Source organism: Aulonocara sp. 'chitande type north' Nkhata Bay, linkage group LG19, assembly GCF_057382095.1.
Source record: "Aulonocara sp. 'chitande type north' Nkhata Bay isolate Kocher_YH1m ecotype deep benthic linkage group LG19, A_spYH_male_GT1.1, whole genome shotgun sequence".
NCBI lineage: Eukaryota > Metazoa > Chordata > Actinopteri > Cichliformes > Cichlidae > Aulonocara > Aulonocara sp. 'chitande type north' Nkhata Bay.
In genome coordinates this window covers 31,274,208-31,398,255 of record NC_141362.1, presented here as the reverse complement: position 1 = coordinate 31,398,255, position 124,048 = coordinate 31,274,208, and the positions used below count along the sequence as shown (strand labels likewise).

The 124,048-nt window shown below is 41.9% G+C and overlaps 6 protein-coding genes across 6 annotated transcripts; 1 reads left to right on the top strand and 5 right to left on the bottom strand.

Annotated features, from left to right (window-relative positions):
- Positions 1-17,769: 17,769 nt before the first annotated feature.
- LOC147307418 (regulator of G protein signaling 6-like) lies at positions 17,770-47,722 on the top strand. Its single transcript, XM_086274284.1, has 16 exons — positions 17,770-17,910; positions 29,220-29,361; positions 31,201-31,251; positions 31,338-31,444; positions 32,795-32,846; positions 33,358-33,422; positions 34,581-34,657; positions 35,203-35,284; positions 35,666-35,740; positions 40,698-40,799; positions 40,929-41,101; positions 41,406-41,531; positions 41,759-41,945; positions 42,508-42,597; positions 45,195-45,254; positions 45,550-47,722. The coding sequence occupies exons 1-16, from the start codon at positions 17,770-17,772 to the stop codon at positions 45,598-45,600; spliced, it is 1,581 nt and encodes a 526-aa protein (XP_086130410.1). The 3' UTR covers positions 45,601-47,722.
- A 6,432-nt stretch (positions 47,723-54,154) lies between these two features.
- LOC147307417 (zinc finger protein DPF3-like) lies at positions 54,155-79,716 on the bottom strand. The gene is made up of 10 exons (XM_086274734.1): positions 79,661-79,716; positions 65,210-65,370; positions 64,341-64,448; positions 62,109-62,236; positions 60,886-60,981; positions 60,646-60,706; positions 55,863-55,904; positions 55,127-55,267; positions 54,597-54,710; positions 54,155-54,499 (listed from the first exon to the last, which is right to left on the bottom strand). Exons 1-10 carry the CDS (start codon positions 79,690-79,692, stop codon positions 54,339-54,341), a joined length of 1,044 nt encoding a protein of 347 aa, XP_086130860.1. The 5' UTR covers positions 79,693-79,716; the 3' UTR covers positions 54,155-54,338.
- A 295-nt stretch (positions 79,717-80,011) lies between these two features.
- On the bottom strand, positions 80,012-89,134 carry LOC147307416 (zinc finger FYVE domain-containing protein 1-like). Its single transcript, XM_086275124.1, has 11 exons — positions 87,667-89,134; positions 87,073-87,577; positions 85,895-86,109; positions 85,675-85,781; positions 85,464-85,572; positions 85,243-85,340; positions 84,945-85,062; positions 84,669-84,839; positions 84,274-84,454; positions 84,041-84,154; positions 80,012-82,153 (listed from the first exon to the last, which is right to left on the bottom strand). The coding sequence occupies exons 1-11, from the start codon at positions 88,174-88,176 to the stop codon at positions 81,921-81,923; spliced, it is 2,361 nt and encodes a 786-aa protein (XP_086131250.1). The 5' UTR covers positions 88,177-89,134; the 3' UTR covers positions 80,012-81,920.
- A 3,152-nt stretch (positions 89,135-92,286) lies between these two features.
- Positions 92,287-96,462, bottom strand: LOC147307415 (rho-related GTP-binding protein RhoV-like). Its single transcript, XM_086274416.1, has 3 exons — positions 93,229-96,462; positions 93,090-93,148; positions 92,287-93,006 (listed from the first exon to the last, which is right to left on the bottom strand). The coding sequence occupies exons 1-3, from the start codon at positions 93,386-93,388 to the stop codon at positions 92,557-92,559; spliced, it is 669 nt and encodes a 222-aa protein (XP_086130542.1). The 5' UTR covers positions 93,389-96,462; the 3' UTR covers positions 92,287-92,556.
- A 7,827-nt stretch (positions 96,463-104,289) lies between these two features.
- LOC147307414 (glutathione-specific gamma-glutamylcyclotransferase 1-like) lies at positions 104,290-114,050 on the bottom strand. The gene is made up of 3 exons (XM_086273960.1): positions 113,872-114,050; positions 106,025-106,060; positions 104,290-105,378 (listed from the first exon to the last, which is right to left on the bottom strand). The coding sequence occupies exons 1-3, from the start codon at positions 114,040-114,042 to the stop codon at positions 104,965-104,967; spliced, it is 621 nt and encodes a 206-aa protein (XP_086130086.1). The 5' UTR covers positions 114,043-114,050; the 3' UTR covers positions 104,290-104,964.
- Positions 114,051-115,208: 1,158 nt separating this feature from the next.
- On the bottom strand, positions 115,209-121,791 carry LOC147307413 (delta-like protein 4). The gene is made up of 11 exons (XM_086275252.1): positions 121,339-121,791; positions 121,007-121,258; positions 120,494-120,551; positions 119,661-119,924; positions 118,829-118,889; positions 118,479-118,609; positions 118,176-118,345; positions 117,695-117,914; positions 116,861-117,602; positions 116,664-116,772; positions 115,209-116,562 (listed from the first exon to the last, which is right to left on the bottom strand). The coding sequence occupies exons 1-11, from the start codon at positions 121,390-121,392 to the stop codon at positions 116,557-116,559; spliced, it is 2,067 nt and encodes a 688-aa protein (XP_086131378.1). The 5' UTR covers positions 121,393-121,791; the 3' UTR covers positions 115,209-116,556.
- Between the last annotated feature and the right edge of the window lie 2,257 nt (positions 121,792-124,048).

Below are 124,048 nucleotides of genomic sequence, written 5' to 3'. Positions count from 1 at the left end.
AAAATATCTGTACTTTTACATTTTCAAAGCAGGCTTGTTACTTTTGGTTTAACCAATTTGTGGGCCTTCAAACATCAAACCAATTTAAGGCTAAACAGGAACAAATAAAAGAAAGTCTGGTTCGTGTATTAATCACCAGGGGACGTCGCATAAAGAAGAGATGAAAGATGCATAATCGCAGATCAGTGTTGTGATGAAATTAAGGCGAAGAACAGTTTGTTAGTGCACAGTGGCTGCAGTGCTTGCTTACTTAGATTTCAGACCCTGTACTTTTTAACTTTTACTTGAGTAAAGAAATTGAATCAGTACTTTAACTTTTGCTGGACTGTTTTTAGACAGTTGTATCTGTACGTCTGATGAAGTATAGGATTTCTGTACTTTTGCCACGACTATTGTTAGCGCCATCAAGTGTTGTTTACTAATATGACAAGTGAGAGAGCAGTCTGCTCGGAGACATATGAAGCGCTTTACCCTGGTTAATGGCAAAGCTAAGGTAGGGGTAGCAAAAACATAGTCACTGCTGAGATTGCAGGTTTCTGGCTACTGAGCCACTGCTAAGTAATCATCACTAAAGTAGTTTCTCTTGGCCACACTGGCCTTAGAAGTCCCTTTGTTTTGTGAATCCAGTTAAAACAAATGTGAAAGATAATCTAGTCTTATGTGCCTTTAGCAGTGACATTTAGATGAGCTAAATATGATTCTTGTAGTGTTTGAACATCTCAACTGTCTCAACTGTTAATGTTTATATTGTTGGCACTATTGGGACATAAGAGTGGGGTGGACTCTGCTTCTGATTTGATTATTGCAAAAGTCATGAAATGTAATATATTGTAGCTGTCTACCCGGCAATGACAGCTCTGCTGCTAGCATGGCGGCGGAGAGGGAATTTGTATTTGAAAGACTATCAGTGTAAGATGATGACAATGTGTTACACAGACTGCTGAAGCCGCATTTGCTTAGGACTGATCTTCCTGGGCTATTTTGGATCAGATGTTAACAAATTGTCATGTTTAAAAGAATTCATAGCTAATCGCTAACACACACACACACACACACACATTGTATATATCCAGCAGTCAAATTCATCTTTTTGTTTTGTGATTGGAGGCCGTGTTGTTGAGTGTACAGATTAGGCCTCTGTAACCATAACTAAACCTAAAACGAACAAGAACATTTACATAATTGATAATTATGTATTATTAACATTATACCCTATAAATCTTTCACTTTTTCTTAATGTCACTGTTATCTTAAAACTGCATCCAGACATGCAAGGCTAGTAGTGCATATGCAGTACTGTGCAAAAGTCTTGAGCCGCCCTTCGTTTCTTTATATTTTACCTCCAAGCAGATTTTCTTGTAACTTAAAACTTAAAGCGGTCTCTAGGCTTTCTGAAGTCTTTCAAATGTTGTCTTTGGACATTGGCTGCCCTTTCCCTCATGTTCTAGTTCAGTCCTTGTAGCTGATCATCTAGAAAGCATCTTTAATATCAACTTCATTTTCAGCATGACAATAATCTCAGTGGTCATGCAGTAAGATGATATCTGAACAGAAAAACACCCAAAAAGTCCTTCAAGAACCCCGGAGAACTACTCCTAAAGACTACTTAAATAAACTGAACAAAGCTTGTGGAAGAGAGTTCAGGATTTGTAGAATAAAGGTGGTTATACTAATTATTGAGAGGTTTTTTTGCACAGTACTGTAGACTAGCATGACACTCCCATGGTACCAATAGTAATGCAAATAATATTTTCAGACAGCCTTAAAAAACAGCAAACTAATCCACAATAATTTCTTTAAATAATGAATCTATTCTGTGTATCTCCACATATTTAGATGTAAAATCTGGCAAAAAGCCTAAAAACATTCCTCTTAAGTCTCTCTAAAAGCAAGCGAGATCTTTGCTGTGTTGTGTGTGGCTAGCACTGTTGGTCTCTGGCAGTAGTGTGGATCTGAGCAGGCTGTTCAGTAATTTAGCATTAATGCAGATTATGGCAGGACTGGCCCCCTCAAAGCAGATTAGAGTCCCTGCCTGTCTGCCGGCTGCCTGTCTGTCACCTTGTTAAAGATGGTACATGGATCATATGCAGTTTGTATTCTGCGGGTGAGGTGTGTTATGTATCACTGCAGATGTACGAAAAGGGTAAATGTGTAGTTATCATAGTAGTTTTGTAGTTTTGGGAGGATGTAACACTCCTGCTCTTTCCCTGTCTATAAGTAGTGGGAAAATGTGCAGGGTAAGGGTGAGTATCTGTGACCTCAGTTTCCCTTGGTTACAACATTTACAGAGAACAGTAGCAGCTTCGGGCTGTTCAAATTTTAATCTGCTCTTTGCCTGAAGAAACACACACCGAACAAATTGTACTTCTAATAATGAGAAGTGCGGCTTTTTATCTCTCAGGCTTGATTAAACCTGCGTGTTGTGAAGAACATTTTGAAGCTTCCTCAAATATTTTCAAAAAGCAACGAGGAGAGGTCCGTGCCAAACAGCACGCTGTGGAAAAAACAGAAGGAAAAGTGCAGTGAAGAGGAGCAGGCTACACAATTCCTTGATAGCTGGTGAACCGGCTTTGTCAAACCCAGGCATCTGTGTGTGTGTGTGTGTGTGTGTGTGTGTGTGTGTGTGTGTGTGTGTGTGTGTGTGTGTGTGTGTGTGTGTGTGTGCGTGCGTGCGTGCGTGCACACTCTGCACGCGTGCACTCACAAATTGGCCATGCCATGTATTTCTGGGCTGTGTTTCTCGGGGGCTTTTGGGATCTAATTTATGGCGGACGGGGGGAAAAAGAAAAAGGTTCATTCGTTTGGGTTTGCCATTTAAGCTTGAATGAGTGTACATGAAGAGAGGACGGGAGGAGAACATGCATTTAGAATGGGTTGAATGGGTGGAGGAAGAAACATGAGAGGATGTTCGGCGTACTCGAGGACATGGAAAGTGGACTTTGTCCGTGATAAAAGAAACACACCCCCACCCCACTAAGAAATACAAGAAAAAGTCTAATTTTGGGACCCGGGCGGCTTCTCATACATGAGCTTTGAATGCATAATGAAAGCATTTTCTCTGAGGTTGCTTGCTCAAAGAGTCTGGGATATGTATTTATAGCCAGCGTGTGTGTGTGTGTGTAAGTGTGTGCTCACTAACTTGTTTTTATATTAGCATTTCAATATCCGCTTAATGAAATGTTTCTTATTTTCAGCATCAGTGGGCGCTGCTGCTGCTGCAGTGTGCATCTCTCTGTCCTCCTTTTCTCTGTGCTGTGCATCCACTTCTCTCTCTCTCTCATGCACGCACACCCTCTCTCGCTCTCTCTTCCTGCCCGTCTTTCTCCTCCCTCTGTTTTCCTCTTTATATTCTCTTTAATTCCTTCATCCCTCCCCCCTTTTTTTCAACTTGATCTCCCTCCCTCCCTCCCTAACACACTCTCTCTTTTGCTCTCGCTCTGAGTCGTGCACATGCAGACAGAGGGAGAGGGGGGATGAACGAGGTGCACACATGAGGATCTCCTGAACTGCCGGGGCAAGGCAGGGCTGGTGAAGAGAGAAGAAGAAGAAGAGGAGGAGGAGAACTAGAGGAATACTGCAGTGGCCAACCAGCTTCTTTTCCCTTCTGTATTTCTTTCTCTCTCTCTCTTTTCTCGCTGCTCCACTGCTTCCATCCCCTTCTCTCTCCCTGTGCCAATTATACCATGAACCTGCCTGCTGCTTGTTGCTAAGGGGAAGCCAGCCAGGGGGAGCCGAGTGGACCGGGCGATATTTTGTTGTTAAGGTAATAAAACGCTTCAGTATCAGCAACTGTCAGGTGTCACAGATGTTGCACTGCAGACGTTCGCCTGCCTCAAGTGAACAGGGCTTTGGGACTCGCTGTTTTTATGGCTCTGGCTGTAACTGGAGCACGGCTTGTTGCGTGGCTCTTTCTGCAAACTCTCTGCCAGTTTTATTCCAGTTTGTTTCAGTTGACCGGGCATCTGTGGACTCACAGGGGGTCTGCCTCTGTGAATATGTGTGTGTGTGTGTGTGTGTGTGTGTGTGTGTGTGTGTGTGCAATGTCCTTTTGTGTTTCCTCATGAATTGGATTTTGCTGCGTGCTTAGATTTGTGGATATGCATGGGTAGAAACACACGCACACACACATACACACATGTGGTGTACATGAGGGCATATGTGGCCCACTTGGGTTTCTTTCAGCAGCTCTCAGTATGCCTGTTTCATCTGTTTCTCTTGGACAGGCGTCTGTGGGTTTGCATGTTTGAGCAGCTTCATTAGAAGGAAGTTGCTCTCCAGAATTACAGCTTTATAACTACTGGTACACTATTGTTTTCTTCGAACAGGTGCTATGCAATCCATACCTCCTCTGTCTGTATACGACCCTTGAGGCAGGCGCAAAGATTAGCTGTCTAATGTGCTCAGACTCTAAAAAGAGCACAGACGTGTTAGCCAATGAGGAGTGCTGCACTCTGCACTTCTGGTGGCAATAACAAACAGTGAGGAAAGAGCGGATGATTACTTATTCACTCATGCGCATCACCATGCTCTACGGTGTAATAAATGAAAGCTACAGTGACGAAGCCACCTTGCACGGCTGCTGCCGTTCGAACCGGTAACACCGATGATTCCCCCCCCCCCCCTGTCTCCGTCACGGCTATTGTCTTCAAAAGTTGAAGTAAGTTGTAACATTGCGAGTTGCAATTATATAATACAGCCACTCCAAATCCCCCATGCCAGCTGCAGGTTTAATGTATGAAGGTTTCATTTGAGCACGCTCACGTGTCCCTGTCATAAAATGCCATCTGTATCCACTATTCTTTGCCCCTCGGTAGCTTATCACAGCTCTGTTTAAACACGAATAACTGTCAACAACAATGAATTGCAGCTTTCTTCTCTCACACCAAAAATTAAGGATGTGTTAAACTATGTGATCTACTTCCTCACCAGTCTCATCTCCCAATTAAAGGACCAGCAAATGGTTAAAAAGCCATTTTACATTTTACAGGTACCTCGAATGCAAAAGGAGCTGAGAGGGCTTGTGAAGCACCAGTCACCAGGTTATGAAAATCCTTACTTAAGCAGAATTAATTCCGTGTGTGTGTGTGTGTGTGTGTGTGTGTGTCTGCTTAGAGAAAGTAAATAAATCCCTTAACAGCGGCTCTCAAAGCATGAAGCCTGGGGGGGGTTAATGTTGGGAGTGCAGGCAGATCAGAGGTAACCATTGTATGATTGCAGCTAATGGAGTCAACATTTACTTATGCTTAGCATAAAAACAACAACAAACACAGTGGCCACGCTAAAAGCCACTATCGGTATCACCTCGGTGAAGGTTCATTCATTATGAACATCAGATTTCTGTTAAGATGAGTCATCAACGTCGCAGCCGCACTCAGTGTGTGCTGAGGACACCGACATCTGTGCTTTATACATAATTAGTGCCTTCCTGATTCCTCCTTGCTGACACACTTTACTGCAGTGGCAGTTTTATATAAGATGAACTCAGATGAGGTTATCTAATAGTGTTAATTGCAAATATCTTGTGCATCTACCTGTCTGCATACGTCAGTGTTTTGTTATGCTATTGAGCCCACTACTCTTCCACATCAGCGCTTCTTCATTGGGCTACTTTGAGTATTTCCTTTGAGGTAATTATTAACTATTCCAGTTGTCCTTCCATTATTTCCAGCTATTTATTTCAACCTTTATCCACAAACTGTTGAGCATTCCCAGCTCAACTGTTACCACATCCTTAGCACTGACTTTATTTATGTAGTTACAGTCTTTATTTTTCAAATTAAACAGAGCTACACGCAACCTCTCGCACAGCCCCTGGCAACTGCAGAAACACCCGCTGAGGTTAAGGTATTGTGTGTTCATGATCTGGCTTTGTGGCTTATTTATTATTCATCCTACATCGGCCTACCTGGGCCCTTTTATCTGCCTCTGCTATGACAGGCGTCCTCTTTTCTTTCTTTTTTTTGCTTTTGAGACAGCAGCATGCGTTTTGACAGCTGAATGTCACTCCGATAAAGGCTGGAGAACTTTTGGTTCTCGGGGGAAATGCAGTTATCGTCTGATGTTTGTCGTTTTTCATTTTGTTTTCTTCGACCCTTCAGCGGATGCCGGATGCTGTCTTCTAATGGTGCGTTTGCTTTTCTTGACAGGATTTAGAGAAAATGGCAGAAGGGTCCAAAGACCAGGGAGGAACGGGCACCGCTGATCCCGAGGAGGACTCCCCCAATATGATTGTCTACAGAAAGGCAAGTCTGCGTGTGCTGTGCTTTCTGTGAGATGGGAAAAAGACTTTGCTGAGAGGCAGTGACCCGTATACGGGCTCCTGACAGCTCACTGGTCTGTATGAATGTGTATCTACCTCACACACACTGGTTTCACTGTCAGGTGTCAGGAAGCCTCTTTCTTACAACAAGCTCCTGTCTCTTCGGGACCCACTTCCTACTACTGTATCCCAACACTGGCAAACCCGAGCCCAGCAAAGTTTTAATAAGTTTTCAATCCCTTCGGTGGATGGTTTTGGCAGCAAGAGGGCCTTCGGTGACATGTGTAATTACCACATCCCCATAGTGCCTTCACTTCCACTAGCTGCTGTTTGATTGGAAAGGTTCAGCAGTATTGGAGGTTAATGGTGTCGAGTTTTTCGGCTGGGGAGAAGCGGCTGATTCTCCAGGGCTGGTTCTTTCTCCTCAACCCACGAATTACTTCTTTATTCCTTTGCGAGCACTATGACAGCCCACTCAACAAAAAAGAAAAAAAAAAGAATTATACAGCTTCTTTTGATCATTTGATCAGACTTTAACTACAGGATCGGTCTTGGTTATGGTAAAATATGAGCTACGAGCCTGCCTCTGTAAGCTGCCCCCAGTCTCGTGTTTCATCCTGCTTTTAATCACCGTCCCTTCATATGTCCAGGCAAACAGATTAGGGAAGAAATCCAGAAGAGCAGGTGCGAAATAGATGTTGACAGTAGCGGCATCGCTTGATAAAAATGTTTTCCTTTTAGGCATGTTGTTAACTATGTGCCACTGTGGAGCTTTAAGGCCTGGTGACAGCCTGAGGAAATCTTTGTAATAAACACTCGAGTGTGCCACTCACCTGGAAAAAAGTGTCAGGCTGAATCTTGATGAATCACTTCTCATAATGATGCCGTTGGCATTTTGTGCTATGATGGTGTCACATGCATTTGGCGAGATAAGAGTCGGTGGAAGTGCATTGCCAGCAACAACTCGGTCGTACTGTAAACACTCTGCCTGCTCGGATAGCAGCGGGGGCGTTTTACAATCTCCCATAATGATCGTCAAATCAGCGCTACCAAACCTAGATTTCATGCCATGTGTCATAACTGTGGCTCTTCTACACGGCAGCAGGTTATTTATGCAGCGTTGTTCATGTTCATCCATTCTGAGAGGCTCTCGAGTTGGTAGAGGAGAACATATAGCTGCGGTAACACCGGGTACTTCCACGGATTTCACTGTACAGCCGGATAATGGAAGGTATCTTTGACAAAATCTTGGAAAGGATTAAATACTAAAAGCATTCGCTGCGGTCTAAACCTGGTGGAGTTTCTTGCATCGTTGCTTTACCTACGTGCCTGTCTAATTTAAGATGTCGAATAGGTCAAGCAGAATAGAGAGGTGCTGGGACTTTGAGGGCTCAGCGCGCATGGCCTCTGGACTCAGTGGGTGGGCAGCCTGGCTCAGTGTGAAGGTGCTGCATGCAGAGAGGCAGATGGCCACCAATATGTTGCGCCGCCTGGGAAAACACTGGCAGCCTCATCCTCAAGGCTCAAACCCACAGCTGGGAGACATCAGGATGTTTCTGCAAGGAGGACTGTGCAGACTCGATCAAAGGATAAAAATATCGCAAAGAGAAAGTGCAAAATGCATGGATGCTTTAAAACGCCTTCCCTTCTGCTGCCACATCTACTGCAAAAAGTGTTAAGTTATCGGTGTGGGCAGTTAGACAAAGGTGAAAGTGATGTATTTAGCCATTAGAGAGGCTGAGTGCTCGCAGAGAAGAAGAGGAGGTTGTCTCTGTCCGTGCGGCGTAGGTGCTGCAGTACTATCTTACTCTGTCTCTGTCCTCCTATGAAAAGAAGGGGAAGTGAAGCAAAACAATCCAATAACTGCAGAATGTCTTATTACCTCGGGAGCTCGCAGGAAAGGGGAAAAAAGACGTACACACCCTTGGAGACAGCTTGATGCACGCTACCTGTTCATTGTTGTGTTTTCCTCTGCCACGCTCATATGGTGGAGATGAACAGGACTGGCACTGAGGGGGGGGGGGGCACAAAAATGAAACTCCAAGCGCCACGAGAAACACTACAGTGCAGGGAAATGCAATTACTCTGAGGAGAGAGGCCACACACTGCTCGCAAACTATTAATAGCCAACATCTCTCGTCCCTGAGCGTGTCGTTCGCTTCTTCTCTTCCACGCTTCGGCCCGAGACTCTTCCGAATTGTGACGCCTGCCTGGCTTTTGACACACGCAGCTAATTAGACGAATTAAAGTACCCCTGTCCTGCCCAGGGAGAGTCAAGGATTTGACTGCTTCCCACCTCCCTCTTCGCTTAAGTCAGGCTATTAAATGTTAGATTGGATAATCCTTGGCAGTCTACATGTACCCAAAGGCGAGTTTTACAGCTTTTTGTGTGTGTTACAGCCCACGAGACTTATATCTAGATGGAATTAAGGGTGGCTTAGTGGGGAAATATTAGTAATGAACCATCATACCAGGAAGTTTAAAGACACTACTTGGTGTCAGTGGACTTTTGGGATGTGCGTGTAAGCTATAACAGTCTGTTAAGAGACAGTGCAGTCTGGTTCCCAATTACAGTGGTGAAGACACTCCAAAAGTTTTCATCATTAGTGCGAGAAAAGCCTCACATAAGATAAAGTACAGAAAATCTACACTGTCAAGGACAGTGAGGGGTGGGTTAGTGAATGGATGAACTGTCTGTCAGATATTTTTGGTCACCTGAAGCGCTGCCTCATGGTGATTGTAGCCACAGTGGTCTCCTTTCTCTTCAGTGGTCTAGTACTGATCTGTGTCCGATCAGTTATTTAATCACTGCATCTACAGAGGTGGATGAACCTCAGATACTTGTCTACACTGGTGGCAGTACTTTTATTGTGCTGATGTGTTTCTTTCAATCAGCCGGTGCGCTATAATCTCCAAAGCAGCTGTTAATTTTCCTCCATATGGTAAATGACCTGTATTTATATAGCGCTTTACTAGTCCCTAAGGACCCCAAAGCGCTTTACATATCCAGTCATCCACCCATTCACGCACACATTCACACACTGGTGATGGCAGCTACATTGTAGCCACAGCCACCCTGGGGCGCACTGACAGAGGCGAGGCTGCCGGACACTGGCGCCACCGGGCCCTCTGACCACCACCAGTAGGCAACGGGTGAAGTGTCTTGCCCAAGGACACAACGACCGAGACTGTCTAAGCCGGGGCTCGAACCGGCAACCTTCCGATTACAAGGCGAACTCCCAACTCTTGAGCCACGATCGCCCCAAATAGATCACTGGGTGCTTTGTTTTTAATTTTGAACATCTGAGGTCATAAGTTGTTTATATGTACTACTTGTGTTTATTATCAAATACCAGAAATGTTTTCAAAAATATTAGCATGCTATAATACGAAACTACAGTGAAAGTGCCACTTAGCCCGGCCTTGCAGAGCTGCAAGCATTGCCGTAGACTGTGGACTTTCTTTTAGTTTCCACTGTCCCTATTTCTTTATTTCAGCCTTTCTTTTGCTTCTTGATGATTAATAATTAAAGTCCATTTCAAGCATTCCATCTTGGAAAAAAAAATCGGGTCCTCTGAGACATCATATCCCCTCTCTCACCGTTCATTTATTCATACCGAGCACATTTTTTTGTGATGGCTCTGTATTTTTGTTCCTGTGTGTGCTTCTAAACGTGAGGAGAGTCGGACCGCTGGGGGAAAAGAAGAGAGGCTGGAAAACGATATATGTATAAGCATGAAGTAGAGCTGGGCGATATATTGAGGTTTTTTTTAAAAAAATATCGATATATTTTTATACGAGATATAAGATGTGACAATATCCTTTATATCGATATAGTCTATGTTACGTTATAATTATAGTTGTGGAGCCGCAGGTTTGCCTCTCTTTCGTCTCTACGCAACGTTACTCTGCCTCGCCCCTCCTTCACTGAACACAGCTCCCCCTCCTCCCCCATCGCTTCACCTGCAGGAAGCGACATGATGGACACGGCAAATCTCCGTTAACGAGTTATTGCGCATCGCCCCGTGCGTGGGGCTGGACGCCGTCAACGTGTTAACGAGCTAACCACGCTAACGCCATGCAGCCCAGAGGGGCTGCACGGCCTAAAATCCTTGCATTCTCTCAATAGTTGACAGTGCGCCTTATGTATGAATTCTGGTTGTGCTTGATGGCCGCGAACCGATCTTATGTGGTACACGGCGCTCAGCAATCTGTCAATAAATGTTTGAGTACGACTTTGCTAAGCTACGGAGCTGCACCGCTTGATGGATTGTCGGAGCATTACGGCTACCGAGGAGCTTCGCGGAGTGATACGTACTGTGCTTCAACGTAATATTACCGTATTGTGTGTGTATAAGGACCATAAATGGCACCTGTAAGAGACGTGGTTATGAAGCGGATTTCAAACTCCAGGCTGTCAGTCACGCAGTACAAGTTGGGAACAGAGCAGCTGTGAAATCTGTCTTTGTTATTGTGCTCAGCGTCTGTTAGTTTACATTCTGACTGCACAATTGTGAGCTCTTTGTTATGCACAAAAACAACAGTTTTCTTTTATTTATGGAGCATTATTATTTAATAAATGCTCCTAATTTATTTTTGAGTAGTTTTTTTCATGTACATAAGATAAGATAAGATAAGATAAGATAAGATAAGATAAGATAAGATAGAACTTTATTAATCCCTCGGGTGGGTTCCTCTGGGAAATTCGACTTCCAAAAAAAGCACAGCAACGACCGAAGTTACAGTTACAGAATTGTTATATATATATATATATATATATATATATATATATATATATATATATATATATATATATATATATATATATATATACACACACACACACACACACACACACACATATATAAATACAGAGACAAATATAAATAAAATATACAAAGGGGATAAATAGAATAAATAGGAATAAAAAATAAAAATACAAGTGAATTGCACATTTCAAGTATTGAGTCTATTGCACTGTTGACTATTTACAAAAAGTATTGCACAAGGTATTGCACAGTGAGGTGCAGAGGCACTACAGCTTAGTTGTTCCCTCCTTTGTCCTCCTGTTTCCCCTCCCTCTCCCCTCCAGAGAGGAGTTAAACAGTCTGATGGCGTGTGGGACAAAGGAGTTTTTAAGTCTGTTAGTTCTTGTCTTTGGGAGAAGCAACCTGTCACTGAACAGACTCTTCTGGTTGTTTATGGCCGTGTGCAGAGGATGCCCAGCATTGTCCATAATGTCCATCAGTTTCTTTAATGTCCTTTTCTCTGCCACTGTCACCAGAGTGTCCAGCTTCATGCCGCTTCATCTATGCTGTATGTTAATAAAAGTGCCTGTGTGACATCTGGGACACAGCTTTGACTATGAACTCTCTTTTTGTTCTTACTGTATGGCTTTAAAAAATATATATATCGAGATATATATCGTATATCGCCATCCAGTTAAAAAATATCGAGATATGAATTTTGGGTCCCAGCCCTAGCATGAAGGGTTAGAAACTTGCGTATCTGGATCGTTTGGACACATCTTCACATTTGCTTGCACGTGTGCAGCATTACGATACGTCATGATGGGAGCAGTGACAGAGTAATGTCCGGTTTAAGACATTTTAGAAACAGGACAGGGGGTCTGCTCCACTCCTACATCATCAGTGTAAAATTACACTAATCACACGACTGGTTGGACATTAACTTTCCCTCAACTGGCAGAAGATGAAATTACTGTAAATAGCAACTTCCTGAACTACTGATTCCCGAGCTCTAGCAGGGAATTACTGCAGCTTGGATCTGAAGGGGCACGAGGACACTCTAGTTGCACTGGTCAGAAGGTAGCTGCCCGTGCGTCACACTCTCTTGGCACTCTTAAGTGCCCCTGGGGGCCCGTGAACGGTATATCTCTCCTCTTTTAAAGCTAACCTCCATCCGAAGTGTCTAGAGCCACTATTTACTGTTCCAGTATGCACTCAAGATAGAAAGGCCCAGCCAAACACTCTGGATATCAACTACCATTTTTAACACTGTCTCCCCTTGCAGCATGGGAGTCTTTATCTGAGGCGCTGGCATGGGCTGAACTGTCAGGGTCACGCTGAAGCCCGTGTGCCTGTATGCTAAGTGTCAGTGTGGGTTGCTTTCCTATTTGGGTCAATAACATAAAACAACAGTAACAGCACAAAGCTTTATCTCTTATGTAACCAGCTCCGGTGTGTTTAATACGTAAGCCAGTCTCTTCTTTCCAGTAAAGCAGATGGAGCAACACATGAAAATCCACCGAAATCAAATCATAACTGGATAATAATTTGGCGTTTTTGGCAGTCTGCCCCTCGTGTTGACAGGATTATTCACCTCTTCCATAGAAAAATCGCTGTGACTAAAATAAAAGGCTTTTCTCCAGTGAGGATAGTCCTCCCTGCGCCAGTGCCTCTCCTGCTCTGCCCGTCTGTTTGAACATCGCTAACAAGGTGCTCTTAAAGAAGCGCATTTAATAAATGCGGCCGGCGTTGAGGTTTTTTTTTTATTGGGCTCGCAGCATAAAGCTGTGTATACAGAGTGACGTTAATAGTGAGTTTGATGGGGTGGATCGGCTGGCGCTACTCACAGCTCTCTAGCAGAGCGGATGACATGGAAATACTGGAAATATGAATAAAATTACAGCAATTGACTCAGAGAGGATTTCCACAATAGATAAAATTCCCATTAAGTGGGGGTTGATGGTTAATGGCATCAGTGAGGACACTGTTGTCCAGTTAAACCGCTTTTAATGACACTGATATATAAACTTAGCATAAAAAATAAGGAAATTTGCTTCCTTTATGGCGATAAAGCTTATATTATATAATTGGAAAGTCTGTCTATGTCCCCTTAAATAGTGCCCCATTTGTAAGAAATAATCGACCAAGCACAAATTTCCTTACGTTTTCTGCTAACTTTAGAATCAACTGATGTATAATCACAGCTGTAAATCCTAGTGGGTTACTGAAACCAGCTGTGACATTTGTAAGCTGCGTGAAAAGTTGCTGGTTCTCCACTTGATAATCAAGCTGTAGCCCCACGGTAGCGCTGACACGCTTAATTAGGAAAATGTAAAGAGAGAGCAGGCTATTACTGCACAACATGGTTTTGTCACATTTTTCAAAACAAATGCATTCATTGCGGCAAAAATAATAATTTCTGACACATCTGTATTAATATTATCTTAAGTGTGCAAAGCGCTTGTCAGGAGGACAGGTTGGCATTTAAATAATAGCCAATGCGTGTCGAGAAATTATCCTCTACATTATTACACCAGCACCAGCAGCCTAAATGTTGTTTATCCCAAATTCTGACCCTGCCATCGGACTGTCAGAGCAGAAATGGAGACTCATCAGACGAGGCAACATTTTTCCAGTCTCCTGTGTTACTTGTAGCCCCAGTTTCCTGTTCTTAGCTGACAGGAGTGGCAAGTGTAACAGGTCTTATGCTGTTTCTGTTTTCAGAGATGCTCTTCTGCACACTTTGGTCACAACGAGTGCTTTATTTAAGTTACTGTTGCCTTTCTATGTTGCATCTGTTTGGGAAAATCAAAGTGGATCAGCAGTTCCTGAAATACTTGTGTCATGTGATTGGTTGGACAGTTATACCTGTATTAAGAGGTCAGTGAGTACATTTGTGCATGCAGCGTACAGAATGAGAATAATTAGCCATTGGTCACATTTGACTTAAATTAGCCAGCTGATTGGCTAATAAGGATGCACAAGCAGACCGCTCATTTGTCCGAAACGATCTTTAAAGCCACATTAAAAATCAATGTCCATAGTCCACTGTAGAGATTTTCCACATTTAAAGATGGAAAAAGGATCTGAACATTTCCTATGAACGAGACCCTGCGACTGTATTCTTCTACCGCTCCATTCTTCCTTTTTTACAACGTTATCTTCTGCATGTGTCAATTTCAGCTGTAACTGTCACCTGACTTTTTCTTTAAACCCAGTGAGATCTTCTCTAGAACTGCTCCATGCTCCATCTTGTCCCATTTTCACGTCTCATCAAAGTGGAATGAGGATTTTATCACTGCAGACAGTTTTTCTTTTCCACTGATGGTGTATTTAATCCTTGTGCCGGTGGATCGGCAAGTGATGAATATGTCCTCAATATGCTGAATCAAGCTGATGAAGTACGGCTCCCTGATGGAAAAAAACGAAGCTCGCTGCATGTGCCATTTCACTGAATGCTTCATTAGACGCCTCTTTCTCTGCTCAGACTCTTAAAAGAAGCGCTCAAAGAATGAAAAACAACAAAAGAAGGCACATCTTTCAAATGGCCGTTAATTACTTCTGACAAAGACGAGCACAATGCGGCACCTTTCAGCCTGCTGCACAATTACAACTTTGACATATACCGATCGACAGCACTTTGAGCAACCATACAAATGTACTCCAATTGTGGCACCATCTGCACACCCATTTATATTGTTTACAGACACATCTGATGGGTCGATAGAGAGACGCGTTGCTCAGAATAAAAGCTCTGACTCAGATGAGCAAGAGACAGACGGCGAGTATCATCTGTGTTCTGCTGATTCGCAGGTAATGATGGAGTGTCAGTTGGTAGAGTGGTGTGACTCTGTAATTGTCTCTGGGTAAAGGCTGAAGCAGGGATGAGTCACCCATGCCCCAAGTGTTAATTACCCTGGCTAGCTCGTCTGACTAAACATGGCTTGGAGGTCGGACCAGACCATTTAGTTCTGTTCCAGAGCAGGGACCTGCACCCCCCAAAACACATTCCCCTCTACTTGGGTTCACTTTAGACCACCCCGATTCAGTAACTTTGCCTCTTGGGATGCCTGTGTTGAGCTGTGCACTGTCACGACACTTCCCCATCACTTAAAAATTAATTGGCCAAACGACTGAGATGTCCTTGCACATCTGTCCGTTGCAGTTGCCGCCAGAGTCATAAAGGTCTAAATAACCCATTTGTCAAAAGCGACTCTGTTGTCCCGCGGTACGTGGGGGGATTTCAAACTGAATCTGTGACATTAGGAAGGCTGTACAAGTTTCCATTATGTTAGATAATCACTGGCACATTTCTCCTTGTTTCCTTTTTTCAGCTCGAAAATAATAGAAATGTCCTTGCGGGAGACCTTGCTGTGTGCTGACTCCTATTTCCACTCCAATTGTTCTGTCAATAACTTATACAGCAGAGGCCCCCGGTGCTTAAAACAAAGCTGTGATTACTTTTATCAAACTAAGTGAGAGGAGGGAAAGTGAACCTGAATCTGAGGCTTGGGTGAAAGTTAAACCTGCTCTTAAACTTTGGTCTTTCAGGGTTTTTAAAAGTAGTTGTTTTGATCTGCTTCACGCCTTCCTTTACAACCAGTTACTTGGATGCAGTGTGAGCTTAATTCATTTAGACACTCCGGCATCCTGCCTTTAATTTGACACCGCGGCATTTGCTTTAGTTGCAGATTGGTCTTTATTAGCAGAAAAGAGAGGAAGGGAGTGCCGAAGCTTTTAAGCTCGTCGTAATCATCAGAATCGATCAGGCTCGGGGCAAGAGGGACAAAGGCGGTGATGATGGTGGAGTAGGATGGTATCACCAGAGGAATCCAACGTGGTTACTCCCACATTTCGGAAGTGCAGCTGGTGGAAGGCAGAAAACGTGTATTGATAAATGTGTGGATTTGTTTTCCACAAAAAGAGCTGTCGGCCGCTGTTGGTTTTGCTGTGACGTTAATGTTCTCCCAAAAGAATCAGTCACACAATGCTGTAAGAATTACTCTCAGGGCAGCTAAGAACATAGCAATGTACTTTAAATCATGCAGTCTGGCTTCATCGCAGTGGCTGGATGTTCAGAGGCTTTTTCCTAATCATAAAAATGTCATTGCCGTCTACTCACAGCACTGCCTCCAGACCTCAAGGACCGGTGACCTGCAAGGTTTTAGGTCTCACCCTGGGTCAACGCACCTGAATCAAATCACTAGTTCATTCCCAGGCCTCTGGAGAACTTCAAGACTTGTTGAGGGGGTAATTCAGCCATTTAAATCAGCTGTGCTGGATCAAGGACACATCTGCAGAACACCGGCCCTTGAGGCCTGGAGTTCCCCCACCCCTGCCTTATGCGGTTCAGGTGACGTGTTTGTCATTTCTAACAGCTACAGTGGAGGAATCACAGTGACTTGAAAATAATGAAGAGTCTACTAATCCATGCTTACTTCACACAATGACAAGCCAGGCGCGAACATAAGAAAAACAGATATAGTTTTGAAAAATAGTCGCAATCTGTTGTAGATCAGCTTTATTCAGCTCCTTCCATCTGTTTTCGAGCCTATAACACGATATAGCAGAAAGATAAAATAAGCTTAAGCTTTTTTTTTTTTTTGTGCATGGTGGCACAGAGAGAACAGCTGTATGCAGACGAGGCCATGTTCACATGCAACATGAATCACTTGTACTTTGATTAGTGGACATAAGTGGACTAATACAAGCTGGAAGAGGTAAAACAGCGTTTCCTTTTTCTTCTATATAGTCTTTAATCTGTTTTATATGTATATAAGTTTGAGGCAATAAATAAATAAATAAATATAACAAGAGAAAGCCTGAAAGAATAGTGTCCAAAAAAGAAAAGGCGCACCTCTCCAAGGTGTTTCCATGGAAATGACGATGGTTAAAGTTTAAACAAAGTTTAAACATCAACATAAAATAATTCATAGCCGATTACAGCATGAAGTTACTTTTAGCTGCTCCCTTATTCACATGAGGTTACCACAACAGGTGACTCCGCATGTTTGCAGATTTTTATGCTGGGTGCTCTTCCCCGACGCAACCCCCGAAGGGATTTGTGCGTCCTCTCAGGATCATACCGGGGATCTTACGCTTGTAAGGTGAACGTGGAAGCCATTGCACTACAGAGCTGCTAATACCCTAAGGCCTGGTCAAAGAAGAACCTTCATGATTTAACACTGTCTAGGAAATAGTAAGACAATTCTGATGTCCTCCAAAGCAAGTGTGGCAGAGCAATCCCTCCACAATCCTTCTCAGCATTACAGCCTGCTGTCACAAGCAGATAGCGTGCAGTGGGGGGAAAGAACACTCAAACGGACACCACTCTTCATTCTGAAATATGTTGAGAGGATTTTAGATCACAAAGCATGCCTAGTCTCTTCTTAAGAAGCCTATTCAATAATTCAAGGGGGCTGTGATGGTAAGGTTGCAAGTTCTAGCTTTGCAGGCGTAATAGATGGTTCATTTTTGGCTCGCCTGGGGTGAAACAATAAAAGATTTATGAGAAAATTTGGTTGCTTCCTATTAATGCTTTGGTTAGCAGTAAAGGTGGTCTGTTGACGTTATAGACAATCGATGAGCAGTAAGTAAAGATTTGATGCTATAAAAGACTGGAGCTTCTGTGTTTTACTATCTATTGATTTCATTATTCAGTCAATTAGCCAACATAGCTCTGTGACATATCCTTTTTTGCCTGCAATGCAGTTGTGCGAGCTTCCTCAGGACTCATGTAGTTTCATTAAAAGTCATTAGTGGATGACAATTGGACGAGTGGTGTGTAAGAGCGAGGATGACAGGGTGACAAAGGCCAGAACTGTGAACATCTCTGTGGCAGCTCCTTATCAGGAAGAGGAGGCATGCCCTCAGGGACTGAGTGCAGCAAAGAACATTACGAGTGTACGCCGCCGCTTGATGCCCCACGGCACTGCGAGATGAGATTTTATCACCACATGTACGCCCAGCTGCCTGGATTTCATCACCTGTAGCTGCAAGTTGGAGGTAACAAGGCTTTATTGCCAGCGAGAGTCGAGTTGTTTTCATAGCTCTTCGGCAAACTTGAAATACTCCTCTAAGAAAAATGGCCTAATGTTGCATGATATTACAAATAAAACTGCTGGTGAATGTGCTGTCTGATAGCAGGATGGACTTGTGTGAGTGTCTCAGCATCTGTGTGGGTTCTAAAGTTCATTTCCGCCTCCACTGTGTTCCACAACACCTTCTCTTTCCTTTATGGTCCTTTTTCAATTTGTCCCTCTGTTGTCACTGTGACATCCTTTACCTCTAAAAACCCATCAGGATCCTTGTGCATGAAGAGAGGCAAAAAATGTGTGGATGACAGAAGCCAATGAGGAAAAATGGAAGGGCATGCAGGGGAGGGCGCTTAATAAAACAAAGTGCTGTTGTAAAGAGCATCTCCTATACATCTTTAGAGGTCAAGGGCCTCTCTTTCAGGAGAATTTCTTGTAAACATAGGAATTCAAAAGGAACAGAGACGAAAAACAGCATCGTTATGAGCCGAGGTATAAAACGTGTGGAGGACTGAGCCATACTCTGTGTCCCTGGAGGGAAAGAATGTGGAGCAGTCGAGCAGATGGCATTATAGAATTATGACATGAAACGAGAAAGGGAGGAAAAAAATCCTTTGGATCAAAACTTGGCTAAGCTGATTAAGATGTGATACATCATTTGGCTGTGAAGTGTTGCTATATGCCAAATGCACATGCATGCATCACTGATTCAACAGTTTTCTGGTGATAGGCTAATACAGAATATGTACGGACGATGTAGGCGTGAGTGCGTTTGTGAATTGGATAGATGCGCATGTGGATGAGATGGGTTTGGATCGAGTTCAGAGAGTCGACTTTTATTATTATACTGTTACTAAAGAACACTATGTAATCTCAACTAAAGCCCCAGGGAGCTGGCTCCATGTCTTTTCTGTTGCAGGTCGATCAAATATCAAATTATCACTTTGAAAAAGGAACATGGAACAAGTCAGTGTTACTTCCAATTTCTAAAGAAGGAATCCAGAGTAAATATTACAAGTAAGGAGGAGGTTCATTGGGGAAATCACAGACTCCCTAATGAATTTGTAAGTTTGCTTATCTGTAAGTTTAATGGCAGTTTCATTTTACTGGAGAGAGACAGAATATCAACCAACATTATATTTTTAAAAACCACACACACCACTTAAAAGTTACAAATTAGTTTGCATGCGGTTGACTGAAATAAGATTTTGATCCACCACTGCGAGCAGGACCATGGATTAAATTCTTGCAGGCCCCCTGTTCAAGAAGGCACATGTACAGGCCCATCATAGGTTTGCCACTGAACATCTAAATGAGTCAAAGAAGGCTTGGGAGAAGTGCTGTTGTCAGATGACACCAGAGATGAAAAATCAAGCTCTTTGGCATCAAGTTGATCCGCCATGTTTGCATGTTTGTGTCATACTCAGCATTTCTCTTCGAAATGCTGAGTATGACACAAAGAACACCATCCATACAGTCAAGCATGGAAACATTGAGCTTTGGGGCCAATCTTGGACGCCAACCTCCCTTCCTCAGCCGGAACACTGAAGAGGAGTCTTCCAGTATGACAATGATCCAAAACATACCGCCAAGGTAAAATGGAAAGGGGAAGCACATTACAGAAAATGTGTGGAGGGAGTTGATTTTGAGTTTTAAAAGATTTAGAGAGTTTCTGTAGAGAGGAGTGGACCAAAATCCCTCCTCAGTTATGTGCAAACCTGATGACCAACTTGTTCGCAAATATTGATTTCTCCATCAAGCACTAAGTAATGTTTTGCTTGGGGATCAAATGTTTATTTCACTCAATAACATGCTATGCAATTTATAGATTTTATGTAATGTCTTCTTTCTAAATCTATAGTTGATATTCTGTCTCTCTCGATTTGTAAGTGAGAATAAACCTTCAAATTCAGCACGGGATCAAATAATTACTCACTGTTTTCAACTTCTAAAGCTAAAACATGTCATCAAGGCACCCCCCCCCCCCCCCCCCCCCCCCACGGCCTCTGGTTTCCTCCTGAGAAAGCTTTGCATTGCAAAGTCTCCTGCGTCTCCCACATCAAGAGCAGACCTGTGTGTCCACTGAGGGACAAGGCCAACCTGGGCATGCCTCATCCTTTTCCTATTAACCCAATTCCCACCAGGACTTAAGGAATGGGACTGAGGACTCAAAGAGTGGCATGTCAGGGGGCAGTGACAACATGAATATAGAGAGATGGTACCACCTCAAACCAATTACATGCGGACATTATTACACAGTTGCAGTGCCCCAGATCTGAAGATGAACTGAGGCTATATTGATCAAGAAGATGAGAGCGATTCAAAGAGAGCTCGAATTCAGCACCACCTCTGTCTCACACACACACCAGACCTGAGCCCCTCCACTCCCAGGTGCTTTAATCGCTGCGCACCCTTAGAATAGCGCAACATTTCATACCCTTTTCATCTCCACTTTTACAGTGAACACTCTGTGACATGGAGGCAAGCCTTAGACTCCGGTGACTGAGACGTTACGGCAGCGAGTGCACGAAGAAATCAAAAGCCGCTAAATGACAGAAAACCCTCTCTTCACAGATCTTTGAAACTAGCAGTCAGGGAGACAGTCGCAGATGCTTTCTGTGTGGTGCAGGCTGTTAGCTTTCTCTGCATTTGTTTGCATCATACCACCGCCCTCTCCGCCTCTCATTTTCATTTCTCACATGCCACAGTCCTGTATTGCTTTTCTGTCTCAATTAGAGACCAGAGATATTCTCCTCTACTGCTCCCACATTGACATACACCGAGTCCCTCGTTTAAAATGCAGGTGCCGTTAGAGGTGTTTGCATTCAAAGTTGCACCCCTGCATTTAAATTGCCATGAGCAAGTGATCTCTGAGGTAAATCTCGCAAAGGAATGAACTGCAGGTAATACACAGTTCACTCCCAGTGGGGAAAATTACCTTTGCCCCACTGGTCCTGTGGCTGTTGCTCATTTCTGACATGTCTGATCTCATACACAGCAGAGTATGAGCAAGCCTGTGAAAGCAGCTAGTCCAATTCGAGGCTGCTGTTGTCCTTCATTTGAGGCAGTTTTTGTTTTAAAAGTAGCCCCTGTATCTGTGCAGTGCACTTTGTTTTTAGAGTGGACAATCTGTTCAGAGCAGCAGCAGACTCCTTTTTTCCCCCCCACTGCACTCGAGCCCTTAGCAACCCATGGAGTATCTAACAACAGACATTTACAAGAGGGGAGATGATCTTTTTCTGTCCTCCTTGAGTCTCATCAACAGAAAGGTGACCTGATGAGTCACTATGGTTTGTGGGCAGGCTTACGCTCGCCTGACTATAGGCTGTCTTAGCCAAGCCGTCTTTGCATTTGCAGTTTGCTCACAGCCCCAAAGCTTTGATTTGTAAGCATCTCATTTGACGCTGGAGAACAAAAAAGTAGCTTATTAATTCCTATTAAAAAAAGAAAGAAAACCCAAAAATGTAAAAGAATGATTTGAAAACAAGATTATCCCTCTTGTGCAAAGAAGTGGATCTGTAATTGTAATTTAGTCAGGCTGGCACGCTGCCCAGCATTTGAGCTTAACTTGGCAAACTTTTAATTGCTCTGCTCCTCTTGACACCAGTGTTGCCATAGAAACGTACGCCAGTTTCCATAAGGGATCCTCGACCGGCCCAAACAAGCAGCTAACATCCTCATCAACACTTTCTGTTCCAGCACATGGGTCTGACTGGTTTAAAGTGAAGCTAGGCATCACAGTTGCACACTTCTGGATCTCATCAGTTTCCCTGAAGAGCATCCGGCAGTATGGGCAGCCCAGTACTGGCTAATTGGACTTTCCATACAACCCTATACCTACGTAGTTCTCCTTGACAGGAGCTCAAGAAACTTTTAATGTTTGTTACGTTTTCATTTGCAAATGAATCCACCCAGCTGGAGCAAAAATTCCCCTGAAGGGGCAGGGTGTGTTTGCATGGAGAGAATGTAAATATATATATATTTTTTAAAATCACTAAAAACTAATTGATTAGTGACAGGTTCACAGATCGTTTCACTGATCCACGGATGTGCACACATAACGTTCAGCAGGCTTTCATGAAATAATGTTACTAAGAGTGCAGATTTGAGTGAATAGGGTTCATTTTCTCCGTGTTTAGCAATTAACTTTAGTGCATTTATGATCCATTATCGCTAATGATTACAGGAATTACGTATGAAAGGCACTGGCAAAAGTGAAAATGGCTTCACTAGGGTGTAAAAAGCTATTTTTTTTCAGCTGCAGGACCTGATGGGAAAACAGTTGTTTATTGCAGAAAAGAAATGGCTTTTTCTGCAGGGCATTCCCATGGAGATGGCAATTTAGAGAAGAAATGGATCGCTGAATATGTCTGTTTGGGGCCGCCGACGCCTCAGTGAATTGCAATACCAGACGTAGCAGGTGATTTGGTGTCTTTCCTGTCCACATGACTGCGCACGGCTATGTGCCAGTGTGTGAGGGAGTTCACTCAAATGTGATTCATTAACACATCTCTAAAACCATCCAAGTTTCCAGCCATCACAATTTCCTGGCAGGGCTTTTCCATGGGAAAGAGAAGGGGCGTCTTCTTTCTCCAGCAGGCTTTATTCTCACCTCGTTCCCCAGGGCACCGCACACCAGCTGGAACTCGCTTAATTATGCACCCAGTTTGGCGCAGAGGTCAAAGTGGCACTCTGAGGAGTATTATATGACAGTCTAAGTTATTTAGCAACATCCACCAAGTTGTGGATGAGAACACTGATTTTTATGAAGAATGTTGCAATTGTTTTGCAGTATATATGTGCTTACATACATGTTTAAATTGTGTTCTTTATTCATATGAGAGCAACTCAACTCTACTCAACCAGCCAATATTAGGTACATCTTGCTAGTACTGAGCTGGACCCATAGATGCCCTCATTGTTTTGGAATAGATTCAACAAGGTGCTGGAAACCTCTTCAGAGATTTTGGTCCATATTAGGTTGATAATATCAGAGAGTTATTGCAGATTTGTTGGCTGCGCATCCGTAATGCTAACTTCCTGTTCCACCACATCCCAAAAGTGCTCCACTGGATTTAGATCTGGTAGCTATGGAGGCTACTTGAGTACAGGGAAACCAGTTTGAGATAGTTTGAGGTTTCTGACATGGTAAAGTGTCCCGCTGGAAGCAGCCATCGGAAGATGGGTACACTCTCATTAGGAAAGAGCCCTAAGTGTGCCAAAAAATATCCCCTGTACCATTACACCGTCTCCAGTCTGAATCAATGATAAAAGGCAGGATGATTCACCATACCAGCTGAATGTCAGAGCAGAAATTGAGACTCATTAGACCAGGCAACGCTTTTCCAATCTACATTGTCACATTTTGGTTAGCCCATGGAAATTGTGGCACACACCAGGAGTACCTGGTGTGGTCTTCTAATGCTGTAGCTCATTTGCTTCAAGATTCAGTGTCCTGTGCATTCAGAGATGCTCTTCTTTGTTCATAGTAGGTGAATATTTGATTTACTGTTTCCATCCTTCAGCTCGAAGCAGTCTGGTCATTCTCCTTTAACCTCTGGTAACAAGGCCCTCACCAAATAATTTCTCTTTTTCACACCATTATCTGCAAACCCCTGAGATGGTTGCACAGCAAAATTGTCAGTTTCTGAAAATCTCAGAACAGCTAACATCACGCCATATCTATTTAAATAAACTGTTGCCCTCATTCTGATGCTCAGTTTAATCTTCAGCACAGGCTTAAATGGTTGGTTATCGTTAGCATTTATTAGCAGTTGAACTAATAAAGCTAACAACTACTAGTCGTAACTGGCAACTAACAGAACTTATTGTTATTATTTGATACTGCAGCTAATTCAGCTCCAGTATATAGGAAATAAAAGTTAAATATTAGAAAATAATTTTGTATTAAAACAATTATCTTACTTTAAATCTTATAAGTCCAAAATACTAAAAGTTAGTGGTAACAGAGATTATATATGTAAAATGAAATGGAAGGATGCAGGCCACATTAATATGCCAGTGGTGTCCTGCTAGCCTGCAAGTGTCTGGAAATGTAGGTACTGCAAAATACAGAGATTATAACAACACAGTTGGAATGAAAGCAGCATGAAGGTCACTGTTCTATGATTCAGAAAAGGGGTCAGTGCAGCCATCTGCTGAGAAGGAACAGCAGTGCACAGGCACACAGCAGCAGAGCGCAATCCAGAACAATATGTCGAAAGAAAGTGTGAACGTAGTAACCGAACGGACACGACAAATGATTTGGAAGTAAAAAAACAACCAGTATGCTGTGGGGCAATGGCAAATTAGCAGCTTTGAGGGAAGCTCTGTTAGGATAAAAGAAAAACATAATGATGACACGATGGTGGCCATCTTTAGTCTTTTGATGTGCTAATCCTGGCTAGTCATGAAAAAGCTTTGTTTTCTGGAGGTTTGTGAAGAGACAGATGTGGTCTTGACTTTAGATCGGTGGGTGAAGAAAGGACAAAAAACAATAAGGTTTATCGGTTTATAATGTGTTTGTGCTAAGGTCAGATATTTTGTACTATTTCTGAGACATATTCATATTTTTTCAGACTGTTGAGGTCCTGGTAAAGTCAGCAGATTGCCTATAGATTATAGTAAAATAAGTAAAGAAATAAGGAGTGGATTTTTATTTAGTCACATTATAGGAGCATGAAGTTGGCAGTGAAATCCAGCTGCTTTCACTTACAATATCTTTTTTCATAATCTTCTGTAGTGAGAATGTAATGCCATCTCCAAACACAAATGAATGCTTGGATACTGAAAAGAAGACAAAAGCAGGGCTGCTTCAGGGAAAAACTTGAAAACCTGAAAACTTTTCAAAGCCTCATCACTGTTTCATTGTCACACACCCTAACACTGATGTCAGAATCATCTCCAGGCCAGACATTTTTCTTCTTTGCCCACCACCTAGACATCGGTCATTTTCCTCACTGCCCCCAAATCTCTTCCAACAATGACACAGTATGTGCCCGAGTCTCCTGATGACTGCTGAATCTTTAATGGCACTATTACTGCCGGATCCGTCTTTTAACAGCGGCGCTCTTATTTCTCAAGGCTGGGCCAGTTTTAAATAGCTTCATCTCTGGCCATTTTTGGAAAAAGAAAAAAAAATGGGCCCAGATTTTCAATTAGTAGGAGAAATGAATGTTTCCACACTTAAAGCCCAGCAACATATTGCATTCACATGATGGTTATTTATGCCGCTGATGCTCCCATTTGCTTTTATGTCACTTCATTAAGCATGTTCTTTAAATAACGTGGAGTAAATGGGATTTTTAAATTTTTAATGTTTTTCTGATGTTCTTGTTGTGTTGGCTTTGCCATATTTCACCTCAAGCTCCATCGCACTTTCTCCCTTCATCCTTAACCTGCTACCAGTGCCAGACAAATTACTGGTCCTGCCTTAAGATAAGGTGGACAGGTGACAGCATTCATACACTGGCACAAAGGTGCACGCACACACGTGCTGCGAATGCAAACATACAATATGGTGGCAGGATACACAAGATAGTGTTCTCTTGATAATCATTTATAGAGCTCGGTGGCAAGGGACAAAGTGCTGTTATCGCTCGCGAGCAGCGATGTTAGGTGCTAAACAACCCTCCACACCACGCTGCAACGCCATTAGCCTGTGCATCAAGGAGATACAATGTGCACTTTCTGTAGCTGTGCCAAGAGCTTCTTGTCTGCTACTGGGAGGTAATGAGTTCTGTCTATGGAGAAATACTCAAACCAATGCCTGTAATCACAGGAAAAGAAAAGGAATTAACGTGTTGTTGTGCCTCAGTGGATTTGAGGAGTCCTTCAGAGTTGATTTCAAAGTTTTTCTTTCCTGCTCCTTTGAGCAGAAAGTTTCTCTTCAACATTGTGATGTTTCCCATTTCTAATCCCTGCGCCCTGATTGTGCTGTTTGGGCTCACGTGCAGGTAAAAGCAGGTTTAAACGAGAGCAGATGCAGCTCCTCTAATCTCTCCCTGCTCCTTTGTGAGAGATTTATGAACAGAGATGAAGCAGTCAGTCTCCATTGTGGATGCTCAATAATTTATGCCGAGACACTCTCTTATACTTATGGTGAGAGATTGGTAATTGTCTTGCCACACAGTCGTCATGCTTTCAATCATCTCTGTGCTCTGCATTATGTATGATATTAATTCATATACATCTGCATCTTATATTGTAGATTTATGGCGTATGTTTATGAACCATCCATTTAAAGCTTTGCCAGGGAGGATGGTTACCTTGTTTAAAGTGGTTGAGTAGGCAGGAAGTACCGTGGGAAAACTCTCTGCTTGTTTTCTTTCTCTTTACACTCCGGGGCACGTTTCTGAAGTTTTGGTGGTAATCTTAGTAAAGATATTCTGCTAAATTAAGAAAATGTCAAGAAATGGTTTTGATCTCACAAAAAGGTGAAATACAAAGTACACAGCCACCTTTATTCAGCTGATGATGGACAGCTGAGAAGATAAAATCTACTATCTGGTTATCCCATTAAAGATTTAATCACTTTGCAAATATAAATTGTGCAAAAGTCTCGTGGCACCCCTCATTTCTTTGTATTTTGCTAGAAAACTGCAAAAGGCTCAATAATGTTTTGATACATTTGCAAATAGAAAAGGAAATACAGCATATAAGATAAACACAAAGTTTGTATCGTTCTAAAGAGCTTCAGAGTCAATATTTGGTGTGACCACCTTTATTTTTCTCACATCCTGAACTCTCTTAAAAAGCTTTTTTGTAGTTTCTTGAAATTTGTCTTCGGGAACAGTTCTCCAGGCTTCTTGAAGGACATTCAAAACTCTTCTTTGGATGTTTGCTGCCTTTTGTTCTGTTCTCTTGTCGATGTTGATCATACACTGCATCAGTGCTGTTTGCATCTGGACTGTTTCACCTCTCTCCCTGACCTCCTCCGTACATAATAATGACAAGTTGAACCAAACTTTTCAAATTTCAGTCTAATTCTTGTGTAATTTGGCGTAAAAGCCCTTTCTCCCCGTTTCTCTTCCTTAAGAAAGCCTTCTTGACAGGCACTCTTCCACTGAGACCGTTTCCGATAACGCTTCAGTGAACAGTAGATGGATTAACTTATGGGTCAGATGTATCTCTCAGGTCCTTTTTTAGGTATTTGCTGGATTTCTTTTTCTTATTTTTAAAGGGCATGACTTTCAGATAGTGTTCATCTGCTATAGATTGTTTTTTAGGGCTACCACATTTTCCTTTGTCCTCCACATGTCTAGTTTCACTGCATGCCATATTGAGATATGCCAAGTTATTGGAAATCACTTTAGTGCTGCAAAAACGCTCATTACGCCTGTCAAATTGTGTTATCTTTGGCATTTTGTTGGCATGTTTGACATACAATTCAAACCAACTCTTTGCAAAGTTGTCTGTCATGTGTAGACACAACACTAGTGTTTCCCTACAATTAGGTGCATTTTTATGATTAAATTATTTATAGCATGTTGACATTTGCTAGCACAAGAGACAAAATATAGCCTAATCTTATAAACTGCATTCATAATAATTTTGCTAAAATGTTATCATGCCTACGAGTTGGACACTCAGAATTCACCTCATCAGCTTTTTTCTTACAGTAGCTGTGTGCATGATTATGTCTGTGAGCATTTCAGTGTGTTTACTTACTAGACAGAAGCTAAGAGAGCCATAAAGAATTTAATAGCCATCTAAACAACCTACATTTGGCTGGTTGCTCATGAACCAGTTAAGTGTGCAAAATCAGCTTCTTTTGGACTCTAGTGAGACTCCACCAGGCACCACAGCACTCACTGCTCAATACATGACCCGACTGTTCCTATAAATTATGGACTCTGTGACTATAATTGACCTTTTTTTTAAATAAAAAAAGAACAGTTTAGTGTAAATTTCAGTTTCTTTAAGTGTGTGTTTGAGAATGGATGTTTGCTTGATTCTGTATATGTTCTCCCTGTGGAGCAGCAGCATGATGTGCTGTGTCGAGCAGTCGAGCGTTCCTAATTATAGGCGGCTGTTATGTGATGTGTTTGGGGGTATAGCTGCGTCGGAGGTGTGATGTTTATCTCTACCTCCAGGAATAGCTGTGACATCCTTTTTCAACTGGTCAAAACCTCTGAATAATGCTGCTGTTGCTGCTGTAAGTTTTATCACAGTGTGCTTATATTGCCATTCAAATATCGTGCCTGCATATGTTTCAATAAATACTTGAATTCTACCAAACCTCTGGTCCAGGTTTGCCCTGTTTTGCAAGACTGAGCTTTATAGAGTGGAACATGTCACAGGGTGCCAGTTTATGTCAATGTAAGAACTACACATCTACACATGTGATGATTCATGATCGTGGACTTGGATTAGACTGACCTCAGGTCATTTTCCAGCATCAGTCCTTCCAACAGGTATTAGATGGCATTTGTGTTTGGCTGGTTGTCAAATAATAATAATGATAATAACAATAATAATGTGTTTACTACTACTACTTGTTATGTTGCCCTCAAATTGCAAAGTGAAGCTTTAACTTATTCATGCTGCCACTTTTAGACTGGTTTTGATTACTGTCCCTTCTAGTACTATAATTATAGTAGTGCTGGAGGCACGCCTCCTTTCTTTACTCTTTGCTTCCAAGAAGCCAGACTCAAAATTTCACTAATTTGGCTGAGGTATGACAACGCCTGGACTGAATATCAGCGGCAAATTTAAATGCTTGGTTCAAATGGTTGTCGCTATGTGCAGAGTACGACACGGAGTATCTACAGCCATCTGTAAAACAGACAGGAAGCTCTGTCATGGTTTGGGACTGCATTCAGCCCGTGATGTTGTAGATCTTGTCAAAATTGATAGAATTATGAATGCAGAAAAATACCATCAGACTTGCATGCTACTCCACCATGCAGTACCATCTGGTGTCCAATTGGCAATGGCTTCATTTTGCAGTATGACAATGAGCCCAAACACACTGCCAATGCAGTAAAAGCATACCTTGATACAAAAACACACAGTGGAACACTATTGGTCACAGACTGTCCTCCCAAGACCTACATTATTGAAGCAGTGTGAGATCATGTTGGTAGAACAAAAGAAGGGAATAGAACAAAAGGCAGCCAACATATTTTCTTTCAAACTGTGTTACTCTATTTTTTGTGTTAATGCTGGCTGTTGTAGAAAATCTATTTCATTGAAATCCTCCATCTGGCCTCCCCACAGATTGAAGACATTGTTACACGAATCCAAGATGAGAAAGCAGGAGGTGTAGCCATACGGACTGTCAAAAGCTTCCTCTCCAAGATCCCAAGTGTGGTATCAGGTTAGTATTTGTGTGCAAAGGTGTGTGCACACTAACCCTAACCCTGTCCTCATGAGCTTAAAGGCATTTTTGAGACTCAAAATGTGGTTTTAGTGTCAGGGTTATAATTAGGTTATGGTTAGGTTTAGGATAAGGGTCAGGGTTAGGCACTCATTTTTGATGGTTAGAGTTAGGGTAAGCGGCTAGGGAAAGCATTATGTCAATTAGATGTCCTCACTAAGATATTAAAACGAGAATGTGTGTGTGTATGTGTGTGATCCCCATTGCTAATCAGCACAAACTTGTCCCAAGTGATTTATTCTATGATCAAACATAACTATCCATCCCAACTCAGACGACAATGTCCACCACCACAAGGCACAATGGTTTGGTGTGTGAGTCACTTTGTCAGATACCAGATGGGACACCATATTGGGGAGTTGGGAGATTTTTGGCTCAACCTTTTAGTCAGTACTCTATCACCACCATTAGTGTGACACAACATGAGGGAAGAATACCGTACCATCCTTTCTGAAGAAAGAGGCTCGTAGAGTCGATCCTAAGGTACGATAAAGCTGTTATTGGTGGCACATGGTGGACCAGCATCTTATTAAGACACTTTATGTTGGCTTTTCCTCTAAATTGTCCCCCCATCTATACAAAATCATAAATCAGCAACTGGGGAAAAAAAAAAACAAGTAAACGCTTGTTAGTGCAGTCTAACTGGAAGCTGTGTCTGCACACTTTGGCTGCTGTTGACTGATTTCAGATTGTTCAGCTCAAACACAATCAGTGACTAAAAACAGAACATAGGAAAAGGTGGGCTTAGGGATTAGGGTTGGGGCATTTCAAGCAAAAGCACTCCTCCCTATCCACTTGGAAAAATTCGACTAATCTTCCAAGATTGCCCCCAGATGACTTTGCACAGACTTGTATATTTGCCAACTTTACCTATGCTGGGCCTCATTTAGCGGACTTTGGCTTTGCTTTTTTAGAAGAGCATTAGATGCTACCATAGATTTAAGATATAAGAACAGTTGCATAAAATATTTGATATTTTTGTAATTGCAGTATTCACAAATGTCAAACATCCCTTGCAGGAACACAATGCAGACTCGCGCCCTCTCCTCTTGCGTTTTGCACATGAAGGCAGGTGTCAGAGTGAGTTTCTGTGGTCAGGGTGGAAGCAAAGTGTGCCTGCCACTCTGAAATGTCACCTTTTTGGTTAAGTAAGATAATACAGGTTAAATGGATCTGTTTTTTTCAGCGGCTGTTTATCTGTGTGTGAGGCAGTCAGTGAAGAAAGCACGACCTTTTGGGCTCATTTAAATTGCAGCTACTACTGTTAGAGGCAGATGATGTCTTTGCCAATAAGACCTTGGCCATTGAGGAAACTGCCCGTGGTGCCGTGCTGCCCTTGTAACTATCACAGAAAAGCTCCTCTCTTCTTTCTCTCTGTCTCCACAAACTGTACTCATTTACGTTTGTACTCCTGTGTGCCCGTGTATGAAGTGAGTCACCCCTCACGGACGAGGGGGTTGCTCCCCGTCCCGAGGCTGTTTCTGAGTCACTCCTTCACATGGCTCCCCCAGGACCGACAGCCTCGCGGTTTCTCTCTCCAGCCTCTGCTATGTGTAAGACGGGGCCAAAAAACGAGCCGTCCAGGAGCGAAAAGAGAACGAACCGCACCCTGATTACTTAACGTTATATTTACACACCTATTCAGCTTTGACCCACAGCTTCAAAGGGACGTGAATCACAAAGCTTATTTGTGTTTTCCACATTGCGGCTTTTGTTGAAACTGTTGCAGAGCTGGAATTGTGACGCCTCTTCTAACCCGTGTCCTTCTGTGAATAACAGGGGCGGACATTGTTCAGTGGCTGATGAAAAACCTCTCCATAGAAGATCCAGGTAAATGTCAGTACATGTAAGCACAGCAGAGCTTCCAATCGAAGACGACGGCAGCTTCACGTGTCTGCTTTCTTTCATGTCACCAGCTGAAGCCATCCATCTGGGCAGTTTGATCGCTGCCCATGGATACGTCTTCCCCATCTCTGACCACGTTCTGACGCTTAAAGATGACGGAACCCTTTATCGCTTCCAGGTACGAAAAAAAAATCCACCTTGGGACTGTCCTTGATATGTGTTAGAAGGCCTTTAAATATAGAATAATGAGCTGATGGCAGTTTATCAGAGGGATGTGTTTATTGCGTGATACTAATGAGAGCAATCCCTCCTAAGCCTATTACTCATCCCACCAAGGTCGATACTGTGTACCCCTGCTGGATGCTTCATCAGAGCAGGAGGTGGCCTGTAGAACTGGGCCGATGGGTCAGTAATGCAGCTTGTCAGTCTGGTGGTTTTGTTTTGTTTTTTTTCCTTTGCTCCTTCTTCTTCTTATACAGCACGAACACTGACAGATCTGTCTGATGGCTACAGACTCTGCTATGACTCATTACTGTGACTGGGCCATTAGCATCTTAATCCAGCAAGCAGGCTACGCCAGGCAAGCTCCCCTATGGGAAGCGCTGAGCTGGCTACACGCTGGCTCTGCACTTTTTGCTGTTGCCAACCGTCCCTCGGCCCCTCCTCAGTCTACCGCTGGATGCATTTATCTTCACCTATTGCTCAAGATTAAAAGCCATTATTGCGGCTGTGCAGCGAGGGCAGCGAATGCCGCGCTTCCTTATTCAGCAGAGGCTAAAAATATTCCCTCTGATGTTGTCGTGATGCAACAGGCTCGCGTCATCGGAACCTCTGAAAAGAGTCCACAGTGGATTTGAAATGCGCTGGCCAGCCTACATTGCAAGAAATAGTGTCAGGGGGAATTTTGAATTGCTAGTCTACAAAAAAAAAGAAATTTTAAATATGTGCTACACCAGGAGAAGACCCAGATTTGATTATGTGCCTTCTGCTGTTTGTCACAAATTCACAGTTTTGTGCACAGAGTGGTGACTTTCTTTTGATTTGTCATAATTTCTTCCTCTCCGAATCCAAATGACACCGCTGAATGAGAGCACGTTAACTTTTCTGTTCATTACATTCAAACCAGCACACTCATCAGTGCCGGGCCTTTGCTCCCGAGCTAATTGCTTTTATGACAAATAGTGCGAATGAAAAATGTCCATGATAAGTTCTAATTTTGCCCTGTTATTAAGAGCGTATGATAGATGTGAATGATCCATTAATAATGGACTTGAGAATGAACTTTGAATGCATAATATCACTTGTAGTAGACTTTAAGATAGAGAGACTGCAGCTACCATTGCCATTGCAGATCATTACCTGGAGCGCGCAGAGGTCAAAGGTCACAATCAAACAAAGAGTACTCATCCATAAAAGGGGCAGGGGTGGTGGAAGTATTTGCTGTTTTTTTACGTGATGATAAAAAAAATTGATTATTTGTGTAAATAAGCAAAATCTTTTTTTAATTTATTCTTCCTGCTTTCATCAGTCTCCATACTTCTGGCCTTCAAACTGTTGGGAACCCGAGAACACAGACTATGGTGAGTCACACGCTATTCCCTGTTTCTCCATCGGTGAGATCTCCCTAATGCCTTCAGCTGTCTCATTTTCTCCACAACTGACATCTGTAGCTCTGTGGCTGACACTCACTGAGTATTGATCCATTCCCTGTAATGTATCTGGCCCCCGAGGAACCCCACCCCCGCACCCACCACCACCCCCTTCCCTCCTAACACCACCAGGGAGAATCCTGTGGGATACAATTAGCTTAACAAAATAAAGGGACAGTCACTGCTTTGACAGCATCTCTGGCTATCTGCATGGCATTTACTCGAGGTTTGGTATTTCAAAAGAGAACACATGGCCTGCCTGGCTGCTCTGGCAGGATGTGCATTAGTTCACACAGCTGCGGCCTTGGTTTAAAAAAAAAAAAAGCAAACAAAGAAATCCCACCATGCATTGCAAGTATTCTTTTTGTTGTTGTTTTATTGTAGTTATGACAGTGCTTATTCCCCTCTCTATGTTTCACTCTTTGTCTTTGTCACCCTGCAGCCATTTACCTGTGCAAGCGCACGATGCAGAATAAAGCCAGGCTTGAGCTCGCTGACTACGAGGCTGTAAGTAAACTGTCGTTTTGGTTTAGCGATCGCCAGAAAGCTCCTAATTCAATTCCATCATAGTGCATGAACCATAGTATGATGATGCTCTCGATTTCCTGTTTTCCTTCACTTTGTTGAAAAACCAAAAACGTGCTGAAGCAGTCTCTTCTGGGCTTTTAAAATAACAAAATGTATTTACAAGAGGATAAGAAAAGGAAAACAAACAAACAACAAAAAAGAAGAACAACAACATCAAATTCTGAAAGGTAGATTTCTTTTCCAGGAACACCACTTTGAGGAATACAATGCAGTCATTTACCGGCCCCCAAATGTAAATAAAAATATCTTTAGGTATACCTGCATCAGCAGATCGATACAGTCTCAGGAGGGGCATTGCTGCAGTGCTGATCTCGTTGTTACACAATAGCAATCCGCTACACTTTAATATTCTAAATGACTCTGCAACTATTGTCCAGTGGACTTCCTTTCACTCCTATTCAGGTCACTTTATGCCTTCAGGCCTCATTGCTTTCACTGATAACATGCCTGCTTCTGTAGTTTTTTTTCCCCTCTGATTTTGTAACAAGCTCACATACTGTATTAATGCTTGAATAGCTTTTTGGAACCCAATGTTCACTCACAGGCACCAAAAAATGCAATTTCTACAGGTAAATACTGTTTATGACCATTGTTATAGTAATAAATAAACCTGAGAGATAAACAATCCACAAAAAGCACATTATCACCTCTCTTATTACCACAGGATACCTTGATTGGTTAGGACTGTAAACCCTTAACTCTAATGTTATGTTTTAGAACCAAGCAACTTAAATTTGTTTCATAAAATGTTAAAAATTATTGATGCAAGTTAATTCCCGTGTATGTCAGGTCTTGAGAAAGCATCTACTGTGCCTAATTATAAAGCGCATCTAACTTTCCCACAGTTATCCCTGTGGGGAATGCGTTTAATCATTGCAGTTTACTGGAGATGAAATCAATGATGTATACTGAAACAATATACCTGTGTGAAACTCACACTACATGTGGTATCGGCATCTTGTCATAAAAGTGAAGGCATCAGAGTGAAAAATCCAAGGGCCTTGAAATCAAAGTCAAGCCCTTGAAGATAAACTCCTTAAGTCTTCCTCTTACACCGTGTCTGATTGGCTCCTCCAGGAGAACCTCGCCAGGCTGCAGAGGGCTTTCGCCAGGAAGTGGGAATTTATCTTCATGCAAGCTGAGGCTCAAGTCAAGTGAGTATATCAGTTAATTTTCTAACTTCAGCACTAATGTGACAGGATAGATGTTGATACAATCAGGTTTAGAGAATGCTGAGCTTTGGCTGCCTGCACAGTGTTTGTGTTCTTTGTAAGCCTGACACCTGGTGGCTGAAATGTGCAAGTGCAGTGATAGTCCTGCAGTTAATGGCATACAGTAGCTGTCCTTTCTTGTCTTTTAAAATAGAAAATCAAAGTCTTGGCATCATTTAGTTGTTGCTGCTCTGTGGCTGTAAACGTGAGGATATAAAAAAAAGTCTTCTTATGTCTGGAGAGTAACGACAACAAGCAAATGCCAGCTGGTAAATGTCAGTTATGTAAGAGCTAGGTCCCACCAGGCCTCTCTTGGTGAACTGAGCAGACAGGTTAAGACCTACACTCCTGAGTTTCTTTGCTCTTTTGTCTGGCCTGTCTGTGTTTTTAACGTATGCCGGCAGCAGAGAGCAAGTATGGACCTTAGAGGGTTAATATTTCAGAGCCGTGAGCGTTTTATTTTAAAGACCTGTATCCTCTGCTCTCAGGATTGACAGGAAGAAGGACAAGGCGGAGAGGAAGATCCTTGACAGCCAGGAGAGGGCATTTTGGGACGTTCATCGGCCAGTGGTGAGTAACAGCCAAAATAAGGAAAAGAAAAAGTGCAGAAAGGAAAAAGAGAGTCACATGGTTCAACTAAAAAATGGAAATGAACTCAACAAAAGAACAGAAAAGAAGGGATGTTTTGTAGGTAGACAGTTTTAGCATTTAAACACTGAAAAGAGCAGATTTAGCTCCACATACTGTCCAGCAGATAGCCATGTTGTGTTGTTGGTAGCACAATCAGATTTGGTGCCAGTCAATTTGCATAAGAGTCTTTTGTGAGTGTGGCGTTGCTCAATAGAGCACCAGCACCGTATTGTGTGAGCAGCACAAGTGTAGACAATACATGCTGGAGAAACAGTCTTATCTGACCCAGAAACATGCTTTGTCTGCTGCTGCCTCCCACAGCCAGGCTGTGTCAACACCACAGAGATGGACATTCGCAAGTGCCGGAGAGAGAAGAACCCACACAGGGTAAAAAAGGTGAGAGGAAGAGACAAGCTGCCACCAACCACGTTCATTTTTAAATGTAATGTTTTTTAATAACTCTGCTGCTTAGTCATATATATATATATATATATATATATACATATATATATATATATATATATATATATATATATATATATATATTAGGGGTGCAACGATACACAAGATTCACGGTTCGGTTCGATACTTTGGTGTCACGGTTCGATATTTTTTCGATACAAAAAAATGTTCATGCCTTTTTAATTTGTCATTTATTAAAATTATAAATATATATTTTAACTCAAAAGTACAGTTTTTAAATTTAATGTTGCTGAAACAAAAGTAATTAAAAAAATAAATATATCTCAGGGCTCGCAAAATTTCAAAATCCCTGGTAGCCCTTCGGGCAGGGACTCTTCAGTTTTTGGTAGCCCAAAATAAATGTAAGTAGCCCGAATAAAAAAGAGAGCAATTTTTTGATTGATGTTTTGTTTCCTTTACAATATTATACATTAAAGTATAATATTGTAAAGGAAACAAAACATTAATCAAAAAATTGTTGAAAAACAAATTACAACATTGTATAAAAATTACAATCATCAACTCAAATACTTGGTTCTAATTGAACAGAAATTTCTATGAACTTGTAAGAACTGTGTAGGACATGAATCAGTCTGTGTCAGATCCTGAATTTGAAATTTCCACTGAAGTCACGGGTAAGAGACAAGTGGAACCAAGATCGAGGCCGTTTGCTTTTTGAAGTTTGCAAAGACTGCTAAATTTTGCCAGTGGTAGTTCACTCTTTGCAACATAGTAGCTGTTCTAAACAGATTTTTCAGGTTTATTTTTAGTATGTTATTTGCAATTGGTGTTTGTTCTGGGAAAGATATTGCAGACTGAGCAATAATGCATTTCTTGCATTTCTCATGGCTTCTAATGGGGGGCTTTCTTAAAATGACTGGTCCCAGTAACAAAGGCGCTTGTCGACTCAGAAATCGAGAGAAAACCAACAACACACCCGGCAGAACATTATGTTATTTACACGGGTGCACATAAGTGGTCCGCATGTGCGCATTCGCTGTCAAAATAAAAGACGCACCAGATAAGAAGTTGCAACGCGCGTTTGCGTCCATATAAAAAGCACTGTTTTTGTCCGCTAGAGTGGGATTTTCACGGCACATTCCACACCACATCTCTGTGAGTTCATTATTTGTTTGAAGCCAGCTCACCTCCTGCAACCACTTTTCCGAGAATATGCGCTTCTTTTGTGGTTCGGACTCCTTCTGACATTTCTTTGGAGGTGGAGGAACACCAAAGTAATTGCTTAAAGGAGCTTCTTCGACATCTTTAAGAGTTCTAAACTTTAAGAGTCTGTCCTCCTCCAGAAAATCTTATGTATGCAAACAGGCGTTGCGCGTTTTTGTTTTTTTTTTGACAGCGAATGCGCACCTGCGGACCACTTATGTGCAGCCCCGGTTATATAGCTCGTCATGTTGCAGCCACAGAAATTCTTTTGTCCATGAAACCATAAAGCTGCACTTTCTTTTTGCCTCATAGTCTGATTTGTCATAACTTTTCCGTTTTGTGGTAAGCTTTTCTTTGGCTGTCACTTCTTTACCCTGACCTGTCAGCAGAACTAAAATATATATCCTGCTGCTTTTACACGCACACTCACATAAGCTCAGCGATTCTCTGCGCGATCAACCTCTCACATGTTTAAGCTGCGGGAGATTTCACTTGTCATGTTTGCATAGTAAGCTAACGATTGATAAGACGATGTCAGAGGAATTGGTGCACAAATTATCATCACTCACCAATCAGTGCTGTCGCTCTCTATACACAGTTCGTGCAATTGCAAAGTGAAAGCAAAAAACAAGCGCAAATTCAAAGGCGACTTCAATATGTCACATATTGACAGTGGCTCACCCAATGACATAATTACCCAGCTACATTTCTGAAAGAATGCAAAAGCATTGACATATATTTTTCCTTCCTACAATAGCCCCACGGGCAGGGAAGAGATAGATTTTGGTAGCCCGACTGGAAAAATCGCTAGCTCCGGGATGTCGGGCTAGCAATTTTGCGAGCCCTGTATCTGATTGAGGAATCACTCATCTTTGGAAAAGAGAGTTTATTACAGAGAAATGGCTCTTTCCAAAATAAAAGCTATACTATACGCTTCTCCTGGGCTATATTCTCAGCAGCATATTGTAGCGGGTCAGTTTGTTTGAGAATCATGTGCTAACGGCTGTCTAAATGACTCGGGTAAAGTTTGTAGCATGCTTGTTGTTTTTGTCTGCTTCCACTTGTCTTTGCACTAGGATGATGTCGGAGTAAATGTGCAGTCATATTCTTGTGTTCCCACTAGTGCTGTCAGCGTTAATCTCGTTGAAATGACGTTAATGCCACAACACGGCAAATCTCCGTTAATGAGCTAACTGGCTAACACACTAGTTCCCACCCATGTAATTGAGGATTGCGTGGCACATCCAACATACTGTTTTACTTTAGTCCATGACACGCTTACCTTCAGGGTCATGTATCTGATTGAGGAATCACTCATCTTTGGAAAAGAGAGTTTATTACAGAGAAATGGCTCTTTCCAAAATAAAAGCTATACTATACGCTTCTCCTGGGCTATATTCTCAGCAGCATATTGTAGCGGGTCAGGGCTGTTCTGGGTTCTGTTTGTACAGTTATGTTTTGTTTATGTTGCCATAGTGACGGGTGACCCCTTTCGCCGGACGGTGTGTCCTTCCGGGGTCAGAGGGCGCCCTGTGTGGTGTTGTTGTTGTTGTTGTTGCTGCTGTGCGGTTGCTGTGCTGAGCAGTTAGCTAGCGGCAGTGTTCTTCTGTAGATGTCAATAAACAGCTGTGCTCCCTGGCTAGCTCACGGGAAGCAAGACCAAACGACACCTCCGTCTCCTCCTTGTTTGAGAATCATGTGCTAACGGCTGTCTAAATGACTCGGGTAAAGTTTGTAGCATGCGTGCTTGTTGTTTTTGTCTGCTTCCACTTGTCTTTGCACTAGGATGATGTCGGAGTAAATGTGCAGTCATATTCTTGTGTTCCCACTAGTGCTGTCAGCGTTAATCTCGTTGAAATGACGTTAACGCCACAACACGGCAAATCTCCGTTAATGAGCTAACTGGCTAACACACTAGTTCCCACCCATGTAATTGAGGATTGCGTGGCACATCCAACATACTGTTTTACTTTAGTCCATGACACGCTTACCTTCAGGGTCATGTATCTGATTGAGGAATCACTCATCTTTGGAAAAGAGAGTTTATTACAGAGAAATGGCTCTTTCCAAAATAAAAGCAATACTATACGCTTCTCCTGGGCTATATTCTCAGCAGCATATTGTAGCGGGTCAGGGCTGTTCTGGGTTCTGTTTGTACAGTTATGTTTTGTTTATGTTGCCATAGTGACAGGTGACCCCTTTCGCCGGACGGTGTGTCCTTCCGGGGTCAGAGGGCGCCCTGTGTGTTGTTGTTGTTGTTGCTGCTGTGCGGTTGCTGTGCTGAGCAGTTAGCTAGCGGCAGTGTTCTTCTGTAGATGTCAATAAACGGCTGTGCTCCCTGGCTAGCTCACGGGAAGCAAGACCAAACGACACCTCCGTCTCCTCCTTGTTTGAGAATCATGTGCTAACGGCTGTCTAAATGACTCGGGTAAAGTTTGTAGCATGCTTGTTGTTTTTGTCTGCTTCCACTTGTCTTTGCACTAGGATGATGTCGGAGTAAATGTGCAGTCATATTCTTGTGTTCCCACTAGTGCTGTCAGCGTTAATGTCGTTGAAATGACGTTAACGCCACAACACGGCAAATCTCCGTTAATGAGCTAACTGGCTAACACACTAGTTCCCACCCATGTAATTGAGAATTGCGTGGCACATCCAACATACTGTTTTACTTTAGTCCATGACACGCTTACCTTCAGGGTCATGTATCTGATTGAGGAATCACTCATCTTTGGAAAAGAGAGTTTATTACAGAGAAATGGCTCTTTCCAAAATAAAAGCAATACTATACGCTTCTCCTGAGCTATATTCTCAGCAGCATAATGTAGTGGGTCAGGGCTGTTCGGGGTTCTGTTTGTACAGTTATGTTTTGTTTATGTTGCCATAGTGACGGGTGACCCCTCTCGCTACATCACATGAAAACCAAAATAATTCCAAACGCCAGATCTGAATGAGGGTGGGGGAGGTTTAATTTGCCATGTTGCAAGGAGAGCTTAACTTCTGTCTCGCTAGCTTGCCCTGCGCTCTTCCTTCTGACGATGCTGTCTGTGTTGAGCGCTCAGTGGATCTGCGCTCGACAGTGCAGCCTAGGCGGAGTAGTCGAACACAGATTCACTGAGCGCTCAACACAGACAGCATCGTCAGAAGGAAAGTTGATAAAATAAATTACAAATTTTGTATTGTTCGATACATATGCGTACCGAACCGAAAGCACTGTATCGAACGGTTCAATATCGATACGAGTATCGTTGCACCCCTAATATATATATATATATATATATATATATATATATATATATATATATATATTGCTTGTTTGGAATATTATAAACATGAGAATCAGTTGCTTGGAGTATCATCTTTTGTGTGTTCAAAAAAACAAACAAAAACCTATCGGCTGATCAGATTTTTAATTCAACACATATCGTTATCAGCATCGGTCTCCTAATAAAAAAACTTCTAATAAAAAATAAATGGCATTTTTATTATTTCTATTAAAATTAATCTAAAAATATTTCCTTTTCGGTTTTGTTTCAAAGCTTACTAAGTGGTCTTTGTGTGCAGCTGTGAAAATGTCCTCTTCGACACTTTAGATCCCTTATTCCCTGACACAATACTGAGTCCTGCTCCCAAAACAATCACCAGACATACATCAAAATGGGGTTAACAACATGGCAGCGGTAACAAATTGAAACCGTGTCCCACGTGTGTCTCCACTCGCCCGCTCTAGTCGGTCTATGGAGTACCAGATGATGGCCAGAGCCAACCGAGTCCTGTCCACATCGGCTCCCAGCCGACCAGGAAGACCACCAAAGACGATGTTCAGAAGGAGGTGAGCCAGGGCGTTGTTACCGTCAGCCTGCCTCACTCATCCATCATAACATAGCCGCGGTTGGGGACGTAGACCGATGAGCCGTTCCCTTATTTAACCTCCTCATTACTCCTCCTCCCTCTCCCACAGATTACCTTCTTGAACATCCAGCTGGAGAGACACTGTATGAAAGTTTCCAAAGTGGCCGACAGTCTCATGACCTACACCGAGCAGTTCATGGAATATGACCCCTTTGTGTCAGCCGTAGAGCCTTCGAACCCATGGATCAGTGACGACACTACCTTCTGGGACTTGGAGGCAAGGTGAGGCTTGAAACGGGGAAAGCATGTTGGGATGTGACCTGAGAGTGTGCCAGGAACTAATGATGCTTTAAACCCACAGGTGGAGTGTAGAGGTCTCAGTGCTAATGAACTGTTGCTATCCTGAATTAGCTGGGATCTGTCTGTTTGGATCTCATCTCACATGAACACTAACACTGGCATTCCCAAAGGTTCACTCTGTCCTGACTTGCTGGTCGTGACTCTCTGTAGGCCAAGTGACCAGACCTTCTATTCTATTCTATCCCATCTTATTCTGTTTTTTTCGGATGTGTTTCAATGTGAGCAGTCGCGAACCCACCCAGCAGCGTGTGAAGAAATGGGGCTTCTCCCTGGAGGAGGCGCTAAAGGACCCAGCAGGTCGAGACCAGTTCCTAAAGTTCCTGGAATCAGAATTCAGCTCAGAAAACCTGCGGTAAGAATCTCTATTATTTGACTTCTGTAAAGGTTTATGTTTTTTTGCAGTCTGGTATGTTGCAGTAGCATGATGCTGCTGCTATAAAATGCAGAGCTATGCTTTTTAGTGGCTAAAGAAAACAAGGCATGTGTGATAAGAGTGAAAGAAGTCATAAAAAATGTAAAATTGACACTGTAAACACATTTTCTGGAAGTTGTTATTGACTGTGTATGGCACTGTTGTAGGTTCTGGTTAGCAGTGCAGGATTTTAAGCGACGGCCACTCCATGAAGTTCCCTCCAGGGCGCAGGAGATCTGGCAGGAGTTTCTGGCTGAAGGAGCTCCAAGCTCCATCAACTTGGACTCTCACAGCTACGAGCGCACCAGCCAGAACCTCAAAGACCCCGGACGATACAGCTACGAGGACGCTCAGGTGGGGGGGGGACAGATGGACTCACGTGGCTTTACGTGCTCACTTTTGATTTATCTTGGCGCTCTTCTTCGCCCAGATCTATTTTGAGTTCACCTCAAATTTACTTTACACTGCATCCCCAGTGACAACGCACAAACTCGTTTGCTTTCCCTCTAATTGGCTAAACTCTCCATACTCATGTTACACAACGGAATGAATGAGGGCAAGGATGAATAAAAAGAAAGAGGAGAAGGGAGGAATGACAGAGTGTGTTTGTGTGGGGAGCTAATGAGCCGACTAATTCCATGAATAGGTGGTTGAGTCGGTTCACCGTAGATTCCTCTGCATTCAAAGTGCGTCGGTGATGTGTGACGTGCAACGCCTCTCACTGGCAGGACATTACTCAGCTCTGCCTTGCAGGACTTTGTTGCTCATGTCAGTACTCTCGGTTTGCATCACCTCTTGCATGCATTGCATTACCATAATCAGGCCTCTCTTTATTTTATTTTCTTTTCTTTACCACACTTTCTCCTTTATCACTCACAGACCAACGCGCGCTTATGTGGCCTTCTTTATCTTGCAGGAGCACATATTCAAGTTAATGAAAAGTGACAGCTATGCACGCTTTTTGCGATCCAACATCTACCAAGACCTCCTGTTGGCCAGAAAGAAGGTGAGCTGCACTCGCTGACCATGATTTCGGCTCCACATTTAACATGATGCAATCACTCTTTTTGCGTTCCTCATATTGGTTTGATTTTATTCTATCATTTAATAAACATGCCAGGTTTATAATCACTTTATGTATATCAATCAAAAAGTAGATATTTTATCTATACTATATGCTGCAAGGTAAATGGAATGTAAATTACTACGTTTACATTTCAGGTTTTCTGCTTCATTTTATATTAATAAAAACACACAATCATCTTTAAATAATGATACAATGTCATGTTATGCAACATTAGTGCTAACTACAAATCATTGGTCCTTATTGGTATTATATCTGTATATTGATACACTACACTGTCAAGGTTTGAAATATAATAAAAATGTCATCTGGCCTTTACCAGGTTTTAGAATTAGACGATACAACTTCAGATAATTAACAACACATGAAATATTACACTGTGCCATTATTTTTTTAACAAAATTAAGCCAAAATGTTGAAGCAGTGAGTGAAAAACTAAGCGAACGCTTTCTGCTTCCATCGGAATTTAGAGGGTAAGTAGCAGCCAGGTCCTGCCAATCAAATATACTCGACTAACTCACCAATCTGCAAGTGTTTTGTCAGTTTCCAGGTCTGGGATGTTAAAGAATGTATTAACGCAATGCCAAGGAAGAAAGGCATGAACAGCAACCTTAGAGAAACAATTCATCAATCTGGGAAGGGCTGTAAGGTCATTTCCTTCATCATAATACAGCGAGGAAGATTATTCACACGATGAAAGCATTCGTGACAGCTGGGAATCTTCCCAGGAGTAGATTCACATTTGCAATGCTCTGAGAAATCTCAAAAAACAAAGAAACAAAAAACATGCTCACATCTAAATGTTCAGGTTCATGGCATACAATCAGAATGAGACTGAACAAGTACGGCTTGTTTCAAAGATTTGCCAGGAGAAAGCCTATTCTCTTTAAAAAGATCATGGCAGCGTGGCATAAGTTTGCAAAGTTGCATCTGAACAAATTGCAAAACGTCCGGAACAATTTCCTTTTTACAGAAAAGGCAGAAGTGGAGATTTATGCCCCTAACGCTCAGCACCGTGCTTGGCCAAGCCAAACACACCACATCAGCACAAACAGCTCATACCAACTGTCAGGCACGGTGGTGGAGGGATGATGTAAGCTTGTTCTGCAGCAACAAGACTTCGAGTCGACCATAAACTCCTTCGTATATCAGAGTATTCTGGAGACAAATGTTCATTTTTGTAAATGAAATAATGACACAGTGTAATATTTCATGTGTAACTGTTCGTCTGGTGTATATTTAATCATTTTACAACCTGTCAAGGACCAGCTGATAATTTTTATTATGCCCTCATATGTAAAACTTTAGAATTGAGGGTGTACTTTCGTTTTTTCACATGACTTTAGGTAACGAAGTCTTTGTGGTATTGTTGGATGTAATGATCTTCTTCCACCACTAGTCAGTAGTGTTGGGTGATATTGCACTTTTAAACGTGATGTTTTGTTACTGTAGTTTCTATTAAAAATGTTACTTGATAGGGTTCTTTTATGCTTCCACACAAAACCTCTGAAAAACTTATAATCAGGCAGAATTTACATTATGATGTTCTTCTTGTCCTTTTCACCCATAAAATGACAAAAAAATTTAAATACTTCCTCAATGTAAATGCTGTCCTTTCTGCTATCTTGCTAGCACATGCACACGTATACTAGTCCAGTATGCAGCTCCCTTCCAAAAGCACTAGGAGAAAAACAAAAGGAAATATGCATTTTCTTTTTTTTATTGTTTTGCAGTAACAAAAAAATTGCAAAAGATTCAGACTGTTTTAAAAAAAGAAGAAGAAGAAGAATATATGCATGGGAAACAAACATATTCAAACAAGCAACTCAAGGTTTGGGACTTACTGAAGTATTTGGATCACATTGAAATAAAGTGGGTCATTTAATGTCACGTAGCAGCATTTCACAGCTCTTAATAAGGTCTTCAAAGCACCGTAAGGCTACAAGCAGAGCCCCAAAAAGGCACAACCACTGTGCCCAAAATGCAGGTGCAAGGAAACTGCTAAATTATTTAAAATGTCAACGGAACAGTCTTGAAAAAAACATGAGATCATATGCCAAACACAGACAAACCGCTGTGTAAAAGAGGAACAACAGCCAGCCTGAAAAAGAAACTTACAGAGCACAAGTATTACCGTGTTATATAAAAATTCTATGCTACTTTTGTCTGTCTCCTTCAGTGTAACCTTTAAATCTCATGTAGCAGCACTCATTTAGCTGTTTAACTGTAATGCAGAGCTTTTCAGCAAATCACAGCTTCTCTGTTCATGCTAGCCTTTCTGCCCTTTCCCCCTTTGGACACTGCTCCTTGTGCTGGCCTGTCACTGATTCCACTTCATTCCCTAAAAATAATAAATGCAACCCCTTGCACTCTCCGTTGGCCCTCATTTTTTATTTTTTATTTTATTTTGCAATGCTTGGCCCCCCTTTTTTCCCTCACTAACAACATCACTCCCAACTCCCTCGTCAACACCCATACCTGACCCAAACACTCACCCTGCTTCCCCCCCTCCAAAACAGCAGCCAGCAGACACTGAACAGGGCCGCCGCACCTCCTTGGAGAAGTTCACCCGCAGTGTGGTAAGTCATGTGGAGCTGGGGGCTGTTCATATCACAAACCACACTGGCTGGCTCACTATCAGTGGCTTGTTTGCAGTTATAACCATGTTACACTCTGTTGTGAATTTTTTTTAGACCTTTAATAGGACGTGTGTGTGTGTGTGTGTGTGTCAATAAGTTAACACCCTAGTCACTTTGAATGGTCACAACCTAACACTTTTTGATCAAACCACATTGCTGGTAGAGATTCTTTGTGTTACTTTTGCTGTCGGAACCTCAGACTGGTAACGAGTTTTCGTTTTAATCTACTTTCCAGGGCAAGTCATTGACGGGAAAACGCCTGACAGGCCTGATGCAGTCATCCTGACACAGCCTGTGCTGCAGGGGCACAGCCAGACCCTGTCGGGTGGGTGGCTGCCGCACAGGGGCCGGGGCACGGGCACAGACAGTGGAGCTGGGCTGGACAGGGCTGCTGTGGAGGCTCTCAGACACTGCTCCGAGGACTGCTGCCATATTGGTATTGCAGCACTGGGCTTGCTGGGGTGAACACCCCAAATTGAAACACTGATGATGAGACAATGTCGACAAGGGGAACCTCAGCCAACACACAGCACGGCATGCAGCGTACAGTACAAGCAAATGCAGTGCAGGGCTCTTCATCACTTAGGCGGCAAACTGGTTGTGAGTCTCGATGAAGCTGATCAGTTTATTGTTTTCAGGTTGTTTTATATTAAGCGTTATTAGAAACGAAAAGAACATCTGCTAAATATTCTTTGATAGGACTGCGTGTAACTCGCCACAACGTTTGCAGTGATGACTATCGTCTTATGATTTCGGGATCCAAAAATAGCTGCCGCCAATCCTAACTCGGACATAAATACAAAGTCTAAGAGGCACATCAGCACAGACACAAATCTGTTTTACATTTGCCTCTGTACTCACAAAGCAGCCAGCAATAAATAAAGCCTGTCCAGTTTTTTTTGATTGTTTTGTTTTTAGAAATATCCAACCTCTTTTTATATCTTTCTATTATATTTGTGTCCTAAGCGAAGCACGTGTCAGTTAAACAGCGAGCACAGCTTTAGCACTGTGAAAAGACGCAGTACAAAGCCTGTATTCTCCACGCTGAGAGGCATCTACAAAATGGATTTTTAGAGGTATAACTTTTCATGCTTCATTACATTCCAAAATTTGACATAAGGGCTTAATGTAGCATTCACACTGCACCGTGGCGTGCTTCATCCAAACATCTGTGTTGAGAATTAATGTTTCATTTCTACAACACTGCTCTGTAATGAGACGCGTGGCGATGATTAATTTCTTCTGGCTGGCAAATTATTCATTTGCTTTGAGAGGTTCAAAAACGTGGCTGTGCAAACAGTTGTGGTGTGCAGCGCCGTTTAGTCACAGCCATACGTACACAGTCACAGGCCAAATAGCATCTCCGTTCTTTTTTTAGGCTTCTGCTGTAGTATTTAAAGTATCCAGTGCCATGGGTCCATCTAGTGGTGGCTGAACCACAGGACCAGAAACCAGAGTGTTAAAAGACTGAACTGTGCTGTCTTCATATCATGATATCAGAACAAGTTGATCTCCCGTCTTGGAGACGTTACAAGGCCTGCTACTCAATATAGGATCACTTATTGCTTTTTTTAAACTGCATGAATATTTTTTAATCACAAAATGTTACCTGATCATTTAAAAAACAAACATTTTTTTTGTTGTCTCCACGAATTATCTGTCGTGTTTTAATGACTATGGGGGGAAAAAAGAAATATTTGCACGCTGGACTATTATGGAGTGCTAATTTAGGGAAGGATGGTTGGATTCTCCAAAGAGGGCACACAGACAGGGACCAGCCCTGCACCGGAGCAACACTCCTCAGCGAATCAACATCTAAGCCCCGAACTGCAACTGGGAACAATATTTGACCCTCGATAGACGACGCACACCGAAGATAAAAGGCCTCTCTGCTCCACTGTGGCTTCAGACTCCTTCTACATACAGAAAGTGCTTGGACTGAGGAGATTATGGTCTCACAGCTCCCCCATGAGGCCAGTGACTGCTATAGAGATAAACTACGCTGCTGAATGAGTCAATCATCTATTCTTTTGTATTAGAGTCGTTGCAATGCACTGTACAGGTCATATTAGTAATTATTGTTAACATAAACCAGTAACCTCGTTGAGTATAAGGTAGAGAGATATGCTTAACTCGAGTCGATGTACCAAATGTTATCCTCAGCACAAGACACAATGACACTATGTATCGAGTGCATTGTAAATGTAAATTGGCTAAATTTCATTAACCAAAAGCACACTTTATTATGATATGGGCACATTACTATGCATGTAACATATTCAGGGCATTTTGTGCTTTTAGTTTCGCAATCAGCAAGATAACTACTGGCACTCTGAAACACTCAAGCACCTGCTGTCTATTCATGGGTACCAAATAATAAATACTATGGACCTGTCTGCTTTGTGCTGCTGTCTGGGTGTTTTTACTGCCTTGAGCCATAAAGCATAAAAGATTCTGGCAGAGATTTAGAGAAGCAGTTTTCATGCCGTAGATATGTGGAGTCAAAACGAGCCATACGTTTGTTGTAGTTTTGCCTTTATATACACCAGCGTGGATTTTTAAGTCAAACAGTCAAGATGAGGTTGAAGTGCAGATTTTAAAAGGTGTAACAAAAGTGTTACATTAACTGTTTAGGGATTGTTTTTATACGCACTCCCCATTGCACTGTAGGGGTGTAAGGAAACAAAATCATGAAGAAAAAAAACAAACCATTAGGTCCAAAATGGAAATATGGACCTAATATTATAACATCGATTCATCATCTTGACATCACTGAATTGAATTACTAGCTAAAGGAATCTGAAACAGGCTTTTAAAGAGACACTGCATTGGCATTTTTTAAGCATAACAGTTAGTTTAAGTGGTGTTGTGTAATAATAAAAATAATAATAAACTTTATTTATCCCCTCTGGTCCTAAAATTAGTTCATGGGGCCATTAACAGCTGTTGACTGGAAGATCTCAGACGTGTAGGTTCTAGAAGGTCACACAGGGCTACAATTTTATAATGAATTCTAAGATATACCGGTAGCCAACGTAAAGAGATTAAAACTGGAGTGCTGTTTCTTTCGTGTAGCAGCAGCATTCTGTACCAACTGGAGACGGTCAAGATCCTTCTTATTCAAACACATAAAAAAGGCTGCTACTATAATCAAGACAAGACGAAAAGAGGAATGAATAATCATCTCTAAATCCGCTTTTGACACCAGAGTTCAAAGCTTAGAAACATTTCTCATGTGGGAAAAAAAACAGTTTCTGATTAATCCACAAATGATGCCAAGGTTTCTGAGGTTTGGTTCGACAGAAGAGGGCAATAGACCAAGGTATTGCTTGATTTCAGTTATTTGGTTCTCTCGGGGAATAAATAGGGTTTCTTTTTTCTTTTTTATCAGAGTTCACCTACAAGTAGTTTTCAGACAGACTCTGGTTAATACTACTAAAACAGTTTATTACACATCAGAAAATTGCCTGATTATTTGGCCTAGGGGCAAAATAAGAGAATAGGTCCCAAGACTGAGCCCTGTGGTACCCCACACAGCAGGCTCTTGGAGACTGGTTTGCAAAAACATTGAATGTTTTGCCAGAAAGTTAGGAGGTAAACCATTCTAGAGGCCCACCTGATAAACCGACTACATCCCAGAGCCTGTTAATCTAAATACTGTGATCATGTTCGTTATGCTAGAAAAACTGGCAAAACAGAGCACTAAATACTACATCTGGATAGATAACATTCAGTGCAGAAAGTATATGGAGGATCAGCAACAACTGAAAATTATTCATGACTAAAAATCAATGACTGATAGCGATCCATTGTGGGTTTTTCTATGTGAGTATGCTGCTACTGGATTGGCAGTGTTTGGGATCATTGTCATGCTGAAAAATGAAGCTGCTGATAACCAGATGGCATTGCATCGTGCCATCTGAACTGTGCTTTCTGTACACACAGAGGAGAAACCTAGCTTGGTTTCAGCACAGTTCAGATGGCATTAGCATGCACGACACAAGAAAGTAGTATGTTTTGGAGCAACGTGCTGCAATCCCAAAATTTTACAGAGTTCTGGCTTAAAAAAAAAAAATTATTGACGTTTCTCGTATTGTGATCTTATTCCTACCTGCTGCCTAAAACGCTGTTTTACTGCCATTTATTGGAATCATTTATCTCCTCTGTGTACCACAGTTAACATTCAAATGATGTTTTTGCCACCAGTAAACATTCCTGTCAGGAGACTCTGTTACTCATCCCATTTCTTCAGACTCACTTGTTATTTATCAAGCAGCACCTACTGATCAATAAGATCTCTGTGAGTGAGATCTACTTTTGTTATCTTTGTCTTATACAGAGTCCAGCACTGCCTCCTGCTCTCACACACTCAAGAGATGTTTTTCCTCTCGCTCTGTCTGCTCACAGATTCTGAGTCACTCCAGCTTATCGATCCAGTCTAGGAATCCTGTGCTTATCAGAATGACCCATCTCCCTTTTGCAGAAAAACAGCATCAAGCAAAAATATTCCTTTTTTTGTTTATTTTTTTCAGAACAATAAAAATAGTTTAACAAAGACTTCATTCTCTCTTTTTTGACTATTTACAGCAGAAGATGAAAAAAACAAAACAACCAAACAAATTAAAAATAAACAAACAAAACCCCTAAAACGGTCATGTCCATTTCATCTCCTCTTGGCTCTGTTCCCACCCCGATCCTCCCTTTCCACCCTCCTTTGCAGGCTTGACAAGAGAGTACCAGGGCCTATTGCTGTCTTTGACGAGGTATACAGGCTATTCAATGATTGGTGACACGTTAAATTACGGAGGCATCGCTAACTTTTGCACTCGGGAGCTTCTCCTTTTGTTCAGAACTGCACCGCACTTGGCCCGTTCATGTATACGGTAGGTAACACTTAGCAGATTATGAGTGATGACACATGCTTCAACTTACTGGCATGACTGACTTAGGAAGATAAATGACACGATGACCCACTTTTTTTCAGTTTTTCTTTTTTTAACTGTGGAAACAACACGTAACTGAGGAAAACAAGACAACCGACATGTCTCAGATGCATTCCTTGTCCAGTGGAGATAAACTGCTGTGTGTGGAGGGTCCCTGAGGGAAGTGAAGAAAGATGGTTTGAAGCACTTACGCAAGTCATAACAGACACATCTAAGATTAATGGTTAGCTTCAAAAACGGAGCAGCTGTTATTACATTGCAGCGATACTGAATAATCACATGGAAGAAAACAGACCTCTCAGACAGCATGTGCAACCAGCGGACCTAAAAAAGCTTTTGGATACAGTACTTCAAGCTCCTTCTAAATGTCATAAAGCAATTAGGCCCTCTAAAGCACTCAATGGAAATGTCACAAGTAACTTGGATTTACACTCGTCACTTCTAAGTAAATAACTGTATCCCAGCGGAGTAATGTCACTCTAGTAATGATAATTCCAAATGCAAATCCGAGATGAATCTCACTGTGTCACGATCTCTGTAGAGTTTTTGCATGCCATGCGTGACAGCAGGTAGAACGAGCATAGAAGAGACAGAGCTGAAGCTTATTATTGCAATGTTTTCCTATAGCATGAGACTGCAGTATTCCCAGGCCCTACTGGCAGTCGGGATCCACGTGTGTTACTCTGCCAACTGAGAACAATCACATAAAATCAGGGCTGAGTGGCTGAACAATCAACAGCAGATGAAGTGAAAAGATGCCTGAGTAGTTGTGGCTATTATGCACCTGATCAGGACAGAGGTATCAATACAGTCTGAGCAAACGCAAGAAGTCATACCATCAAACTTTAAAACATAGAAATATTATACAACAGAGAAAATATGCAACAAAAAAAAGTGAGCTAAATCATCCATTTGAGATCAGAGAGGCAGAGGAAGAAGGGAGCAAAAACAGGTTGAGGGCCAGAAGCAGAAAACCTGTGTCCACACCGGGGTATTGTTACAGTAGTCCAGAGGTCTGCATGTAATAGTGGTGAGTTTGAGCACCATCTCTATGGCTGCAGGTCAGAGGGTCACTGGTCCAATCAGGTTGGAGGGTCATGGCTGTCAGAGCTGATTTCCAGTGCAGAGCGGCAAGCTGGCACAGTGATGAGGATAATGACGTCTTAGTGTCACATCGGATCACACAGCAGACACACAGTCGCAGAGCAGGAGTGGGCAGGCTGGGCCGCAGGGGCCCCAAATGCACCCGTTGGGCACAAACAGTCCAAAGGCCTGGCCTTTAGTGTTCCCATAGTTCTGAGAGGAGCTCCAGCACAGTGCAGAAAGGATAAAATGAAGCCGGATACTCACATTTCAAATGTTCACAAGGGGTCGATATATACTGTCAAGGGAGCAGTTGCTTCAATTAAGCCACATGGCTGGGAGAAGTGATGGATGCCTATTCATCCGTTTCAGTCAGTTATTTCAGGCCCAAATCAGGAGGGACATGAAGGCTCATTAGTTTTTGAGGGTTAAAATCCTCTTCTTCACTGGTCACCCCCCAGCCCTGGGCCACATGCCAATGTGCTGAGTGCTCCTATGTAACACAGACAATAACAGTAAGCCTCACGCATAATATGTCTGAGCAAGAGTTAAGATCTGCAGCCATGCTAGCAGCTTTTCAAGTTTAAACTAGCTTAGCACAAATACAACAGGAGCAGGGCTGTCAAAACATCAGATTTCTACAAAAAAATTGTCACGGCCATAATAATTGATAGCGGATATCTATAATAAAAAAGAAACATCAAATCTTAGTTATGGAGGTACCCAAATCATAACAACATTTTTTTGCTATACGCTAATAAGGTGAAGTCCACAGAAAACCTTCAAAAATTACAACCCCAATTCTAAAAAGTTGAGACAAAATGTAAATAAAAACAGAATGCAATTATTTGCAAATCTCATAAACCTATATTTTATTTACAATAGAACACACAGAACATGGGACATGTTTCTCTTTCAAGAAAATTATTTGCTCATTTTGAAAAGCAAAAAAGTTGGGATGGAAGCAACAAAAGGCTGCAAAAATAATTGGTACTATAAAGAAACGGCGACCAATTAGATTCAATGGCAACAGGTCAGTAACATGATTGGGCATAAAAAGAGCATGTTAGAGAGGCAGAGTTCCTCAGAAGTAAAGGTGGGAGAAGTTCACCACTCTGCAAAAAATGATCTACAAGTGAAGATAAAGCATTTCATCATCTGTAATATTTAATATTATCAAAACATTCTGATAATCTGTAGATATCCTCCAAGATTTCAGTATTGGATGCCTGTAACCTTCAGGCACTCAGACAGGCATGACTGTCATGGAAATCACTGCACAAGCTCAGAAACACATATAGAACTCAACTGTTTAGTGTTCAGATGAACAGAAATTTGAATTTCATTTTGGAAAACATAGATGCCGCCTCCTCTCTTCTAAAGAGCACGGCGTTCTAAACCCTGCTGCTCTGATGGTATGGGGCTGCATTAGTGCCTATGTAACACATCTGGAAAAACATCAGCTATGACATATAAAAGTTTTAGAGCAACATATACTCCCATTCAAACAACATGTTTTCAGGGAAGAGCTTGCTTTTTTCAGCAAGACAATGCTAAGCCATACAGAATCTATTACAACGGTATGGCGTGTTAGCCAAAGAGTCCAGGTGCTGCCTGCAGCTCTGACCTTTCTGAAAACACGGGTTTATGAGATTTGCAAATCATTTCAATCCATTTTTATTTACATATTTCAGAGTGTCCCAGTTTCTTAGCAATTGTGGTTTTACGTTTTCCGATAGTCATCAACATAATTACCCTTTTAAATATCACTGCATGTCAAAGAAACATAAGTGGAATATTTGCGCCATCAGCTCTGGTACAATACGATGGGAATGCCATTTATTTTGCATAAAGCAAGTTTTTGGACAAACTCAAAATATGAGGTAATTAAAACTCTATATTACCAGACAAATTTCCTGGCAGTTCATCAAATATTTCTTCAGATAGTTACTAAACACACAAATGTGAACTCATTGTGCTACTACTACTACTACTCAAGGCACCAACGTTATTAGGATTCAACTTCTAAGCGTCATGAATGGATGCATCAAATGTCACGGCAGTACATCTGTGATTTGTTGGGAGATTTCAGTCTGGACCACAAGTGGTGCTCCACTGTGCCGTGTTGCAAGCATGTCTGAAAACTAGACCAATGTTGGACTACAAAATGCTCGTGCATGACCCTTAATTAGTTTTATTGTCCAGTACAATGTGCAAAATGCAGTTTGTCTAAATCAGATTTAAACTGGTAACAATCACTCGCATACCATCTATTCTTGTCTTGTAATCTACTTGTTCTCTGACAAGGTACCACAAACGCTTACCTTCGATTTGATTTGTCCCCCTTGTGTAAAGACTATAAAGGTTTCTTCATCCAAACATTTCCAGTGGCCTGTGGCACTCCTTTCATTGGTTCCTTCATTTTCATACGTTCAATTCAGAGTTAGAGCAGAAGAAGAGGTCTTCATAGTCACACTGACTACTGATTCAAAAATATCCAGTAGTTCTGCAATGCAAGTATGGGTCTGCAATGACATTCAATCATCTACCAAACTTATCATTCACTTAAAAAACAAAAAGTCTTGTCTGCAATTTTCCAATTTCTCCAGTGTTTTTGTTCATAACCCTTCTGCTCCAGTGAGGGAAGAAAAAACAAAAAAGCCACACTCCAAAAACATCTTCCGTTCTGCACGGAGTCACTTGTCAGGAAAAACTGACAGTCCTTTGTAACCTTAAATGTCATATATATATATATATATATATATATATATATATATATATATATATATATATATATATATATATATAAGAAGGTGTTCATAAATTAATTAACAATGTTCAGTAGATAAAATACCACTTGCTTGCATTTCTGTCCTGAAATCATCACTTTGTGCTTTCCACAAACAAAAACAAAAAACATTGAAAAAGAAGCAGCAGATTTTTGCCAGAGGTTAATCCATATTAAAAAAAATTTCTCTTTAAATCTAAAAGATTTTCTTTATCTGTGACGGCCGGGTATCCCATTGCCGTTTGCAGCCGGCTCTTCCAGCTCGTCGTCCTCAAAGCCATGAAAAGTGGAAGTGTCGCTCTCTGAGGTGGTGCCGAAGAGCTCCTCAGCTCCAGTAAAAGTCCCGTCTTCCTTCTCTTCTCCACAGTCAGCTGGAACACCGGACAGGAGAGCAACAGAGTCAAGAAAGAAAATCATATGGCAATCATCACAGCATAATAAATCATGCAAAGATATATGTGAACATACTTGTGCACTGGCAGGCTGAGCAGGGAGACACAGATTTACCCGTTTTCTTGTTTGAGCCCTGGCATTTATTACAGTAACTGTTGGGAATGCTGGTCCCACCTGGACCCTTTGGACCTAAACAGGAATTTCCAGAAAGAAATCAAAGTTTTAATGACAGTTGATTTAACCCAGATTATGTTAGGTACCTATACAACTTATACAAACAGAATATAACTTAAGTGAAAACCAGGTGACATTTGTCCTGAAGAAGCCAGTTTGCAGAAAAAAATGTTCTACAATTTTAATTGCATTAAATAAAATTACATTTAATTTAATTACATTTGTCTACACCTAAAAAAAGGATTAGGATTTTGCATTGGGATAAAAACAAACAAAACAACCCCCCCCCAAAAGAAAACAACAACTTTAAAATATAACCAGAACAGGGTTGACAAGAAGCAAAATAATCGGGGTGAATATAACTTAAATATAACTTAAAGTGTTAAAAAAGAGGAACCTAAACAGGAGCCACAGGTGTCACATTTACTTACGTTTGTGTCTGTCAGTCTGTGGTGCAGTGGGGGGTTGGGAGGCAACTGTGCTCCTTTCCCCGGCTCTGTCCTCCTCTGCCAGGTGAGAATGGGTGTAGTGGTAACTTAGTCCTGTGCGGTTCCTGTAGCGCTTTGCACAGACTGCAAGAAACACAGGGGAGATGATCAGTCTCACTACTGTGGCTGCGTTTCATTATATAAATATAATTCTGGGAACACAGCATTTCTAAACGTGGAGTTGGGCAGGTGTTTTCCCCCCTGCATCATCTGGCCATTTGTTTTTAGGATTATGGCTGGTTCTCATAGAGACCTTCACAAAGCTTTTGAGTTAAAATTCCACAGAGCATCTGCTTAGATGGTAATAATGTCAAAGAAACATAGCTACAAAATATTTGTATGTACCCTTTTGTCTTTATAGGCAACAACAAAGTGCAGACTGATAGCATCATTGAGCATAGAAGAAAATGGAAGAAATTCTATCTAATGGAGCTAACTATTCTACTTCTGGCACCAGCACTTTAAGATCTGATTACAACAGTGAGTCAAATAAAACACCAAGCCACACATCATAATAACCGTGGCTCAGATTCAAAGCACCAAGGGCACCTTTCAGCTTGAGAAAAATAACATAATGTAAGGGCTAAATCTATAATGGCAACTCTTGCAACAATACCACTCAACAACCGATCAAAATAAATATCTACAGAACTACAGTCAGAACAACAAATCAACGTACCTGAGGTTGAAGATTTGGAGTTCTGCCTTTGTTTGTATCTGTCTGAAACAGAAAAGACAAAAACACAAGAAGAAAGAGAAAAGATGAGGGTGTGTTTTTCCACACAGAGTCAGCAAATGGAGTCAAATCCAATACCCCTTACTTGGATTTTCCACATGCAACTTGCATGTACAAGAATAGCTAAGACTGCAGTCGCAGTAGTTCACAAAGTTTTATCCTGTTAAGTCCATAATTTGTTTTGCAAAGACACATTTTTTGTAGTTTTGCCTCTGTGCACCATCACCGAGTGGATTTTAAATTAAACAATCAAGATGTCGTTGAAGTGCAAACATTCAGGTTTAAAATAAGCAGGTTTTACAACAATTGTGCATCAACTGTTTAGGAATTACAGCCATTTCAATACATGGTCTCATTGGTAATTGGATAATTGGCTGACAAGTACTTGTCTTGTTATTTTATGACTAATAAGAAAGCAGATATAATCAGGGATGCACATAAGTGGTCTGCATGTGCGCATTCGCTGTCAAAATAAAAGACGCGCACCAGATAAGAAGCTGCAACGCGCGTTTGCGTCCATATAAAAAGCACTGTTTTTGTCTGCTAGAGTGGGATTTTCACGGCACATTCTGCACCACATCTCTGTGCGTTCATCATTTGTTTGAAGCCAGCTCACCTCCTGCAACCACTTTTCCGAGAATACGCGCTTCTTTTGTGGTTCAGACTCCTGACATTTCTTTGGAGGTGGAGGAGCACCAAAGTAATTGCTTAAAGGAGCTTCTTCGACATCTTTAAGAGTTCTAAACAAATGTCTGTCCTCCTCCAGAAAATCTTACGGACGCAAACGCGCGTTGCAACTTCCTATCTGGTGCGCGTCTTTCATTTTGACAGCAAATGCGCACCTGCGGACCACTTATGTGCAGCCCTGGATATAATATTGGAAGCTCATTCAAAGTGTTAAATTTCTATTTTTTTTGTTCCACTGTGATTTTAAATGAGATGTTAATGCAAGTGAGTGAGGCAGTCATGAGGCTGAAATACCCCCCCCCAAAAAAAAAAAACATTCAGAGAGATGGGAAAAACTTTCCAAGTGGCCAAATCAACAATCTGGTGCATGATTCAAAAGAATGAATGCACTGTACTGGCAGCTCAGCAACACCAAAACCTCTGAAAGAACACAGAAAAGCACATGATGACAGAATTATTTCCATAGCTCAGAAAACCAGCTTCACATCTAGTCAGGAGGTAAACTAGACACATCGTTATCAAGATCTACGACCATGAAACGCTTTCATGAATCGTAAATAGCGCAGGCTGCACTACACTCAAGATTACAAAGGTCAGATTAGACTTTGTGAGAGAACATCGAAAAGAGTTTGCACAGTTCTGAAACAAAAAATCTCTACAGATGAAATCAAGGTCAACTTGCACCAGATTGACTGAAACAGAAAGCTATGGAGAACAAGACAAACAACTCATGATCTGAAGCAATCCACATCATCTATCAGTATGGATGGAAATCGAGAACCGGCTCCTAGCAGTCGAATTCCTCGGAATTGTTAGTCTGCCCGCCTATAGATCCCACTTATCAGTTCTTGCACTTCCGCTACAATCTGCTGATGTCAGTTGTCGGAGGAGGTAAATAGTTGAGCAGTTTAAAGAGTGGATATGGACATTACTTTTAATTTTATTGCACTAAAGGACAAGAGTGTAATGGTAAAGAGCAAAGTGCATCCAGGACAGAAGTAACTGTATTAAACTGTTAACACACCTTCGGTCTTAGCAAGCAGCTGTACAGACAGCATGCTAATGCTAAGCTATCCAAAAACCCAGAGTGGTGCTAAAGCCGAGTGAATGACGATCCCAGCCCAGGACTGGAGTCAAGTAATTCGTCATTTGGGAGCAGCGGTGAAGTCAGTCGCCGCTAAACTTCCTCAGGTAACAAAAGGATGAGCCGTCAAGCTGCAGCCTCCGTTTCTACCTGTTCATGGGACGTAAAATCACTGTGGCAATTGCTTTGAAGTCTCTTTGTGCTTCATTTTTGCTTTGTGCTGTTTGCTTTCTGTTCATACCTAAATACTAAGAAAGATCATATGTGTGGCCTCATTAGGACAGGGATTTGTTTTTGTGTGTTGGGCTGTAGCCTCAGGTTTATATTGTTTAATGATAATGAACAGACAGTGTGCTTCAGGTCATTTTACAGAGCAACATGAAAGTAATGTTATAAGTAGTATAGTGAATTATTTTCTCCTTAATTAAGTAATGTACTGCATTACTTTTAATAAAAGTGTTCTGTGTAATATGTGAAATAAATTATTCACAACAAAGAGAGGAAATGCATCCAACACGCACAAACAGTTGATCACACGACATGCAATTAATTGGCACGAATGTAATGTCTTTGATATGATGGCAGTAACTCTGAAAGCACAGCTAGTGAGAGCCCAATGAGAATCAATGGGAGAATTGACAAGGATTCGAATCAATAAGTAATATCGATAAAGGAATCGGAATTGCTAAATTCTTATCAATTCCCATCCCTTTCTGTCAGCTGTAGTGGAGATAATGTTATAGTAGGGCATGTAGAGGTGCTGGTAGTATTGGGTCACTGGTGTTAATTGATGATGTGACTGCTGATACACAGACAGGACGAATTGTAAAGTCCACTGTGGTGGTGTACAATAGCAAACCTACAAAATTGTTAAAGTTTAACAAGTCTAGCTTGGTGGCAGAGCCCCTGGTGTCGATGAGGTCCGCCCCGAGTTCCTGAAGGCTCTGGACGTTGTAGGGCTGTCTTGGTTGACACGTCTCTGCAATGTTGCGTGGAGATCAGGGGCAGTACCTGTGGACTGGCAGACCGGGGTGGTGGTCCCCATCTTCAAGAAGGGGGACCGGAGGGTGTGTTCCAACTACAGGGGGATCACACTCCTCAGCCTCCCCGGGAAAGTCTATGCCAGGGTGCTGGAGAGGAGGGTTCGTCCGCTAGTCGAACCTCGGATACAGGAGGAACAATGCGGTTTTCGTCCTGGTCGCGGAACACTGGACCAGCTCTTTGTCCTCTCGAGGATACTTGAGGGTGCATGGGAGTTTGCCCAACCAGTCTACATGTGTTTTGTGGACCTGGAGAAGGCATTCGACCGTGTCCCTCGGGGCGTCCTGTGGGAGGTGTTGCGCGAGTATGGGGTGTCTGGCCCATTGCTACGGGCCATTCAATCCCTATACAACCGTTGCAAGAGCTTGGTTCGCATTGCCGGCAATAAGTCGGACTCGTTCCCGGTGGGTGATGGGCTCCGCCAGGGCTGCCCTTTGTCTCCGGTTCTGTTCATAATTTTTATGGACAGGATTTCTAGGCGCAGCCAAGTGGCGGAGGGCTTTCGCTTTGGTGGCCTCAGAATCTCATCTCTGATTTTTGCGGATGATGTGGTTCTGTTGGCTTCATCGGGTGAGGGCCTCCAGCTCGCACTGGAGCGGTTCGCAGCCGAGTGTAACGCAGCGGGAATGAGGATCAGCACCTCCAAATCTGAGGCCATGGTTCTCAGCCGGAAAAGGGTGGAGTGCCCACTCCGGGTCGGGGATGAGTTCCTGCCCCAAGTGGAGGAGTTCAAGTATCTCGGGGTCTTGTTCGCGAGTGATGGGAGAAGGGAGCTGGAGATCGACAGACGGATTGGGGCTGCGGCTGCAGTAATGCGGACGCTGCACCGGTCAGTCGTGGTGAAGAGGGAGCTGAGTGTAAAAGCGAAGCTCTCAATTTACCGGTCGATCTACGTCCCTACCCTCACCTATGGCCACGAGCTGTGGGTAGTGACCGAAAGAACGAGATCGCGGATACAAGCGGCGGAAATGAGCTTCCTCCGAAGGGTGGCTGGCCTCTCCCTTAGAGATAGGGTGAGAAGTTCGGCCATCCGGGAGGGGCTTAGAGTAGAGCAGCTGCTGCTCCACATCGAAAGGAGCCAGCTGAGGTGGTTCGGGCATCTGGCAAGGATGCCCCCTGGGCGCCTCCTGGGCGAGGTGTTCCAGGCATGTCCCACCGGGAGGAGGCCCCGGGGCAGACCCAGGACACGCTGGAGAGATTATATCTCTCGGCTGGCCTGGGAACGCCTTGGTATTCCCCCGGACAAGCTGGAGGAGGTGGCTGGGGAGAGGGAGGTCTGGACCTCTTTGCTTAGGCTGCTACCCCCGCGACCCGACCTCGGATAAGCGGATGAAGATGGATGGATGGATGGATGGAAGTCTAGCTATATTGTTGGTAACTGACTTTGAGGGTTGCTGTTGACCATGACAGAATTTTGAAGAGGAAATCTTGATCTGTAGGTGCTCTTAACAGCCTCACAACCAAGGAAAGCCTTTTTCTTATCCTTTCTCACACACAGCAAGACAATCTCTGCATCAGACGTGTTCTCGCTACTGAAAATACCTAGCTTGGTTTAGGTCAGAGCTCGGATAGAGGGTGTAGGAGGCAGGACACATGATGCCCACTCACAGAATTCATCAAACAATTACCTGCTCCTTTTTTCACATGAGCTCATGAGCAAAGTGTGAAAGCGGCTTAAACATTATTCTTCCAATTAGGTCTAAAATACAAACTGACTCTGTAAAAAGCCTGTCCAATTTATTTTATCAGTGAGGAGTGTAAACAGTAGTACTCTAGGAAACTGTTAGTCTCGACTGTACAAGGTTACAACGTTAGATAACAAAATGAGAAGAAGAAGAAAGAAAAGAATTCAGCAGATTATCTACAAATCATCTGTATGACGGTTAAATGATTTAAGAATTTGTCTCGACTTACTATCACAGACATATGGCTTATCATCATCTAGATCTGTCCTCCTGCGACCTGAACCCCGACCCTGAAGAAAGGCAAAAAAAATAAATAAATTCAATGAGACTGTCTGCTATGGAATCTGTGTTTTTAACATACAGACGTAACACATAAAAGATCAGCCTGAGTTAACTGTGATTTGACTTTTTTGATTTTTCTAAACTGCATCTCCAGTATGTGTCCATCATCGTTTCTCCAGCCACTTACTCTTCCTTTTCCCCGATGTCTCCGCTTGGGAGTGTCCACCTCGTAGTCGTCATCGTCATTGAAAGCATCTTCTGCTGCATCTGCCTCCAGAACCCTCTGGGACAGAGAGAGATAGAGTAATGGATGATCAGTACTGATTAGAGCTTAGCTAGCTAGAGGAAAGGGGGGGAAATAAATAAAAACACTGTGATGAGGCAACATTTTAAGATAAGATAAGATAGAACTTTATTAATCCCTCTGGTGGGTTCCTCTGGGAAATTCGACTTCCAAAAAGCACAGCACCGACCAAAGTTACAGTTACAGAACTGTTATATATATATATATATATATACACACACACACACACACACACACACACACACACACACATATATAAATACAGAGACGAATATAAATAAAATATACAAAGGGGATAAATAGAATAAATAGGAATAAAAAATAAAAATACAAGTGAATTGCACATTTCAAGTTTTGATTTTGATCACATCAGTTGCAAAGCCTGTGAGGATTTGGGTCAACAATGCCCTCAGCCCTAACCTTGACATCTTAATACATCTCCATTTTCATTTCGATCCCAACAACAAAGCTATACAGCTTTTCAAAATCTTAGTTTAGAACAAACATTTGAAGCATTAACAAAACACTTTAAGCACATTTCCCCCCCCCCAAAGATTCAATGTCTTTATACGTGCAGTTGTTGTGACTACTGAAAGTTATGGCTCTCCTCATTTATTTGGAAAGGGCTTTGGTCTTGTTCACGCAAAATAGTATTACCAGAGCGGCTGCAGAGTGGCAAGATTTCCTTCTGAAAGGACTTGGCCATTATGCTCCAAGCACCCTCTTTCCATAAATATGAATGTTTCCACAAGAGTATTTTAGTGGAATGTGTGATGCTAGGAGATATACCTGCTTTTGACTTGCAACAAGAAACAATAAAGATACTGACTTTTTTTCACAGGCAGAGCTACTGCATTGAAAACTCAAGTTCTATACCTTCCCTTTTCCTAAAATGCCTCTCAGCGAGACAACAGTCATCTAACAAGCACCACAGGTCAGCTGAAAAAACTTGGCAGGTTGCCTTGGCAACCAGTTGGGGCACTAAACATCACTGTGAGTGCCAAGGCCTTCGATCGTTTAACTGATACCACACAAGATTAACATTTTAAAATGTTTACCGGATGCTATGAACCGCACTGATCCACACGCAGTTTGACTGGACCCACCTGGATCTCCAGCAGGCTCTCCTCGTCGTTCTTGGAGGCGTTCCTCTTGTCTAGGCCCTCTCCACGAAGCAGAGCTTCCAGTGTAGTGCTCTGAGTCGGCAACGTGTCCTTTGACATGAGACCGCCGTCTGCATGAAGACAAATAACAGGCAACATGTGATGAGTCATCACAACACCGGCTTAGTGTTTGTCAACTGTGCGCTTTAAGTGAAAACGTCAGAGTGCTAATACACAGCATGTGCAGTGTATCACCATCAAGCACTATAATTTCGATAGGAACCAGCAGTGTCACAAACTGTGACCTGCATGAGCAGCTTTTATCAGCATAATTCCATTATCTTCCTTCTCTTCCACTCTTACTAGAACTCATGAAAGCATGTGGCAATTTGGTGTAGCATTTGTTTTTTCTAATGCTTATCATCTCTTTGTCCTGCAGCAGAATGTGTCATCACAGCCATTTTTCCACAACAATATACTGCTGGAAAACAACAAAAAACAAAACATACATGTACTGGCTCTGAGGAAGACTGCACAGTCACTGAGCTCTCGGTACTGTTGCCCTATGCGGACATTATGCTGACACAGGAATGTACTTATGTGGCTTATCACTTTAACTTGAACACATGCAGATATCTCCTCCTACACTGACGATCTAAACAAACAGTGTAGGAGGCGAGCAGGTTGAGCAGACAAAGCAGAACAAACAAAAGCTTTGACAGCTAGTCGGATCCACACATCTTATTTGCACAATCTCCTCTACAGAGAGCTTCATGATCATCCAGTTGCTTTGTGGGTCTTTGAAGAGGACATACTTCAAAGCCCCAGCTTTTGCAGAATATTGAGCACGTAGGACCTGAAACAGCAGGACTGCATAGGTGAGAGGCAGGCACAAAGAGATAGGTACGAGAGGGAGAAAGCTCTATGCTTCTTAAAAATTGGCCCTTCCACCATGTGGCAGCAGCCCCTCACCATTGTGTCTGCACACGTTGACTTTCAACTCTCCGCGACGAGACAACCCCCCCTCAACCCCCCTCCCTCCCTCTCTCAACCGATGGGAGCTGGGGGGGGCTAAAAATAGAGCCGGCAGCAGCCTGCAGCAGGGAGCTGATTCTGCATGCAACCCCAGTCCCTCTAGCACACCATCAGACAGTGAGACAGACTCTGGTTGCTGCCCTGAGCTGGCCACCTCTGGCCAGCTGTACAATGTGCTCCATATAAGAGACGCCAGGTTAAATCGGGGTACGTTTCCCCTCTGATGGGCACTCACACACAGCGCATACCAATCCACTTTTTATTGGAGAAGGGAAGGGACAGCAGGGTGGTGGTGTGGTCTCTGCAAGCACAAGCTCAGTGGAAAACAATAGGCTACAATGGGATGTGTTTAGGAAACAAAGGCTTTGTTCACATGCTGTCACTACATCTTGGTTTCTCTTTCCAGTCTCTCTCGCTCTCTCTCGCTTCCTCAACATCCCAACAATTTTTCCTTCTAACATGCAAAACACATAAACACAGCACCACAATCTTGGAGGTTTCTGTCAAAACATTATGCCATTTTCTTTTTGCAGAAACTACTTGAAAGAGAAAGATGTAACCTTGCATTTCTGTGTTTATTCCTTAGGATAGTGTAACCTCCCAGTGGGTATGAAAGCTTTGGGCACAGAATGGACCTGTTACTCGGTGTTGAGAAAGACTGGCCACCAAACACAGACACACTGCGTGGCAGGCTACAGGGAGAGAAAGATGAAAGAGTTGCCAGAGAGAACGAGACAAACCCAATCAGCAAGGCAGGTGGCAAGTAGAAAATAAGATGGAGTGAGAATATAGAGAGGGTAAATGTGTTGAGTGAGCTGTTTCAAGTGGCAGTCAGAGAAGACCAAACTTCATTCCATAACATTTATTAAATACTGTCTGCAGTGGCCAAACTCTGTCTCGCTGCTCCCAGCAGCGGTAAATCTAATTACATGTTCTACTTCTCACAAAACAAGTTTACCAGCCGTGGTGAACACAGCCACATTTCATCCTCTGAAAAATGACTGGCAGCCTGCTCTGCTCATTGCGCTGAGACTGACTGATATGCTTTTAGTGAGATTATTCCAGATCATCACCAGTAATCACATGAGCTGAAGGAGGTGGGTGGAGATCGAGGGGGAGCCGGCTGAGTGGGAGGAGAAGCTGAGTGGAGCAGAGAGCGGTGGGCAGGTGACATGCCGAGAAGAGGCTGCAGGGTCTTACCGAGCTGGAGGCCGTAAATGCCCAGGCGGGGATCTGTGGAGTTGTGCAGCCGTCTTTTCTTTCGCCAGCAGCGGGCGGGGTACGTGTACATCTGTCCGGCTGCAACACCTGTAGAATGGACGCCATGAATGAAAATTCAAGTCTCATGGCAATTTGTTTGTTTCGACATAAAGTCCTTCAAACGTTTTGTTTTTCTCTATGCCTGCACCAATTTTTCTGTCTGACACTGACAGGACAGTCTCCAAACCACCAAACCATAACAAACTAAACCAAATCATGATCATTTACTAATCCTAGCCAAGTAGTTTTGTTCCCTAAACTTCACTAAAAAGCACTTAATAATGTATTTTATGTCTTTTAGCTGAAGGTTACTTGTCACTCCCAACCACTAATACCCCTTTTCCATTAGTATATACTCTGATTGGCTCGACTCGTTTTCCACCGAATATGCGTAGGGCTCATTACAGTAACGTGACCGAACGTCCCATGACATCATTTGTTTGGGACACAAATGCCACAACAAAGGAGGAAGTCGAGGCGATGGCATAACTGCTGCTCGGTCTGTGGCTTTTTGTCAAACTTTTTTTGTGTAGCCATTTCTCTCACTGCTGGGCTTCAAGATCGCCGTTTTGATTTTCATGAAGGAGACGCTCTCATGACTCATCGAGTGACGTCGCTGACTATCTAATCGGTGGAATTCAGTCTGTTGATGTCTCCTTTTCGGATCATCTCGGATCCCTTGGAACCCCGGTCAAGTAGGTACTTGAAAAGTACCTGGTACCAGGTAATAATGGAAACACTAAAAACCGTGTCGAACTGATCCAAGTCTTCTTTCTTTTTGCATGCATAGTGTGGGTGTTTTCACTCACCGGGGCTGCGATGGTGACGTTCCATCCAGATGTAGCAGTTGTTCTGGGCCACCCCGGTTTGAGAGTCCAGGAATGGCAGGCGGACGCTGCGTTCAGCGCACAGGCGGGCATTGTAGCTGCGGCACTGCTCAATGGCCTCTTTATAAAACTGGTCGCCCAACCTGTCAAAAATAAGCAAAGATCAATGACAAGGGTAGATATGGTTGGTTAACTTTAACTAATTGTAAATGACATCACCTGCTGGTTAATGAACTCCTGTTTTTAACCTACGAGTATTAAAACACACCTTCACTACATGGGACTCCTAAGGGGTGGATGTGACGAACATTACTTGCTCAAACAATACCAAGCGATCAATCAAAATGTATGCTTGCCTTAAAGCACATTCTGCTTTATCATTCATTTTGACTCTAGGGGGACAACAGACAATGTGCAAACAGACACACCGTGTTGTAGAGATGCACCGACTGATCAGTCAGGGACCAGGATCGGTCCAATCCTAGCATGCTGACCCCTGACTAGGGATGGGTATCGAAAACCGGTTCTTGTTGAGAACCGGTTCCCACTGTTTCAATTCCTTGGAATTGTTTGCCATTTTTGCAAACGATTCCCTTATCGATTCCAGTCGCCCCGAATGACGTCACCACGTTGCGGAGCGTCATTTACCTGGCAGGAAACAAGGCGCCTAAGCGGCTCAAACGCTCAAAAGTTTGATTATACTTTATGAGAACCGATGACAACAGGGCAACTTGCAATACTTGCAAAGTAGATATTTCATTTAAGGGAGGAAACACTACGAATATGCAAAAGCATTTGCTCACAAAACACACGATGACACGTGTTTTTAATTCCGCTCCGGACTCGTGACTCTCAACCCAGCAGCAGCGGTAACGTTTGCACGTCCTCTCCCGTTAATGCGGCAGGTAAATAATCAACTAACAGTGCATATTATGTTAGCGCGATCTGCCTTATTACAAGACCTGCCATTACTGTACATGTAGGTGACCACGATGAGACAGACAGACAGAGTCTGGCTGGCGCTCGCTGGCAGTTCTCGCTGCAGTCTACCGGTAGCGTCTCCTTTCAGGCCAGGATAGACGAATGTCACCGAGCAGTGACTAAGTTTGTGGTCAAAGCCTTGCACCCATTTGCCACAGCAGATGCCCCGATTTTTGGTAAGTGAATGTGTTTAATTGTAGGCAGGGACATTACTGGATATTCTTGTGTAATTGCTACAGAATAATTTATGTTACACTTTGTTATTGCTACAGAAGAATATTTATTTTATTATTTTACATTTACAATTTTTTTTCCTGGGGACCCTGTGACACCCCATTGAAGAGCCGTAGGCTGGATCTCTTAAGATCTCACTGTTGGGTTTGTAAGGCCATGTTACTCCTAAATTTCTATCTTGTTCAAAGAGAAGATATAAAACAAAGTTCTAAGCTAATCGACCTTAGTGTTCTCCTTTTTTAAAAAGAATCGATAAAGAATCGAATCGTTAAACAGAATCGAAAATGGAATCGGAATCGTTAAAATCTTATCAATACCCATCCCTACCCCTGACCCATCTCACTTATGTCCAATTAGAAGCCGGACTGTTTCGTGCACAACAACATGAGCAAAAAGCAATTCACGTGCAAACTCACAGCCGTGTGCTAAGATGTCATCAGAGTAAACTCACTTCACTGTGAGTGAAGACACAAAATTCACACCTGGTGAAATCTATTGCATTTGCTTTTGTTTGGTAAGATAGAACATGGTAGGTAAAGGTGCATCTCATTTTCAGCACTTTTTTGTCAGGGGTTTAAATGAGAGGAGATCCAGGAAGTTGCTGCAGTTTGGGGAAAACTGTAACGTGTACTAATGTCTTTTAATCTAAAAAAAGTTACGCGAAAGGTTCATAGAAAGAAAATTGGGATCAACAAAAATTGGTACTGACAGGACACGCTATCAATTAGGGCTGGGCGATATGGCCTAAAATTCATATCGCGATATAATTTGAAGCACGTGCGGTAACGATATATATCGTGATATATTCTGCTCTTCTGTATAACGTATTTTCCACACTTAAAATCCTTTAATTTTCTCAAAAATCGAGAGTGTGCCTTATGTATGAATTCTGGTTGTGCTTACTGACTTCGAACCGATTTCTGCGTGCAGAAATCTGTTAAAAAATGTTTTAGTACAACTTTGGTAAGCCGCACTGCTTGATGGATCGTCAGAGCATTACGGCTGCCGTAGTGAGAAGCTTCGCGGAGTAATCTGGGTCCAAAACTCCGTCCCTTCAGGTCCCAAAATCAAACGAACACAGAGTTAAAAACTGTCAAAATTTGACAGGCTCCCCCACAAACCTTCGCCTCTCTCACCACAAGCTAAGGCACTTAATTCTATCTGTGAAGACTTGAGATTTGTAGATGTATGGAGAATAAAACACCCTTTAGATAAAGAATACACTTTTTTCTCCGCACCACACAAATGCCATACTAGGATTGATTTTTTCTTTTTACCGGGGTTGTTATTGCACTTAGTCTTATCGTGTGAGATTGGTAGTATTATAATCTCAGACCATGCTAATGTAATGCTCGATCTCTCTCTCAAAAATATGGCAAACAGAGCAAAATACTGGAGGTTAAATACAATTATTTTAAAGGATCATACATTTATATCTTACTTTAACACTGAGTTTAGATACTTCCTGTCCATTAATCTGCAGTCAACAAATGACTCCGCCTTACTGTGGGAAACTATTAAAGCGTACACTAGAGGGATTCTTATTTCTTACTCAACCAGTAAGCGGCAGCAAAAAGTGAGGAAGCAGAATCAGTTAATGGTAGAACTTAAAACAAAAGAAAGGACTTATGCTGACTCCCCAACCCCAGCTTTACTACAAGAGATATCTGCAGTCAGATCAACTTTAGATAGCCTTTTTACGCAAGATGAAGAGCTTAACCTTACGTTTACTAGACAAAGATTTTATGAACATGGAAACAAACCTGGAAAATACTTGGCATGCCTTATCAAGAAAAGATCTCAAACACAATTTATTACAGTTATTTGTGATGCTCAGAATGAGCGCGTATATGATAGTAAAACTATAAATAGCATTTTTAAAGAATTTTATTGTAGACTATATACATCTGAACAATCAGTTAATGCACTGGAATTAATGGAGGATTTCTTTTCCAGGCTTAGTCTGCCTACTATAACAAATAAACAACAGACTACCCTTAATGCTCCCATTTCTAGAGAGGAAGTACTAAATGCTATAAAAACTTTAAAGAACGGCAAAGCCCCAGGACCTGATGGTTTTTGTAGTGAATTCTATAAAGAATTTAGTGAGCTGTTAATAGAGCCGTTACTTAATATGTTTAATTACTCGTTCTTGCATAATAGATTACCTCAGACTCTAAGGGAAGCTAATATCTCTCTTATTTTGAAGAAGGGGAAGTGCGCAGAGTCTTGCTCCTCTTATAGACCGATAGCTCTTCTAAATGTGGACCGGAAGATACTTTCTAAAATATTAGCTACTCGACTCGAAATTCTTTTGCCTGTAATTATTAAAGAAGATCAAACAGGCTTTATAAAAGGCCGTAATTCTCGTAATAATGTCAGACGCCTTCTCAATCTAATTCAGGCTGCTCAGCAAAGGAACATAGGCGGTTTGGTGCTCTCTCTGGATGCTGAAAAGGCTTTCGACCGGATAGAATGGACCTACTTATTTTATACTTTAAATAAATTCAGTCTTGGTGATAATTTCATTAAGTGGGTAAAAATTTTGTATGATAATCCCCAGGCGTCCATCTTGTCTAATGGATTGAAATCAGATAGTTTCCCATTGTATAGAGGAACGAGGCAAGGCTGCCCACTGTCACCTCTTTTGTTTGCCATGGCTATCGAACCATTAGCTGAGGCTATAAGGATGGCATCTGATGTACGGGGTTTGCAAATCGATTATGAGCATAAGATCAGTTTATATGCAGACGATGTTTTAATATTTATTTCTGATCCAGAGACATCAGTACCGGCTTTACTTAACATTATTGATACATTTAGTCAATTTTCTGGCTATAAAGTAAATTTGACTAAGTCAGAGGCTATGCCAATTGGGAGCTTTAATTCAGTGCCAACTAGACCGTTTTCTTTCCCCTTCAAATGGTCCCCCACAGGTTTTGTATACTTAGGGATATTTATAACTCCAGAATTTAAAGAAATGTATAAAGCAAATTTTTCCCCTCTGTTCGAGAAGGTAAAGCAAGATTTGGAGAGATGGAATTCCCTACCTGTTTCTTGGCTAGGACGTATAGCTTTGATTAAGATGAATATTTTACCTCGATTGTTATATCCTGTCCAAATGATTCCGGTTATATTTTCAAATAGAGTGATGAAGGATCTGAATAGTTGGCTAAGCTCTTTTATATGGAGCAAACGTAGACCAAAACTTAAGATGGCTACACTGCAGCTCCCAGGTTCAGTAGGAGGTCTAGATTTACCAAATATTAGAACATATCAATTGAGTACTCACATGAGTTATATTCATGACTGGGTCACAAATAATTCACACTCTATCTGGTTGGGGATTGAAACCTCTCTTTCAAAGTATCCATTAAGGGACCTATTGTTTTTCAAGAACTTTAAAGATATTAGATTGAGCTGTGATAATCCAGTCACACTTAATACACTTAAGGCCTGGCGGTCAGTATGTCGAATTGAGGGAAGGTTGAAGCTAACATCTATGTTTACTCCTATTGTGAATAATCTTGACTTTCAACCGGGGATGTTTGATATAGGATTTAAGGAATGGAAGAACAAAGGAATTCAGAGACTGAGGGACTTATTCTCCGATAATGTAGTTATGCCATTTGACCAAATGGTTGAGAAATATTCTCTCCCCAAGCATGACTTTTTCCGTTACTTACAGATAAGGCATTATATTTTACATAGTACTAACCTTAGTGAGAGTCATGAAGTCTCTCCTGTTGAAAAATTATTATTTTTAACAGACAAAGAGGTACCTGTGAAGATATTTTATAAGGCTTTATATTCTGTACTCTCAGGGACGTCACAGAGGCTTAAAGGCAAATGGGAAAAGGAATTAGGTATAGTAATTGATGATGAGGAGTGGGAAGATGTCTGGAGTTACGCCAAATCAATATCAGTTTGTAATCGTACCAAAGCAATACAGTTAAAAATTATACATAGAATGCACATATCTATGTTTCGCAGACATCAATATAATCCTACCCTTTCACCCATGTGCCTTAAATGTAAGACAGTAATTGGTACCCTAACTCACAGCTTCTGGTCATGTTTGAAATTGCAAGAATATTGGTCTAATGTGCTATTTGAAATGGAGAAGATTTTCGGTTGTGAATTGGAGATGGACCCTCTGTCTCTCATACTGGGCCTCCCCAGCCGGCGATTAATATCCAAGAATAATAGGAGATTGTACTGTGTTCTCACCTATGCGGCAAGGAAGAATATACTACTCCAATGGATTTATGAAAAAGTACCAACTATTAAAGGTTGGAAAAGAGTAGTGTTGGATTTAGTGCCACTGGAATATCTTACATGTATATTGCATTCAAAAACAGATCAATTCTTTAAGGTGTGGGAACCATACTTGAACTATGTGGAACCTGATGTTTCTAATATTATGTTACAAGGATTCTCTTGAGTGTTTAAACTGTAATGGAACTGAGCTGTTTTTTTTTTTGTTTTTTTTTTTGTGTGTTTAGTTATCAGTTTGTTTGTTTTATGTTTGTTTGTCTGTTTGTTTGTTTATTTTTTTGGTTTTGAATTGTACACTGTATTATGTTATGTAATTATGTACTATTTGTGAAAATAAAAGGGAAAAAGGGGAAAAAAAAAAAAAAAACTGTCAAAATTATTTCATCTTTAATAAAATCATCAGCGTTGCTGCTTTACCAGGTGCAACAATTAAGTTTAACATCCAGGCATCCATGAAAACAGAAGTTATTAAATTTAACGGAGTTAGAAGTTAGCAGGAAGTTAGCTCGCTAGTTTCCACCTAAACATTTCATACCATGTTCTAACTGAGAGATTTTTGAAGCTAATTAAAACGTACAGCTCTGCTACAACTTCCAACATAAATGAAGATAGAAAACTAAACAGCAGTGACGTTTGCAGGGTTACTGAAGTTGGACTACCTGGTATATAATGTTGTGCTACGTGATTAATGGTTGTAGCCGCTGCGATGCTTTCAACCAGGGGTGCCCAATCCCAGTCCTCGAGATCTACTATCCTGCAGCTTTTAGATGCATCCCTACTCCAACACAGCTGAATCAAATGGTGTGATTACCTCTTTAGTAGGGCTGAACGATATATCGCATTTGCGATAATATCGCGACATGATCAAGTGCAATTTTCTAACCGCAAAGGCTGCGATTATACTCTGGACATGTCCAAATTCATGGGCTGCATCCTCCTGAGGCCGCATTTGTAGACCGATTACGTCACAGCGACGTGCCGAAGGCTGTCCAAATTACTACCATATCCCAGAATTCATAGCGCGGCCCAGCCAAACTCCAGTTTCCAGCAATGGCGGCCGCTACTAAGTTTTAAAATTACTCATACTAATCTTTCAGGGTCACAAAATAAACTTTTAACATATTTTCAGGCGAGAAAGTAGTTGTGTAAACATCAAATATCTGCTCGGTTTATCAAGATATCCCATATTTGTAAAAGTGCTTCGACGTTTTCAGAGGCGTCTGCTACCCACCAGCTCGACAGCTAGCCGGGAGCTCGAGGGTTACTGATGCGGCCGAGAGCGGCACAACTCCCGGCACATCATTTTCAGATCACCGCGGAGTTTCGCTGCTCGGGTTAAACGTAATATATAAGTCACTTAGACAACCTAAAAATGTTATTGTTGGGCTTTTTTCAGTGTTTTGTTTGTTCGTGAGTAAATCGGTTTGGCTGAGATTAAAGTTATTAGATTAGATAAAATAAAACTTTATTAATCCCCCGGGTGGGTTCCTCCTTGGTTTTCACACAGCTGACTAAACGTCAAACAGAAAACTTATTAAACAGAAGTATGAGACAGTCGAGAATTTACACCAGTGTCTGGTTATATTTTAGATAGCAAGAAGCAGACGGCCGAGTTTATTAAATTCCACCGAGACAGCGGTGACGCTGATCAGAAGGCTAGACCGTCCAATTTCATGGCTTTAAATTTTAAAGGCGTGCTTGTGTGTGTGTTTATACAATTGCTATTATGTTTGCACTTTATGTGTAATGTTACTGACTGCAGAGATCAGTAAGATGTGTGTATTTTTTATTTATTAGTTTTATTTATTTAATATTATTTTTTAATTGAATGACTGTCTAGTAGTTCACAGATGTCGAAAAACTGAGTGTGGTAAAGCCACTGATTTTGTTTATGTATATTTCTGCAATCTGCACATTGTACTGACTTTCATTTTAATGTTTACACCAGGGTTCCTTGTCAGCACTTTATGCTCAGATGTTTGTAAGCTAAAAATAAACTATTGTGTATGTTCAAATATACTGTTGTGATTGAAGAAGTTAAATAAAAATGTCAGTCATCAATTCATGCATCACCTCATGTCATCATAACAGAGGTCTGTCTTCCAGGAAAGAACAGTTTAAAATTAATGTAATATAGTATTGGCCATACTATATGATGTATTGCTTGTCTTTGTTTAATAATACAGAAGACAAAGACCTTAAAAAATAATCGCATATCGCATCGCAATCGCAATATTGGGGCAAAAAATCGCAATTAGATTATTTTCCATAATCGTTCAGCCCTACTCTTTAGCATGCCATCAAGTTTGGCAAAGGCCTGATAACAAGCCATTCAGTTGATTCAGGTGTGTCAGAAGAAGGATGCGTCTAAAAGCTGCAGGACGGTAGCTTTCGAGGACTGGGATTGGGCACCCCTGCTTTCGACCAAAACAGGCACAGCTTGATGACATCATCAACATGCGCTATCGCGGTAGAGCGGTATAGTCAAAATCTCTATATCGTTGGCCAAATTTATATCGTTTCTATCGTATATATCGCCCATCCCTACTATTAATGTTACATTTTTTTTTAGAAATTTAAATCAGCCAATAAAAACATATTGTATTCAACAAAAACTAGGGATTGAGACCATAGCCCCAGCAGTAAAGTGTTTCCTGTACATGAATATGGTAGAGCAAATGTGTCCTTTTGCATATGAATTTCCACACAGAAAAAAAACTCAACTGCACATCGCTGGATGTGGGTGACCTGTGTGTTGGTTGAATGCTGAATGAATGACAAGTGGACCCAGACAGGGAAGGGAGTGACAGTGGAGTTCACCGGGGAAAGGCAGTCTAAAAAACTCCATCACAGAGCCAAAAATACAATATGAAAAGTACATACTGTGGCTGCAGTGGACACTTCATTGCTTTTAACAGTCTAGGTTTCACTTCAGTTCTTTGTATGTTAACTTCTCCACAGCTGGCCGATGGACCAACAAAAGTACATCAAGAGTAGCCCACAGACCGGTTGCACCACATACTTTGCACACTGCCTCTATGGACAACAGAACACTCTCTGCAGGTAGACGGGCACTCTACGACTGCCCACGGACTGCCTTTGTGCTACCACTGCTGAAGTATAATTTCAACATCAAAGTATTTCTTCCAGAATACTTTTTTACAATCGGTGGAGTCGCTCTCTGCTGGCCACAACCCACAAGACCCACAAGCTACATCCATCTTTTATATACAGTCTATGTAGAGTAGTGGAAGAACAAAAAAGGAGCACAGAAAAGTCAAGAAAACAGTCTATATTAAAAATACTCAAAAGTTAAAAAAGCTTAACAACTCTTACAGAACAGATCGATTTATTAGCAATTCATATTACAGCTAGCACCAGTGGGACTGAATTTAATAATGATATATCCGGTAAACATGCAATATTTGCCTTTGCACTATAGTGGAGTAGAAACAGACTGTAGAAAATGGGGATGCTCTTTTAAAGTGCAACTACTAATCAGACTTGAGTAAATCTACTCTTGTAGTTCTCACCACTGTTGACACAGCTGGGACACTGATGTGGAAGCTTCTTTGAAGAACCGGTCAAGAAGTGCTGTGCTGCTAACAATAAGGGCGACTATACATACGCAGAATCTGACATCCAAGATGTTCATCATGTACAAATGCTACGATAAAGGCCTGTTGCTTTGCTGGCTGCAGATCACTTAGCTGAAGCAGCTATAAGCTGATAGAAAGCCAGATCAAAACAAAACAAGGGAAGAAACACGTTGCTTCTTTAAAAAAAAAAAAAGACCGCAAAGATAAAGTGCATCTTTCACACTATCTGTTTCCTGTATATTCAAGTCCCCAAGAACCCAGCAATGCTGTTAGCATCAAACCCTGTTCAATTTAGGGATCAAACTGACAGCTGAGCTTCTCACTGCTGTCTCCACCTTGCCAACAGGGGGAATTTGTGGAAAGAGAAAAAAACAATGCATCCCATTTACAACAGTTCGACCACTCTGCTGCTCCCACTCCTGAGGTTAAACATATTATTACCTCTGTGGGCTCTTTGTTTGATCTGATTCAAGACAGGCTGTGAGCTACACTGACGCTGACTGTGTTAGATTATCACGCAAACACTGAATCTGGGGTCTGATATAAAGTCACTCCTCCGACCAGCAAGCAGCCAAGACTCTCGCACTTTAGTTCCACTTTTCTTAGTGCTGCTGAGATTTTGGCACTCCCCGAGGGTTTCAATGTTAATATTCAGAGTGAAATGGGGGAGGAAATTTCACATTCAAGCCCTCAATCGCTGCCACACGCCTGGTATGGTAATTAGCCTACTTAATTAATCTCAGCAGAGTGCCTAGCACAAGGGCAGGTTCTAATTTGACTATATCAAAGACGAAGGTAACTGCTTCAACTCTGAAATCATGACACGGTACTTTGGATGCGTTTTCTACAGTTTGCTATTATATCACAGGGCCAAGAGGGCCCAATAATAGCTACTGGTTCTTCTGGTATAAACATCCCCACATCCAAATAATGAAGTTCCTCCATGTGTTCTCAATTACAGCATTAGAAGGACGGCCATTTTGAAGTGAAACTAATGAGCTGCGGGTTGTGAGTCGAGGCTGGAATTTTAAAGCGGAGGTAGAGGTGCTGGAAGGCTGATTTGTCAGTGCTGCTCGGATCCCACACTCCTCCTTTACCTCCGTCTTTGCCACCACCCTTGAGACAACGTCCAGCTATGCATTTGAGACAAAACCAGATTGTGTGTGTGTGTGAAGTTTCCGGGAAGGACAGGCTTCGTGTCAGTGTGATTGAGAAGAGTAAACAGTCGCAGGTACAGAGCTTGCGCAGGGAGGGGTGGAAAAGTGTGAGGGAGATGAAAAGGGAGAGGGAAGGAAAAGCTAACAAGCAGATCATGACTAATAAACACAGGACTTTATTCTAATGAATAATTGCATTACTACTGCTCCCTGCCTAATAAAGACGTAGCTGATTGATTTACGTTTCATACAAAGCCAAAAACAACATAAATTTCTCACATGTAGCAGGGCTTTCTCTGGCTTTAAGGTGCAGGAATTTTTACAAGCGTATTCACACAGGGATAGACTCAAAACAGATTTGCCACAAAGCATGACCACACAGGATCAGCGGTTTGACATGCTTGCTAGTAGCTTCATCGAGGATTTAAGAGAAATGTTTAGCTCATGAAAAAAAATAATAGCATGCGGCTTGCTAATAAAACGCATAAATTAGATTTGTCAAATGTGTACCATGTGCGGAGTGTCTCGTTTCCAACAGTAAATCCCTGTCAACCTAACCTGTGTGCTTCAGTGGCATTCCTTGATATCAACACACAGCTGCGATGGGGCATAGTGTGACATATCAGTTTACTAAAAGCAGATCGGCTGCGAGTGCTCCCCGAAGTCAGCTACGGGCGCACGCTAGTGCCAAGAAACCCCTGCGATTACTCGAGTTGAATGAAGGCGGGAGAGGATGCCGGTTGGTCTCAAGTGAATCCTGGAGTGCAAGGGGGTTTGAGGAGGGAGGATGGTGGAGCATCTGAACATGTAAGTGGGTGAAAGACTTCTGGTGGTTGCTAGCTGTGTGCGCAACAGCACGAGCTGCATCAGAGCCCTGCCTCCCCCAGCAGCAGGTGTTCCAGCTTAGGTGAGAGAACTTTCTGACACCTGTAATGAGTGACAAGACCCACATGTCCAGCGACTCAGGAGAGGGGTGGGGGGGCGCGCACACATACAGACACCACCTCCAACTCAGTATTCACAACCTTCCGCCTTGTTCTGAGAGACTAGTCTGTTGACTTGGCTGAAAGATAACTTCAACTTTATATTTTTGGACATTATTTTCATAATCGAGTTAAGATCAGAGAATGAAGCAACAGTTTGAAGAAGAACTGATCACACATGCGCAGTTAGATGATTGGATAAAGCTTTCAAGTATGCAGCTGAATAATACAATTATGTTCTGACCAACTACAGACAACTAAAATGTATCTCTGGAGCCTTAGAGAGGTGTGCAATCCACTGGTTTAGACAATCTGGCTACATTTTTAGCTTGTCTGTTTTCTATTACAAGACACAGAAGAAAAATACACAAAAATGAGCTCAAATTTGCACTAAACCAGATTTAGCTGTTAGAATTAGCCATAAACACTTGAGACTTGTGTGCATGCCACAGCCTCAGAGGTATGTACAACACATCCCCGATGTCTTCCAGCTGAGCAGAGAAGGTGAGTGTGCGCATGAGGGTGAAGAACAAAAGCAAATCTTGTGGCCAGTGGGGCCTCCGCTATCAGCGTGTTCCTGTCAACGGTTCACCGTGTCACATGGCTGCGTCCGTAATGTAAGCGTGTGTCAACTCACGTTTTGCATATCTAACGACAAACTGAGAGAGCAGGAGAGCTACGAGTGAGCTGCAGTCATGACAAAAAGCTAGTGCTTTACAATAGCCCGGCTTGTAAGGAGAATATGTAAGAGCAAAAACAAAACAACAACAAAAATCTGATATAAAACAACTTCTGTCTCGTGTGCTCTATTTAGAAGGTATCTCAAACTTGCAGGTGCACTGCTGCTCCACAGGAAGCAAGAGCTACCACATAACAAGGGTAGGGGGAGGGCCTACAGAGTGACTGCATCCTGATAGCAACCTCTGATTACACCAATCAGAACAACACAGTCTGGCTGAGGGCAGGGGTAAAAAAAAACCAGACCATACACCTCCACACTGCAGTACCAATAAACAGCAAGCCTGACTCACTCAAAGTCTACTCAACAGCAAATGACAAGAAAGCTGACAACACGAATCCGGCGGGTGGAACGTCAGGAGAGCTGCGGATGGAAGATGTGTCCAGGCGGCAGATAAACTCCAGCTGTGGCTCAAATTTTAATGAGCAGCTTTATGCGCTCCCCTTATTAATTAAATATTCCAGCCTCCATTTTAATCAGCAGATTCTGGAGATTACTGTCGTCCAACAGAGCTCAGAGAAGGCGACAGACCTCAACCAGGCGTGCGCGGGCCTGCATGCTCCTGCTCCATCAGCCTCATCCTCACAAAGTCAAACTAGCAGTTCCATTTCCCTGAAGTGAATCATCTTAATACAAAAAAAGGTCAAACTGGTCTATGGGAGCGACATCCAATTAGTGTCAAGTGTGACTAATTATAATCTGACAAACGTGTGAAATGAAGTCAGAAACCCGAGACAGAGGCTAATTATAGCAGATTGAAACACTTCATTAAGCACAGCTTATAGCAAGGAGACATTCCACATCAGAATGCTAAAACGTCAGTGAGATGAAGCAGCGGCTTGACAGCAGACAGATACCGAGGCTTGCTGGGACACAAGAGAAATGGCCCAACACCGGTAGTCATGAAATGCACCTCTGCGTGCTCTCGTGAAAAGGCGTGAGGTACGAGAACAGCAGCAGTTTAGATGGGGAGGGAATTATTTATTGAACATTTGGAATGAACATCGAGTGTGTTCGCTGAGCTGCTCAGGTGCCAGCAGGAGGAGGCTGTGATTGCACCGGGCAATTCCCCGGTGAGTAAAACTGTTGAGCAGTTTGAGCGAAAATTGAGAGCATGCGCAGTCGACTGAGGAGTACATAACGATTCAACATGCCCCCCCAATTTCTTTTTTTTTGTGTGCAGGGAGGTTATCTTACTAGGAGGCCACTTTACTGGATCATCACAAATACATATACATATATACTCTGGATGCTTAAAATTAACTTCTCCCTAGATGGTGCAAAAAACACCATCCTTTCCAGCATCCTTTCCTAGGTGTAATAATGCCTCAATAACAATGGCAGCATGGGGTGCATGGATGTGCAAGGTGCTGTGAGGTCCACTCCTTGTGCTCACAGTCCACTGAGGTGGCAGGGTACCTCTGTGAAGGAGCAGATGGTTCTCCTGCTTGTGCCCAACACTTCCTCTCTGTCGGAGCATCTCTCTGACAGATGGGCCCAGGATCCTGGACCAAGCTAATCTCCAGCACTCCTCCACTTAAAGGCACAGTGGAGACAGCCTGCACTATACCTCCACAGTCCCGTGATTATAACACATCAATACAGGCGGACTGCTTGGTGACAGCCGCGCAACTTAACATGCATTTAAAGATTTAACAGACCACAATGTGCAGTACAAAAATGACAAGGAGCGAGAGGCCAAGTGTGTCTAACTTGCAGTGATACGTCTACCAGTAGGAACTGGTAAAACAATACAGAAGAACAAAGGAGAAAATGGGAGGGAAAGGTGGAGTATTTCTTTGAAGTTGAGGGACAAAAAACGGCCGTGCATGCAGTATTTGAGCGCAGGGTGACAGCCTATTTTCAGCGGCGGAGTCAACTGCTGTCACTTTTGTCGATTTCGCCAGCAAGCATGCAAATACAAAATGCCTCCTCCCTTGCTTTACCGGGTCCTGACCACGTCTGCGCTCGGAGGAGCCAAAGTTGACATGTCGACAATTCACACCAACTATAAAGGACTTTCGGAATGTCCGATGATATTCCGCCGCTATGCCCCACCGAGCGAAGGAAGAAATTCGGCTTTTTAATTATTCGTAACGGCGCAAAGGCACGTTGTGGACAGTTTTTTTTTCCAAATAAATTTACAGCCCAGAAAAAGACGACACTCTCCCGTGTTGTATGCAAAGCCGTGTAGAGGAAAAGCCCCGCTAGTACAGCGAAAATGTCAAGCAGCCGAACGCACGTTGTTTAAAACCAAATGTTGAAATGTAGCGGAATTAAAAAAATAAAAAAGAAACTATACGAGGTTACTTTGCCATGCAAGAAGTACACAAAATGAATTTGGACAGCTTAATAGCTCATATGCACACGGCTGGAAATGGCATGCGCTAGCGCTCAGTTTAAATGTACGACTTGGCAACAAAGTAGATATTCACAATTTCCTCAATGTCTAAATTACTTACGCTTTTAGTGGATTCTGAATGACAGCCGCCATTTTGCTACAATGTAACGCAATATCGGCGTCTTGCAGTTCTGAGGGAAACCTACGGAAATTGACCAATCGGAGCTCAGGGTGAATTCGTGGACCAATACATCTGCAGCATGAGCGGATAGGGCGTGGCTTAATGGGGTAAACTGTCAAAATTATTTTAAAGGGTTTTCCCTTGTATTTATATTGTACACAACTGAATAACAGCACTTTTAAAGAGACCCTTACTGTAGCTTTGGATAGATATCACATGCAACTTCCTCTATTGGCTCACTGATACCATGCAGTGTATTGGCACAGAATATCAACATGGAAGCTTGGGTTTAATTATTTATTAAAATAATTATAAATCATTTATTATTATCAATAAGCACCAAGCAAGTATTACTTGATTTTTTTCTCTCGTTTATCTGAAACTGCAGTGCTGGAGGGAATGAAAGCAAGGCTCATAACACAAGGATGTTGCACACGATCTATTCCTCCCACATACAGTACAGTAAGTGGTTTGACACAGGGAGATTTAAACCCCACACACACACACACACACACACACACACTTAAGACATGGAGGCAGTTGCAGATTATGTTTTAACAGACGGGAGCTGATACAACTTTAATCTTATGCAAATCTTCCACCATTTCTTCAAGTTAGTTTCCAACAGGGAGAATTAACTTTATCTACAAAGCATACAATCGACAAACCCCTTTTTTTCCTTGTTGCTTTTTTTTGACAATGAAATATTAGCATACGTCTAAAAGGCATCGCCATGTGCTTTATATGATAATGGTCTCAATACTCAATAAAACAAAACTAGTTAATGATGAAAGACACAATTAAGCTCTCAGTCGCTACATATGGGCCGACGTCTCGCCTTCGACACATTCGAGCATTAGTATTTCTGCGTAACGCTGAAACACAAAAACAAACAAGACAGAAAAAGGGTGGTTCACAAAGTGTCACTACAAAGTCTATAAATATACATACAGTGAATGATGTCAACCAAAAAAAAGCTAAAGCAAACAGTTTTCAATAACGGATGTAAAGTAACAGAAAAAACAAGTCATTATAAGCAGAACAAAAATACCATTGTGCTTTGTCAAGAGGCTTTATCATGACAGACTGCATCTACAGCGACCTGGAGGCATGAGTGGAATAAGTAAAACCAGTTTGAAGACTATTTGTGTATCTTTGAGTTCTGAAAGACAACATCCATATGCAACGCAGGCAGGAACTGCAAATATTAAATATTTATATAATAATTCAAACAAAAGTTGTCAATAAAAACATTTTGAACATGAAGTACATGTTGTAACATAAGAACACTGAAATGCCGCTAAGTAAAAGAGATAGTGAGGTTTATTCAGAGACCGTCCTCTGAACAAATTAAAGGCCATGATCTCTCACACTGTCATGCATGCCAGAGTGCTAATATATATATTTTTTTCAATTGTCGATACTTAAATAACTTTCAACATTTCCTCTAACATAGTTCTACGTCTTCATACGACCACATATTACATGATAAAATACCAGCACAGACACAGTGACCTGAATGATTTTTGGCACGCCAGATATCCAAACTCAAGACCTCCTGCGGTAGATTTCAACTGAGTTTGCAGCGACCGCTTTGTCACCTGGATATCTGGCTTTTTGGCCATGGTAAGCAACAGCCTATAACAGCTGAACAAGGCGTAGTGCAAAAACTAAAATGTTGCAGTACATGCATGCAAAGGAACCTGCAGTCAGCTGCATATGTTTAAAATATCTCTTTGCCATTACGTGTATGACATCAGAGAAAATGCTCAATAACAGGAATTGCTGGAAACTAATCACACCAACCCATCCAGCATTCTCAACTAGCTATTATTATTATTTAAATTATGTTTTTCGTTATATTTTCTGACAGTAGAAAAATAGCTCGACAGCCTTATTACATGTAAAATTAGGGATTCGTGTCAATAAGAATCAAAACATTGACACCGCGGATGATCAGAGTAGAAACGCAGGTTTCACACTCGAGTCGAGTAGCTCACACGTTCTGGCTGTTCTACAAAGGCCACGGGAACGCTGAAATCCCAAATCTGCTAAATGTCCTACATATATGCCTAAAAATTTCCCTTCCACTGATACGAGACAGAATCGGTAGAGCAAGAGAGGTATACTTTAGCAGAGACAGGCTGCTGAGTTAGTGAGCGGTTCAATACGGTGTTCTGAGGAAGGAAAGCAGTCCCTGTTAAAGTTCTCCGGGTTTCTGGTTGCAGCTGGTGCACACGCGCACAGGGTGGTCCCAGCCACGCGATGGAACGGCTCGGCGCTCGGGGGAGCAGTCGTCGCACACTCCTTGGCCACAGGCGCGGCAGTGGTGCTTGGACAGCTTGGCAGTGAACTCGCGCTGGCAGTTGTGGCACGACAGGATGTCCTGGTCAGGAACCCAGTAGGCAGGACGAGCTGCGTCTTTCACTAGGCCTAAAAGGAGGGTGGAAAATAAATGCGCCACACTCACAGGTCTGGAAACTTTATATGACACCACATCCTGTTCGCTTAAGTTTATACTGCAATATAACCTAATAGAATCTCTGTCACGCAATAATTGTCTGTAAAACGATATCTGCATATGAATATGTAGAATATGTAGGCAAGGGACAAAAACTGTGGGACCAAATTCTTTCAAATTTTCACTTGTAGTCTTGTTATAGTAATACTGACCAATGTCAGATCTAGGCTACATGCAGTCTGCATTCTTGAAAACATTCATCCAATCGTTATCCATTATTTTTTTGCATTCTCCAACACTGAACAGCTGGTCAGAGCTGACTGAGCAGTCCTGGCCTGGATATCTGTTGGCAACACTGGAAGTTCCCCATAAACTATGTCAACAGATCCAGCTGATGAATGCTCTCTAATTTGATCTAATTATACCCATGATTAATTCATACAAAAATTTTAGTAAAACATAATGTTTTATATGGGGTTAGTCCCAGTCGCCTTCTTTTAATGTTTTCCCTGAATTTCTGTTGGGTGATGAGCAAGTGGTCAGTAAACACTCACATTAATCTCCTTTAAATTATTCCTTTCAGTCCTGTAAATTTAAAACGGCTTAAATCTTTTGAGCTTTCCCCATGTTTAGCTTTCCCCAGTACTACCTGAAGTGCAGCCCTGTTTCAAGTTGTGACGGGAACACAGAAACAAGAGCTGGGTTTAAAAGTAAGTTGGCTAATTTTGTTGTGATTGGAGAGGACGTCACTCTGTGGTATTTTTGGGGTAGTCACAGATATGGAGATATCTTCAGCGAGATATCATGTGGTCCAAAGCATAATTATCTATGCCCTTTACCAGTAAATTTAGACCTGCAGGTATATATAGTATCTTCACATCTATAAATATTTAACTTGTGTTTGGATTACACAAATACTTTGGTTTTGAATGCTAATAAAGAAATCTGAATAAGTTTGTGGCCTAACTGAAAAAGTACAAAAGTTGACACTCTCTTCTTATAAAGCAGAACTGGTTCTTTCTGTTGGATAATCCTGGCAGAATCCTGTCACACTGGCTTAACAAACACACTTAACAAAAGCTTTTTCTCATATCCACTGGCCAAAGTGCATCCTGGAGGTTAGTTCAAAGGGTACAGAAATGATTGATCCCGAGTAGTTAAACGATCACTGAGGAATTCTCACAGATGTATGCTGTGTAGGCAACCTAACATCAATATTAAACAAGTACAAAGCAAAGGAGACTCACAAGCCTGGCAAAGTCTCATAAACAAAAAGAACAATATAACTGGTCATCGATCACATCGCTGCACTAAAGACATCTGGTAGATACAAGAACTGAAACACTGGCAGTGTTAAACATTAGATGGGAGAGCACTTCTGCATGGAGGTGTTGCCACAGATATGTCCTGAACAGAGTGTCCAAGGCGTTTTTAGGTTCGGTGGCCAGTGTGTGTGGGAGGGTTTCAGTTTTTTAGCTTATAAATATTTTTTGCTGGCAAGAGGAACTAGTTACAGGAAAATGCAATCTCCATATATGGATAAATGTAATCATTTTACTGCCATTAACTTAAAACACTTCAGATGGCTCAACTGTTTCCTTGATTTGCGGCATAGAGACCTGCTTTTCATAGCAGTACATGTTATGTTAAAACTAGGCCATTAGGGCATCTCATATTCCTGGCGAGACTCCAGTATGACATAAATAAAGGGAAAAGACTTCATTTCTTTTTAACTGAAATTAAGCAGAATGGGCCTCCGCCACAAGAGGGCATCGCTCTGGTGTACTACCATTTACTGGGTCATTTGTTTAGGTTGCATAACCCTTCCCCTTTAGGTTTTGTTTCGGGGAAACATTCACCTAGTGGGATGTCAATAGCAGTGACCACGACTCCGAATGTGTTGGTGACAGCTTCTCCAACCTTCCTAGCAAGCGTTCCACCTTCTTCCTCTTCTTGCTCTGCTTCAAGTAGTTCTGGATAAATTTAAAAAAAAAAGACCCTTACTAAAGCCATGCTCATAGATGTTAAATGGCAGCATAACAGAGGTTTGAGAAAAACAGAGGAGATCTGACATTATTTAGAGTGTGTGTACCTGCATATGAAGATCTCTGCTCAAAGCAGACATCACACACTCTGACAGGGGCAAGACCCCAGCCTCTCTCGGGGACGGGTGCAGCTTTGGAAGAGCAGCCATCACAGAAGCCCTCCCCGCAGGCACGGCAGTGATGCTTGGTGTCGTTATCCTGGAAGACTGTGTGACACTTGTGGCACACCTTGCATGAGAGAAAAATAATCACAGTCCGTGTTGTATTGAGCAAGAGCTAAAAGAGTGCGGATGCAACACGAATCCAAGTTTCATCATGAGACGTGCAAATGTAGATTGTGTAATAGGCACACCGCAGACAGTAAACATCCTTGTGAACATGAAAGTGTTGACTTGGCCGTTGGTAGCTGGTGGCAAAGGATGGGGCTGTGTGTGTCACTCACCAAGATGAGGGAGTTGGGTTTCCAGTAGGCTGGGGCGATCTGATCTGTCAGCCAAGAGGTGACGGCCTTGGCGGGTTTGACACTGAGCTCTGACACAGACTGGGCCACTAAGTTGACTCCATCCAGAAGCCGCTGTGCAGCATTGCTGTTGTCCTTTAAAAAGCCATCCGACTGCAAGAAACAGACAGGTTATCTGTAGCCATAATTAAGGTCTATGCAAATCAGTGAAATATAGTCTGCATCTGATAAATAAATTAAATACTTGGCGTCACTTACTCCCGGCCAAACATGTTGGATCTCGGTGCGGACAACTGTATCAACAGGATCCTGATTTCCATACCAGTACTGTCGGCTTCGATAGATCACTCCACAGTTGGGACATTCAATAACATACCTGAACATATATTTAAAAAAATGAAACTCATTTTTTGTGACAATAATCTGGTATGTAATCTGATGTGGAGCATGCATGTTGGAGTGACAAGAAGAATTTAATTTTAGGCCAGAGCTTTAAAATGATGTTAACCAAAGCCTAGGTACAGATGCCCTCGCAGGTCATTTCCTTACTACTTACCCAGACCAGGCATACTTTGCGAGGCCCATCCATGGAGAATCCGAGGAGGCTGAGGTCTTTGGGACTACTATCACTTCTTTTCCTCCTTCATAGCAAGCCTGATTTGATGCACAACATAAATGATTTCAATTTAAGGCTCTTTGGCAATGACACAGAAGTAATTACAGTGTTATGGTCAAAACAGAGAAAGCTAAAAGTCAAAGCTGAGTCACCACACTTACTTTACAGGTGTAAATGCGATTATCATACTGAGCAGAATAACGACAGCGATGCTTCGCCTCGTGGCGCACTCCCTCTCCTAAGTGGTTCATGCTGTTCTTGCAGCCAGAGCTGAGGTAATCGTATTAACACAGAATGTAAAACAGCAAAAACAGAAAAAGACTGAAGCAAAAATGATTAAAAAAAAAAAAAAGACTGGCAAGAAATACTTACCCACAACTGAGGCACAGGCTAGAGCAGGTGAAGTATTCATCAGGAAAGAAGCAACTGTGTGCTACCAGCTCACCTGCGATTTCCCCACTGAAGCGCTCGCTCAGTGCCTGCAGGGAAATTAAAGATCAGCAGATATTAATCCATAAACTGCTGTCAGACCAATTCAAAAATGCATTTCCATGTGATGCAGAAACAAGCAGACTTCTAAATGCAGCCCTACCTGCAGGGCTTTGAAGATGACCACAGGTGTGCGTGGAGAACGGGTGGCGTTGTTATCCAGGAGCTGCTCCAGTTTATTCTGTAGGCCGCGAAAGTCAGTAGGAGGACTGAGAGTCTGCGTACCCCAGTAGTGGACAGAACTAAAGGCCTCTGGAAAGCGTGAAAGCTTCCTGAAGCGCTCCAACAGCAGCCGATCTACTGACTCGAATGACTTATCTACAACAGGACAAAAATTTAATGATTATTAACATCAGCTAAAATATACTGCAGATATATTTAGCATTTATCGACAGTTCTTAAAATAGTGTGCTTGAAAGAATGCATGTGACATGTGAGGGGAAATAGACAATATTTGCCTTATAAGAAATACAAATGTGCCTTTCATTCCAAAAAAACAGAGTGGGTAATAAAATGGCCTGCATCTACCAAAGAGCAATATATGGTAAGCAAGGTATACCACATATAATGTAATACCTGAAATAAACACGAATAGAAATGAAGAAATAAACCCTGAACAGGAGGAACCTGTGGAGATTTTTTAGAGCTCATCTTGGAAAAGCAAAATGTGTTTGGCACAACGGTGAATTCAAATCACAATTCTGAATGCAAAAGCTGCCAGACAAACAGGATTTTTTTTTTTAAAGAAAGAGTATGAAAGATATGAGACTATGGTAAAAACAGGCAGTCTTCCTCAGTAAAAGGGCTTATCTAACTTGAGCAAATTGCAAGTCTCTGCAAGCTGATTATTATACCAGAGCGAGAGGAACACAAACCAGTAGATACTGAGGACTGGAAAACACATCATACTATTAGAGTTTAGACAAATTCAAATAATGATTCCCAATAATGTACAATACCTGGTGTTAAAACTAGATGTAAATGTGTAAAAACTGGTGTGACTACAGCTATAAATGTACATTTCTTTATCATTTCCAGATTTAACTAAAGTTGGAAAGCTGATTTCGACCTCCAGATAACAGGGATAGAAGGCTAATATTTGCTAAACCCCAAATTATATGCAATGCTTAACCCTCAGTTGACTTTAAAGGGGCCACTTGTAGTCCTTTGATGCAATGATCCATAACTACTGTATATTCAGAGTGAAAATGTTAAATAAAGTTATTTTTAAAAAGGTTTAAGTTATTGCATTGCACCCTTTAACAGGAGGAGGTGTTTTACCTGAACCCAGCAACTTAGTGTGGACTGTTTCATGGAAGATGACTACAGCGGGACCCAGGGTGGACAGTGGAACATCCAGGCCACAGCGTGCTGTCGTTGCCTTCAGTTCCTTGGTGAAATGCTTCAAATATGCGTCTGAAGCATCTCCGAGGAACTTGAAGAGGTCATCGTGGAGACGGTCAGCATGGGTGCGGTAGATGATGAGGTCAGAGATGGCGAGCACCTTGAGTAAGAGACGTGTTCTCTGGCCTTGTTTGGAACTGTTCCCAAGCAGCCCCTCTGTATCAATGACCACTAATTTATGGATGGGATCAAATGCTGCCCACACTCCCACTGTGCATGACTCTTGTGCAGGAGAAGTCTTGAACACCTCTCTGCCCATGAAGAACGTGTGGTTTAAGGTGTGAGATTTGCCCTCTCCAGTGTTACCAAAGATGGACACCACCTTCAGCAGCTGGTCGGGCGAGCAGCTGAGGCTCTTCATGAAGGAAGCTTCATCTTTTATCTTAGGACAAACAACAAGTGTAAAAACTTTAAAGCATAAACAAAGAAAATGGAATACAGTCCTATTTAATGCCCACTTGCACAACTTACCTGCATTTCCTCATTCTCATCAACCAGAAGAAAGCTTGATACCTTCTCCAGAAGTTTAGCCTTCTGAGATTTGGTCTCATCGGCTATACAGACAGCAGGCTGGGCAGATGTTTGGACAGAGTTGCCTTCTGCAGGTTTGGGTGGTGGAGGATAATGTGTAAGCTGGTGTTTCTTCTTGTTGCCTCCACTGTGGGTACGTTTCTGACAGTCCTGACACAGGTTAACTTTGCAGTTCTGGCAACGGACCACAGACCGATGGCGCGTGCCACTATCCCCACTACCTCCTTTACAGTTGTCACAGTATGGGACATGTCCAGGACCTAGCTGGACCCGCTTGTGGTTCTTTAGCCGGTCATGACTATGGAGGTCGAGCTCACAGCGAACACACTGCAGGCTTTTGCAATCAACACACTCAAATGCCGCCTCCTCAGAGCCACCACAGGAATAACTCTCCTGACATATCAGACTAGTATTGACTCCCTTTTCTGAAGATGAGCCATACCCATTCATCGTTTCTTAAGGAGTGAGCTTGAATACAGACTGGCGCTTATTGGAACAGCTTTGACAACAGCACCAGCTACTTCCAATAGCAGTTAATGAAAAATGCACAGTGCAGTAATACTGAAAAACTCAAATACAATGAAATAAACTTAAGACAGCTGCATGATAACAGGGCAGCTATCACACTGATTTAATACAAAGTTTAAACACTGATGTAAGTGATCAAATTAGTTTTAGCGGTATGAAATTCAGACACCTAAACGGGTTGATCTAATGCCATTTAGTGCACCTAACAAAGGCAGTGAAGTAAAAACCGTCGTCTTCTTCAGTAACGTTTAATATCCTTTGATCCTGTTAGCTTGTTCATGCATTAAAGTTAGCATTTAGCAGCAATATTACCTAAAATATATATCTAAGGCAAGAAAGAAACAGTTAGGTAACACATAAGTGTGTACAGGTAACCAGTACCTAACGACACAAAGAACCCTCCTTGGGGAAAAAAAAAATACCAAAACAAAAATGAGCAAATGTTAATGCTAACAACAGGCTAACTAGCAAGCTGACCCTCTGTGGGTCTATACCTTGCAAATTCAGTAAATTACTTGGCAACCAAATGTGAACAGCTAGCTTAGAGCTAGCTACTTTAGCCGGACAATTTCAACTTTTCCCCCCCACCTCAAACAAAAGCTGCAATTAGCGAGCCAGCAAACCACCACAGCTCACAGCCGTCCAAGCAAGCAGCTAGCCTCCAGTCTGTCAACTAAACAGCAACAACATATCAACAAACAACAGCTAGTCGATGTCAAAAGCTCGAATATCTGTGGGCTCTTTCACTAAACACCGGGAGGGAAATCGGCGCGATTCGGTTTTAAAAGTCTTTAGAAGAGTTACTGTATTTAAATTCTTCCAAGCAGTGTCATTGTTTTGTTCTTCAGCCCCCCTCCCTGATAGATTGCTCTAGCTACGTTATTTTGTTGCCAGGTCAGATCAGCTGATCAGATTATTTTCAGTCACAGGGTCAGAGCAGGGTGACGCCACGTTGCATCATGGGAAACGTAGTTCTTGCTAATAGTTTGCTCTGTTTACATTCTGTGCAACTCCTAAAAGCTCACATATTAAAACGTTTCTTTTTGAATTTTTTGTATAATATAATATAATATAATATAATATAATATAATATAATATAATATAATATAATATAATATAATATAATATAATATAATATAATATAATATAGCCGGCGAGCACTGTGAGGGTCATGTTTTTTGACTTTTCCAGTGCTTTCAACACCATCAGGCCGACCCTCCTGGGTGATAAGTTAGCAGCGATGCAGGTGGATGCTTCTCTGGTGTCCTGGATTGTTGATTACCTGACAGGAAGACCACAATATGTACGTCTCCCACAGTGTGTGTCTGACAAGGTGATTAGCAACACAGGGGCACCACAGGGGACTGTCCTCTCCCCCTTCCTCTTCACCCTCTACACCACAGACTTCAGCCACTGCACAGAGACCTGCCATCTTCAGAAGTTTTCTGATGACTCTGCGGTGGTTGGATGCATCAGCAGGGATGATGAGACAGAGTACCGGGCTGTGGTCGACTCCTTTGTCACGTGGTGTGAGCAGAATCATCTGCAGCTCAACGTGGCAAAGACCAAGGAACTGATCATGGACTTCAGGAAGACCAGGAAACACTTGACCCCTGTTTCAATCCAGGGGGTCAGTGTTGACATTGTGGAGGACTATAAATACCTTGGAGTACACATTGACAATAAACTGGACTGGGCTAAAAACACCACAGCACTTTACAGGAAGGGCCAGAGTCGTCTCTATTTTTTTGAGGCGACTGAGGTCCTTCAACATCTGTCAGAAAATGCTGAGGATTTTCTATGAGTCTGTTGTGGCCAGTGCGATCCTCTATGCTGTTGCATGCTGGGGGAGCAGGCTGAGGGTCGCAGATGCCAACAGACTTAATAAACTGATCCGTAAGGCCAGCAATGTTGTGGGGATGGAGCTGGACTCCCTCAAGGTGGTGTCGGAGAGGCGGATGCTGTCCAAGATAAAGACAATGTTGGATAACACCTCCCACCCACTCCATGACATGTTGGTCAGTCACAGGAGCTCGTTCAGTGAGAGACTGAGATTACCGAAAAGCACCACTGAACGACACAGGAAATCATTCCTGCCTGTGGCTCCCTGTACAACGCATCCACTTAACACACTGTTTGCTGCTACAACTACACATGTTTCTTTTCCAAATATTTATTTATAAGTGACTTATGTATGTATGTATGTATATATATGTATATATTGTACTATTCTTAGTTAGTGTATTGTCTGTCTTGTCTTAATGTTGGTTTAAAATGGAGCACTGTAACAAAAAATAATTTCCCCCAGGGATCAATAAAGTATTCTGATTCTGATTCTGATTCTGATTCTGATAATATAATATAAACAAAGTTTTAAAAAAAAAGTCCAGAAGAGAGGAGAGAATCAGTGAGCAGCAGTATGACTTCATGCCAAAAAAAGAACACTACAATGTGATGTTTGCTTTGAGAGTGTTGATGGAGGAGTATAGAGAAGGTGGTAAGAAATTGCACTGTGTCTTTGTGGATCTAGAGAAAGCTGATAGGCAGGTACCAAAAGAGGAACTGTGGTACTACATGAGGAAGTCAGGAATGGCAGACAAGTATGTGAGGGTTGTGCAGGGACATGACAAGGACAGGAAGAGAGTGGTGAGGTGTGCAGTAGGAGTGACAGATGGCTTCAAGGTGGGGATAGGATCGGCTGTGAGCCCCTTCTTGTTTGTAGTGGAGACGGACAGGCTGACAGATGAGGTGAGGCAGGAGTCTGCATGAACTGTAACATTTGCAGATAACACTGAGATCTGCAAGAGATGATATCTACTGGATATAAATATGGATATAAACTGGATATAAATATGGATATAAACTGGATATAAATATGGATATAAATATGGATATAAATGTCATATAGACCAGGTGTGTCAAACATAAAGCAAAAACTCCAATTTGGCCCAAAAAGTTATATTTCTGTAATTTTACAATTTAAGTCCAAAGAGTAATGTTGGCAGATTTCATTAGTCAACCACAGCATTTCTTTATCAAGTAGAAAAACTGAAACATACTCTTGAAATTGCACTTCTTTTTATTATATTCACATACTGCAGGGATTAATTAATTTGGGATTTCTTCCAAAGACAAGAACTAACAGACTTAAAAACTCCTTTGTCCCACACGCCATCAGACTGTTTAACTCCTCTCTGGAGGGGAGAGGGAGGGGAAACAGGAGGACAAAGGAGGGGGGAACAACTAAGCTGTAGTGCCTCTTCACTTCACTGTGCAATACTTTTGTTAATAGTCAACGGTGCAATAGACTTGAAATGTGCAATTTCACTTGTATTTTTATTTTTATTCCTATTTATTCTATTTATCCCCTTTGTATATTTTATGTATATATGTCTCTGTATTTATATATGTGTATATATATATATATATAATATTCTGTAACTCTGTAACTTCTGTCGGTGCTGTGCTTTTTTGGAAACCGAATTTCCCAGAGGAACCCACCCGAGGGATTAATAAAGTTTTATCTTATCTTATCTCTCTCTTATCTTAAAAGTGCATTTAAATTACCGTACACTGACAGAACAATCAGTTGGTCTAGCCCATGGTCTACGATAATGTCCTGTTAAGCACAACATTGTGAAAAGCTCTAAATATCTCTTTAAATTAATATCTAATCCAAATCTACCTGTTGCTTCTAGTTGGCCAAATCTTATCCTTAATCTAATCACTGAAATTAAAACTCCATTACCAATCATCGCCATAGCTAGGAAAATGTGGGTGGGTGTTTTAAAAGTAGGTTTGGGAAACAAGTCCCATCATCAGGCTTCAGGCTCAGGATGGATTTAAATGGCTTTTATCTTGTAAAGTAGCACTTCAAAGCAGCAGCAGGGGACCATTTGTCCTAAATGCCAGTCTGCGCTTTCCCTCCGTTTCTTCACTGACAGTAACTTCTAAAGGCAAATCCTTAAATTTGATGTTGTCTTTTTGAAAGCAAGCAAATCACAACCACTGCATTTCTTAATCCATTTATTACAAAACTTACCTAGCACACAGAAATATAAATAATAACAACAACAGCCAAAATATGAAACAAGAAACACAAAGGTATAAAGAGAGGAAGTGTAGCTGGCTGAAGTCACCGTTTGTCCGGTTTGTCACATTTCACACAAAGATGGAGATTTTGAGATCAGTTCTTTAAATCCACAGCCCACAATTTGTAGACAGACACTTTGTTTAAAAAAACAAAAATCATGGTTTGTTACGGTCGAGTGAGGATACCCGCTCTGCACTTTGGATTTCAGATCACAAGAATCTAAAGATTTTCCTCCATCCACCATCATAAAGAGACTTTAAACTGTTAAGCAAATTGAGCTTTTTGTATTTAGTGCCACCGTGCTTGTGCTTAATGGCAGCAAATACAGCACAGTCAAAGGCGTCTTTAAGGTTGTGCTGTGTGAGAGCCGAGCACTCCACGTAGTCATGAGCTCTGATCCTGCTCGCGAGCCGTCTGGCCTTGTTAAAGAGCACCGGTCTGGTGCCCCGCTGGTTCAGATGAATGAGGACGTCCACACTGTGTCGAAGGTCTGACTGAGTTCCAACCAGAACGATGGGGGAGATTGGGTTGGCGGCTCGAATCTGTGGGATCCATTTGGAGGTGATATTGTCAAATGAGATGGGGTTGACGAGGCTGAAGCAGAGGATGAAGACGTCCACATGGGCATAGCACAGAGAGCGCAGATGGCCAAACATCTCCTGATAGATCAAACATTGAGAGATGAGAAGCACTGGACCCACTTGTCTGTTTAGAAAAAAAAACTGTGATATGTGATAATTACCTGTCCAGCAGTATCTATCAGCTTAATGTGGGTTGGGATTCCATTCACATGAACTAATCCTGGACGTTAGGTAGAGACAAGCAGGCTTTATTGCTGGGTGAAATATCTGACCTTTAAATAAAAGAGCTCCTTCACTTACCTGTGAAAACATCAAATGCAGTTTGCCTGTACTCAGTGTTGTATCCATTGAAGATGTAACTGATAACCATGCTGGTTTTTCCCACTGCTCCATCACCAACCAGCATGCAGCTCACTTCTTCTCTCATTCTGTTTGCTTTATCAGTTCTATGACAGGCCATCTTCCCTTATATTATCACTGCACTATCTTAGAATCCCAGCAGTGCGAAAGTCTATGCAGGAGTGCAGCACTAATGTAAAACATGTCTTCTTCCACCCCGGGGGCCTGTTAGTGGCAATAAAGGGAGAAGGCCACCTCGATTTGAAAGAACAAAGGCGCCCAATCAGATGAGTGACCTCTTCTCAACACTGACTGTTTCCGTTTGATGCAGATTTACATAGTCACTCCCACCAAACACTCGATGTGACTCATCCAATAAAGGTCACTTAACTGGACGTTAAAGACGGCATAAGAGGATAATTAATTTTATTTCGCAGAGTGCTTGTTTGTAAATGTGTAAACTTAACACACACAAATTTGTGGAAGACTTTACAAACTCTATACATGCCCAATTCTGAATATACTAACGTGAACAGCTGTAGTAATAACGTCGATATTATCGCGAGAGTAGATTTACGAACTCCTAAATTCTCTTCTGTGCGGAGATGCATTATGTTCGCGCGACAGTGATGTAATACCATCGCTGGCCACTAGAGGGCAGTGTTGCTCCAGCATGGAGCGGGTACTTCACGGTGCTTCACTCAGTTGCAGTTTCTTGATTTCGTGAAACGAACCAGAAAAGGTAATTATTCTGACTCATTCACAACTTTCAGAAAATTATTTTTTATTTTCTGAAGTGACAGAAAATAAGCTTACCGTTTTTTTTTTCATTTTAATATTCCTTTAATCAGTACACAGCGAAATATTCAGCACCCAGAAGCTCCAAACAACATTTCTCAGGCCGGTTTGTTTTCATTGGGTATATACATTACATTTCAATACCAGCTTTACTCTTCCACGCAAAGAGCAAAGAGCAGAGCTGAAGGGAAGTAGTGGAGGTCATTGTTTGTCATCAAGTCCAGTTCATAGTAGTGACGTCAGGTCCCATCTGTCTTTTTTTTTTTCAGGGTGACTGGGTTCATAAATACACACACACACACACACACACAAACACACACACACACACACACACACACACACACACACACACACAAATCCCAAATATATATATTTTTAAATCTCATATTTACATTTCCTCTGTTGCAAACACACTCATACAGACTGCATCTGCAATTCAGCGACTTCCACATCTGCAGAAACTCAGCATATTACTCTGCTAGTATAACTAATCACAGTACGTTAAAGGAGCTCACACTGATAATTCTTTGATCACATGCTGGCCTTAGTTCAGGGGAAACTGCTTAATTGTGAAGTCTGTAGTTTGTCTGAATTCCCATCATGCATTTGATTTGTGTTTCTAGGCAGAAATACCAAATGCATTAAATAAGTTATTTAAAGCATTTTAAGCCTGACGTTATGGAAGTTTTGACCAAATACAAAAAATCATAAATTAATAAAACTTTGGCTTGGAAAACCTCTTCTGCACAACTGATTTATAATTGGTTTATAATGCAGCTGGAGTCATTTTCTTATGATCCAGCATCTAGATTACATTACGCCACACTTTTAAGGCCAGTCTCTGACCTTACAAAAAAGCCATTATGGTAATATTAGTAATGTCTGCAAAAATAATTGGTTATTATCTTACTGTACTTTTCCTTAATTGAACTTGCTATTGCAGTCATGTCTTGTTGCAACATTTGCACTGAGCCTTGAGCTTGTTTCCCTCGCAAACAATCCAAATTTTGCACTCCAACATATCACAGCTGTACTGCAGAAGAATTGTACCAGCAAGCGGCGCAACATATTTTAGAGCCCGGGAAACGTTTGGGGGGTTGAAACTGCAGCTTTAAACAAAGTGTTGCTCCTTATCTGTCTGAACCTGCAGGAAACTCTGCGAGCATTGTGTTGTAAGGTCTCTGCTTCCTGTTTGCCGTTGTTTCTCACTTACTCTTTCTCTTCTCCCTTTCTCTCCCCCCTTTTCCCACCACCTGCGGTGCGAGTGATAGAGTTTATTCCCCGTGGTAGGAGGACAACATCTGGTCCCCACCCCACCTCCTCTCCATACAAATCATTCTGCTTGCTCAACTCCCATGCTACACCTTTGACAGCTGTGAGTCACAATGTGCTGTTCCTTAATCCAAGGTAAATGTCAAATGCAGGAAGTCGTCTTTAAATACCCTTGCATCCAAAGATTGTTTTTCTGTAACTTTCTTTTATCATCTCAGATCTGTCACAGAGCTTTTCAAATAGAAGCAAATGTCTGTGAAAGGCTTGCATCACCCTTAACTCGTGCAGCAGATGTCAGCAGAGTGTTAATGGCTCAGTGTCCTGGGATGCATACGTTGCTATAAACATGTTTAGTCTATGCATTCCCACGGTCTATTTTTGTATAACTAGACATGCAGAAGTGAATACCGACATAGATTTATTTAGGTAATCTGCTTAGGAAGAGACTCTCTGTGTGTGTGGCTTAGGAGAGCCCTCTGGCATGCATAGAGCTCACTTCAAATTCCACACCTTCAATATGTAGTGATAAATCTTGTCAGTGTGCTCTGACTGCAGTCTATTTATTTAAAGGCATAGTTTGAGATCAGCACAAACGCATCCGTCTCGACCCAAACTATTAGCCCAGTATTTTAAAAATAAACTCAACATCTGCCTGCACTTCCTGTCTCATATCAAATCTGACAACAATAGGGAATCTCTGCCAGATAGGTGTTAAAAGATTATGCTGCCCCCTAAGCCGGAGCTCAGCATGGCACTCTCAGGCCACAAAACAAGTGGCTGATGCCGACATGGATTGATAAACAAGCCATTTGCATAACATTTCCTGTATCTCATTTTAAGTAGATGAGGATTAGAGCAGGAGGGGTGCATCCATCACACTCCACATAACAGGAACACTTTACCTTATACGTCATTAAACTTAAGTTGTTCTAGTATAAACCACTGTTCTCTGAAAAGTCCAATTATAAACACTCACAAAACAGTGCTTTGTGTGTTCAGTCTTCTCCGTGCGGCCCTCACTAACATGCTCCACTCTGAATCTATGAGAAAACCTAATCTAGCAGCTGTACTAAATACTTTAATAAATGCTAACTCCCAAAGCAGATATGCCAGACAATCATAAAAACTAACATGCTAAGTTAAGGAGGTACATTTTTGACATAACTTACTCTATTGCTTCAGCATATTAGTATAAAAAACACAACCTCGAGGTCTCTGTCCAGAAGAGCGAAGCTTGAGGAACTCACACGTACCAGCTCAAGGGAGTGAAAGGAAGATTTCGTCCTGATGTTGTTGACACCATCTCAAAACTTTCAACTTTTTATTAGCGCTAGACAAAAATGACGAAGGAAGTCTGTGCCAGGCACTGTTCATATAGTAGGAGTGACCTTCCAGTTTATAAATGAGTTTCAGACCTGGACTTGTTTTTAGCAGGGATAGTAGGGAGCTGGGTTAGTGTGATGATACCGCTTCAGTTTTTTTGCGGCCCTCTTCTCAGTGAATCTCAAATTCTCGCACCTTATGCTCACCACACAAAGTGATTCACGTTGAGACTTGTGTGGATTTCGTCTGTTCTGCACATGACCCTTGCTTGTATTCTTGCCTTGTTGCCAGTTATTGAGATGCACTGTGGTATCAGTGCATTTTCAGTTAATCTGGATTGACATTGTAGCCATTTGGATCTGAGCCAGCTTATGGTAAGTCATCCTGCCCCAATTTTTAAGTAAAGCTTAATGATTTTGGGGGCTTTTGTTAGCCAGCAAGAACCCATGCCAATTTAGTTACCTCTGCTCCATTAAATCCTTGCTGGGGTCCAGAAGCAGCAGACTAATCCCACTTTACCCTCCAGAGAGCATCGTAAGGGGTCTGTCCTCTGCCCTCAGTGAAAAAAGAGCTGCTCTCCCATGAACCTGTTCAAAAACTAAAAAAAATATTTATTTGTCTGCACCATGGGAATGTGGATTATTAACACACATTTAAAAGCCCTGAAAAATGTTTTCTAAATCATCCTCTATGCAAAGTGGCTTTAGGACAAGTTGATGAATTTCTGTAGATATCGATTGATCTTCTTTCTGCAACACGTTCTCGCTCCCAAAGCGTAACATTTTACGCTAGGTGACAAATCGTCAACATATTACGCTTTCGGCTACCCGAAATGTGAATGGGTCAAATGCAGAGAAATGCAGAAATGCAGAGAAAAACAAGTAATTTCCCCATGGGGATCAATAAAGTATCCATTATTATTATTATTATTATTATTATTATTATTATTATTATTATTATTATTATTATTACCCACCACGTTCCTAAATGACGACCTCGGAAAAAAGAGGACATGAGAACCGTCTGGACTCCGTCTACACATGTTCGCTCTTTTTCTTCAAATCGCTTCGAAACACGCTATTTAACATCATTATAGTCCTGGTTAAGATCAGGAATAAGGTTATGGTTAGGGCTGGAACGTCCATTACCGCGGGAGCGTCATTGCACTGGATTCCAGCCATAACCCGCCGCGTACCATAAGAACGCCGAAGGTCTCCTTTCGCGTTCCTCAGGAACGCTGCGGGACGAGACAAAACGTCGACATGTTACGCCTGCTGGGACTTTACATGAGTCACAACTGAGCAATATTAAAACTATGAGAAGATTTTGTTGTCTGAATTAAAAATAAGAATTAGATCACTCTAAGAAGGATAAATAATAGCTTTCTTTTATGTTGATTCACATGCATTTACTAATCAATATTTATGGATGTTATATCGATATTTGCAGAGAAACGTTTAGTTTAAACTAGCTCATGTGCAGCCTGGCAGTTACACATTTACTAGCTTTGTAGATATGAATGAAAAAAAATATTGAATGAAGTTCTAAAAATCAGTCAGCTAATGCTGATATTTCCACACAGTGGACTCCATGGTATAGTTTTGAAATTCCTCGGAACTTAGTTGAGAATACTGATACTGAACTTACATTTATGCAGTACGTATAAAGGTACGGCCAGCAGGTGACCTGGCTCCGTAACAAAAATATAAGCTGAGCTAATATATGTTTTTCCTAAAGTACAAATGTGGGTTTACACAGGTTTCTGATTTTTTTAAAGATGCTGGTATATATTCTAGTTTTCACACACTTCCACGAGAGAAGGATGAAGAACGGATCAGATCTGAACAAACCTCAGATTCACAGGTGTGTTTTAGCGTCACCATGATGAACCATACATGTCCATGTTCAACATACTGCAGGGAAGCCCCCAGCTGCCTGTGAATGGGCACATTCACATGATCATCCTCACACTGTGAACATGTAATAAAACTCGCAGGTTGACTAAATTTGCAGAAACTCGTGTGAGGAACATTGTGAACATTTGCAGTAGTTCGGTTACTTTGTTTTGCCATTTTGTAGTTATCTTTACCTGCAAACAAAATGTTTTCTGGCAGACTCTCTCAGACACTTGTTAGGAAAAGTTTCCAGCTGCTACACAATGCAAATACAAAACCAGCTGCTGGATATTCCCATGTATTTTTTATGGTTACGTCACATAGCTGACAGCTTTAATCTGGATTGTTGACTGCTCTCATTTATAGAAATGGAAAACCTGAACCTTTTAGTTTCCAGGTGAGTCACTGATGGCATCATCTCAGTCTTACTTTTGCCATAATATTCAGGAACCCTGTTGTCAGAAAGGCCTGCAAATCACAATAATTCATTTATGAAATTGATAACAACATCAACAGAGGTTTCACCCTTTGGCCTTTGGAAGCATCTGTGCTTTCTCCTTATTTTAGTTTCAACTGGCTCCGCATCAATCCACACAGCATATGTTCTCCCAAGGCCTGATTACAATCTCTTCAAACAGGAAGCTCTGCTGTAATTGGCTGACTAACATGAGAACATGAACTTTCCAAATGGACACAACATCACAGACAAACACAGAGTATCATTTGTGGATTTCACTTCTAAGATTACACACTTAAATATCATGTCAAATATCACAGCAAAGTGAGTGAAATGCTCGCACTATCATATGAACTACACAGTTGGCTTTTATTAAACAGCGCTAAATAAGTCCCTTATAAATCCATGAGTACCTAACTCGTAGAGTTCTGCCCCAGCCCCCTGAAACCCTGAATGGATTTATTGGAAGATAATGGGTGGATGGTTGGTTGGGTTTAAAGATAGTATTCCCTCTAGAAAACTTCAGACCAGCATTTTTGGTTAAGCACAGTCTTTCAGATTAAAGACAAAGTTACAGTGACCCTGCAGCTGCTTGATTATTAACTGCCGTCCTGTAAAATAGCACTGATATGGAACCTCTGTGAGTGTGTGGGAAACAGAGCAGCCTTTCCTGTTCTTTGAGAGAAAACACTCAAGAGAAAAATGGCCGGAAACCTCCAGGGCCTTTTGATTCACTCTGAGAAATCAAGTCAAGCTACCTGAGAGCTTGGAGACCTCGTAGTGTCTGAAATGAGCCAGTAGATGAACATATTTCATCAATTAAAATATTTCTAACATTTTGAGTTATTTTCCAGTGTTAGAAAATCAGCACTGCTCAGTGTTAGCCATTGTTGATCTTCAAACCTGACTAGGTTACTTTTAAACATATAACACTGTCAAAAGTGTTAATTTAACACTCAGCAGTGTTGTATTTAACACTCAGAGGTGTGGACCCATATAGACACTCTCCAGTGTTAATTTCACACTGGAGATTTTGCTGTGTGGGTGAACTTCGTTTTTGGTTTTCTTGTTTGTTTGTTTTGCTTTCCAGTGTTACGATGCAGTGACCAGATGCCAAACCTGCTACAAAATGTTCCAACCAAAAAATTCCGATGACTCAGGCGTTGTTTATGTAGTATTTGTCTGTAAGAGTACACCCTATAATTAATTTGTTCCTTCAAAACCAATTCTGTTCCTTGTTGTCAATGCCAAGTACCACACTCCACCGATACTTTTTTGGTGTGATGTGTGTCAGGGACAGTACATTCTGGGTGTGACTGACTGAAGCTGCCCAGAGCATCTGCCAGTTCATAAAGACTGTTTTATTTGGAGTAAGAGCTCGATCGAGCCACATTAGAGCACTGATAATTTACGACTGCCTCCAGCAGCTCTCATTATAGCTACAACAATAAAGATAGGACATTCAATAACTGCTCCCTGCCACACTCTTTGCCAAAGAGTAGAGGAAATATGAAAAGTTGTATTCACGGTGTCACTCAGAACAGAGTGCAAACATCTGTGACATTTCTTTCTTTTTCATTTCCTCAGTAATTACTCAAGAGCAGCTGTGCTGTGTGTGTTCATTGCTCGTTATTAGGATGGCAAATAGACTGGCCCTGCTACCACTGGCATCCCGATTCATGATTATACATCACACAAAGCAGCGTAGAGTAATTTTAACAGTTATTGTGGTGTTTTGGATTTAAAGTCAGATTGCGTACATTTAGAAACTCTCACCTCAGTGCACAACACCCCTCGGCCAGACCAGTGACACCGCGGTGAGTTTGGGTGTAAATGAGATTAGGGAAATGAAATTAAGTGGTGCAAAAGTGACGTTCCTCAGGGATCGAGGCAGCAGGTCCCCGTTCCTGCTCTGTGCAGATTGAATTAAGAGATCCAGCCCACATGAGTCATGTTCTGCTTTGACGAGAAGAAACACTTTTCATGCAAACTGCTAGTGATAATGAATGAGTTGTGTTGATTGCCGCACAATGATGGATGAATACCAACTGTGATCTTTCTCTTCTGCCACATGTAACCAGATCAGACGCAGCTCAGGCCCAAACCAGAAGTCAGATTTACGCTTTTGATCTGAGTAACCTGAAAGCTTTATATTTCGTATAATGCACTTACTACGTGAAGTACGAGCTTCTGCGTCTATTAGACGATTGAAACATTATTTGTGTCTTATTAATAGATGGTCTTCCTGTTTCGATGAAGTTGCCTTCCCAATCAAAAAAACACTCAGGTCCTCTCATAGAGGGGTGAGGTGACCCTCAGGAGACAGAGCTGACCATCCAGTGTAAGAGGGCAAGGGCTCTAAAGTGGATGGACTCCATTAGCGGCCTAATCACTTTCTCTTTAACATATTTCCAAGATGACCATCAGCCATTGACTGACCAAACCAAGGTCAAGAGTTCAGATTGAGTACACATTAGCATGCAGGTGGAGGCTCCAAACACAAGAAACAGTGTTTTTTAGGGACGTGACAACTGTTCTGTGTAGTGGTGGATAGAACAGCTTGAACATGCTGAGCACATGACCTCAGTCTCTTTGTGTTATTGTCAATGTTCTTTACAACTAGGGCTCTTTTTTAACAACATAATTTCCTAAAATTGTGGTTCACAATGCACATGGAGCACAAAATATGCACTTTACTTTTTAATTTACTTATTAAAAGAAAAAGCTTCATAGAACCAATTCTGTGGGCTTAAATAGCAATGCAATTAAGAGTAAAAAAAGAATGCAAAATGTCAGACATATGGAGATGTTTGCACATATGTTGGTGAAGAATTACCTCCTAAGAATATTGATCCCAGGTCTCACATTTCCTCTGCACTTTGCCAAACACTGGTATGGTAAAGAGGTTTTATTGACTGACTTATCTTTATTGTTATAGCCACAGTAAGCGGTAAATCATGCAGTCATCTGCTTTGAATGCTATCAGTCCATTAAATGTTATCTGTTACCAGTCGTCGTAGCTCCCATAATTATACTTTAGATTGAGCACACAGCGTGTGATTGCCGATGATTCGTGTGACTCAGGCTGTCTTGAGTTTTTGTAATTAAATGCATGGAAAAACTGATCAGGTGGTGTACAGCCCAGCGTTAGACCAAAGCCTGTAATAGACCTCAGATCCATGTCAGTGTCATTATTTCCTTAGCTTAACTGTGAAAACAACCCTCCTACAACATACTACAATAACTACTTTTCCCAAGTAGTTTTGATGCTTAAACCTAACCAAGCACAAAAATGAATAAAAACTCAAGAATGAAAGAACTTTATGATAAAGGCCTGCTGTGCCAGCTGGAGAAGGATGCACCCAACAGGTATTAGTGTCTTCAAATCCTAACATGGCAAGAAGTAGAGGTGCAGCCTTACTTATACGTTGAAGAATAGACTGGAAGAAGAATAAAATCTCATCAAAAAAAGAAGAAACTGAATGCTGTGCAAACAGAAGCTCTCGATTCATTTTCTCTTTCTTTAGTAAACTCATGAATAGTAAAAATTTAAAGCATGTTGGGCGTGGACTGAAGGGAAACGAGTACTCATATTTTCTGAGTCATCACGGTCATCTGACATTTTTGTCATGAACAGCTTGTACCAGGACTGCACAGTACCAGGTTTCTGTGTACCACATGTGACCACATGGGGTGTAGAAAACCACTAACAAACACATGACTCTGTCTTGTTTATCTGGATAATCTCATTAGTTTTAATGAAAACGCCACGTCTCAGACAACACTGATAGCTCGCTTCACTTTACTGTTTTTCTGCAAACAGTATCTTATTGGGTCACTGTATGGTCAACCCCGGCTTATCATTTGGGTGATGCTCTTTCAGGTACTATCGTTGTACCTTGGACAGTGGTTTGTACCTAACAGAGACCAGCGCTGAATCTCGAGGAACACTTTTGTTCTTTAATGTAATGCTGGAAAAATTAAGCATAGTAACAACAATAGAAAGTGCATGCTGGGCGCAGGGGTAATCACTTAGAAACAGAAACAAAGAAACCAAAGAATCAGACCAAGCTCGGTGAGAATAAATGGCACACAAAGATTTGGACCCAGAACTTCATCCCGTGTGACCGTAATAAGACAGATACAGAATCAGATATGTCAGAATACACTAAATATGTTCATTTATAAGTTGAAGACTTATTCATTATTATTATTTGTACCTAATCTCCTTTTCTGTAGGACTAAATTCTGACTAGCAGCTGACATGACACCTTAAAAGTCTTGAACAAACTGTGAAAATATGCAGCCTTTACTGCTTTGTTATGTACCTTTTTTGGCACTTGGAAAACATAATTTACGGTTCAGTAATTCGTCCGAGGGAGAGCTTGCACTTGTATTGACAGAAATGTACTTTCACTGAAACCTTTATCTCTGAGAACAGAGTTATGTAATGAGTTCTACAGATTTTTCTACCTGAGAGGATATTCTGTCTGTTTTACATGTTTTGTGCATGTGAGATCTCTTTGCTCTGCTGTTTTCATGGCTCTAAACCTTTGACCTAGTTTGGGACTGAGTTCTAGGAAAGCAGAGCAGTGCGACAGAACTGTGGCTTGTTTATCCATGGAAGGAGCCCAGACAGGGAAAGAAACCCTATCTGCACCCCACCTGCCCGCAGAGCCCCTAACGCTCCCTCTATACTGTAAGGACTGTGGGTCCTCTATAATAGCTTATGTGCACTCTGGTAAACAGATTATTCCCAACGCCAACACCACTGAACATTGCACCATGTTTATCAGTATTTTGCTATTTTTCACCGTCAGTTTTCTTTACGACGGTTAAAAGACTTTATGAGGTTTTACAAAATGAGATGCTAATGCATTTTGTGTGTTTGAGGAATGCCTTGAATTAAAAAATGACCCTTTAAAGCTGGACCAACCACTGTGCTTGGAACAATTTAAGAGGCATAAAACTGGGAGCAGCAAGGAAAATAGTTTTAAAGCATTCTATAAGTCACAAGAATCTGCATAGAGAGGCTTTGAAGTTTCTTACATCCAATTTAATATAAATTCACAAAAGAGTGTCTTAAAGATTCTTGGCCCATGCTTTTAACAGCTCTCTGAGGAAAACTAAGCACTTTCATAATGCCAGAGGTGGCTTTCTTTGGCGATATGATGTGGGAATATGAATCAGGAGGGTCTGTATGCACGGACAAAATATAAGAGATGTATATGAGACTAGATAAACAGGGAAGGAAATCCCGAACACAATTTTCTCATACAGATTTGTATGTTTTTATTCAAAAACTTTATTTAAAAAAAATGTGCATTAACATTTCATAATATTAACAAGGTTACAATATCATAACATATCATAAAAATGTCAGATCTTCTCTGTGGATAGTGTGGAATCTTAAAAACATGACGTGCTGATTTTTGTGTGCAATATGAAATACAATGAGAGTCGCCTACCATATTAAAGTGAACAGTTGAAAAATGAGATGAGATGAGAATGTCATAGATTTCCGAGTGACATGAGATAGTTTTCTCCCTTTTAGTTGAAACCAAATAAAGTATTTCCTTTTAAAGCACCATGGGGCGATCGTGGCTCAAGAGTTGGGGGTTCGCCTTGTAATCGGAAGGTTGCCGGTTCGAGCCCCGGCTTGGACAGTCTCGGTCGTTGTGTCCTTGGGCAAGACACTTCACCCGTTGCCTACTGGTGGTGGTCAGAGGGCCCGGTGGCGCCAGTGTCCGGCAGCCTCGCCTCTGTCAGTGCTCCCCAGGGTGGCTGTGGCTACAATGTAGCTGCCATCACCAGTGTGTGGATGACTGGATATGTAAAGCGCTTTGGGGTCCTTAGGGACTAGTAAAGCGCTATATAAATACAGACCATTTACCAAGACTTTGTTTTTCCACTAAAATGAAAATTATTTTCATAAAAAGCGGAGTTTACTCTTTATATAACTTCCAGCAGGGATTTCCTGTCGTTGGATCTGAGCTCTCTGCAGTTGCTGAAAATGTTCAAAACAGCTGTCTCGATAGAGAAAAGGTGCTCATCCTCCACCTCCGGACAGTGGTGCCTCATAAATTCTGCAAGGCGGACCAGGTACTCAATGTTGTGGCCGGTGTTGCCTCTGCAGATGGCAATCTGGGCGGCAATCTCCCCGTCCGAGGCCGGCCCGAGGTAGATGGGGTTATCAGGTGTGGCGATGTAAACAAGGGACAACACTGAACCGTGACCGTCTTTAGGAATGAATTCCACCATCTCTGTTATGTACCCGCCCTGGACAACCTCTCTCATGTTTAAATACTGAAGAGACGCTTCGACCTGGCACTCAGTCACTTCATAGGCCACGCCCCACGTGCAAGCCTGCAGAGTACAAACAGGTGGAGGTTGACACACTTGCAACACTTGCAAGACTTGACTTTGTGAACATATTCAGAGAGAAAAACCTAAAAATAAAACTACAGTGTTTTGGTTTGTCAAACAACATTGATTGAGCCTATAGGATGTTATTTAAAGTCCAGTTTTTACTTGACCCAGTGCCAGAATTTAATAGAAATTAGAACATTAAACAGTAGAACAAACAGTAGACAACCAGTAAATAATGGGTTTAACATTTTCCCTGTTTATCACGCCACAGTTACAGTTTATTGCAACACATCACACAAAAACTCATAATCAGAAAGGTGGAAAGTTTAAAATAGCAAAGTTGTTCTTTTAGTGTGATTGGCCGGTTAGCTAATTATTTTCTGAGCAGAGTTATTACTTGTTATTTGTTTTTATTTGTCACTTGTATTGCAATACATCTGAGAAGACCAGTGACTCACAGTCAGACATTCCAGTCTGAGTAAACAACACAGCCTCATCGGGCTTGTTGTGCTGACATTTAAAAAAAAAAAGAAGAAGAAGATATTTTTAAGATATTTTAGTTTTAGTTTTGCTTTTTAAGGGTTATAGAATTTCTGAATCCACTGCTTTACTTACACATTCAATATTTAAGTGGTTCACTCACCTCCTCATCTGCTATTAGTGTGACAACTCTGGCTGGCTGTAGAGAGCAAAAACACCGACAGTGAGAACTCAACAACCAACAAGAAAATGCTTCATACTTCACAACAACATACTGTAGCCTACATCTAAAAATGCACGAGCGAACTCCTAAAGGATCAGAATCAGCAGGAAATACTTGTGTTCCAGGTGTTATGATATTTTGATACCACGGTAAGCATTTACAGGATATTGTTTCATACAGGAAAACTGTTACTCAATAAGGCCCATATACTAGTTGTTTTTCTCTTTCTCTGTGACCCAAGAATTAATGTGTAAGACTTACAGGCTGGTACCTCAAGGTCGAAAACACCACAGAGATGAGACCACTTCCTTACTCCCATCCTCCCTTTTTTCTTTATCTCCTGGAAAAGGCTCGTTAAAGGCTAGGTGGTTTGTTTCAGAATTCACTGATGAAAGAACTCTGTATTCTATGTCTAGGAGTGTATTTTGCTGGGATGATCATAAATTGTAGCTGAACTGATAAACTACACACAGGATACTTCTTGGCTCACAAGGCAGGAAGACGTTTCCTTATTTGGTCTGTACCGGTTTGAACTGGGAAAGCTGACACACGAACCTTTTTTCATCTATATAAACTGCTGTGTATCAAATAAACCTTTGAGTCGATTGGGAAGGCAACCTAAAGCAGTCTCTGTTTTCTTGTTCTCCCAAGCTGCTCCCGAGCTCGTACTAACACGCTGAATGGCATACCTGAGTGTTACTTTAAATAATTAGGAATCTTAGAAGGAAAGGACAGAACTCTGCTTATCGCTCACGCCACGGAGGAAACCCGGGAAGGCAATTTCCTTCAATTTTGGTGTCAGAAGTGGGATCCCTGACAGAAGGTAAATATGTGTCTTTCATATTTATATAAAGACCTATTATACCTCTCTCAGTGATTGATCCATAAAGAAACGGGATATGCTGACGAAGTTTCACTTAGTGATCCAGAGAGATACACTGACGACTTCCTCAGTCCCCGAATAAAGTAAATTAACCCTTGTGTGGTGTTGGTGGACACAGGAAGTTGCCTGTTGTCTTGAATATTTTAATTTTGTTTAAAAAAATAATAATAATTAATTGTTTAATTAAACGTACGTTAAAAAGTGAGAAGTTGCTCACTTAGAAAAGTGACACAGAAAGTTGCCTGTTGTCTTAAATACTTCTCGTTAAGTGAGAAGTTGCTCACCAAAGAGTGACACAGGGAGTTGCCTGTTATCTTGAAACGTACGTTAAGAAGTGAGAAGTTGCTCACTCACAGAAAGCTAGTAAATAATTAAATTTAATTTTGTTAAAAAAAAAAAAAAAAAAAACGAAAGAAAACTGAAAACGGGTCTCACAGACCCGATTACCATACAAGGGTTAAAAGCAGTAAATTAAAAGCAGAAAGACACAGGAAGTTGCCTGTTGTTTTACGAGAAGTTGCTCGTTAAGCGAGAAGTTGCTCGCTAAGTGAGAGTTGCTCACACAAACAAAAAATTGCTAGCAATAAATTTAAAGTGACCTCAGCTGTGCCGCAGCGAAAATACTAACCTAAATCCTCCTAGCGTGTAAACCCCTCTGGAAATCACTGAACATGGGTCAGAATTATTCAAAGACCACAGACAGGTCCGATAAAAAATCTAAAGTACCTGTAAAACCAAAAATTAATAAAATACAAAATAAAGTCTCAAATAACGGCTCAGTATAACTCCCATTTCCGGTTACGTGTAACCTACGTCCGCGAATCGGTGAAGACGTCCATGATCACGTATCCAGAACATGCAGGAGTGCTTATGTGACTGACTTTGTTTACAACTTAAGAAGTTCAATGCATTCTAATTTCTTTTCGGAGCCTTATCCCGAACGATTATCGCCAGAAAACAGGTCAGTAGAAATGTTGAATATCATTTGTGATAAGAAAAGTAGTCTGCTTAAAAAGTCCTGTAGAAAATATATGATAGAATGCCGCGACGTGATGCATCAAATGTTACCGCTATGGACAAAAGGAGGGTAAATAATGACAAAGTCGCCGATTTCTTTAAGAATCTAAAGAAATTCCTGCTAACAATGTCCAGAGACAAAATTGACTTAAATGCAGTAACTATGTGTAAACAGAAGCCTGATGAATCCATCCTAGTATTCATAAAACGCTTTATGCACTGTTGGACAAGCTAGAGGTGCAAATTTAGCTCAGTTTTCCAGCAGCCGCAGACACCCAGAGCAAAAATGAATTTGTGTATTTAATTTAACACAAAGGGTGAAGTGTTTGCTGACACTGATAACAGCTTATGTTTTCTCTGCCCTATGTACCGACATGATGGAGAAGGAACATCCTCTGTGTCAGCTGGACCCTCAGCAGAGAATGAACTCAACATCCTTTTTGTCCGGTACTCTATGTCACACACTGTGCCAAAAAAAAAAAAAACGTGTACAGACGCCACTAACAGGTAATCCCATGACTGGGAGCCACACTTTTGTTTCTCTCACACTGTTCAACAACATGATAACTGCTCACACAAGTGAAGGTCAAACAGTGATTTTGTCACATAACTCAGACATAGTTTATGACATAACTACACCATGTCGTCACATAGATCTAACCTACCCTATCCACTGTACTATTTCTGCAGTTACATTGCCAGCTGAATACCAGAATATGACATTATGGTCTAAAAGTGAGAATGATATAGGATTTATTGATTGTACACTTTATCACGCACAGCTAAAAAACAAAAAGCGAGTATATGTCAGGCAATGTCCCCTTTCCACGGAAAAAGCCGCAGCTCTAGATGTCATGATAGGAGATTTATTGACTACAGGAGCAATAAAGCCCACACTCCTGTCAATCCTGTGCCAAAGCCTAACAAACCTGGCGTATGGCGTTTCATACAAGACTTAAGGCAAATTAATGCAGTCAACATTCCTCTGCCACCTCTCGTTTCAGATGTTCACAGCATATTGACATGCATTGCATACACATTTTACCGTGGTGGATTTATGCTCCGCTCCTTTTTCTCAGTACCTGTGACACACAGCCGTTATTTGCATTCACACATAGAAATAAGCAGTACACTTGGACTCGTTTGCCCCAAGGCATGATAGACAGCTCTGCTGCTTTCTCTATGCTGCTTCACTCCTCCAGGGCTGCACCCTGATCCACATGTGGATGACCTCCTCCTCTGTGCTGAAAGTGAAAAACTATGTCAAACTGCTACACACATGCTTCTCCAGCACCTCCAAAAGACTGGCCACAAAGCATCAGCAAAGAAAATGCAGTATTGTCAGACTTCTGTTCAATATTTGGGATTCACACTGTCTCACGGAAAACGTTCCATGACTGCAGACAGGGTCAAAGCTGTGACCTCTGTCCCTCGTCCCACTACACAGGAGGAAATGTCGTCCTTCTTAGGCATGGTGAACTATTGCAGACAGTGGATACCAGACTGTTCTTTTCATGACCACATTCTGCGTGACTGTTGTAAAAAAAGACAAGCCTCCTCGAATACTGTGATCCACAGAAATGACTGTCTCTTTCAATGCATTACAGGGAGTGCTGACCTCCGCCACTCAAAGGTGCTGCCTGAATTGTTCAGGGAATGCCGGCCTGCCTGAGGGCAGTAGCAGCTTGCTCTATCATGATAAGGGACTGCGGGAAGCTCACACTCTCACATGACACTATTCTACACACCAATCACCAGGTCACGACCATTGTAGCAAACATAACTAAACAACATATGCAAATCTCACTATAAAAGCGAGCAGCACACCTGATTCGCCAGCACATTTATTGATCCTATGCTGTGTTCTTCTGACCGACAGGATGGCTCAGACAGGCTTGACGATCATGACTGCATGACACGTATACAGGAATCCACAGCACAACGTCCAGATTTAGAGCAAACACCTATCCCAGACTCAGCCACGGTTTATGTGGACGGGTCCTGTTCAAGGCCGAATGACAACTCATTTCTTTGTGGCTATTCAGTGGTAACAGTGCCTGACATCATACTAGAGGCTCACTCATTACCATTTCACTCAGCACAAAAAGCAGAGCTCATGGCTTTAATACGCGCCTGTGAGCTACATTTGGATAAGCATGTGACGATTTACACAGACAGCCGCTATGCATTTGGCGTTGTGCATGACTTTGGCACATTGTGGAGACAGAGAGGATTTAGATCTGCTGATGGAAAATAAATTGCTAAATTCTGATTTTGTTCAAAGACTTTTTCAGGCTATACAGCTGCCATCGGCCGTTGCAGTTGTAAAAACGAAAGGACACAGTACAGCTGACACAGACGAAGCAACAGGTAATGCCTTAGCAGACGTGACAGCCAAGGCTGCAGCTGCATCACAGCTCCCACCTCCGCAGGAAGTATTATCTGTGCCCCTACAGCTGCCACTTGTTACACTCCCAGACTATTTAGACACAAATGTTGATTTAAAATTCATACATGAGCAAGCCTCTGCATCTGATTACACCTATTGGGAGAATAATGACTGTACCTTAGATGACAGAGATGGCTTATACAAAATCTTAAGCGTTTGATTGCCCTCCCATATTCCCTGATGCCAGTCCTTGCCCGACATTTTCACTGTGTGAGTCATGTCGGACAAAGAGGGGTAATAGGGGCAATAAAATCAAGATTTGTAATTGAGAAAACATCACATGCAGTAAAAAGCATATTAGCAACCTGTCTAACATGTGCGCGAACTAATGTAGGTAGCTCAAAAGCAAAACATCAGCATTTACCACAACCAGATTTTCCATTTCATACATTACAAATTGATTTCACACATATGCCAGCACAAGGAAGCATCAAGTACTTACTGGTAATAGTGGATCAATTTAGTAAATGAGTAGAAGCTTATCCAACCTCAAAAGAAACTGCAGAAGTAGTCTGTCAAAAGTTGAGCAATGAAATAATACCCAGATTCGGAATACCTCACCAGATTAACAGTGATAGAGGATCTTCATTCACATTAGAAGTAATTCAAAAGTGTGCTAAAACTTTAATGACCTGGGTCAAATTACTTCCTCAAGTCCTCTGTGAGATTGGAATGACTCAATCTGCAGTAACCAAATTATCTCCATTTGAAATAAGACTATTTCCAACACCATGGTCAGCTTCCAGAGGGGCACCGCTAGTAGAAGGTGATGTATATTGCATTGTCCACTGATGTTCACAACCTGGTAGAAAAACTGAATAATAACTATCAGAAAGTTTGTCTCTCTCAGCCTTTCCCCTCCACAGTTCCACCAGTGGAGACAAGGAGATGCATGTTGGAGAAGCCACTAAAACCAAGGACACTCTGGGAGGCCGCGCGCGTTCCAGCCCCCAGGCTTTACTGGCAGTGACGAAGAACCAGCATCCTTACGGACGGACAACCTCAGTGGATTCATGCCAGCAGGGTTAAGACCAGCCCAATCGGACCATCCCAGGCGTCGGATCAAGCAGATGACATCTCCGGCGAGCCAGCGCCCGGAACTAGAGCAAATAAACACACGGGTAGATGACATCTCAGGCGAGCCAGCGCCCGGATCCAGTGCACACACGCAATCACTGATTAACACACAACGCCTGAAAGAACAACAACAAGGTACTCAAACATCCAGCAGGAACAGAAAGCCAAAAGTACCACATGATGTCTAACCTGATAAAGCCAGACTCATTTCATCCTGATAATGGAGAAAATGAAATGCCCATTGTCATCATACGACGCTTATTCAATGTCTCTCGAACCTGGGACCAGGCCAGAAGACAACTGAAGAACTGTTTTTCTTATATATTGTTTTATATATTTAGGTTATTAATCATATCTACTGCATTAACCTTAGGATTTTTATTTACTATTTCATATTGTAAAGTGCAACCATGTTCACATTTCTGCAGGTCATATTTTGCTGACTATACCTCATGCTCCATTTTGCAAGACACCTACTTAATGCACTCCTCACGCTCCCTAAAATCAGTAAATAGCAACATAGACGCCACTAATAAACCATTTTATGCACCCTCTAGAACAGGAGCTAACGCCTGGTATGAAAATGCCAGAACAGCCGCTCGTGATTTAGGAAACAGTAACTGTTATGTCTGTTCAAAGGCTAATCCAGAACAGGTAATAGTAGGATACCCCATATCCGGTTTCCCCCTCACTGAGGGACTAGAGAAAATCAGCGGAAATAATGCTCTCTTTAAAGACGCTTTACAGTTGACTCTGAGCCCTCTCGACTGCCTACTTAGACACACACACACACCAACTAACCCTGAGACTCCATTAGGCGAATTATTGAAGTTATCTAATGACACCGCAGGGACCTGCGCCCCAATGAAACGCCCCAAGAATAGGTTAAAGCCCTCACTGCCCTTAGGACAGATCCCTCTCCATTTTAATACTAGTATGATATGTCTGCGCAGACTAAAGTTAACTGGCCCAGACACACACATAGATTATACAAAGGATAACTATACATTCTTCTCTGACTCCCCAGGTGCACGCTGTAATGAGACATGGCTAGCTGTCTCTATGGCTGAAGTTGTATCATATCTGGAGGAACACACACACAGTTCAAGTTCGAGCAGAGAATCGATCATTGTTCCCCCAGACGGTGTATTAAATGACACTGACTGGGGGGAGTTAGTTAAATCACACATGGTCACGCGCCTAACTAGACCAATCCCACATGCTTATTGGTTGTGCAATAATACCCTTAGATTAGCTTTACCTGTTAATTGGACCGGTACCTGTGGTCTAGTAACCGTTGATGTTTGCTGTACTTTCATTCCCAATAATACTGCTCCTAACGGTTCATTCACACAAGCTATGAATAAACTTGAAGCATTGCAGATAGAACTAATTGCCAATACAGGTCACGGTCAGTGGCTAGATAAGTGGCTACAGGACACGTTTGGAAGATGGAAGGAACTAATTGTAGCCTTTGTAACCGTTGCAGCATGTTTTTGATGATTATTGTCTGTTGTGTGATACCATGTATACGCTCTCGGAATTTTTGATATTAAGCTTCCTCAAAGGACTAGTTACATTTATGATTTGTTTCACATTTATGATTTATCTTTATATTATGTTATTACATTCTGTCTTTATACTATGTTATCATTACATGATAAAAGGGGAGAACTGTTATGATATTTTGATACCACGGTAAGCATTTACAGGATATTGTTTCATACAGGAAAACTGTTACTCAATAAGGCCCATATACTAGTTGTTTTTCTCTTTCTCTGTGACCCAAGAATTAATGTGTAAGACTTACAGGCTGGTACCTCAAGGTCGAAAACACCACAGAGATGAGACCACTTCCTTACTCCCATCCTCCCTTTTTTCTTTATCTCCTGGAAAAGGCTCGTTAAAGGCTAGGTGGTTTGTTTCAGAATTCACTGATGAAAGAACTCTGTATTCTATGTCTAGGAGTGTATTTTGCTGGGATGATCATAAATTGTAGCTGAACTGATAAACTACACACAGGATACTTCTTGGCTCACAAGGCAGGAAGACGTTTCCTTATTTGGTCTGTACCGGTTTGAACTGGGAAAGCTGACACACGAACCTTTTTTCATCTATATAAACTGCTGTGTATCAAATAAACCTTTGAGTCGATTGGGAAGGCAACCTAAAGCAGTCTCTGTTTTCTTGTTCTCCCAAGCTGCTCCCGAGCTCGTACTAACACGCTGAATGGCATACCTGAGTGTTACTTTAAATAATTAGGAATCTTAGAAGGAAAGGACAGAACTCTGCTTATCGCTCACGCCACGGAGGAAACCCGGGAAGGCAATTTCCTTCACCAGGTGTGGCTGCAAATCTCACCTTTTCCTTGTCCCCTCGATGAAAGTCATCTCCGTGCCAGAACCGTCTCTTGTATCCTCTAATGTACCCTATTTTTCTTCTCTTGTGTTCAAAATCGGGTTTCCACACTAGGGAGCCATAGCCAAATATCCACAGGCTGCTCTTTTCCTTTATAATGTCCTGAGGTTTCATTGTAGGCACTTAACTTCGTTTGGGAAGAGAAAAAACAAAAGTCCACAAGTAGCTGCTCGATGTTATTTCCAGTCTTCTACGACCTCATAGAGTCTCATACATCAGGCTGCTCCTATATATAGATATATAGATAAATAAAGCGCTGAAAGGAGGAACCATCTTTCACGTCACAATGATCATTACATCAGTAATTAGTCAGTGTCATCAAAATGCAAATACTGTCCATTCCTCCTTAGTATACCGACGTGCACACATGTGTATTTGTTGATCAAAGTACGTCAGAGAGACACGACCTTGGCCAATTAAATAGAAGGGGCGGGGCTCTTTTGTGGCGACGCCTCGCCTAAGTTTTGAGTCGTTGCGCATGAGAACACGCAAGCACCCGGGGCAGGGAAATAAGAAGAATAAGCAGATATATTTTAAAGAAAAGAAGAAAGAAACTGTCTTTGTTTCTAACGTTTTAATCTTTATGAGCACTTTCAATATACAGCATAGGGTCAAACTCATAGTGCAGAGGTAATCACATTACCTATAAATAGCCGGGACTGTTATATCTGTGCTCTCTTAAGCTCATTAGGTATCTGTGTTCTCTATAGACGAGCTTAACACCGCAGTGGCTGATAACTGAGATCAGTTTGTCCTCTGTAAGTCGGTGAGGATGATATTTGATGGGTTAAGAAAGGAGAGAACTACTTTCTTGTTACTTCACATAAAACCTACTGCCACCAGGTGGTTGTGAAAGACATGGCTCTTTACTTGAGAGAAACATCAGCCTGGTGCTTTGATATTGGCTGAAGGCTGGGTTAAGTAAGTAAAGTGTTAGATCTCCAAAGAGAGGGTGCAATTGTTATTAGTCCCTGTGTGCATCATGGAGCCTTGGCTGCGGGGCCCTTTGTTTGCTGTGATCATGTGCCATTAGTTCGAGGACATATAGATTTTCTCCGCGCACTAGTTTTGCTGTGTTTCTCACACCTTTCACCTTTCAGTCAGCTACAAGAATCAATTATTGATCATTATAGACGCAGATATCAAGAGATGCAGCAGTTCCAAGATCCATTTAAGCAGAAAAGACAACAAGGACTCTTTATTATGACATACAGACTTTTATATATATATATATATATATATATATATATATATATATATATATATATATATATATGTTTGAGTATTTTCTTACATTTCCTGCCAATTACAATGCTGCCCACTGAATGATTGCTAGCACAATGATTTCATATCACGCAGACACAGATCTCATAGACAAAGTATCATCAGAAGAAGCTACCAGGCCAAATATTACTGCATCTATAGACAATGACGTCACTTTCACACCAGGCGACACAAATAAAGCTTCTAGATGATTCCAACATTTAATTTAGGATCTCTATTCGACCAGATGGACACTCAACCGACGAAGACCGACAAACAAACAGTGTACCAGATATGTAGTTCTTGTTTCTTTTCATAGCAAAAATAATAACAATACAATAAAAACACCAAAACAAAAACACTTTAAAAATATATTCACCTTTGCGAGGCATCAACTTAAAAACAGATGTACAAGTCATACTTCTAATCTCAACATATAAATATACACTATATACAAAATAATCTTATAAAACATAGAAAGAGAAAAATCAGTGCTTCATATACTTAAATTACTAATGAAATACTAATCTTACAAAATAACATTATTGATTCAGTAATTTCCATTAAAGGCGTTCTCGGTACGATAGTCACAACATGTATTTCTTTGTCTTGATTTAAGGGGGATTTTGCATAAAGTAAAACAAGGCCTTATTATGAGTTTTCCCTGCACGGCGCTTTAGCATATTGCATCATTTGATCTTTCACACAAAGAAATCAAGATAAGCAGGGCACAACAATTCCCTTTAAAAAAGGGGGTATAAGGCTTTGTGATCAAGGCTGAATACATTCTTTATAAAACGGATTGAATTTTCAAACGATAATCCTAAACATCTCTCAAAAATGAACCGTTTTCAGTAGTTTTCTTTTTTTCAGTCCCTTTTTCTTTTCTTCTTTAGCACAATGCTGGTTTTTGTTTGCATAGCGCGTCGCAGGTCAGATGAAATGGGAAAAAAAGCCGGCTCCATCCACATTCCCGTTGGCGGTGAGTTGATTTGTTTGATTGCCGATTACTGCAATAAGATGGAAAGCGTCCATCGGGATAGCCCGCTTCTTCCACTCAGCATGCGGGCACACGCATCTTGGCCCGTTGCCCTCGGAGGAACTTGAACAGAGCGGACGAGGTTGCGAGAGCAAGCCTGATTGGCTCATTATTTCCCTTTTTTAAAAAAAAAAGAAATCCCAGTCTTTACATTCGCACATAGATTAGTAGCTTTACTTCTATTGCATTCAGAGAGCACACAAGCTCTATCCAGTTATCAAGTTTTCAAGAGCAGCAACTTGCGTTTAAATAAATCCCAGTCTTTCCACACTTGTAAACAGTCCACAAGAAATCCAATGTTGACGATGAATAATATATTCAATTTATTATACCTGAAAGAGACAGAGTCCAAACATTTAGTGACAATCACAGCAACACGTGCAAGATCTAAATGACCAGTTATTAAAGGGCTGGAACAAGTAAATAGATTTACCTCAGTTGCAATGATGCATTCATTTTTCTCTTCTGCTATTACAAAGACAGACTGGTACATTGAATCTCCAGAAGAACTTATTGTAGATATTCTACACTCTGGTCTCTCACTGTAAAGACACAACATGTCAGGCACACGGCACAAAAACAGTGCATGGTGGTATAAGTCAACATATGCATCTCTTCTCATCCACCTACCTGTACATTCTACTTAAATGTTTCGTGTCTTCTATTGACTTTTCACAGTTTTCATCTTTGTCCACAAGGGACAGTTCATCCTTGTACCTCGCGGAGGGTTTATAGTCCAGGTGGTAGTGGTTGATGCATTTGTGATTAGACTTTTCCCTGGGACAGTCCACCTCCAATTCAAACTTTTTATTGGTGTTCTTGAGCTCTAGAGTAGAGATGAGGTTCTCCTTCTGAAGGTCAACCTTGGAGAGGTTGTTCATGGTGTCCGAGTCCTGCTCCTTATCCTTCTGCTTCTTGATGTGCCCCATCACTGCCACTGCCATGCACAAAAGCAACAGAGCAGCCACTACGCCCACACCCAAAACGATGACTACCAACTTTTGCTTCTCACTGGACTCCCAGCTTATTGTGGGGCTGGGGGTGTTGGCTTGATGCTCACTGTTGAACTGGCACTGAGGGCCGCTGTAATGGGCCGGGCAGATGCAGGTGGACTGGCCTTTGGCTCCTGTGGTGCAAGTCCCTCCATTGAGGCAGGGTTGAGAAGCACAGTAGTCTGTGGGCTTGTCGCAGTGGCGGCCTGTATACCCTAGGGGACAGGTGCAGGTGTAGTCGTTGATGCGATCTATGCAGGTGGAGCCGTTTGCGCAGGGGTTTGCGGCGCACTCGTCAACATTGATCTCGCAGCGCGGTCCCGTGAAACCTGAGCGACAGCTGCACACTCGGAGGTTACCGCGGACCACGCAGTGTCCACCTGTGCAAAAAACACCATCATTATTGATTACTGCTGATGTAGAAATACAGCACCATACATGCTTTTGCAGTGATGTGCGTCTGGTCTCTTACCATTGGTGCATTGCAGTGAGGTACATTTGTCCACTTTCTTCTCACAGTTAAGTCCAGTGTATCCTGGTGGACACTCGCATGTGTAACTACGGCCATTATCTTTCTCTTGGCATGTGCCACCTTGGAAGCATGGTTTGTCTGCACAAGTGAGCACCCTGTGTTCACAGTGTTGTCCTTCGAATCCCTGCGGACACTCACACCTATACCCATCCTCAGAGTCCTGCAGGAGAAAAGATATAAGGTTTTTTTTTTAAAAACCCTCCGTGTCAGACGTTTTTTATCACATCCTGTTCACGACTGCCCCAACAAACCCCATTATCCTTAGACCAAATTCTATTTACAGTACATCGTCTGTGAACTGGGTCACCCACTGACTTGACAATCGATAGCATCCTCCTGGACAAGCAGATAGACGGAGGCAAAAACAAAAACAGGAAAGCCTGTGTTGTGGGAAAGGAGAGAGAGAGACTTCCGGACTCACCAGGCAGCGACCTCCGTTGTGGCAGGTCTGCCTGTCACATTCCCTGACCTCCGAGTCGCAGTTAACCCCGGTGAAGCCTGGCAGGCAGGTGCAGGTGTAGCTGCCCTGGCCTGTGTTCAAGCACGTGGCCCCGTTTGCGCAGGGTTTATGGTGGGTGCAGTAGTTCAGGTCTGTAAACAAACAGGAGAAAACGTGATTACTGGAACCAAAAGGAGGGATTGCATCAAATGAGCCAGACATTTTCTGCTTTTTGCATTATCCTTTGAGACAAAGACGTCTGGAGTCGCTTTCTAATTCACTCACCTTGGTCACAGAAGATGCCCCCCCAGCCTTCTTTGCAATTGCACTGCCAAGCCTCTTTACAGGTACCGTGTTTACAGGACGGGTGGATTTTACACACATCACAAAAGAGACCCTGCCAGCCCTGTCTGCATCTGTTCACACAAAATATAATAGCTGGATCACACACAAATCAACTTTCATCTGCTCACTCACATACAAGAGCTACAACAAGCCTGACAAAAGGGGAACAATAGTGAAAAAAGTCCCCTTGTGCTTTGAATACTTTATATTTCTCATGACTAGGGTTGACTTTTATTTACCCTTTTCGTTGGCTAATTGTGGAGGGACACCAAACCAAAGTGAATACTCACTTGCACTCTCCAGGTAATGTGCAGTTTCCGTTCCTTTCATTGCAGCCTTCAAGACAGATTGCTGAGAGAGAGGGGGGGGGGGGGGGGGGGGATAATTTAGTGTTATTAACTTATTAGGCAATTATTAAAACAGTATTTATTTATTTTACTCGCTGGTGTATCAATAAAAACGATTTCCTGTTGAGTGTCGCGAGGCACACTGACTTTGCATGATTTTTAATTTTTCATTAATTTATTTTTTGCACTGTTGGTTAGAGCGGAGCAGATGTTTGCTCTAAAAAAAAAGAAAGAAAAAGGGGGGGGAAGCAGGACAGCTGCCCCATTGTTACGGGCGCACTGTTCGAGCCCCGTGTGCAGCTGCCGCCCCACACCGCCTCCACAATAGGGCCTGCAATTTAGTGGCGGGCGATAATGCCGCGATTAACCCCGACGCGTGCTGCCGAGCGACTACCGCCCTGGATTAAATCTCACGCGCCCAGAAAGAAAGCAGCATCAAGTTAGTTGTCGTCAGATTTCACCTGAACCTCACTTGTGCGCAAATTGTGCCCTGCTTCCTCGCGTCCCACGCACACCTGTGATCATGTGGCTTAACAGGTCATTTAATATGGGCCAAATGAAGTCAAGAAAAAGAAAAATTGGAAGGATTGAGAGAAAAACAAATGTACAGAACCTCCCTTATCTTCCTTTGTAACTACCTAATATAAAGCTGTTAATGGCCTGTGTTTTTTGCTCCATTTAGGACTAATGCGCAAGCAGCCTTCCTGAAATCTGACTCATGACCTTTTATACAAACAAAGAAAAGTGCCCATATGGTGTCTTCACTCTTGCTTACGTTCTTGGCAGTATTCTCCCCTCCATCCCGGCAGACAGGCTTCTTCCCCATCAGGCTTGCAGGTGAAGTGGCCAAAACGGTCGTCTCTTGGAGCGCATCTTTTGGAACAAGTGGCCCCGTAGTAATTTTCATTGCAGATGAACCGGTATGAGTAACGTAGCTCCGTCTGCCTCCCGCTGAGCACATCCTTGGACCACTCACGCCCTATTCCCAACTGCCTTTGGATGGTAAAATAACTAATCAAGAATTCGGGGTTGGTGGTATCTGTGAATAAAACAGAAAAAAACATTTAATCCTATTTAGGCCACAAACTGGCTCACATGAGAGACTGTTTAAAATTTAGGCTGCTCTATGACGTTAACACATCTAACAATTATAAATTTTAACACGATACACAATTTAAGAGGCATACTTAAAAGGCCTCCTCAAATTCCCCTTGCCGTCACTTCTCGCCATTACGCGCTGCGTTTACAGAGATTAAAAAGAAAAGAAAAAAGAAAAAAAAAGGTGTAAAATCCAGGAAAAGCCTGTCATGGGACTTTTGGCAAGGGTTCAAATTCTCATTTAAGCGATGTACACTTTCCCATGCCTGCCAAAAATAAATCAAGGGAAGTACGATTGTGTTTGGCGAGATTTGATTGCAAAGGATTGTCGTGTGACTCATGACATCCTAACAAACACGAACCCATGACGCTGAAACACCAGATGCGTTTGCCAGCACTTCATACGTTCATCACGTTTCTGATAAAAGCGGACTTTTCAGTAACAAGTAAAGCAAGTTACACCCACAATGCCTCCCTCTAGTGGCGAAAACCCAATAAACATCTCCTCACCTCCGGGCTGCTCCGCTGCAGGAGAATACCAGGCTTCAATAACTAAGGAGAAAGCACCCTGTGGGGACAAATGAGGGAAACAATGGTCACAAAACAACCTGAAGATCTCATATCTTTAGCTTTGTTTGGATGAAACGGGGTTTGGGGCACAACACTTTACATATATATAAAAGAAAGCAGTTGCACTTAATTCAAATGATCCCGGCAACAGATATAGGGACTGGATTGTGTCCTACATGAGTTCACATAGTTGAACGCAGACTCAGTTTTAGGCAAAGGATAAAACAAGTCCTCTGACCCTTAAGCGTAGTTTAAATGGCACAAAAACGTTGCATTTAATTGGTGTGACAAAAGCTAAGTACTATATGCAAAATACATTTCAGAGTGTTGTTTGGTAGAAGCATTTTTCAGCACTTATCAGCTGTGAAGAGCGCATTTTTAAACGTGTAGATTTGGTTTGGTTTCTGCGTAAAAGCGTCAGACGAGTGCGCCCGACAGGACAGGTGCTCTTACCGGCCAGGTGAAGTTGAGCGGCAGGCGTAGCCTGGCGTCCGGCCGGATGCTGAAGGAGTCGGTGCCCAGAATAGGTGTGCTGGCGTTGGCAAATATGCAGTTTCCAGGAGACACCTCCTTCTGGAAATTCTTCAAACAAACCTTGAAATAAGTCCTGCAGCCACTCATGCCGCAGCTAAGCCCATTTGCCAGCAAACCTTTCGTGTTCTGAAAATGATTCAGCTCTATCTCGAACACACCCGTTCCGAAAACCTAGAAGGAAATGAAGAGTGAGCACAGAAAAATACATTTTTCCCAAAATATAAACGCAAAGATTTAAAAAACAAAAATACCTGAGTAGATACTGTAATAACTATTGCGAGGACAGATGTGAACCAAACGGCCATCCTTTAGTTTTATGTGCGTATCCTTAAAAAACAGTTTGTCCTCCCACAAAAAGACGCTCCTATTCCAAAAATGCAGTGATGATAAAATAAAGTGATCAGAATAAATAGAATCCTTTTCTTTTCCTCCAAAGCCTGTAGGACAAGATCCAGCTCCACAATCAGTATCCAGAAGAAGAAGTTGGGAAAAGACCGAGTTATCCGTGTGCTTGAGGTTAGACAAATATCAGTAACGTCAATATCCACAAGTGACTCATTCTGCGGTCTTTATGTTGCCCATCCATCGTGCCGGTTAGTTGTTGTTTGAGTTTGCTGTGCTGATGTGAGCCTTGTTTTGCCAACAGTGATGCGGGCATGTGGCGGAGCATCAGCGCATAGTGACTCCCAGTGAAGGATGCTTGACGTCCCTCCTCAGTTTTTATACGCCGTTACAGACAATGTCAGTGGGTAAACACCGCCCACTCCCCTCTCCACTTTTTTTTTTTTTTGGTGTGTGTGTGTTTCTCTTTCTCTCTCACACATGGAGTGTCATTAACATGTATAATGATTTTTAGAGGAGTTTGTTGCTTAAAATAAGCGATTTTCTGTGCTTTCATACGCTGTTTATGCGTAAACTAAAATTCAATAGTAGGTTGTTGGGGGTTTTTTCTGGGGGAGGGGGGAGGGGGGTTTCATAGTGTTAATATAGATGAAGCTTTCAGGCATCCAGAATTTCTAGATTCACTGTTGCTGTCTTCAGGGGTCACTGCTTGTGTCTCTTTCTTTTCCCCTGTGTTTATTTTAGAAGATGGAGCAGGAGACAGCCCTCCCCAAAATGGATTTAAATGTTAAACACGTGGTGTCACTCATAAATCAGATGAGGAACCCACGATTTTTGAGACCAAGACCCTCATATAAAGTAAAATATTAAGTCCATTTCTATAAATGGGCAGTTATCATGTGAAACGCTTATGTGTGGACAAACACAAAGCTGAGATTGTCCTCTAGCTGAGCACTGTTTGTTGAACTAACATCCACATGGCAGCTGAAAAACAGTCTTCTTCTTTCAAGTGTGTGCATAATTGTTCCAAGAGGGAAAAGAAAAATGAACTCAAAGCAGTATATGAAGGCGGCAGAGCAAATAAATTCACACGCCATATGCAATTTTATCTCATGAAAACTCACGCTGAGCGCAGGCATTGTTACCTTTATCACCCCTGCAGCAGGCCAACTTGTCTGGGAGGATTTACAGTGAGGGAACAGGATTTAGTAACCGTTCCCTGGCCATGAAGGTGTGTGGCTGAACGGCTCTCCTGCAGAGATGACATCATCTTTAACCCCCCCCACCTTTGACTTATAGGTTTGAGGTTCCACTTTTGGGCAGAGACAATGGACTATTGAGTTTGGAGGAGTGTGAGTAATAGACCCAGACATCTCATACTTCTCCTGTATTGAAGCATTTGGCGTTCCCACCATTGACTGAATCACACAGATCCTGCAGTGGTGCATCAGTGCAGCCTCGTACAGTGCCTGCTTTCAACCATGCACTCTTGCTCTGCTTTGTGTCAAAAAGGACCCGAATTTGCTTATCTACAGGGCATCTCGCTGGTATATATGGCTTCCACAGACTCTAGAGCCTCATCAATCTCTTAAGACATGTGTAATGGTGTGCCTGCCTTCCCTTCATACACATCAAAACACCCGTACACTTTAATATTTGATGGAGTCTGGCTAAGGTTTCTCAAGCGCAGCTCAGGTTTCAATTCCTTGTAAAGTAATTGGACTGTGCTAAACACGCAGCGATGCTTGGATTGGAACGTCTTGGTGCAACGCAAGTGAAAACGCTGGCTTGGTTGAAATACGGGGAAGTGCCTTTGGGGTGATGCACTCACCAGACTTTGTTAATATTTACAAATTGTGATTTTATCACTGTCGTTATATTATTATTGTTACTATTATCTAAATGGGGAGAAACCCTGACCTCGATTAATACGGACATTTTAGTCCTTAGCTCTATGAGTTATTTACTCCTGGCCAATGCAAACAATAGGATAACAGAGTCTTTTCTGCTGTGCTGCTCTAGAATAAACACAACCATGGAAACAGACATCGGCCCACCGCAGTTTCATCTGCGGCCTTGCCTGGGACATCATTTTTCTTTGTGACAGTATTTTGTAAAGCCGACTCGTGATTGTTCTATGTATATATTTAGCTGGCATCCAAATCCTAAAAATAACATTTTGACTGGAAAATGAAGAGATATGAAAGCGGCTGCTGACTCATTTTGGACTTATTGGCAAGCTGCTATTGGTGAGAAACTGCTTGATGCAATTGTTTAGATCATCGGAAGTCTCAATTATTTATTCATTTTGTCCCAGGAAACCTTGCTCATACGTTATAGGTTTTAAGAGGCCGGCCATCCAATCAGGTGTGCACTGTTTGTACGTTTATAGAGCAGGTTTGCTTGTTTGTTTGTTTTTATTAAATACGTGTGAGGATATGAGTCGGAGCATGCTTACTCAAAAGTATGCGACCACTGTCAATACACTGTTGTACTTGTTATTTACAAAACACATCGAGCCTATTGTGTCCCTCATGAAGTTAACAGAGATCAAAGACTTTCTTAAATTAATTTTTCATTCGCTAAATGTCACTAAGTATTTACTGTAAATTTGCACTG

Coding starts and splice junctions, on each gene's coding strand:
- LOC147307418 (XM_086274284.1), top strand. CDS start 17,770: ATGACAATTGGACGAGTGGTGTGTAAGAGCGAGGATGACAGGGTGACA. Junction 40,800..40,928: donor AAGACGATGTTCAGAAGGAG/GTGAGCCAGGGC, acceptor CCTCTCCCACAG/ATTACCTTCTTGAACATCCA. Junction 42,598..45,194: donor TCCTGTTGGCCAGAAAGAAG/GTGAGCTGCACT, acceptor CCTCCAAAACAG/CAGCCAGCAGACACTGAACA.
- LOC147307417 (XM_086274734.1), bottom strand. CDS start 79,692: ATGGCGGCTGTCATTCAGAATCCACTAAAAGC. Junction 65,371..79,660: donor ATTCAGAATCCACTAAAAGC/GTAAGTAATTTA, acceptor TATTTTTGACAG/GTTGGGCGACCAGTTTTATA. Junction 55,905..60,645: donor TAAGCCATATGTCTGTGATA/GTAAGTCGAGAC, acceptor TTTCTGTTTCAG/ACAGATACAAACAAAGGCAG.
- LOC147307416 (XM_086275124.1), bottom strand. CDS start 88,176: ATGAATGGGTATGGCTCATCTTCAGAAAAGGGAGTCAATACTAGTCTG. Junction 84,840..84,944: donor TCCAACATGTTTGGCCGGGA/GTAAGTGACGCC, acceptor TGTTTCTTGCAG/TCGGATGGCTTTTTAAAGGA. Junction 84,155..84,273: donor GCAGAGATCTTCATATGCAG/GTACACACACTC, acceptor AAATTTATCCAG/AACTACTTGAAGCAGAGCAA.
- LOC147307415 (XM_086274416.1), bottom strand. CDS start 93,388: ATGGCCTGTCATAGAACTGATAAAGCAAACAGAATGAGAGAAGAAGTG. Junction 93,149..93,228: donor TGCATTTGATGTTTTCACAG/GTAAGTGAAGGA, acceptor CCTAACGTCCAG/GATTAGTTCATGTGAATGGA. Junction 93,007..93,089: donor TGATAGATACTGCTGGACAG/GTAATTATCACA, acceptor TTGATCTATCAG/GAGATGTTTGGCCATCTGCG.
- LOC147307414 (XM_086273960.1), bottom strand. CDS start 114,042: ATGAAACCTCAGGACATTATAAAGGAAAAGAGCAGCCTGTGGATATTT. Junction 106,061..113,871: donor ATCGAGGGGACAAGGAAAAG/GTGAGATTTGCA, acceptor TGCTCTCTACAG/CCAGCCAGAGTTGTCACACT. Junction 105,379..106,024: donor CACTAATAGCAGATGAGGAG/GTGAGTGAACCA, acceptor TGTACTCTGCAG/GCTTGCACGTGGGGCGTGGC.
- LOC147307413 (XM_086275252.1), bottom strand. CDS start 121,392: ATGGCCGTTTGGTTCACATCTGTCCTCGCAATAGTTATTACAGTATCT. Junction 121,259..121,338: donor TTATTACAGTATCTACTCAG/GTATTTTTGTTT, acceptor ATTTCCTTCTAG/GTTTTCGGAACGGGTGTGTT. Junction 118,890..119,660: donor GGGAGAATACTGCCAAGAAC/GTAAGCAAGAGT, acceptor CCTCTCTCTCAG/CAATCTGTCTTGAAGGCTGC.